Source organism: Myxocyprinus asiaticus, chromosome 36 (genome assembly GCF_019703515.2).
Source record: "Myxocyprinus asiaticus isolate MX2 ecotype Aquarium Trade chromosome 36, UBuf_Myxa_2, whole genome shotgun sequence".
Taxonomy (NCBI): Eukaryota; Metazoa; Chordata; class Actinopteri; order Cypriniformes; family Catostomidae; genus Myxocyprinus; species Myxocyprinus asiaticus.
This window is the reverse complement of record NC_059379.1, coordinates 37,209,636-37,353,814: the sequence shown is the minus strand read 5'-3', so window position 1 is coordinate 37,353,814 and position 144,179 is coordinate 37,209,636. Positions and strand designations below refer to the sequence as shown.

The following is a 144,179-nucleotide window of genomic DNA, read 5'->3' as shown; positions in this document are numbered from 1 at the left end:
GCCGGTACATCGGATGACATTGTCCCTTTGGTCCCCCTTGGGCGGAACTCGGGTGCATGGCTTGCGCTTTCCAGTCCGTCACGAGGGCTGGTCCGGACCGTCCGACTCGGCTGCACGATTCACTTCGCTGGGCATCCGCCCAGGTCCAGCAGTGTCCACTTCACCTTGGTGAAAGATGGAAACGCTGCTACCTTGCGCGGAGATCGCTACCCTCCTACGGAAGGACGCGATAGAACCTGTCCCTCCAGCCGAGATGAAGAAGGGGTTTTACAGCCCCTACTTCATTGTACCGAAAAAAGGCGGTGGGTTGCGGCCAATCTTGGACCTGCGAGTACTGAACCGGGCCTTACACAGACTCCCGTTCAAGATGCTGACGCAAAGACGCATTCTAGCGAGCGTCCGGCATCAAGATTGGTTCGCGGCGGTAGACCCGAAGGATACGTACTTTCACGTCTCGATCCTTCCTCGACACAGACCCTTCCTGCGGTTTGCGTTCGAGGGTCAGGCGTATCGGTACAAGTCCTCCCTTTCGGCCTGTCCCTGTCTCCTCGCATCTTTACGAAGATCGCAGAGGCTGCCCTTGCCCCGTTAAGGGAGGTGGGCATTCGCATTCTCAACTATCTCCACGACTGGCTAATCCTAGCTCACTCTCGAGACGGGTTATGCGCACACAGGGACCTGGTGCTCTCACACCTCAGCCGACTAGGGCTTCGGGTCAGCTGGGAAAAGAGCAAGCTCCTCCCGGTTCAGAGCATCTCTTTTCTCGGTTTGGAGTTGGACTCAGTCTCCTTGACGGCGCACCTTACAAACGAGCGCGCCCAGTCGGTGCTGTCCTGTTTGAAGGCGTTCAAACAGAAAACAGCGGTTCCACTGAAACATTTTCAGAGGCTCCTGGGGCATATGGCGTCCTCGGCGGTGGCCACCCCGCTCGGGTTGATGCATATGAGGCCGCTTCAGCACTGGCTGCAGACTCGAGTCCCGAGACGGGCATGGCGCCACGGGACACACCGCGTGGCCATTACGTCGGTCTGTCTCCGTCTTTTCAGCCCTTGGACCGACCTCTCGTTTCCACGAGCAGGTGTTCTGCTAGAACTGGTCTCCAGGCGCGTCGTGGTCACGACAGACGCCTCCAAAATGGGCTGGGGCGCTGTTGGCAACAGGCACGCAGCCGCCGGCCTCTAGACGGGTCTGCAGCTGCGTTGGCACATCAACTGCCTCGAGTTACTGGCAATTCTGCTCGCCCTGCGGAGGTTCCGGCCGTTGATCCAGGGCAAGCACGTGCTAGTTCGGACAGACAGCACGGCAGCGGTAGCATATGTCAACCACCAAGGCGGTCTGCGCTCCCGCTGTATGTCATAACTCGCCCGCCGTCTCCTCCAACGGAGTTAGCAGCACCAAGTCGCTGCAAGCCACTCACATCCCGGGCAACCTCAACACTTCGGCGGACGTGCCGTAACAACAGGTTACCCTCAAGGGAGAGTGGAGACTCCACCTTCAGGTGGTCCAGCTGATTTGGAGTCGATTCAGTCAGGCACAGGTGCACCTGTTCGCCTCCCAAGAATCCTCCCACTGCCCGCTCTGGTACGCCCTCACCGAGGCCTTCCTCGGCATAGACGCGCTGGCACACAGCTGGTCCCCTGGCATTCGCAAATATGCGTTTTCCCCAGTGAGCCTGCTTGCACAGACCCTGTGCAAGGTCAGGGAGGACGAGGAGAAGGTCGTCCTGGTAAGCACCCTACTGGCCCGCCCAGACGTGGTGCTCGGACCTCACGCTCCTCGTGACAGCTCCCCCCGGGCAAATTCCCCTGAGAAAGGCCCTTCTTTCTCAGGGAAGGGGCATCATCTGGCACCCGCGCCCAGACCTCTGGAATCTCCATGTCTGGCCCCTGGATGGGACGCGGAAGACCTAAGCTGTCTCCCACCTGCGGTGGTAGACACGTTCACTCAGGCTAGGGCTCCCTCTATGAGGCACCTGTATGCCTTTAAGTGGTGTCTGTTCGCTAAGTGGTGTTCTTCCCATCAGGAAGACCCCCAGAGGTGCGCAGTCAGATCAGTGCTTTCCTTCCTGCAAGAGAGGTTGGAAGGGAGGCTGTCCCCTTCCACCTTGAAGGTGTACGTTGCTGCCATAGCAGCACACCATGACGCAGTCGACGGTGAGTCCTTAGGGAAGCATGATCTGATCATCAGGTTCCTAAGAGGCGCCAGGAGGCTGAATCCCTCCAGGCCACGCCTTGTTCCCTCATCGGACCTCTGTAGTTTTTCAGGGTCTACAGAGAGCCCCCTTTGAGTTTTGCAGTCAGCCGGGCTTAAGGCACTCTCCTTGAAGACTGCCCTCCTGACTGCGCTCACTTCCATCAAGAGGGTAGGTGACCTGCAAGCGTTCTCTGTCAGCGAAACGTGCCTGGAGTTCGGTCCGGGCTATTCTCACGTGATCCTGAGACCCCCGACCGGGCTATGTGCCCAAGGTTCCCACCACTCCTTTTAGAGACCAGGTGGTGAACCTGCAAGCGCTGCCCCAGGAGGAGGCAGACCTAGCCCTGTCGTTGCTGTGTCCGGTGCGCGCTTTACGCATCTATTTGGATCGCACGCAGAGCTTTAGAATCTCTGAGCAGCTCTTTGTCTGCTTTGGTGCACAGCAGAAAGGAAGCGCTGTCTCCAAGCAGAGGATCGCCCACTGGCTCATTGACGCCATAACTATGGCATGTCTCGCCCAAAACATGCCGCCCCCAGTAGGGCTACGAGCCAATTCTACCCGTGGTGTAGCGGCTTCTTGGGCCCTGGCCAGAGGTGCCTCTCTAACAGACATTGCAGAGCAGCGGGCTGGGCAACACCCAACACCTTTGCAAGGTTCTACAACCTCCGGGTGGAACCGGTTTGGTCCCAGGTAGTGGCACGCAACACAAGCGGATAAGCCCGGGATAGCCGGCTGGGTGTATCGCTTGCACATAGCGCCTTCCACCTCCTTTTGAGCTGAAGACGTGCGCTGTTAATTCCCAGTAGTGTTCACAAAAGTTGTTCCCTGGTTGACTTCCTCCGAGCCCTGTGGCAGTCGAGTTTTCGGAGAGACTCGCTGCCGGCCCAGTACACGCGCTAACTAAGAGCCCGGTTCTGGGGTAGGTGCTCCGCATGTGGCGGTTCCCTGTAAGGCTAACCCCATGCGATCTATATCTTCCACTAGTTCGTTTCCCTACTGGCAAACTGCGTCTTCCTTGGGCAGAGCCCCTCAGTCTCCATGTTGTAGTAACTCCTCCCCCATTGGGTAGGATCTACCTTGAAGGCTCTCCACATGGTTGGAAAGACCATGTGATGTATTTTTCCACTTAAATATCCCCCCCTCTCTTGGGGCGAGGTGTGGTCTCCGCGGTGTCCTCCCCTTGGGAGGGACACCCCCCGACTAGACCTGGCGGCCCAGTCGGATAATCCCCCTTCTTTTTTAGGGAGTGGAAAAAGAGAAGGGGAAAGAGGCCATGACTGGGTTAAGCCTGTCTCTATCTCTGGGTAGTCAACTTGTCCCCAAAAAGGGACGTTCGACACTCATAACTGTGTTGGGGGAGGTTACGTGTCGACCTGGTGTGCTGGCTATGAGGCACACAGCAAGTCTGCCCACCACACACCGCCAGTTCACGTAACACAGTTCAGCCTTGTGGCGTTTTGTATAGGGACCCCTAGTGTCACTACATCGACACCAACGTCGAGTGAGTGACAGATAGGGAACGTCATGGTTACTGGTGTAACCTCCGTTCCCTGATGGAGGGAACGAGACGTTGGTCCCTCCTGCCACAACGCTGAACTACCCGCTGAAATGGCCGGACCTTATATCGGCTCCTCAGCGTAAAACCTGAATGAGTGGTTGCATACCAGCTCCTTTTATACCCGTATGTTCGGGGGAGTGGCATGCAAATACCACTCGCCAATTTTCATTGGCCTTTTATCAAAGACCAGAGGTGTCTCGGGCTCCCAAGAGTGACCCCTAGTGTCACTACATCGACACCAACGTCTCGTTCCCTCCATCAGGGAACGGAGGTTACACCAGTAACCATGACGTTTTTCTTTGTCATCTATATGAATCAATACAAAATTTTAATCTGAGAATATTCCTGGATTTATTGTTGGATCATTATTGGAACTGAGGATAGTTTTTTCTTCTTCTTTCAAAAGACTGTGCACTTTGTGGCTTAAGCTGTAGGCTAAGGTTGATTAGACTTGTGACAGAGACTTTAGGGCTTATTGGAAATTATGTTGTGAATATTTGTTGCCATAAGTACAATGCTTAATTTGCCTTAATTGTTTTGTTTGCTTGGATTGCTTGATATAAATCTATCATTTACAATACAGATGACTCATTGAAATTGGAAACATGGATGGTCTCTATCTTTATTCCTTATGTGCATCTCAAATTTAATTCTAGCAAATGAGTGTTACATAAAATGGTGCCCGAACAGGGACCTGAAACATCAAAAATTTATTTTAATGAGTCATCGTATTGAATGTACTTGAGTATCCTTACCTATGCTTATTTGAGAAACCAACAGCAGTGCAGGGTATATTGAAGCTAAGCTAATTCTCTCACTCCCCAAAACTAAAAGAAACTGGCTGTCCTATATGATGAAACAGAGCGTGAGCCTCCTTTAAACCTAGACTTCGCCTCTAAACCCTTTGTTACATGACATGCACCCATACCTGACCTCATTCAGTCCTCACTTATCCATTTATACCTGGAATCCAATCTGGAAGGAGAGGAACAAGAAGGTTTCTTACCTCCTCCTCCAGGGGAAGACAAACGTTTGATTACTCTGATCATGGCAACACGAGTGAACAAAATTTAAAATAAAATGGATGAATTAGAGAAAACCTGTGATGTCTGTATCAGCAATGCTGAAAGCCATGTGCAACGTGTGTTAGACAAACAAAACAGCAAGTTAACCTCTATGGAAGATCAGTTACAAATTATGTTAAACCAACAACAAAACCAACGGCGTTTACAACAACTGGAAGATTCTCTGCTACCCAAAATCAAAACCGAATATCAACAGGTAAAAGAAACTTTGGAGAATAGTTTACAGGATTTAGGTCAAACAATTATGGACTGCTTAAAATATAGGGATGACAAATTAAAGTCTTTGATTCAATCTTCCTATGGAGTCACCTCTACACTTACGTTTGGTCATGCCCTGACAACAGAGAGTTCTGCTTGCCCTGTACATTTCAAAGCCCCCATTAAACTGAGATTTCCATAGTTTGGGAGCCTGGACGGAGAAGACCCTATTGCTTATTTGGACAAATTTGACAAATATCTTGCGGTTCAGCCCTTGAATAATGCAGAAATTCTATCCATGTTGTCATCTGTTTTAACATATACCACTAAAGACTAGTGGGTCACAGAAAAGAAAAAAAGTGAAAACATGGTTACAATTTAAATCAGCCTTTCTACAATCCTTCTTGCCAGACGATCATGGGGTAGAGGCAAAAAGAGGATAAGAGAAAGTAAACAAGAAGTAGATGAGAACATTTGTACTTTTGCATACCAGTACAGAGCCCTGTGTCTCAGACTAAAACCTGCGATGTCAGAACGTGAGATTCTCCAAACCACACTCAGAAACATTAACCCACGTGTAGCGAGTATATTACGAGGTACTGTGTCTACTGTGGAGGAGTTGGTACGGGTGGGGACTCTTGTAGAGAGACACATCAGCAAAGAGAGAGCCTTTTGGCGACAGCGACAGGCAGAACAAGCCTCTAAATCTGGTGGAACGTATAAAGCTGGAAGAGGACGTCATTCAAATCATAATATTGCTGTCTTCTCCGAGAATGATGGGAAATGGTTGACACCCTTTACTTTGCCCCTACTCATCAAAGATTATCAATTTGAAGCCATTCTGGACACTGGCAGTACATATTCTCTAATCCAAGAATCATTTTTTTACAGATTGAAAACCTATACAGAAATCTTGCAGTCCAGTAAAGGGCAAACGTTTTCTCTTGCCAATGGGTACATACAGTCAGCATTAGGAAAGGTACCCTGGCAGTGTACGGTACATAGACACAACTATCCTTTAAGAGCCTTTGTTATGAGACTGTGACCTAAATTTTCCAATTATATTGGGCCTTGAGTTCCTTACAACTACGGGAATGAGGATCGACTTTAAAACCACAACATATACTCTACCTGAAGAAAATGAGATAACTCGAACTTTCACTTTTTCTTCTTCTTCTTCAGTAACTGTCAGTTTACATCTAGCTTTGCTTTTACCCTCTACCACTTTGGCAGCTATAAAAAATCTGGTGAGTCTAGCCAATGTATCACAAACTCAGAAACGGCAGCTGGAGAGTTTATTGCTCGATTAGCCCACAGTATGCACCAATACCTTGGGACAGAAGGTCCCATCATACAGCATCGGATTATCACCACTGATGAAATTCCCATATGCAAGAGAGCATACCCAGTCCCTGTAAGTAAGCAACGGTTCATTGATGAAGAAGTGACAAACATGCTAAACAAGGGCATTATACATCCATCTATTTCTCGTTGGGCTGCGCCTTTGGTCTTTGTTCCAAAGAAGGACAGGAGAGCACACTTTTGCATTGACTAGAGAGCATTGAATGCAAAAACCCCTCTTGATGGATTTACCATGCAACAGATCCAGGATATTCTTGAATCTTTGTATGGAGCTTCAATATTCAGCACCCTGGATCTCAAAAGTGGATATTGGCAAGCCTGTATGTATGAAGATAGTATCCAAAAGACGGCTTTTGTCACCAAGAATGCCCAATACGAATTTGTCCACCTACCCTTCAGCCTCAAAAACGCCACTGCAACATTTCAAAGATTAATGAACACAATATTGAAGGACTGCATCGGCAAATACTGCTTTGTTTACATAGATGACATCGTAATCTATTCCAAGAACATCCAGGAGCATTTCTGTCTTCTCAAACAACTCTTCGCCAAGTTAGAGGCTGCAGGTTTGACCTTAAACCTAAAAAATGCAATATGCTTCAAAGATCCTTTTCTTTCTTGGGTCATGTTATATCTGAGGAAGGAGTCCATACAAAAACTACTAAAGTCGAAGCAGTACAAAATTTTCCAGTACCAAATTCAGTCAAAGAGGTCCAATGCTTTTTAGGACTTGCTGGGTGGTATCATAAATTTATCCCACACTTCTCAGAGCGCACGGCCCCTTTACATGCTCTTAAGAACAAGGACGTGGCATGGGAATGGACTAAGGAATGTCAACAATCCTTTGAAGATCTGAAAAAGCACGCTTCAAAAAGCACATGTCCTGATGCCTCCAGATTTTAAAAGTAAAAGCTTCAAAGTTCAAACAGATGCCAACAATGTCAGATTAGGAGCTGTACTTACACAGGATTATGATGGAGGAGAGCACGTTATTGCTAATGCCTCCAGACTTCTCCATGGAGCTGAGAGATCTTACGCTACTGCGGAAAAGGTATGCCTAGCGGTGGTGTGGGCAGTGGAGAAATTGCATCATTACTTAGAGGGAAGGTGCTTTGAAGTGCTGACAGATCATGCTGCCCTAACATGGGTGTTCAATCATCCTCGGCCAACATCTCGCCTGACCAGGTGGGCTATACTCTTGCAGAGTTTCATCTTTATTGTGAATTACCATAACGGACAGTGTAATGTAGTGCTGGACACATTGTCACGTGGAATAGCGGTACAAGAAATTCAAGGCCACATTGCGATATGTCAATCCCAAGGATCTGACATGAACCTACCTGTCAGTTGGGACGAGATTGAGAAGCAAGATCAATCTTTCCAGTCATTATGCTTTTGCAAAGTTACCATCTACAGATTCTACCCATATACACTGTTATTCAGAATGACTACTTCAGATGTGTGCCTGACAGGCAAGGAGGTCAAACCACACAAGTGGTTATAATAGTCCAGTTAAGAGAGCAATTCCTACAGTTCGCTCATGCCAAACCGTTAAGTGGGCACATGGGACAGATGAAGACATTAAGGAGACTACTAATCGTAGTATATTGGCCAGAGATTCGGAAGGATGTATGGAACTTTTGTACACCAATGCCAAACCTGCCAAATATACAAACTTCGGATCTCAAAACTATCTGGATTACTACAATCGACACCTGTAGTATATGCTTGGTGTCGACCTGATGGGGCCATTTCCAAAGAGCTCCTGATCGAATGAATATCTGTTGGTCACTGTGGACTACTGCAGTAAGTGGGTGGAATTGTTTGCTATGCGAACTTCGAAAACGCACCTCATATTTAACATCTTGACCAGAGAAATTTTCACTCGACGGGGAATGCCGGCATATCTGGTCTCAGACTGTGGACCACAATTCACAGTCCAACTATTGAATGACACCTGTAAACAATGGGGAGTCATACAGAAACTCATGAATGCCTACCACCCTCAGACCAACTTGACTGAGAGAATAAATCAAACTCTAAAGACTACGGTGGCCTCCTATGTTCCTGAGAACTATCGGCATTGGGATAAATGGATCACAGAGTTTCATTACGCCATAAATTCAGCATGGCAAGAAAGCACTGACCTTTAACGCAAGTTAAAGGGACCACTTGAATGGCTGATATGTAGACCTCCAGATCCAGACCAAGCAGCCTACAACACCATAGAATGACAGAAATCCCTGATCGAACGGGTGAAGGAGAAAACCAGCCAAGCTCAAGAATGTCAAGGGAGATATTACAACAAACTGAGAAAATCCAAATCCTTTGAGGAAGGAGATCTTGTCTGGGTACTCACTCACATACTTGCATACATGGCCAAATTAGCTCCAAAATGGCAAGGTCCAGCAAAGATCCTTAAACGGTTAAATAGGGTTAATTACCGAGTGGTAATGTTAGAAAACACAGAACAAGTTGACGTATATCATGTCAAAAAGTTAAAAAGGTTTTTTGGTTTTGTTTAACCTTTTTTCTTTTTTCTTTCGAGGGGAGGGGTGTGTAACAGTTTCAATTCAGTATCATATGCATCAGTTACCTCTGTCTATAGTTATACCTGTCATAGTTATCCTAACCAAAAGGGGGCACTCCAGAGCCTCCAAACGATCTATTTAAAGTGGTAGAGAGGGAGTAGGAGGAGGAAGTTTAAGCCGAGCACAAGGAGAAGCTTTCCTCCTCACAACCTCTTTCATTGTACCCTATTTTGAGGAATGTTGAATAGGGTTATTATACGTCTGAGGAACTAAGTGGCCTAAATAAAATGCTCCTATTAATGTAAATATGCTCATCGCCTCCTCTTTTATGTTACAATTCTAGAATGGAATAATTTAAACTTAAACTATTGGTAATTAGCATTTTTTTTTATTGGTTTGTATATGACTCGCATACTCTTCACTGCCGTTTTTTGATGGGGGAGGAGTGTTGCAGGTGAGTAATTTTTGTTTCAGTAATTTGTTCGGAGTGATCAACGTTTACCTGGAGTGGCGCACCAGCGAATGTTGATTGCTGAATTTGATTATTTTGGTATTTGTTGAATTTGTGATATTTACCTGGAGTAGAACCCGGTCATGTGTTTTTGTTTTCTTTGTTTTGGAGATTTTTAAGCAAAATGCAAAAATTGGTCTTGGGAGAGACAAGAATAAATATGTTTAGGAGTTAATTAAGTTTGTGTTTCGGTCGATATTTTTTTTATGTCATGGTTTGTAGGTACCAGAGGATTGTTTTTTGGCCCTGTGAGCAACTTCTCCATTAGGAATAATCGATTTGTCCTTTATTGGGTGCGTAGAGTTTTTGTTTTTGTTTGTTGTTTTTGAGAAGAATCATTGGTTAGAGCATTGTGTCTCAGGAGCACGCCTGAAGTTTGAAGGAATCAGCAACTTGTTTGATTGTTCTTTCCTGCTTACGGGAGACAGTGCATAAATACCCACCGCTGTACAGTATGCTTGAAGACTAGGGTCTACTTAGAGTATTTTTATTTTTTTAATGAGGGTTGGGGAAGTTTAATCTATGGGGCAATTTTCCCCTCTGATCTGATACCAAGTGAAGATAGAGAATAGCTGATAAATTTCTATTAGAGGAACTTTACATTTATGTAATCATGGCTTCTGAGATGGAGTTTTTAAAAGCTCCTTCTGAAATGTGTTAAATGTATTGTCCAAAGAGCAATTATTGGAAGTTGCAATGCATCATGGTGTTGGGCTTACTACAAAAGATGAGCACCTGAAAGAAAATATTTGCATTATCATGAGATCAGCTCTTGTGGACAGAGGCATTTTACATGATTTAGATGATCCACCTGTTCCTCTGTCTTCAACGGTAAAGTTGACTTTTGAACAGCAAAAGGAGCTGGCCCTTCTCCAACTGGAACAATGTAAAATGAAGTTCCAGATGGAGATGGAAAAACAAAAACTCAATCAGGAGAGAGAGTTAACCCAACAAAATTTAGAGAAGAGAAAAATAGGTCTTCAATAACAGTAGCTTGATTTGATTAAGGAAGTTAAGATGAAAACATTTTCCGCTGATGGTGACCATGATGGTTTGGAGTGGTCCACCCACACCTAAATTTAACATGGCAGCAAATTTGCGTTTAATGCCACCGTTTAATGAGCAGGATGTGGACACCTTTTTTATTTTGTTTGAGCGTGTAGCAGATAGCCAATCCTGGCCAGATACCGAGCATGCGCTGATGTTGCAGTGCGTCTTTACGGGGAAGGCTTATTCTGCCCTCAGTGTAGCTGGAGGTAAGGTCTATGAGAAAGTTAAAACACTGGTCCTGAAAATGTACAAATTAGTTCCCGAAGTGTACCGCCAGAGGTTTCGCGCTTTGAAAAAATGCCCACTCAGACCCATGTAGAGGTAGCGCGTGAGTTAGAGCTGTATTGTGCTCGCTGGTGTGCTGCATTGAGCATTGAATCATATGAAGACCTCTTTAATTTAGTTGTCCTGGAACAGTTTAAAAATGTCCTGCCAAGCCAGATTGACACTTTCATTACCGAACGTGATATATACACTGCATCTGAAGCTGACGAGTATGAATTAATTCATAAAACTTGTTTTGTTGGTGGTTGTTCTAAATTTGATTGTGATCAACTGGGCAGTTCTTGTTTTGTCCCGTTTTCCTCTGTCTCTGGACATGCGTCTAGCACAGTTACACATCCCCTTGGCCAGATGGACCCTGGCCTTATTTTTAATTACTGCCTTGGTCATGGACATTGGAAAAAAATTGTCCTGTGCTTATAGCGAAAGGTCAGTCGTGAAATGCAGTAGTGAAACCTACAGCGTAGGCTGCTCCCTAGTCTATATCTGGGGGCTTTGTTTCCACTTGTTCTTTAACTGGCTTTGAGGTCGATGTTTCCAATAGGCCCTGCCCAAATTCTCCATTTGTCTCGAATAGATGCATGTCTCTGTTTGATGGTAAAAAAGTACTGGGGGAAATCTTAAGTGACACCAGTGCGCCACGTCCTTTAATTTGGAGTGTGTTTAACCTTTTTCTTTTGAATCATTAATGGGTGACACAGTCATAATTCATGGGATTGGATTGAAAACATTGTCTGTGCGGTTGCACAAAGTCGTTCTTTCCTCTGATTTGGTCCAAGTTGAATTAGGGATGATACCTGCACTTCCAGTTGAAGGAGTTTCTGTGATTTTGGGAAACAACTTGGCCAGTGGCCGAGTCTGGAGTGACATGTCGCCACCCCTGATTGTCTCGTCCTTGCCATCTTCCATTGGAGATATTGATGGAAATGTTTAAAAATTGCCTGAAGTTTTTACAGCTTCTCCACTCCGGCCAATTCCACTGTTAAGTGAACTGTTTGAACATTGAATTGTCAATTGCGTGGGTCCTTTCCTCAATCTATATTATGTAGCGAATACATGCTGACTGCTATATTTCAAGTCACCCGTTATCCTGCTGCTTCTGCTCATCGTTCAATTATGGTGAAATCCGTATTAAAATCGCTGTCCCAATTAATTTAGACTTTTGTAATACCTAAAATTATACAATATGATCGTGCCACTAATGTCACGTCATTGAGAGTGTTTGAGAAAGTGCTATGTCAGCTTAACATCCAACACAATAAGGCCATATCATCCTCGTTTTCATCAGATGCTCAAGTCGTTGCTGCGTGCCTATTGTACAGTGTTGGATTGGTATTGGGAAGAAGGGTTGCCTTGGCTTATGTTGGGAGCAAGAGAGGTCACACACAAAATTATTGGGTTTAGTCCCAATAAACTTGTCTTTGGACATGCTGTGGGTGGACCCTTGGCCATTTTGCCTGACGGTTGGGCACCAGCTGAGCCTCCAAAGCCATTATCTGAGTATGTTGACGGTTTTAAGAGGTGTCTTTATAAGGCTGGCAGGTTGGCTAACGAAATTTAAAAACTGTCTAAATTGGGGGGGTCACATGATGCGCTGTGAGGAGTAGCACTGATGGCCGTGCTCCCTGATGGTTTTTGGCGAAGTCTCATTAATAATGATCTAATGTCCTGAACAAAAGCGTGTATTGTGTGCTGAGAATGTCCTTATCTGATTTGTGGTCTTTATCTCTGGGCAACAAGAGATTCTCCACTCAAAACTGAAAAAGACGACACCGGTTAAGCAGCCTGTGTGAGCACAATTTAACATGGTGTCGGTTAATGATGTGAAAGACGAGAGTTCGGCAAGGTTAATAAGAGACTTCATGAGCTTGGCACTGCCTACGTGATGATGTACCATGAAACTCTGAGGATTTCTCACCAGGGACGCACAAAATTTTTAAGTCGCAGAATGATTTGTGGAGTTCAACTTCCTATCTTTCCTGCTATAGTCAACGTTAGTGAGCATTTATGCAAGAAGGTTATCAGTTATCTACCCCTTAATTTGGTTGGGTAGGGTTAATTGTTTTATTTTGTTCTTGAAGTTTTTTATGATGTTCACGTTCATGTTTATTTTTGGGGCAAAAAATATCTATATTTTTTTCCTTTCACGTTATGACAGCGGCGAATGAATACATAGCGCTGGATTTTGGGCTTGCTCTTTCATGCCAGTTATTTCTTAGGACTGAACTTAAATGACTTTCTCTTCTATTATACTCTGCTCTTGGAATGTAAAAGGAGTTAACCATGTAATCAAACAGAAAAAATTCTTAATTTACTTAAAGAAGGAAAATCTGCACATTGCGTTTTTACAGGAGATGCATCTGACTGATAAAGAACATGAAAAGCTATGGAGAGAATGGGTTGGGCAGGTGTATTACTCTTCATCTAACAGTAGAGGAGTTGCTATATTAGTACATTGTAGTGTGCCTTTAACATTAGTAAGGTGCAAAAAGAATAGAGAGGGAAGGTTTGCTTTGATTCAAGGTTCTCATTTTGGGGAAGAGGTAACTCTCATGAATGTTTATGCCTCAAATATTAAGTCTATTAAATTTTGGTCACAGTTAGCCACAGTGCTTGGGGAATATATGTGCCAGTTATCTTTTGTTGGGGGTGATTTCAATTGTATAATGGATAACATTTTGGATAGCAAGTAACCCAAATGCCAATTCTAATACTGAGCTATTAAAGAGTATGATAGGTTATCTGAATTTGGCTGATGCATGGCGCACATTTTACCCCTCAGACAAAGACTTTACTTTTTATGAATATCCTCATAATTCTTATTGATTATTTCTTTGTCACCCCTCAGATTATTGGTTTATTAAATAATTGTAAGATTGGTTCTTTTCATCTGTCAGACCATACACCTATCTTTTTAGATTGGGTATTATCTGATATTTGTATTAGCAGGAAATTCTGAAGATTTCAACCTTTACTTTTAATTGACCCAGAGTTTAAAAGAAAAAATGGAATCAGACATTTAGTTTTTCTTTGAAGTAAACGTTTAGTTTGTCTTAAAGAAGAAATGTATATTGTATTTGTTACAGCAGCAACAACTGGGGGATAATTTAAAAGATGCAGAAAATTTGAACAAATCTACGGAGCCTCAGAAGTGACCTGTGCAAAAAAAATAAATAAATAAATAAAAATATCACAGAGACTTTTGCGTACGCACCAGAAACTTTCTCGTGTGCACGCGTTACAGTTTCCGGTGTGTGTATAGCTCTTTTCCGATTGCGTCATTGCCATCATTCATTTACACATAAAGAAACTGAGAGCATAGATGCGCATGAATTTATAGAGATATATTTTAAACTTGGCCTTCAATACAAAGACATTTCTTCTGTTCTTGCTTCCCGACATAGGTATATAATCACAGAGCGACATTTAAAACGCATTTTGCAGTCGAGAGGTCTGTTTCGCCGAAAGGACTACTCAAGAATTGAAGAAGCCGTCGAATTTATTCAGCATCAACTCCAAACGTCAGGCCAGCTCCATGGACACAGTTGGATGTATACAAAATGTAAAGAAAACAACTTGCATGTTCGAAAAGAAGATATACGTTTAATTTTGAGTTTATTAGATCCTAGTGGTGTAGAACACAGAAAAGCTCGGTGCCACTATTTCTCAAAAGGACAAAATTACATCTGGCACTTTGATTCTTATGACAAACTGAAGCCATATGGTATTTGCATAAACGGCTGTATTGACGGCTTTTCAAGAAAGATAATTTGGCTGAATGCATACAAAACAAGCAGTGACCCGAAGGTCATCGGAGGATACTACATAGAAACAGTGGATGACTTAAGTGGCTATTCTAGAATTGTTAGAGGTGATTGTGGAACAGAGAATGTACACGTGAGGGACTTCCAGCGTTTCCTCCGACGCAACAACATTCAGCAGGATTTCAACACTGACAGCTACCTGGAAGTTGCAAGCACAGCTAATCAACGAATAGAAAGTTGGTGGGGATTCCTGAGAAAAGAGTGCATGGAATTTTTCATCTCTTTGTTTGTTGACGTTAAGGACAGAGGATTGTTTGACGGGGGATTTTTGGATAAAAATCTCATCCGTTTCTGTTTTATGGGAATCATTCAGGTAAGTGTTTTCTATTTAAAGTTAAATGTGAAGTGTGTAGCCTCGTTTTTGTCTTTGATAAAATATTTTTATAGCTTAATGTGCAAAGACAACTGTGCCCAATAGGTTGATGTCCCCCCTACCAACCCAAGAGAGAAACATTAGCTCAACCAATGGCTATGAGTTTGGGGCGGGACTGACCTATTAACTGTTTTGCAGATTATGAAATTTAATAGAACCAATTTATTTTCTAGTGAAAATTCTACATTTCAATTACAGACAATCTTGACACTCTCGGTTGCACAATGAAAGACAGTTTGTTTTTAGAGAGAACATTTTAACTAAACCAACCTATGTATTTTTCCTTACAGGATGAATTGGACAAGACTGCACATGTGTGGGATGCGCATGTAATTAGACCTTCCAAGATCGATCGAGTGCCAAGCGGTAGACCAAATATCATGTACTTGTTCCCAGAGCTGTACAGAGCAGAAAACTACCTGTTGCTGGTGGAGAGTGGTGACCTACAGCTGTGCAAGACAGAATGCACATTTCAATCATCAATACCATGTGACAGTGATGTCTATGACATTTGTAATACTGTCATGGCTGAGACACACTTTGATCTTCCAAATGACTCTTATCAAGCAATAGACTTGTACTTGCATTTAAGGAATGAGATATTAACCTCATTATAACCTGTGCTTAGCATGTTTCTTTTATCTGAGATCCAGATATAAAATGTATATATTCATAATTCTGTAATATTATTGTCAAAGTGTTCACATTTGTTACAATTATTTCAAAGTTTAAATGAATAGTTAACCCAAAAATCAAAATGCTGTCATTTACCACACGTTGTTCCTAAATCACATGAATTTCTTTGTGTAGGGCACAAAAGAATATGTAAGGCAGAATGTTAGGGACTGACAGCCTCATTCACCATTCACTTTCATTGAAGAAAATTGATGCAGTGAAAGTGAATGGTGAATGAGGCTGTCAGTCCCTAACATTCTGCCTTACATATTCTTTTGTGCCCTACACAACAAAGAAATTAATGTGATTTAGGAACAGCATGGAGGTGAGTAAATGGCAGAAATTTAATTTCTAGATACTGTGTTTTCCGTGGATGTAGGCTATTTAATAATATGTTTCAAATGCCATGTGAAAACAGTAAGGGATTTGTGGATTATGAACAAAATGGGGTCATTTTATTGACTAGTATACTGTTAACACAGACAATACACTGCTGGCATCAACTGACATCGTTTACAAACATGGCTATTCAGACCTGACCATGTGATTGCTGCATTACAGTGGATTGTAATAAAATAAAATAAATGACAAGTATATAGTATTAATTAAAATCAAAGTGCCTAAGAAACTTGTCTGAGTCTTAATTTGCATTATAATTGAACAGGCATAGCTTTTCACAGCTAAACTGTTTGGCTAAAACGTTCAGAACTTTTGATTTATAAAACACTTCTGCAAAACAGCAGACTTAAATACAACTTCATCTCATCAACTTCATACTGAGGTGAAACAAAATGATTGTTACAATACTCTCCATGTCTAAGTATAAAAACAAAACTGTCCAACAGATGTGAGTATTTGATATGATTCTGACTTGTAACCAAACATTGATTCACAAAACATATGTAATTGTACTCATTTCAAACACAGTAGTATTTTCTAGAAAAACATTCAGTTGAATTGAGTTTCAGGTTTTATATAAACAAGCCACATATTGATCCTGTATCCTTAGGATGGAAATGGAAACTTTTTTTAAATGAAAGCATTACTTTCCATAAAGATAATAAAAGAATATCAATTTACAGTACATCAATAAGCTTAACTAACAAAATGAGCTCCAGTCATTGATTTTCTTCAATTACAGTATGTCCATTGCAAAGCAATCTCCAGTTAGCACATGGTCAAACTCTGCACAATATTCTGGGTATGAGCTGTAGGTACACGGTAAGTCGAGAACTGCTCCACGTGTGTGCAACAGGCCTCCGTCCAAGACCACATAATCCATTAAACTTGACTTCAATTTTGTATTTACACATGACAGTAGATCCTGTACAGAACCATAAGAAGGTCTCAAGCTTTCTTTGGTCTAGGCTTCTCACATAGCATTGCATATGATTAAGGGTCAGTTGCTCCTGCTGGTTCAGAAAATCTTTTGATGGCTTAATCATTTGTGCCACTTTCTTTTTTGTAGCTTTCTTTGAATTATAAGCTTCCAGAATGCTTTTTGCGGTTAGATTCAGAATGCCATTTGGCATAATGGAGCGGAAGCAGTCAATTATAAATTTGGGCTCTTGAAGGAGGACTTTGTGAGCCATTGCCAAAATAGCAGAATGCATGTTCTGTTTTGGAGGCAAGCAGTATGAGCCCATCTGTGAGAAGAGGTCAAGTAAATCTTCTTCGGATTGCTCTGAGGAAGACAAATATTTTAAAAAGGAGGACATCAGAAGCTCTTCATCCACAGTGTCAACACCCTGATTACATGCCAATATAAATGCTGGAGACAACCTGACAGGACTCAAACCATGATCCACATATCCTTTCACCCACACTCTTCCAACAGCTTGCCACTCTCTCTCAGAGTAGTCTGGCCGCAGTCTTGGAACTCGTTCTTCCTCACCCTCACACTGAGCAAGGAAATCTTCCCAGAAGGCTGTGTACAGTTTCCGTGACACTCCATCGTCATCAAGAGCGTTTTCATTTGTGAATTCAGTTTGCAGGGCTATTTTCAGTATTTGAGGATCCATGAAGATCTCCAAAACATCTTTAACAACATTGACCCATCATATCTTCACATATCTAATCTGTTTCACTCCCTCGGATGCTTCTAATGCTGTCATAAGATGGTGTTCAGAGATTGCGCCATCTAATTGGGGGGTTGATCATTTAATGGTGGATCCTATAGGATTAAAATATTGTATTACGTGTGTAGATAACATTAAAGAACACAGTGCCAGTGTGACTGTGGGCTTTTATTTCAACCACCTAGAAACACATCCAATCCATCTCATGAGTCATGTTAATACTAAGACTATTATTATACATTTATTGTGTCAGTTGTTATAAAGCCTAAATACATAGTTGTAGTAAAGCATCAGGCCACATTGGCACTAAACAAAAAAATGTATTTGTCATTATACAGTAATGTTTTACAGGTAATATATTTCACCCAAAAAATGAAAATTCTGTCATCATTCTCAGGTTATTGCCTTCTTATGTTAAATTGCTTATTGTTCTCATATGTAAGTCACTTTGGATAAAAGTGTCTGCTAAATGAATAAATGTAAATGTAAAAAAATGTAAATCATTTACTCATTCTAATGTTGTTTTAAACCTGACTTCCTTATTTCCATGACCACAAAATGGTAATTCTTGAAGAAATCTTGATTGCTCTTTTCCATTTAATGAAAGCGAATGGGGACTCATGACAAAACAAAGTGAATGATAAAACAAAGCACCATAAATTGTGTTCTATTTTCCAAGTGTTCTGAAGTCGTACAATAGTTTTGTGAGGAACAGACTGGATCTTGACAGACCGAGTCTTCATTCACTTTCATTATACGACTAGGAGCAACCAAGATAGTGCTCTACAGAAAAAAAAAAATAATACAAGTTTGAAACAACCTGAGGGTGAGTAAATTATGACAGAATTTTCCTTTTGGTTAAACCATTCCTTTAAAAAAAATTCTTTATATTAATTATAAATATAACTACCTGTCTAGGAACCCACCATCTTCTGTAGTCCAGGGAAGAGTGGAATCCAGAATGTCATAATGATCATGAACAATTCCAAACTGTATCTCTGAGTCCTCCAGGGATAGATCAATGGAAACAGCAACAGATGGACGTGACTCTTTATTAAAATCATCCAAACTGTCAGTATCTTGGTGATACAGAGAGGCTCCACCATTTCCTCTTCAGAATTTTGATTGGCAGAATTGCTATCCTCCTTTTCAGAGGGTGTTGAATGACTGACAGGCAAAAAAGTTTCTCGTGCTCACGCGAACATTTTCTCGTGCGCACGCGAAAGTTTCTCGTGCACACACAAAAGTCTCTGTGATTTTTTTTTTTTGTTGCACAGGTCACTTCAGGGGCTCCGTACAAATCAAACCCAACTGAATTCAATATAAAGAAAATTAATAGTTTAAAAGCTGCACTTAATATTATGATGTCAGATAAAGCATCAACCAGCCTGTTTTATCAGAAACAGAAACTATACAAACATGAAAATAAACCAAGTAAATACCTAACCAGATTAATAAATCAAAGACAAACTTCAAATGCTATAGCATCTATGAAGGACAGTAAAGGTAAATGTCATTTTGATAATAAAGGGATTAATTCAGTTTTTGTTAAATTCTATAAATAATTATATTCTTCAAATTCTTCATGCACTCTTTATTAGATGCGTTCTTTGCCTACGCTGCCTAGAATGGAACATGGCTTTTTGGGGGGTGATATTACAGAAGAAGAACTAATTTCCTCAATGAAGGGAGGCAAAGCCCCGGGACCGGATGGTTTCCCGGTTGAATGGTATAAAGCTTTCAGGACCCATTTTATCCCTTATTTAGTAAAAATGTACAATTATTCGAACAGAGATCTGCACAGACTGGACAGCCTTTATAAAGAAAATATCTCATTATTTTTGAAAAAGAACAAAGACCCTGAGGACCCATCCTCATTTTGCCCAATTTCACTGATAAGTGTTGATGTCAAATTGTTGGCAAAGGTTTTGGCGCACAGATTAGAACTTACTCTATCTTCTCTGGTAAAACCAGATCAAACTGGGTTTATAAAGAACATAAATTCATATAACAACATAAGATGTCTTTTTAATGTGATACAGCATGCCAAGAGAAGGAATTTAAAGGGCATGATAGTAGCTCTGGATGCCAAAAAAATCATTCGACCGGGTCGAATGGGTTTACTTTTTTTTATTCATTACAACAGTTTAATTTGGGAGATACATTTGTAAATTGGGTGAAGTTGTTATATTGTTCCCCGAAAGCTTCAGTTCTTACTAATAGCTTTGCCTCCCCTTACTTTCAGTTGGAAAGGGGTACTCATCAAGGGTGCCCATTGTCGACACTGTTGTTCGCTTTAGCAGTTGAGCCCCTTGTAGAGTTTATTAGAGGCAACAACTTAATTTCAGAGTTTACTTTAAATGATCAGCAGCATAAGATTTCTTTATATGCTGACGATATCGTCTTGTATTTAACGGAACCAGAGATTTCTATTCCCATTAATACACAGATATTAAACTGCTTTGGTTGTATTTCTGAATATAATGTTAACTTGTCAACAAAGACAGAGGTTATGCTGGTTTGGTACGCTTATAGGCACCTCACCCCAAGTGATTTCCCTTTTAGATGGACACCAAAAGGATTTAACCTAACTGAACATGTCAATCTGAATTTAAGGTTATCAGAGATGATTTACAAAGGTGGGTCAGTTTACCATCATCTTGGTTGGGGCGTAATAGTATTCTATTCTTCCAAGGCTTCTTTATTCTCTTCAAATGCTACCAAACATAATTTCTAAAAAGACTTTGTCCATTCAGGACAAAGCTTTCAGATTATGGCACAACAGATGTATAACTCATCTACTTCAACTTTATGATGGAAAAAAAAACATATTATCTTCTAAGCTTATTAAGGAGAAATTCGATATCCCTAATTCCCATATGTTTAGATATCTGCAAATTAAGGACTTTCTTTCAAAACACTTGACCAAATTAACTCCTTGCTCTAATTTGTTTTAGAAGATCTTGTAACTAAAACCCGTCCACTAAATTAGTTTCATAAGTTTATTCTACTTTATATAAAAATATTAATAGATCTGCAGATGCAGTTTGAAAACAATGGCAACATGATTTGGCTGTGGAAATTGATGACTCTGTGGAGATCAATACTAGAGAATTCACAACATATCCTCACTAGTATCAAAGATAGAAGGATGCAGTTCAAAAGTACTGCATAGGATGTACTGGACACCTGTGATAATGAGCAAGTTAGGCAATGGACTCTACGCATGGAATGTAGCCTACATGTTTCCGGTCAAATCTCAGAGGACTAACAATCTTCTGGTTTCGTCTCCAGCTAATGCGAAAGTGTCAAGAGTTGTAGCAAACTTCTATCCTTTCAAAAATAAAGCAATTTAACACAACACATGTGATTTTATTTAGTAAATGAGCTCCAAAAGTGTAAATACATACGATCTGAAGCTTGCAGAACGGCCGAGCACTGCTATACCGTTGTGTAAGTCTTCCTCTGTGTGCAAAGTAACTACATCCAGCAATTGTACAATTACAATTTACACTTAAGTGAAAAATACAGCAACACATGCGATTTGAAAACACAAACTATCACCTGAATTCGACGATGTGGGACAGTTGCTCCGTTGCTCAGCTGAGGTTTTATCTTAATTTACAGTTTAGGATTAATTCGTTTTTATTCATAATCTGTAATATCCAGATTATTTATAAATAAAAGTAATGATACAATAACACAATTGGTAACACTTTAAAATGAGGTTATTTGTTAACATGAATTAACAGTAAACAATACTTTTACAGAATTTATTAATCTAAGTTAATGTTAATTTCAACATACTAATAGATTTAAAAAAAAAATGAACTAACAATGAACAATTCTATTTGTATTAACTAATATTGACAAAGATTAATAAATACTGTCAAATATATTGTTAATTGTTTGATCATGATATCCAATACATGAAAGCATGATAACGAATGGAACCTTATTGCACACACAATTTAATCTATATTTAGGCTATTGTGTCAAATTACTGCATCATTGTTAACTGTCCTTTTTTTTGCAAATAAAATTAAAAAGGAGAATAAAATTTTCACTTCTCATAAGCATTCGTCCATCATCAGGGCTGTCTTTAGTTCAGCAGACCTCTGCACACGCACATGACAAATCTCTCAGAAATGGAACATGATTTTTATTAACGTTAATTATACTGTAAGTGAAAAATATATTATACTGCATAAATAGAATACAATAAACTAATATCGACCACGATTAGACAAATTGTATGGTTAAAGTCACTATGTTAAGAAATATATGATCGTTCACTCCAGCATTTGCTGTGTAATGCACCCATATTTAAATAATAAATGCACACTGCAGTGTGTTTATTGTGTTTATTTAGATTCTCACAGACTTTCTACATTAACCTCTACCCCTAAACCTAACCTTACCTTCGGTCATGGTCCTGTCACCTTGTCAGGTTGGGTTTCTCCCTGATGGGACCATGGCAGTATCATCCATTATCGTGTTTTGTGTACCCTCTTTGTGTGAGCACACGGGTCTGGTTGTTTAGTGACTGAGTACGTGAGTTACCACCATGCGCTCTCCGGTGAATTCATGGTCCTGTCACCCTGTCATGACATCATTGTCTTCTGTCTGTCTTGTGTTTTGTGGACCTGCTTTGTGTGTTGTACGGTCCAGTAGTTGGTTACTGCCATTTGCAAGTTACCGCTGTGCACCCTCCGGTGATGTCACGGTCCTGTCACCTTGCCAGGTCTGATGAGGACCGTGGCATCATCGTCTGTTTGGTCAAAGCATGCTTACATTTTGCCCTTATGTGTTTCAGGTGCCGCTGGCATGTGGAATCAGCGTTTCCATGGGAACCCTGATTGTTTCCATGGGAACCCTGATTGTTTCCATGGGAACGCTGATCATGACAACCTTCAGCTGCGAGTGGCACCTGCCCCTTGTTTGTTTCCCTGCTTATTATATCCCCTTGTGTGACATGTCTGACGTTGGATCGGTCAATGTGATAGTCAGTGTTAATGTTTGTTTACCTTCCAGTTCGCCTTCACCTGTCTTCACTGCCCATTATTGCCGGAGGAAGATTCTTCGTCTTTGCCAGCGTGTCAGGAGACACCATTGCCAATTTTTTTTTTCAGTTTGAAAGACACTTTCTGCCATAAATAAATAAATGAACTGTTTTCCTCTGCTATTGGGTCCACTGTCTCACGTTTCTGACACCTTAAGCCCGCTATAAGCGAAACGGCGATATTTGTTGGTGGAGTTGTTGGTGAAATGTGAGTTGCGTGGCGCAGTGCAAAAGTTGTGAGGCAAGGGCGATAGTCTATGTTCTGCGACTGCTACCGGGTCCTTGAAAAATGTGTAACGTGCGAGTAAGGGCAGCCGGCGGAGTTTCTGGTGCCCCCTTAGGGAGTTGGTGCGCTACGCAGACTGCGTAATATGTGTATAGGGAGCGGCAGTATTTATAAGACAGCCTGATCACAAATACAAAAAATTACAGATGTTGAAAATGAACGCGACTGGGGGAGTTAGTCTACAGTAATAATTAGCTACAACAAGCAAAGATTCATTGTGGAAATAAAAAGACTTGTGGCCCGAAAAATTGCAAACTTCTTTATAGGCTGACAATATATTGCGCTTGCAAATTTCCTATGGATACTGCACAAACATGACATAGATTTATGTAATTGTATCCAATTGTACCTGCTGATTTGGATTAAAACATCCCATAAACAGGGGTTACATTGGGCCGGAACATTGTTCCGGCACATTCAATTCTAAAAAGAAAAATAAATGTTTGTTTGTCAATCCATTCAGTTTCTTGTATTCTCCCATGTGGTTTTTGTTTGATCCATTTGACACATTCCGTCATGGTGAACAGGTAGTAATCTGTCTGCCTTTACGTCGTTGATTCTTTAATGTATAAATTCAGTGTGCCGGTCTCACTCGTGATGGCAGAAATACACAGCAGTCCAACGTGGTAGGACGACAACACAGCAAATATCATTCGTGGTAATGGTAAGGTACAGTAATACCTTGAGTATTATTAGCAGCAATAAGCGGACTCGGTGGTCCGTAAACCGTACAAGCAATAGCCTTGATACACAAGAATAACACACTATAATAATCTATCTCTGCCCAGACGTAAACCTCTTATTTGAGTCGTGTGAGGACGTGGGTAGAATGTGTGTTCATCCGTCGTTTGACTCCGACTTGGTTCCTCGAAGCTCGGGTGATGACGGGAGGCCATTTTCTCGCTCTGTCGGCAGGTGGTACGGCAGCTGATTCTCGGCAGGTCAGCGGAGAAAACAGCGAAGTTGACTCGGTTGAAGAATGAAGAGAAATCTTCTTCAAAATGGTGAAGACACGGATTGCTCACCGGTCTCCTTCGGATCCGTTAACGTACTCAGTGGAACACGGAGAAATCTCAACTCGTCCAGCAAGTTGGAGATTGTATGGCCAAAGTTTCAGGTACATACGTTACTTCTTTGGGGAATGAGGCTACACCTGGGAGCAGCAGAGCTGCATCTAGGGCACATACAGTCGCTGGAAGCAACACCCTGAAAGATCTCAGAGGTTTTTATACTCCTGATGACGTCATGGTTGAGTCGTTCTGTCGTGCGCCTCTTCCAATAGGAGTTGAGAGTTCGATCCTTCAGAATTTCGCACATAGGTGTAAAGTGAGCAAGGTTTCATGGGATCTGTAGTCTGTTTTGGACTTTGTTTGATTTTGGCACAGTTGTTATCAGGCTGTATGTAGGCCTCAGTCAGGATTTATGACTGTATGTAGGCCTGCCTTTGTCTCATATCTGAGTACATGAGGCCCAACATTTCCCCCTTTGGTCTGAAGAGTTGGTTGTTGTCCAGCGTCTTTACAGCAACTGAAGGGCCGAACGGACAGTATCATCAATGTGCACAGTGGCTCCTTGGGGAACCGTTAAGAACACCATCTGGTTTGGTAGTGTTAGTTTAGTGGCTGTATCATGGCGGTCGTATGACATTAGAACTTCGGTGGCTGATGTGTTAACAAGCCAGCAATTGCCTGCTCGCTCTACCCTTGTCTCTGTTCCTTCATCTTTGACAGACATGCTACCTTGACAATTTTGTTCAGGGGATTCGGCTCTTAGGCCGCATGGTAGTTAGTCACCTCTCTAACAAACGGGTTGCTTGGACAAACCCAATGAATGTCCTTTGTCTTGGTACACATGCTTAGGTTAGGGATAAGGTAAAGTGAGGGCTCCTCATCGTGGTAGGCGAGTGTTGGTTGAGTTTTGAGGTGAATGTTACCTCTCTGAAAACCAACATTCTATACGGACTTTAGTCTGTATATATTCTGCCTTTCTATGATGGGTAGATTGAGGATAAATTCTATTTTGAGGTTCTGAAGATTTATGACATAGATTGGAATTGCACTGCCAAGACTATATGCCAGGTGTATCTTTGAAGGTTACACGACGGAGGTAGTAGCAGATCTAAGGATTTGTTCGACAAGGTCTAGGGAGACCAGGTAAACTTGAATCCTTCCACCACTCAGAGTGGTGCTAGGAGTTAGTGCATGCTGACGGGATAGGTTGAGGTATGCAGCTATCCTTATGGCGCTACTGTGATGCGTCTTCTCCCCTTTGGAGTGAAAACGGCTTGAAGAGTTTAATCTGATTCGAATGGACCCATTTGTATGCCGGTGTTTGGCTTGGTTTTGAGACCCTGATGCGGTGGGCTACTGGTGAAAGCTTTCCCATTATCTCGAAGGGGCCTGACCAACTTGGTAGGAACTTTTGAGAGATTCCTGCTGGTTTGGTGAACCCAAAATAGAATACCTTGTCGCCTACTTGGTACTCGCGGTGAGACACTTTCCTGTCATAGTAGGCTTTGGATCCCTTAACACTGGCTTCCAAGTTCTTCTGGGCCCACGCAAATGTGGCCCGAAGATGGTCACACAGGTCCTCACGTATTGGTGCGCCATATAGGCGGTTGCAACACTGATGTCTTCAGGGCTGTACAGAAGGTGTAGCGGAAGGGTCGCAGACACCTAGGAACCTTCTGAGTTCTGACAAACCTATCGGAGCTTTGATGTCGTGGATGGCTCGAACTCTCCCAGCTTGGGGGTTGATGCCATCTGCACTCACTGTTAGACCCACATACTCAAACTTGGTGCAGCACCACTAGGCTAGTGCAAGCTTGGCTCCAGCGGTGGAGAGTTGGTTAAGTACATGTTGGATCTCGGTCAAGTGTTCCTCAAAGGTCTGGTTCCTCATGAGGATGTCGTCCACATAGATGAGGTTAACACGGGTAGTGACATTACTCATGGCCTTATGGAGGAAGATATTGAACTCGGCTGGGGAGTTTGAATATCCAAATGGACAACAGTTCCATGTGTACTGGAGGTTACCAAAAGAGAAAGCCAGCTTGTACTGGTCAGCTGGGTCGACTCTCATTGTCCATTGGCCATGTCCACAGTTAAGAAGAAGTGGGGCCCTTTGACCTTGGCCAGTTCTTAATCCAAATGGATCATGGACCAGTGGGAAAGTGGTACCTGCCTTTTCAGAGGGCGACAGTCAATGGTGAGATGCCACTAGCCGGTCGGCTTTAACACTGGCCAGATAGGTGAGTTGAAGGTTGAATTGCACTCCCGAATTATTTGCTTTTGCAAAAGCTTGATGAGGATCCCTTGGATCAACTCATATGCAGCCAGGGGGATTTTGTGCTGGCACACAAATGTGGGTGGTGCATTGGGATCAGTGGGAATGCAAATGGTGTGGAGGTTGTGACCCCACAGTCATGGGAATCCCCACAGTCATGGGAAGATCGGCTGGAAATCATGAAAGAGTTTCTGAAGCACGTTTCTCTGATCCTCTGTCATTAAAGCATCTGCTTTGGCAAGCTGTTCATTGACATTGGCCTCAAAGCCAACGTAGGGTTCCTCTGGTTTGGAACAGGTTCTGTCATCACCAGGGGTTGTGTCTCTGGGTTGTCACAAGAGAGTATACGACCATGTCACCACTGGTGCCCAGGGTAGCGCTGCATATTGGTTTGCCTTGTAGCGCTTCGTGACAGGCCACCGTGATCATTTTGGTCAGGAAAGTGGACTGGACACCATCCAGGTTGTCATCCCTGGCTAGTGATGGAGGTAATTCATTTTGACTATCAACCTGCGGCAGCTGTGGGCTTGCAGGTGGTGTAGAAGGATCAGAGCCAGGGTCAGGCTCTGGAGGAGGCATGATCATAGGTAGGGGTCCTCTGGACTCCTGGATGATGGTGACTTGTCCATCTGAAGCTGGCGAACTGTTTTCTGGACCAAGTGGCCTTGGTGTGTCAACCTGAGCCCACATGTGTCCACGACGGCAGTCAATAAGCGGAGCCAGTCGGTCCAGTAGGTCCTGGCCAATTAACAGTGGTTCTGTATTAATGGGACATATGTAAATGGAGTGTACCAGTTTTATCCCTGGAAAGGTAATGTCGAACCATTCCTGCTTGTGATAGATGACCTATCTTGCGTGAAGTTTGTGATGTTTATGTTGCAGGTCTCAATCTGTAATGGTTTGCCGAGGGAGAGCGTTGATCTAGCCACCTCTACGAAGGTGTTGGAACCCATTAGACTTATTTCAGAACCAGTGTTGAGTAGTGCGTGGGAGCTGATGCACCCCCCATCACTACTGATGTGTACTGTATATGTGTCGGGCATTGCCCTTACTGCCCAGATCGCCCAAGAAGGTCAGAAAAGGAGGCTGTGGTGTGCTAGGAGTGACTGTTTTGGGGAGCAACTTGGCCTCCCCTGTTCCCCTTTCTCAACCTACAAAGTCAACTTTGGCATTAACGGGAGGGGGTACATAGTCTAGTCATGCTGACGGGGGCTCAGTGCTGTGTTCCTTTGAGGAGTTCGGTGGCCCTGGTGAACGACGGAGCACTTCAAGCTGCATTACTACCTCCGTCAAGCATCTCCAGATTATAGCGTCCATTTCCTGTCTCAAACCTTGTTCTCTGGGGGGGTTTGAAACCTTGTCTTCTTGTTTGGGTTTCTGTTCAAACCATACCTTTCCTTTCGGCCGGCGAGCATTTTGCCGTTTTGGCCCGGTGTGACCCTGGGTGTGTGTTCTGTTGACAACCCTGCTGGTGAGGTGGTCGGCGCCCCTGAGGTCCTGTTCTAATGTTCACCTTAATGCAAGGCCTTCAAGCGCTAGGTCTGCGTATTCTGAGGCTTGAATCCCCAGGACTCTGGCGTCGCCTTCGTGCCCACGAGCAGGGCGCATGCACATCTCCCATTCCAGTTGCACGTATCTTCTAATTTCCTGCATGGTGGGGTTGCCTGTTCTGCAGTGCATCGTGACATCATATCGCATGCTCTCATGGAGGTTGTGAAGGAAGAGAGACTTGAAAACCCATTTCTCCTCCAGACCTGATGCATTATGTCCTTGGAAGTATGTGGTTCTCAGGCGTCTGTAATACTAGGATACTAGTATGGAAAGCGCATAGGGTAGCGGAGGCTTCATCGGTATATGGCAAATACTCGTGTAGGGCTTTACACAGAGCTGAGTAGAGGTCTCAGGTACCAGCTGGTAATGTTTCCACGAACACATGGGCACTCCTCACTGTAGTCTTCTATATGAGCTTGAGTTTTTCACGTGATGAAGCATGAGGTATCGCTATAGTGATGAGGACGATTCTTCCCCTTCATGGTGGGGATGGAGTCCTGTCAACACGTGGGGGTGGGCCCCATTTTGCGTACAGCTCCCTGGCTAATGGGGACTCTGGGCTTTGAAGTAATTTTCCCCCCTTTGTGGTGTGGAATCTGTCTGGTTGAAATGCAAGGTGACGTGACTGAAAACGGACTGAGGGGGGCAACCATAAGGAGGGGCACCTGCATCCAACCAGTGGGCCGCTGGAGGAGTTTGAAAGGCATCTACGAGGACCAAGTCAAAGACTGTACCGCTAGGGGCAGTTTGGCTCCTAGCGTGTGTCCATGGGTTTCCTAGGGGCACATTTCTACGAGTTGTGCTAAAGAGGGGGCCCTCTCCAATGTCAGATGTTGTGCTGTGAATTTCCTGGGTGGCCAGGTCAGCAGCTGCACTTACCTGATATGACTCTGCTCTTAGCTGGGCAGCTTCGAGCTGCCTGCGCAGGGTTTCATTTACCTCCGGGCATTATCTTCCTGTGCCCAGACTCTCTCAGCTTGGGTGAAATTAACTTCTTGGCACAGGCTGAGATTTTCCCTCTGCACTGCTTGGTAGCTGTTCTGCAGCTGGGTGAGCTGGGCCTGGTGCTCTGCAGTTTGCAGTTGGGTTCTGCGGTGATGAAGAAGGAACATTTGTCCCACGAAGTCCGGGATTGTATGATTTGGCTTCCCGACCGTGTTGTTGACATAATCAACTAGTTCCTGCAATGCTTCATCACAATGACTAACATTGTAGCCATTAAGGTTATCTCTCTCCTCTATGGAGAGATGGAGGACAGCAGTGACCACATCTTGCAGTGCTGGGTCATCTGACCTCTGAGGAGCTTCAGCTCCGGCCACATGGGGCGACTGGTGACTCATTTTACTGGGGCAGTAAAAATGCTTGTGACACAGTGGCACTGATAGCTTGTTGTGTTACATTTGCTATAATGCTGACACGAAGGCACAGGTGAGATGCTTCGACCTGTGTTTTACGGGTTACTTTTATGCAATGTGTGAATTTCACTGCGACCTCTCCTTGGTGGACGTTAATTAGGTGACCTGACACCTCTCTATAACATCTAGGCGAAAGCGTTAGGAGTTAAATAACAACAATAGCAGGCTTTGAGCAGACTATCGTAAACTTACCAACCCCTAATCCACTCTAAGAGCACTTTCACATCACACTGGCTTATGACTGACAAATCATGAGAGAAGTCAATCGTCAAACAGAACCAAACTTTTAACTAATGATTAAATGTATTACTTTTGATTCTTATGCATACACACTGTGACAAAACTGGCATGCAGGATGTCTCACACAGGGCAACATTAATGTTGGGCGCTTTGTTCAGGAGCGGGTTTGGTTATTAGCAATAATGGATAATTATCAAAGATAATTATTAATTATTAAAATCAATAGAACATTGATTAGAATCAATGTTAGCTTTTTAATCCTTTAAATCAACAATCAAAAATAACCATCAATTATCAAATTCAACAGAATATTAATTATTATCAAAGATAACCATCAATTATCAACTTCAATAGAATATTAATTATTATTAAAGATAATCAATAGAACATTGATTAGAATTAACACTAGCTTATTGATCCTTCAAATCAACAATCATCAAAGATAATTATCAATTATCAAAATCAATAGAATATTAATAAGGATTAATATCGCTGGGGCACCACCCTGGAATCAGGGACTAATAACCAGACAGTGCAGCAGTCTCACTATAGGATTGTTCTCTTAGGAAAGTTGACGTCCGGAGAACATCGACATTCAAAAGGTAAACAATGAAGGCTTGAATCCGAGCACTGACATCCCCTGCCAGCCCTTGACACAGATGCATGCAGAACAATACCAAAACACTTCTCTTTAAAGTATAACAAAGTTTATTAATGCAGTAATATCAATTAATAATCAATACAATCTAGTCAATAAACTTCCAACTACAAACTAAACAGTAACATGATTAGATATGGTAACAAATAAGCCTATAATACATGAGAGGAAGGTATGTATATGTGTGTGTGTGTGTGTGTGTGTGTGTGTAAGGAGGGCACAAATTGGCGGACATGGCTCTCGTGGAGAGTACGTCACGCGAATGTGGGCGGAGAGACTGGTTAATGGCATCTACCCGTTTAACAGTCTCCACTGCTCATTAACTTAGGGACAAAGCTGAGCTTTATCAGCAAGTTATCTACTTTCCAAATGTGTGTGCAGGTATGTTTGTGAGGGGTCGTGTGTGGTTAGTATGAGAGAGAGAGAACAGGGTAATGGCACCAAAGCCGGTTTTAGCGATTGTGGTTGAGAAGGCAACTGTTAGTTTATCACTCAGAGATGCGGTGAACGGCTCGTAATCCATCCGCCATAGTCGTTGGTTCTTTAATGGATAAACTCAGTGTGCCGGTTTCACTCGCGATGGCGGAAATACACAACAGTCCAACGTGGAATGAGCAAATCACATTCGTGGTAACAGTAAGTTATGGTAATACCTTGAGTATTATTAGCAGCAATGAGCGGACTCGGCAATCCGTAAACTGTACAAGCAATAGCCTTGATACACAAGAATAACACACTATAATAATCTATCTCTGCCCAGATGTACACCTCTTACTTGAGTTGCATGAGGATGTGGGTAGAATGTGTGTTCGTCCGTCGTTTGACTCAGTTCCTCGAAGCTTGGGTGATGACGGGAGGCCGTGTCCTCACTCTGACAGCGGGCGGCACGGCAGCTGATTCTCGGCAGGTCGCCGGAGAAAACAGCAAAATTGACTCGGTTGAAGAAGGAGGAGAAATCTTTTTTCACTTCTGCAGGCAAAAGGGTGAAGATGCGGATTGCTCCGTGGTCTCCTTCGGATCCGTTAGCGTGCTTGGTGGAACACTGAGAAATCTCAACTCATCCAGCGAGATGGAGATTGTATGGCCAAAGTTTCAGGTATGTACGTTACTTCCTTGGGCAACAAGACTACACCTGGGAGCAGCAGAGCTGCATCTAGAGGCATATACTGTCGCTGGAAGCAACGCCCAGAAAGATCTCAGAGGTTTTTATACTCCCAATGACGTCATGGTTGAGGTTCACATAATAGGAGTTGAGAGTTCGATCCTTAAGAATTTCACACATAGGTGTAAAGTGAGCAAGGCTTCATGGGATCTGTAGTCTGTTTTGGACTCCCTTTGTTTGATTTTGGCTTGGTTGTTAACAGGCTGTATGTAGGCCTCAGTCAGGCTTTATGACTGTATGTAGGCCTGCCTTTGTCTCATATCTGAGTACATGAGGCCCAACACAGAAGTGTTACACTTTTCTCCAAGTGTTTTCAGTTTATTTATTTGTTAAATATTTTTATATAAAATGAAAAGAAGAAAAAACACTGAAAGAGCTTGAGTAGAGTGATAACTGGGCACAAATGTTGCTATGGTGCGGACGCGGAGCAGGTTTCTTTCCAAGTTAATTGGGGTGCGACAGAGAAGTGGACTATCTCATCTGGCCGTCATAATAGCAGTCACACTATACGGCTGCGATGCTAAATTTCAGACACTGCCAGAACTTCATCGGAGGCTAAAGATCATCGCAAAGGCTATTAATCGACCAGTGAACATGTCACACTTAACGTTGTAAGATTGCCGATTTTGCCCTACGATGACAGAAATACTTTAGTATTCCTGAAATTTGTCTCAGACGGCAGAATCGTGGCCAAAATCACACAGTTTGCACCGGGCTTTAGAAAAAATAACCTTGGTTTTACTACAGTAACCATGGTTTCACATGGGAATGAGTGCGATCGACAGACACTGCCTCCGGATCAAACCCTTCTCTGCACTCCCCGACATTCACCGTGACCAAAATCCTGCAATGAAATCAACATTTATATTCATTTTTATCTATTATTTTAAGTAGTATTAAAGGAAATGTTAAGAGTGGAAACAGGAAATTGAATGGGAAAAAGAGTGGGACAAAATGCACTCGAACCATGGTCGCTAGGAAAACAGTACACAATTACACACCGTCTTTACACCCCATGTCACTGCAGCGACTTCTATTGATTCATTTGTATATTTCTGTGGTTCCACCTGACTATTGGGGTGCAAATAGCGGTTCTGTGTGGCAGATGCTATTTACACCGGGGTGCAAATAGATACTCCATACTTCTCCCCTCTGTCCTAAATGTGGTAAAGGATTGGGCACATATGTTCATATTTTTTGGGAATGCCCAGTGGTCCAGAGGTTTTGGGAAGACATTATATTAGAGATAGGCAAAATTCTTGGACATTCTATAGAGCTTACAGCTCTACATTGTATATTGGCTCTTAAAGCCAGCAGCTCAGATGAAGCTGAACTTGTGAATGCATTGCTCTATGCAGCTAGACAGACTCTTTTATTACTTTGGATTTATGACAAAAAAACATCCATATCTCTCTGGGTAAAGGTAATTCTGGTAATTTCTCCCACTAGAAAGACTGACTGGGGTGGTTCAACAGAGAGTAGAGTGTGTCATTTCATTTCATTTTTGGGATTTGTGACCTTGTTATATACATATATATATATATATATATATATGTATGTATGTATATATATATACAGGTGCATCTCAATAAATTAGAATGTCGTGGAAAAGTTCATTTATTTCAGTAATTCAACTCAAATTGTGAAACTCGTGTATTAAATAAATTCAATGCACACAGACTGAAGTAGTTTAAGTCTTTGGTTCTTTTAATTGTGATGATTTTGCTCACATTTAACAAAAACCCACCAATTCACTATCTCAACAAATTAGAATACATCATAAGACCAATAAAAAAAACATTTTTAGTGAATTGTTGGCCTTCTGGAAAGTATGTTCATTTACTGTATATGTACTCAATACTTGGTAGGGGCTCCTTTTGCTTTAATTACTGCCTCAATTCGGCGTGGCATGGAGGTGATCAGTTTGTGGCACTGCTGAGGTGGTATGGAAGCCCAGGTTTCTTTGACAGTGGCCTTCAGCTCATCTGCATTTTTTGGTCTCTTGTTTCTCATTTTCCTCTTGACAATACCCCATAGATTCTCTATGGGGTTCAGGTCTGGTGAGTTTGCTGGCCAGTCAAGCACACCAACACCATGGTCATTTAACCAACTTTTGGTGCTTTTGCCAGTGTGGGCAGGTGACAAATCCTGCTGGAAAATGAAATCAGCATCTTTAAAAAGCTGGTCAGCAGAAGGAAGCATGAAGTGCTCCAAAATTTCTTGGTAAACGGGTGCAGTGACTTTGGTTTTCAAAAAACACAATGGACCAACACCAGCAGATGACATTGCACCCCAAATCATCATAGACTGTGGAAACTTAACACTGGACTTCAAGCAACTTGGGCTATGAGCTTCTCCACCCTTCCTCCAGACTCTAGGACCTTGGTTTCCAAATGAAATACAAAACTTGCTCTCATCTGAAAAGAGGACTTTGGACCACTGGGCAACAGTCCAGTTTTTCTTCTCCTTAGCCCAGGTAAGACACCTCTGATGTTGTCTGTGGTTCAGGAGTGGCTTAACAAGAGGAATACGACAACTGTAGCCAAATTCCTTGACATGTCTGTGTGTGGTTGATGCCTTGACCCCAGCCTCAGTCCATTCCTTGTGAAGTTCACCCAAATTCTTGAATCGATTTTGCTTGACAATCCTCATAAGGCTGCGGTTCTCTCGGTTGGTTGTGCATCTTTTTCTTCCACACTTTTTCCTTCCACTCAACTTTTTGTTTACATGCTTGGATACAGCACTCTGTGCACAGCCAGCTGCTTTGGCAATGAATGTTTGTGGCTTACCCTCCTTGTGAAGGGTGTCAATGATTGTCTTCTAGACAACTGTCAGATCAGCAGTCTTCCCCATGATTGTGTTGCCTAGTGAACCAAACTGAGAGACCATTTTGAAGGCTCAGGAAACCTTTGCAGGTGTTTTGAGTTGATTAGCTGATTGGCATGTCACCATATTCTAATTTTTTGAGATAGTGAATTGGTGGGTTTTTGTTAAATGTGAGCCAAAATCATCACAATTAAAAGAACCAAAGACTTAAACTACTTCAGTCTGTGTGCATTGAATTTATTTAATACACGAGTTTCACAATTTGAGTTGAATTACTGAAATAAATGAACTTTTCCACGACATTCTAATTTATTGAGATGCACCTGTATATGTATATATATACATACAGTATATATACACTACCAGTCAAAAGTTTATGGTCACTTACTCATTCTTTATTATTATTATTTTTCACATTTAAGGATAATAGTAAAGTCATCAAAACTATGGAAGAACAGAAATGGAACTATAGGAATTGTGTTGTGACTAAAAAATCCTAAATAAATCAAAACTATTTTATATTTTAGCATCTTCAAAGTAGCCACCCTTTGCATAGAATTTGCAGAAATGTACTCGACATTTTCTCAACCAGCTTCTTGAAGTATCACCATGGAATGCTTTTTAAACAGTATTGAAGGAGTTCCCATCAATACTGAGCACTTATTAGCTGCTTTTTTTATTATTCGGTCCAAGTCATCCATTTCAAAAACTTTTTTTTTATATACAAAATTTTAGTTTGTAATGAAATAAATTAATATGTTTTTGTCTACAAAACTAATTTCATACATTTAGGCATACGCATTCAAATCAAAAGGTTTTTAAGATCATGATAAATATTTCAGTCAAGTGACCCCAAACTTTTGAATGGCAGTGTATATATATAACTATATATATATACAGTTGAAGTCAGAAGTTTACATACACTTAGGTTGAAGTCATTGAAACACCATGGTTACTTGTGTAACCTCTGTTCACTGATGGAGGTAACGAGTTGTTGTGTCAATGTAGTGACACTAGGGGTCACTCTTGGGAGCCTGAGCACCTCTGGTCTTGATAAAAGGCCAATGAAAATTGGCGAGTGGTATTTGCAAGCCACTCCCCTGGACATACGGGTATAAAAGGAGCTGGTATGCAACCCACTCATTCAGGTTTTATTCTGAGGAGCCGATATAAGGTCCGGCCATTTCAGCGGTAGTTCAGTGTTGTGGCAGGAGGGACACAAAGTCTCATTCCCTCCATCAGGGAACGGAGGTTACACAAGTAATCATGACATTCCCTATCTGTCACTCACTCGACATTGTGTCGATGTGGTGACACTAGGGTTCCCTATACGAAACGCCACAATTGGCTGAACTGTGTTACGTGAACTGGCGGTGTGTGGTGGGCAGACTACTGTGTGCCTCATAGCCAGCACACCAGGTTGACACATAACCTCCCCCAACATAGTTATTAGTGTCGAACGGCCCTTTGGGGACAAGTCGACTACTCAAAAGATAGAGACAGGCTAACCCAGTCGTGGCCTCTTTTCCCCTTCTTTTTTTACACTCCCTAAAAAAGAAGGGGGATTATCCGACTGGGCCGCCAGGTCTAGTCGGGGGGGTGTCCCTCCCAAGGGGAAGACACCATGGAGACCACACCTCACCCAAAGAGAGGGGGGGATATTTAAGTGGAAAAATACGTCACATGGTCTTTCCAACCATGTGGAGAGTCTTCAAGGTAGATCCTACCCAACGGGGAAGGAGTTACTTCAAATATGGAGACTGGGGCAGAGGGGCCCTGCCCAAGGAAGATGCAGTTTGCCAACAGGGATATGAACTAGCAGAAGATATATATCGCATGGGGTTAGCCTTACAGGGAACCGCCACATGCAGAGCACCTACCCCAGAACAGGACTCTTAGTTAGCATGTGTACTGGGCCGGCAGCGAGTCTCTCCGAAAACTCGACTGCCACAGGGCTCAGAGGAAGTCAACCAAGGAACAAACTTGTGAACACTACTGGGAATTAATGGCGCACGTCTTCAGCTCAAAAGGAGGTGGAAGGCGCTATGTGCAAGCGATACACCCGGCCGGCTATCCCGGGCTTATCCACTTGTGTTGCGTGCCACTACCTGGGACGAAACCGGTTCCACCCAGAGGTTGCAGAACCTTGCAAAGGTGTTGGGTGTTGCCCAGCCCGCTGCTCTGCAAATGTCTGTTAGAGAGGCACCCCTGGCCAGGGCCCAGGAAGCCGCTACACCCCTGGTAGAATGGGCTCGTAGCCTTACTGGGGGCGGCATGTCCTGGGCGTGATATGCCATAGTTATGGCGTCAATGAGTCAGTGGGCGATCCTCTACTTGGAAACAGTGCTTCCTTTCTGCTGTGCACCAAAGCAGACAAAGAGCAGCTCAGAGACTCTAAAGCTCTGCGTGCAATCCAAATAGATGCGTAAAGCGCGCACCGGACACAGCAACGACAGGGCTGGGTCTGCCTCCTCCTGGGGCAGCACTTGCAGGTTCACCACCTGGTCCCTAAAAGGGGTGGTGGGAACCTTGGGCACATAGCCCAGTCGGGGTCTCAGGATCACGTGAGAGTAGCCTGGACCGAACTCCAGGCACATTTCGCTGACAGAGAACACTTGCAGTTCTCCTACCCTCTTGATGGAAGTGAGCGCAGTCAAGAGGGCAGTCTTCAAGGAGAGTGCCTTAAGCTTGGCTGACTGCAAAGGCTCAAAGGGGGCTCTCTGTAGACCCTGAAGAACTACAGAGAGGTCTGATGGGGGAACGAGGCGCAGTCTGGGGGGATTCAGCCTCCTGGCGCCTCTTAGGAACCTGATGATCAGGTCGTGCTTCCCTAAAGACTTACCGTCGATTGCGTCGTGGTGTGCTGCTATGGAGGCAACGTACACCTTCAAGGTGGAAGGGGACAGTCTCCCTTCCAACCTCTCCTGCAGGAAGGAAAGCACTGATCCGATTGCGCATCTCTGGGGGTCTTCCCGTTGGGAAGAACAGCACTTAGCAAACAGACCCCACTTAAAGGCATACAGGTGCCTTGTAGAGGGGGCCCTAGCCTGAGTGATCGTGTCTACCACCGCAGGTAGGGTACTACCAGGACGACCTGCTCCTCATCCTCCCTGACCTTGCACAGGGTCTGTGCAAGTAGGCTCACTGGGGGAAACGCATATTTGCACATGCCAGGGGGCCAGCTGTGTGCCAGCGTGTTTATGCCGAGGGGGGCCTCGGTCAGGGAATACCAGAGCGGGCAGTGGGGAGGATTCTTGGGAGGTGAACAGGTGCACCTGTGCCTGTCCGAATTGACTCCAAATCAGCTGGACCACCTGAGGGTGGAGTCTCCACTCTCCCCTGAGGGTAACCTGTCGTGACAGCACGTATGCTGTAGTGTTGAGTTTGCCCGGGATGTGAGTGGCTTGCAGCGACTTGAAGTGCTGCTGACTCCAGAGGAGGAGACAGCGGGCGAGTTGTGTCATACAACGAGAGCGCAGACCACTTTGGCGGTTGACATATGCTACCGTGCCGTGTTGTCTGTCTGCACTAACACGTGCTTGCCCTGGATCAACGGCCGAAACCTCCGCAGGGCAAGCAGAATTGCCAACAACTCAGTTGATGTGCCAATGCAGTCGCGGGCCCATCCACAAGCCGTGGACCCGTTGCAAACAGCACCCCAGCACATTTTGGAGACGTCCGTTGTGACCATAACGTGCCTGGAGACCAGTTCTAGGGGAACACCTGCCCGTAGAAACGAGAGGTCGGTCCAAGGGCTGAAAAGACGGTGACAGACCGGCTTGATGACCAAACGATGTGTCTCTAACTGCCCTGGCCTCTGTGACCTCTGTGTCTACAGCTGCCTTGACCTCTGCATCCACAGCTGCCTTGACCACTGAGCCCTCAGCATCCCCAGCTGCCTTGACCACTGCATCTCCAGCTGCCTTGACCACTGAGCCCTCTGTGTCCCCAGGTGCCTTGACCACTGCATCTCCAGCTGCCTTGACCACTGAAACTTCTGCATCCCCAGCTGCCTTGACCTCTGAGTCCCCAGTGGCTCTGCCCTCCGAGTCATCCGTGGCTCCACCCTCTGAGTCCCCAGTGGCTCCACCCTGGTCATCTGCCTGGTCCGCCCTGACCATCTGACTGGTCCGCTCTGGTCCCCTGATCGCACTTTGGCTCTGCCCTGGTCTCCTGGTCACCCACCTGATTCGCCCTGGTCTCCTGCTCACCCGCCTGATCTGGCCTGGCCTCCTGCTCACCTACTGGATTCTCTGTTGCCTCCAGCTGATCTAACGGCTCCACGCTGGTCTCCTGCCAGTTCCTCCCTGGTCTTCTTGTCGCCTGCTTGCTCTACCCTAGTTTGTTTATTTTTTTGTTATTGTTGTCCCCATTAAAGTGGGGAGCTCCTGTAACACTTATGGGGCTTTCCCCTAGTGGCCACCTGAGTTCACTAAGAGGTTTAGAACTCTTTAGTTTTGCATTTACTTTTATTTTGAAGTTTAGCTTTGTGGTCTGGTCTTGTCTTGTCTCTGTTCTCTGTGTTTCCTTTGTCTTTGTTGATTCTTGTCCTTTCCTGAACTCTCATATCATCACTCCACATTCAGTACAAAGCAAGGTTATTATAGTTTTTATTTTAAATAGTTTTCAGATTTGCTATAAATTTCAGTTTAGTTTTAGTTTCATTAATGATTTTGTTAGTTTTAGTTTAGTTTTTAATTTTTAAACACATTTCTATTTCATTTTTATATATTTTAGTTTCAGTTTTATTAATTATAGTTTTGAGAGTTAACAGAACACTTCCAGAGTGTAGACCAAAGCAAGACATTTGAATTTAAGTTTGGCAAACAATACACTTAAAGCAAAACAAAACAGCTGAATATTTGCACAGTTATTTAGACTCAGCATACTTGTGCATAATAACAATGACATAATGGTTTGAGATGCAACAAAGTCACAAAGAACCAAACATAAGCAAATCAAAGGTATAAAATGTAAACATATGAAAAGTTCAAATGAACTCAAATTCATGATAAACATGAAATCTTATTAAATTGTTGAGACTCACTGTACTGATGGGGGGGTGCTCCGTCACTTTGTTTATATATGTTTACATTTACTGCATACGATATGATGCATGTCTCATATAATCTTGAAATCTGTGGTCGTCTGTTAAATATACAGTCCCTCCAGAATATTCAACCAATCTCTGCATTATTTGCGGTAGCTTGCCATTTTTTTATAATTTCCACAAATTTTCTGCAAAAAAAAAAAAAAAAAAGGGATTCCATTGCTTTCCTTCATATTTGACAGCAGCAAAACAAATGCTTGAAAAGCCTGAAGCAGTTGCAACATATCCAAATGCACAGCTGCAGTTGTATCATCTCCAAAGTAACAGTGTAAGCGTCTCCCTTGTCTCCTTCACGTTTTGTTTTCACTATCAAAATCCTTGTCTAAACTTTGCACACAGCACACATCTAGTGTTTAATCTTCACCCTGTGTGCTGCGAATGAGACACAAAAAAACATTTATACAAAGAAACCCTAGCATTCACTTAAAATCCCCATTAGGTGTATAGAAAAATTTGATTAGAATTTGAATTGCTTAATACCAGTTGCGATTTCTCAGGGCCAGCAAAGCCTTCTCTGCTGGCGTAACATGCCATAATATAAATAAATATTTTTTCATCCTTTCATTCTCATTGACCTTTATGCCTACATATTTTCAATAGCTTTCCACTCCTAATTCATCTACAAACGAATAACAAAAAACAAAAAGTTTATCCAATCAGAATTTATTCCTCGATGCTTACAAGCAAAGTGTGACAACTGTTTCACAAATCGCATGCCCGAAGCCAAGCTCATTAGCCGAAGCAGTGCGTGAGTCTGAGCTCCACCCCATTAAGCCCTCAGAATTTCTGCAGAATCCCTCAACAGTGCAAGTGAATAAGTATCTAAAGTCAGACTGTCAGATTCATCAGCCAATCAGATTGATTTATTTGTTCATGGTGGGTGTGGTCTTTAGGATATGTCCCAGTCCAGGCCTTCTAGCTGGCCTTGAGTGATGCAATCACGTTTTAAGTGATGTGCGTAATTTGAAAGCGAAGAGCGCAAGATCTTGCTGATGAGTCGGCTGTCATCACTGCTGTTATTGCCGTTGAGAAAGAGATCCTGGAGAGGTCACGTGACATCATGCGAGGAGCAGACGTGTAAACGGCGAGCTCTGCGAACTTTGCTAGTTTTTTAATAATTTTCATGTAATAATCTGGTGATATTCGATACACCCAGTTACATATTTGCTCATTGAGGTAAACATGGCAAAGAAGTCAAAATCCTCGGGCTCTGGAGACATTAAAAGACTGGGGACTCGATTTGGATGGTGCGGCCGGGGAAATTCAGCGTCAACTGTCCAACATGTTTGTGATGCTGACAAAGGTTGTTGCTGACTTGGAGGATCTCACTGTAATACGTCGATCGATTATGGCAATGGTAACAAAATTCTCTGAGTTGGTTACAAGAGTGGCAGATGTTGAGAAACGGATCGATTATCTGGAGTCATCGGAAAGGGAATTATCCGCTAATCCGCCCGTGACCAAAACAGACCTGGAAAGCATTTTGGAAAAACCGGAAGATTTCGAAAATAGGAGCAAAAGGAATAATGTACGGATTGTTGGAATTCCAGAGCATGAAGAAGGCAGAGATATGGTGAAATTCCTAGACAAGCTCTTCCCGAGTCTGCTCGACATAACAGGCCATAAGCTGGAAATCGAGCGAGCTCACAGAGTCCTGGCTCGCAGATCTGCTGAGGGAGATAGGCCCCGATCAATTCTGGCCAAATTTCTGAGATCATCCAATAAAGATCTCGTGTTGTGCCAGGCGAGGAGCAAAGGAAAGATTTCTTGGACCAATCACAATATTTTCTTGTTCCCGGACTTTGCGAATTCTACAAGAGTGAAACGCGATCGGTTCAAGGAATGTAAGAAACTCTTAAATCAACGGAAGTTTGCTTTTGCACTGTTGTTTCCAGCCAAACTGAGAATAGACACCAAGGACAGCCGCAAAGTATTTTTTATGCTCCGAGCAAGCACTGTCCTTCATAGCAACAATGAGTGAGTAAACCACTGGGTGTTTCTCATGTGAGTGGATTGACTCACTGTACATTGTCTTGACTGTCTAAGGAAGCTGGGCGTCATTTTTGTTTCTTTTTGTGTTGGCTCCGCCTAGCGGCTTAAGTTTGTTTTGTGAAATGACATTCCAAGGGGCTTTTGCATTGACGGAAGATCGCTTTTACACTGAAGTTTCTGGTTAGATTGAGAATGGACACTATGGATGACCACAAAATATCTACATGCCCACACAAAGGATGTCTTTTATAAAGTAGATGGACTGAGTAAGTCATGGTGTATTTTTTTTTTACACGGCCTCCAAGTGAATTTGACTCTTGACCATCTGAGGAACCGGGACTCCTGTTTTGTTTCTTTTTGTGCTGGTTCCGCCTGGCAGCTGGAGCTTGTCTTGTGGGGTGACAATTCTTCAGGACAGTTGTGGATGAATCCGTTCGTTCTTTGTGCTTATGCCTCCTGTTGGCTGGAGTTTGTTTTGTGGAGTATTTTTGCAGGACATTGGAATGATTACTTAATTTGCTGCATTCATAAACAGCCAGCTCACTGAACACTTGTTTGTCTGTCCGAGGAAACTGAATGGCTTTATTTTAATGGCTGGAATTTGTTTTGTGGAGGAACACACCTTCGAGACAGTTCTGTGAATGAATCTACACATTCTATGTTTATTCTGCCTATTGGCTGGGGTCTGTTTTATAAAGTATTTTCTGTTATGTAATTTTGCCTTACAAATTTGTGAGACAAAATTGAGCAATCTGATGGCAAAGTTGTCGTGGAGGCTCTCATAGGTGTACATGGACCTTTTGAGTTGGCGCTGGTTGGCGCTGTCATGTGCGGGGTTAATGCGCATTTTTTTCTTTCTTTTTTTTCGGGTGGGGGGGATGTTGAAATGTGGTCTTTGTAATCTTGTCTTTGATGCACAATTTATTTTTTCTATTATATCAAAATGTCAAATGTTAATATGAGTGGGTTATCTTTCTCCACATGGAATGTGAATGGGTTGGGGCACCCCATAAAAAGAAGGAAGGTTATTTATTTTCTTAAGCATAAGAAATATGAAATTGTGTTTCTCCAAGAAACTCATATTTCCTCACAGGAAGCTGAAAAATTTGAGAAGATATGGGGTGGACATGTTTTCTTTAGTGCTGGCTCAAGTAAGAGCAGGGGAGTCATTATATTGATAAATAAACATCTACAATTCAAATGTTTCAAACAGATTAAAGATAAATTAGGAAGAGTCATTATTGTTTTAGCAGAAATTCAGAGGCAAATGTTGATTTTGGCTAATATTTACGCACCTAACGCTGATGATCAGGGCTTTTTCATAGATCTTGAAGGGATGTTGCAAACTGTCGGCACCCCTCGTGATATAATATTGGGAGGAGACTTTAATCTATTGATGGACTCAGTCCTTGATCATAGTGAAGCAAAAGTGTGTAAGCCCCCTAGAGCATCATTGATGCTTCACAGTATGTGTAAAAATCTTGGTCTTACAGATATTTGGAGACTTTTGAACCCATCTGGTAGGGACTATGAATTTTTTTTTATCAGTCCATAAGATCTATTCTAGAATAGATTTTTTTTTTATATGTAAGTCCCAGAATTGGCTCCACTTTTGCTAGAATTTTATATGGAATCATTAAAGAATGAATGCTGCCGCAACCATGACACAAGCCCGGATCAGTCTGATACTTAAAAAGAACATGTGGTCAGTGGCGAATGATCAGACTCTGGTCGCTGCCATCTCACTTGCCGCTGAAAATGATTATCTTTTTAAGATTTTGGAAATATACGGGTTCGGGAATACTTTTATTGGATGGATTAAGTTACTTTCAGGGCAAAACAGTCATACTTTGAGTCGGGGGACAAAGTAGGGAAGCTCTGGCCAGATATACAAAGCAGAGAGAGTTTTTTTCTACCATTTTCTACCATTCTACCATTACCATTTTCTGCCCTCCCTTCAAGAACTGTACACTTCCAGAGTGAGGAAAAAGGCTGGAAAAATCACTCTGGACCCCACTCACCCTGCCCACTACCTTTTTGAGCTGTTGCCTTCTGGCCGACACTTCAGAGCTCTGAGCACCAGAACCATCAGGTACAGGAACAGTTTTTTCCCCTCAGGCTATCCATCTCATGAACAGTTAAAACTGACCCATTGAGCAATAATTATGTGCAATTCACAGTTTAGTCTTTCTATATTTATCCAACACATCCTACCTCTTCTGCCATTACATTCCCTTGCACTGTATATTACAGATTTGTATTTAAATTTGCACTGTGTATGTGTGTATGTATGTATGTGTATGTGTGCATATGTATATATATATATATATATATATATATATATATATATATATATATATGTATGTATGTGTATATATGTATTGTGGCAGGGTGAGCAAGAGACAGACACAGTGGGTGTGGCATCAAGCCTCAGAGAGGCATTTATTGGAAATAATAATAAATGTAAAATGTCCATAAAAGGGGAAAATAAAGTGTCCAGGGGGAAATAGTGTTCATAACAAAGGGGGAATCTGGCATCCTCGCGGTGAAACGGGGCTCCGTGAAGGGCGGGGTAGTGTCTTTGGAATGGCCCAGGCATGAGTTGGGTCCATCAGCCACTCATGCTCCCCTCCAGGGTCCACGGCACGAGGGGCGGCGGCGTCCTTGGTGGCATGACTTACCCGACCCGCAGCAGATGAGAGGGTAAGGCGGCCTGGCCTCTAGTCTGTTGGCCGCGATGTGAGCTGTTCTCCCCCGGCGACTCATTTAATCCGTCCGGGGGTCCGAGGAGTGGGTCTGGCGGCGCATCCACTCATCCGAACCTTCCCAGCACACATGGAGATTTGAAGCTGGCTCCCCGAGAAGAGGTGCTCTCTGTGTTTTTAAGACAGCGGTGGATGAAGCAAACCTGATGTGAATAATGCTTCATCACCGCTGTCTTAAAAACACAGAGAGCACCTCTTCTCGGGGAGTCAGAACGAGGCTTATTAATTATGCACCTCTTCTCGCTCTACCGCCCAACTCCCGTCGTGAACTGGAAACAAAATTTATTGCAAGCAAAATTTAAATCGCAAATATTATTAGAGAGATTTTTCTTGGTATTAGACCTCCTTGGTTCTGGCTTTCATGCGTGGATGTTTATAAAATGTCAATTGGTATTATTAGTTGACTACCACGTAATGTATGATAGGCATATGGTGTCTTATTCATTGTGAAACTGTGTTTTCTTAATGGCATGAATCGCACTGAAGGCCTAGACTTAAAATGCACGGGCTGCGGCTACAGTAGGCTACGAATCTAAAAATGGCAATTTATGCTGAACACTTTGCTGAAAATAAATGTTCATAAATGTTTTTTACTGATCACAAACATACATGTATGCAACATATATTTAAAATATGACACAAATTTCATTTTTATATATGTAAAAATGTTTGAAACACTTGTGGAATTTACATTTGTACGTAAATTCTCAAATATATGAACTTTAATTGTATTTGTTTGTATGGCCATAAATCAGACAATGTAATAATTGCAACAGGCCTAATTATTGAATCTTCATTTGTGTTTTTAGTCAGCAGATATATTGCAGATCTATTTTAACAGTTTTCTTGCATTGTCTGAGGCAGAAAATTGTAATAAAAAATAATTAAGGGTCTTCCAATATCCACAGGATTCACCTAAATGTATGTTTTGTTTGTGCATGTGTGTGTGTGTGTGTGTGTGATTCTCTTTTTTTTTTTTTTTTGGCATGCTAACAGCATATTAAGTTATTGTGCACTAAAATGATGATGTTTTGTGAGTTTTCACTACAAAACAACCCCCAAAAATTTGAGAAAAGTCGCAGCAAATTCAGTCATTTTAGGCCACAAAACTAAGGAAAATGTGCTGCGAAATCCTGGTGGGACTGAATTAGGGATGGGCGGATTGATCCTAAAGTATCAGTACTTCCGATACTGATGTTGTGTAAAAATATCGATCCTCACATAAAAATATAGATTCTAAAATTATTATTTTTTTTTTTAAATAGGGATATTATTTGGTTACCATGAACAAGAATAATAATCTTCAAAGTACTTCAAAGTGAAATAAAAAGGATTAGGCTATATTTGTAATGACAGGTAGACGAAGGAGACTATGATGAAGTGAAGAACCCAAGTGCAATTTTATTAACAAAAGTGTAATCCAAAAACCCTAACTACAAACGTGAAGCATAAACATAAACATGAACTTGACTAGACTTGACTTAAACTTGACTTAACATAAACCTGACTTGACATAAACTTGACTTGACATAACAACGTTACCAAACACAATACCTGACAAAGGACAATGGAAAACATGAGGGCTTAAATACATGGATAAGGGGTAAAACAATGACGAGGGAACCAATGAACAGACAGAACTGATAACAAGATAACAAGACACATGAACAAGGAGGGAAACAGGAATCACATGACTAGGGAACACATGACATGAAACAGGAACTAGATTTTCAAAATAAAAGACATGAAAAACATGAACAAATACATCAAACATTACATATCCCCCCATTAGGGGCAGGTCCTGATGCCCCAAAACATGGACAAATACATTAAACATGACATAATTTACAAAGTTCTGTAGGGAGCTGGGGGGGATCTTGAGGCGTGGCTTGGAATGGCATGGCTTGGGGCGTGGCCTGGCGAGACAGGGCGTGGGGCATCGGACTAGGGCAGAGTCAATGGAAGGTGGGGCCCTGAGAGGCTCAAGGGGCAGAGCCTTGGAAGGTGGGGCTGTGAGAGACTTGAGGGGTGGAGCCATGGAAGGCGGAGCCGTGAGAGACTTGAAGGGCGACACCAGGGGACTTGGTACCCAATGAGTAGCCGAAGACTCGAAGGGCCAGGGTGGAGCCGGAGGCAGGGAAGACCAAGGCAGCACTGGAGGCTCGGAAGAGCAAGGCAGAGCTGGGGGATCGGAAGACTGAAGCGGAGCCAATGGGGCTGAGGACCAAGGCGGAGCCGTAGGGATGGAGGTCCCCGGTGGAGCTGACGGATCGGAGGGACGAGGTGCAGCCAGAGGATCGGAGAGCCAAGGCAGAGCCAGATGACCGACAGACCAAGGAGGAACTGGAGGGACGAGGGACCCCTGGAGCTGAGGGAATGCAGAGCCGAGGTGATGTCGAGGGATCAACAGGCCAAGGCAGAGTCCAGGGCTCGGAGGGTCAAGGCGGGGTCGGAGGGTCGAAAGTTCCCCTTGCCTGATCATGAGGAAGCATCCATAGGGTGGGTACAAGGGCAGGAACCATCTCCAACTGCTCAGATGTGGCTGTGACATGGCATGGAGCAGACTCAGGCGTGGCTGTGACGTGGCATGGAGCAGGTTCAGGCATGGCTGTGACATGGCATGGAGCAGGCTGAGGTGTTGCTGTGACATGGCATGGAGCAGGCTGAGGCGTTGCTGTGACATGGCATGAAGCAGGCTGAGGCGTTGCTGTGACGTGGCATGGAGCAGGCTGAGGTGTTGCTGTGGCAAAAGATGGTGCTAGCTCAGCGACCATGACCAGGAACTCTGGCTTGGTGGCCATGATGTGGAACTCTGGCTTGGCGGCAATGACGTGGAATTCTGGCTTGGCGGCCATGACGTGGAACTCTGGCTTGGTGGCCATGTCGTGGAACTCTGGCTTGGTGGCCATGACGTGGAACTCTGGCTCGGCGGCCATGACGTGGAACGCTGGCTCGAGGGACCCAGGAAGAGACAGACAATGAACAGACAGAACTGAAAACAAGATAACAAGACAATAACCCAATGAAAGCAAGACACATGAACATTATATGCCAAATATAAATGTAGACTGATAAATTCAATCATATAATTAAAAACATTATTAGGAGAGTTTAACCTACAATGTAAATACTTTTGCTCTTATGTTGAAATGTTCCCTTATTAATGAAAAACGCATTGGATAACTGAAGTACTAAGAGGATAAATTAAATATACATGAGAATGTATAGGAGTAAACCAACCTGTTATCCTTATAAGAGCATGTAAAAGAGCCATGTCCTGTAAGAGAAAGACTTTTAAGAGTTGATCTTTTCGAATGGATGAGCATTGATTGTGCAATATCTATGTGTAAGGGTAAACATTGCTAATGAGGAATATGAGGGAGGGGAAGCATCCTTTGTGCAATACCCTTGAAAAGGATAAACAATGCTAATGGGGAATATGGGGGGGGGGGGGCATTGTTTGTGCAATACCATTGAAAATGATAAAAGTGCTTGATGTATTTGAGCCCCGAATTGGGCTAGCATTTGGTTGTGCAATACCCTTGAAAGAGTAACCAAACTTTTTATAGAAATGAGCCCTGAATTGGGCGAGCCTTTGGTTGTGCAATACCCTTGAAAAGGATAACCAAAGCTTTTAACGGATATGAGGGATGGGAGCACTGATTGTGCAATACCCTTGAAAAGTATAACCAATGCTTAACAGGAGTATGAGGGAGGAGAAAGCATCATTTGTGCAATACCCTTGAAAAGGATAAACAAGGCTTGTGAGGAGGAGGGAGAGCGGACCATATTGTGCAACTGAATTAATGTACCTCAGTTGCAGCACCTAGACAACACATTTGTGCTGCCTAGTAGATATACTATGCAGATAGCACAAAACACCATGTTGTGGTGTTGTGAGATTCTTAGTCACACATAAGAAAGACAAGCCACAGTTGCAGCGCCTAGATAGCATATTTGCGCTGCATGGGAGATGGATTGAGCCACTAGCAGAGCAATGCGGTTGCAGTGCCGTGAATCTTAAACACACTGCCCGAAGAGGTTTTTTTCTCAGCACATTTGCACTACTTAGGAGACGTACTGAGCCGATAATAGAAAACACACCACAGCTGCAGTGTCATGGGACACTTAGCTAGTTGTACGGCAAGACAGACAAGCCGCAGTTGCAGCACCTGGACATCACATTTGCGCTGTCAGAACATTTTCTAGTTTTATCCCCATAGAGTCATACCAACACCTTACTTACCTGATACTAAATGTTATTGCCCTGACCACGAGCACATATAGTGAGCACATATGTTGATGAACTAACAAAGAGAGCATAAATGGGGCATAAGAGCTATGCTTTGAACAGCAGATGCAGAAAATGAAATGTTTGTGATAAGGCCCCATTGTGTAGAAAGGTCCCATAATTTAGAAAGCTTCATGGTCCTATCACTAATAAAATAATTTATAGTTTCATTGACCCATAGTAATGTGACTCTCTACACTGGATGCAGTACGACTAATGTATTGGGTGGTGAATAGTGAAACAATAATAACAGAAAAGCCTGAAACCCTAATTCCAACTAGGGATAAGACAATTATTCCCTTAAAAGAAAATAAATTAAACTTGCATATGTTGCAGATTGAGAACAGCTGCGTGAATATGGAGGTGAGTACCAAATGAGGGACAACAAAATGCTGTTAGCTTGAAAAGCAAAGGCATGGCATTAAAAATGATTTCATTATATGTTTTTGTATTGTAGGCTAACAAGAAAAAAATGAAATCTATGTGAAATTTTATATTTTAGCCAACTTCATCTTACATCAGTGGATCCATCCACTGGCTCAAAGAACTTGTAATAAGTACTCTATCCTGTAGTAGTGGGTATTTTGATTAATCTCAGTGACGAGTCTTTTTAATCTGTTCAACAAAGAGATTAGTTCAGATTATTTTATTGATTAGTTCATTAAACATTTCTGTATATTATGCTTTTGCGCAAGTAGATGGCGCCAAGTGACCGTCATTTAAGCTTTGAACTAGGAAAAAGCAGAGTTCTTTACGATAGGAACATGTCTAATTAGGCTATCATTTATTACAATTTGCTACTCAACAATTCTACTAAGATACTTCAGCACTGCAGAGTGTTTAACCATCATTTAAGCACCCCACAAATGACAACAAAGCATTTCTATCATATTGAGAACCACTGAGCATGACTTTTTATCAAGCTATACAACAAAAGACAACACTAGCCTGAAAAATAATTATTAGTCTTAATAAAGTCCGGATGTAATTGTAATAATTTGTTTATTACTCCATTGTAATCATAATTCATCCCGTCCATTTTCTTGTTGAACGAGATTGCCAAATTTATCAAACTACTTGCCTCCTCCTCCTGTTAGTTGTTTAGCAGATCCTCGTTAAAGATGATAAATGATTCATTAATTTCATTCGCAAATATGCATACCATTATGTTCTGTTCCTACATGAATGAGATGTCTCATCTCTTTCAGACTCAAATGACCAACTCATTTGGTGAAACCAATGATATGCTCTTTAACAGCCTGCACTCGAATGCTATTGGCTCATGCTATAGTCAGGCTTACAGGCATGTAAAGCCTCCAAAGCAGTCTCATCTTCCAGTGTGGGCCAGTCAAAACATTTCTGAGGGCCGTATTCAGCCCACGGGCTGTAGTTTGGGGACCCCTGCACTAGACCGTGGTCTGTTCGGATACATGCACACTTCAAGTCGGATACAAATCTGCTTTATAGCCCACACTGCAAAAAATTATTTTCAAGACAAGTATTTTTGTCTTGTTTTCCTGTACAATTATCTAAACATTCTTAAAACATGATTTATTTACTTGTCAAGCAAAATGGTATAAGATATTAAGTCTTGTTTTAAGATAAATCTGACAAAATTTGTGAACTTTAGACTTAAAATAAGAAAAAAAATCTGCCAATGGGGTAAGCAAATTAAACATGTTTTTCCTTTGAATTAAGTTTATTTTGCTTACCCCATTGGCAGATTTTTTTCTTGTTTTTTTTTTCCTTCACTTTAGACATAACTGAGTTTAACTGTGTTTACATTAATACTGTGCCAAGACGGGCTTTTTGGAGGAATTATAAAGTGTACTTGATCGGTTAGGCACGTACCACATTAGTGCTGTCGGAAAACACACACGCATGTAAAGTCAAACAGCATGCGGCAACAGAAGCAAGGAAGTAGATTTTATCAAGATCAACCAGTGGTTGTCTTGCTATCACGATCAATGTAATGAGCACCCCTGGTCTAGATGTAGAACATAGGCTAAATATAGAAAATTACTTAAAAGTTTATCATCGATATCAAGGATTTATCTAAAGATTTAAATATCGAGACTGTTTTATCCCCCGGCCCTATAACCTAGTTAACATTGTATAAATCTTTTACAGCTGCCCAATAATCTCAGTGATAGATAGCTAATTTACAAGCATTATAGATAGGACCTACAGGAAATCTAGTAAGCAGAAATATGAAATTTACCTCAATATGTTTTTTCCCCCTTCAAATTAGAAAGAATTAATGCTGATATATCGACTGGTTTGTGCAAGCTAAACTCACATGACACGGTCAAGCAATTGGCCTTCTTTGAAGCAAAAAAGCCCATTTAGGTTCAGCCATGGATGTCACAAGTGTGAGGGAAGGACTCAAACGCAAGAGGCAAGTAAAGAGGCTTTATTACAATAAACCAAACTTTATTACATAAGCTAAAATACAAACCAAAACACTCACAAAACACTCACAATGGAGAAAAACACGAAAAACAGAACTAAAAACTCTGCAAACCAAACAAACAAGAAAAACGACTGAAGAAACTGGAGCAGACTGGAACCAACAAACAGGGTATACACACAAAACAATCTGGCACAGGACCGGACACGAGAGGAGCTTAGGTTGGTAACGGGTTTTGAATTCAAGCAGGAATTATGCAATGTATTTCAGCCTACTTGGTAGTAAACACAATGTGAAGTCTCAAAGGTCAACAGAAGTAAAAAAATTGGAAATCATCCTTTACTGAACACTCAACTCACAATCTTTTGAGCGATTGATCACTGCTTTAACCACTACACCACACAATCAAATCGTTTAGATAGCACCAAAGAGACATTTCAAGTTGAGCGTATAAAACAATGGCTAAGAAAATGTTTTTGTACAGCTAAGAAGTTTTGAATTGAAGCAGGATTTATGCAGGAAAGTATGGCCTATGTTATAGTAAGAACAACATGAAGATTTAGAGGTCAACAGAAGTAAAACTTTTAAAACTATTCTTTCCAGGACTCAAGCTCACAACCTTTTGAGCTGTATTCCAATACTTTAATTAAAAGCTCAAATGAAGTACAATTTTTAAAACCCATCCTTTGCTGGAATCGAACGCACAAATTTTGGAACTGTTGTTCAGGGTTTTAACCACTGCACCACAGATTTGGCATGTCTACATGATGCAGAAGAGAGATTTCAAGCTTAGAATACAAAACAACTGCTGAGAAAATGTTGTAGATAATGCTAGGTAGTTTTGTATTCAGTCAGGAATCAGACAATGTAGTTCAGCCTATGTAGTAGTAAGCACAACATGAAGACTCAGAGGTCAACAGAAGAACAATTTTTAAAACCATTCTCTGCTGGACTCAAACTCACAACCATTTGAGCCATATTCTAATGCTTTAACTACTGGGCCACTCAGTTGACGCTTCTTAAGAATGTCAAATATATATCAAGTTTTGAGTGAACACACAAGTTCTGAATAGATTGATTACCGATTAGCATTTTAAGCAAATCTGGCCTTTGGATAGCATTGGGATCAAATAGCCTTTAAAGATAGAATACCTTATAGTTAGCATACTAACCAAAAAGCATGCTAAGCTATCATAGCATGTAGCGTGATAACCATGACCATTTCCTTCTGAACTACATGTAATACTGTCTCAAGACTGCTCAGGTACCTAGAGGTCCCAAATTGGCTATGGTGGCTATTCATGCCCACCCCTATCAATCTCCAAAATTTCAGCAGTCTCCTATGTATGGTTTATTGGGCTGCAATAGACTCACATGGTGGAATAATCATAATAAGAAAAGCAACAAAAGCAATAGGGGCCTATGCCCTTTGAGGACTGGCCCATAATGAACACTGGCTCAAGAATTACTTAAAACAGTCCTATACATTTGACCATGCCAAGGAATTCTGGTAGCTCTGTTAACAGCCAAAATGCAAGTTCTAAATCTTCTGATAACCTCTACTTTACCCTGTGGAAGCTTAATCTTTGGCCTAGTTGTTTATGACCTAAATTACTGAGATCTAAATTTGAGAGATTTGTATTTGGAGTTCTGAATTTCTTCTTGAACCTGTAATTTTATAATGTGAATATTAATAGATAATTCCACCTCAAAAAAAAAAAAGAAAAAAAAAGAAAAAGTCTTCTGTTGATAAATATTAATAAAATATGCCACAGAAATCTTCAGTTTTGTTAACTGACACATGTCTAAAATTCAAATAAACAAAATTCAGATTCAGATACTTTAGTCAATGTTCTAGCTTCAAAATAAATCTGCAGATATGCATCAAGTATGCTTATGTATGTGAATGAATTGGATTTGGGTGGGGGTTGAAGGACATAGACTGAGTAAAGGATTTCTCTTCTCGTGACAGTGAAGGGTTAACATCTTTAGACCTGAGGGTATGCCCATCCCACATGATAAACAGTAGAGGAGCCCCAGAGCCTAGAGCCAGTGATGACCATCACACCACTAACCATGCTGAACAGTCTAGCAGTACGCATATTTACACAGCTCTAATATGAGAAGACTCTGCTTTAGTCTTATCTTCAAAGAGGGCTGAGAGTTGAAAAAGAAGCGAGAATCAAGAATCAGAGGATTGGATGAATATTTTCTGTGATGGGTAAAGAACATCATGTGTTCATCTTCTACCTTTACACTTTGACCAGATTACAAGATAGATTCCAGCAGCTAAATCACTGGTGGACTGCTGCAGAACAACAGCTTCAAAACAGAATAACATTGATGGCTTCACATTTCCCTTCTCTGCTCCTCAATGAGACCAGGGTGTCCTGAAAAGAGGTTTGGAGAGAGACTTCTGGTGAGCTGAAGTTCTGGAAAAGGCCAAAGGTCTTTGGGTTAAGCATGGTGACAGTGGGGGTCTTCGTTGCTTTGGTGTTATGCAGTATGCTGATGAAAGCCAGAGCTCTGGTGAGTCCTTAACTACTGAGAAACAACTACAGAGTTCACTGCTTTACTCATATCAGAAATATGAATTAGTCTATTGTAATGGCACTTTACACACATTGTATAGATCATTCTGTTGTTATTAAATGATACTATACAACCATTATAGAGAGACAGCTAATTTTCTAAAGTGATTAGTAAAACACTAGAATCAGTTAATTGTTTACCCAGAATGAAAATTCTCTTAACATTTACTAAAAACTCCAAACCTGTTTGACTTTCTTTCAATATTCTGACCCTCTTTAATGAAAGTAAATGGGGACTGGTGCTGTCAAGTTTTATACAATCACATAACCACTTTTATTCAACCACTTATTTTAAATATGTTGTTCATTAATATAACTAATGACATACTTTGAACATACTTGTAATTACACTATAATGTAAAAATGTCTATTTAGTGTAATAAACTTTCAAATACTATTAGTATTATACCTGATAAACCAATTAGTTCAACAATTTACATGCAGAAAACACAGTAATGTTCTATATGTTCTAACACTTTTGAAAGTAAACATGCTCATATCAAAATTATATCAGATTCCATATGCTGAAGTAAACTGTATTATATAGTTCCCCACAATTTATATATATATATATATATATATATATATATATATATATATATATATATATATATATTATCAAATATATGTTTTCACACAAAAAAGTCATACACTTGTCCATGCATGCAACATATTTCAAAATACTAGGAAAATGTCAGTTTTTATATATGTATTATGTAATATATTTTCCCAAAATACTAGTGGAATTTGAATATGTACACACAGTCTATGCTCAAATATATGAACTTTAATTAAAACTTATAAAAACTATAAACTTTCACCAACACCAGCAGACAGAGGAAATGAAATAAAAATGACAATTCCAGCAAAGTTTTGAATTACCTATTACTTTTACTTTAAGCAAGATTTTTTGCTAAATTACATTTTCGGTCTACTTTGATGTCACTGTATGGATCATTAATGGATTTTTATCTACATATATTTTAGAATACATACATACATACTGCCAATGGATCATCATTACTGCAAAGTGCTTGTGCCATGGATGCAGTTAATACTCAAATCAAAATGACTTACTGTATCAATCAATCTACAGTAGCTCAAAACTAACAAATGGTTAGGTTAATGTAAGTTAATCATGTGACAGTAAATGATGGTTAAGAGTACTATACAGACTGATCTTACTGTGAATTCGGAAAGAGTAATTTGAAAGTTCTTCAGCAGAAATCAATCTATGCTTACCAAAATTTTAATCACTGCCCTCCAGTGGCTAAAGCTGTAAATGTTGTTGAACGCATTGGCACATGTGAGCTCCAGTTTCTGGATAAAATGTCCACAGAGTGGCGCTAAAAGCGAGTAGTATTTTTAGTTGTAAATCATGTAATACAGTCAACATGAATGCATATTTTATTTACCCTACCCCCTAATCCAATCCAATCCCCAGCCCTAAACCTGACCATTAGTGCCGTAAAATGTAATTTTAAAGAAAAATGAAACCTCTGAATAATACTCATTATTAATTATTTGAATGCAATTACTTAATAGTTTCCATAAGAACAGAAACCATGTCTCTAAGGCTGAGTGGCACCACAGAAAAAGGTAAACACATTTGAACTGATGCAAAAATGTCTGATGGGAGATAGTGTTTGTCAGTAATTTGACAGAATGGGGTCAATGTCAGAGTATCGGAACATTCTGAAAAATTTGTATTTCCTGTACGAGCATGTTGTACCATAGCCTCATAAGAGTCTATCAGGTTTGTGACAAACAACTTCAAAATCACTCAAGATTACTTTACTTACTTTCGAATATGAATAGTTAGCAAGCTTTAAAAAAAAATAAATAAATAAAAAAAAACATAATTCATGAGTTTAAGGTCATTGACTGGTTTGTAAAAAATAACAGATTATCATCTACTGCTGTAGAACCTGGTGATCAGCTGTCCCAATTATCTGGTTGGATAGATATCTACATAAATGTACTTTGTTTGGTTTGGGTGATCTCTTGAGATGACTGCTGACAGGGCAGAGTGTGTGAGATTCCTAAATTGGAGATCACTCAGGCATCACTGAAAGAAAATACCCTTTTCACCTTTGGCACTTACTTTTTCTTTTTTTTTGAGCTGCTGACATTGAGCATGTGTGTTATTAAGGGACAAAATGTATGTTTCAGGTGTATTTTGCTGAACAACAGAGAGTGTAACAAATAAAACATACTGGATTGTATTACCGTTTTATCAACCTATGAAGATGATCCAGTCTACAGCTCTCGAGGCAACAGTTCATTGAGTCGCTCACAACAGTTTGTGAGTCACCAGTACACTGAACTGAGAATCGCCTCTTTCGGACATCAGTGAGCAGCTGATGAGCATGTGTGAACCGAAGACTTGAATGAGGTGGCGAAACGTTTCAGTCGAGAGATGTAAACAAATTTTACTATTGAGTATTGTGCATGCAGATTATATCTGAAGTTGTGATGAGCTGGATCATGGTTTCTGTAAAAAAAAGGGTGAGTTGATTTAGACTATTTTAATCACTTTTTATGCTTTAAACGTGTAAAACATCCACGTTTGTATATCAGTGTCAGTATTGGGTGCTTTAGGTGCAAAACTTGAATGTAGCATGTATTGTAAGATCACTGAATGAAACACTGATGACAATAAACACCCTTATTATTATAACTTAATTAAATAAAATGTTATAATCAGTAATATGCCCTTACATATGGCTTTATTGAATGTGTTTGTGCATGTATTCTATGATGCCAGCATATTAGCATTATTTACAGTGACGTCATTACGTGATGACGTAACTGAACTGGTGAATCTTTTTTTTTTTTAACCAGTTCATTGAAACGAACCATCCGAAAGAACCGGTTCGCGGAAAAGAATCGGACTTCCCATCACTTTGTTGCATGCTAGCTCATGCTAATATGGAAAGGAAAGCAAGCCTTTGTGTTGTCAGCCTCAGAAAGATTTACTAGCCAATGCACACATGTTCAATGAAGCAGAAAATGAGCCTGTCTAAGAGAAATGAACATTTGATAAACAGGCAATTTAAAGACAGCATTATCACGACCCTGAGAAGCATGACTGATTTTAGAAAGCATGGTCATGCCACTGTAAAGTCAATTCAATTTTCTATTCACTGGAGCAGACAGTAGTTTGAATATACTGGTGAATGAATTTTAGAATGGGGTCATTTTTAGGGTCATACCATGCTTTTTTAAATTTTGTTATTTTCCTTGAAGTTCACATATAATGTTAGTAATACATAATGTTAGTATTACACAACCTTTTTTCACCCTGTCTCTGGCCTACTGTCTGAATACAGGGTTGCTGCAGTTTTTAAAATGAAATGTAAGACTTTTTAAGACCTTTTTAAAGACCTGAACAAATTAAATGAATACCATATCCCCATACAAATACAAACCCACACAATCTCAAAATAAATCATGTTTAACAGTCTCTTACTTAAACAGGCAGGGGCACACATTCAATATCAGTAAAACAGGGTAGGATATATGCAAGTTTAAAATACTCAAGACAGGTTTTTCACATATACATCACATTAAAATTAGTTTATGTACCATTATGTAAATAAATACAAATTAGAGGTCGACCAATATTGGATTTCACTGATATGATAATGTGTTGAAAGAAAGGCAATTAATCTGCCAATAGTTTTTAAAATTGGTAGCTTACATTAAATGTTCTTCAGACAGAGGCTACAAGAGTCCAAATTAAATTAAATTCTAGATGCAGTTTATGGTGCAACCAAAACACCAATAACCAATAAAAATAATAATAAAATAATAAATTAATAAATAAAAGATCTGATTCATAGCGAGGAACTTTTAACTTTAAAGGCTGAAATACACAGGAGACTCTTATTTTGAAATGTATGTGCTTCACTGTTCTAGCTGTTTATTCAAACAGATAAGGGAAATAAAATGTATACTACTATAATCTACAATGTATTACAATATAAACAATTAAAAGTAAACATTGTCATATTTCATCAACATCATAATCAACAGGTGATCATTTGTGATAGTTTGTCATAAATTCCGATATGTCCTAATGATTGTGAAATGCTCTGCAACAGCTGGAAACACTCACAAGCACCCGCGTGCTTGGAGAAAATACAACAATCACGTTTTTACTTTGAAGGATGCAGCGCATGCATTTATTTAATTAAATCGAATTCTTTTGAAGTTTGATAAACACATTAGGTCATATCAGGATTCCTGTCTTTCCGCCTCCAAATTTAAGACCTGTTTAAATGATAATGAAGACTTTTGTTGTATCATTTAAGATATTTAAACCTTTTTATGACCTTACATTTTGGAAAACTGAATTTAAGACATTTTAAGACTTTTTAAGGATCAGCGGGAATAGTGATGGCCAGTTTGTGAACAAATCATTCTTTTGAACCAGTTCTTTTTAGTGAACGAGTTGAACCAGTTCACCAAATCAGACTGAATCATTTGAAACAGTTTGCGTATTGAGTCAACACTGATCCACAAGTTAGTCTATCTTAACCTGTCTCTCAGACTTGCATGACACTCCGAATCAAAATGAGCCGATAACCGGGAGTAATATGATCCTAGAACTGGTGATATCTGCTTTTCCTAACTCTTCTTTGCAATGAACTGCTTCAACTTCACAAATCAGACTGAATGCTGCAGCTGCAACAGTTCTCAAGTCAACAGTACAATGAGTCACTCGTAACAGTTCTCGAGTCAACAGTACACGGAACTGAGAATCCCCTCTTTTGGAGGTGTCCGACATACTGAGAACTGATGAGCTGCAGAAGAGCATGCGTGTGATTAAGTGGCGAAATGTTTCTGGTGTATTTTGCTGAACAGAAGAAAGTATAACAAATAAAACATACTGGAAATATGTTTATGACTTGATTGTATTACCATTTTATCAACATATGATGATGACCGGTTGCAACAGTTCTCGAGTGAACAGTACAATCACTGATCTGGAAACAGCAGCTCTCAAGTCAACAGTACACTGATCCTGGGACAGCAGCTCTCGAGTCAAGTGTACATTGAGTTGCTCGCAGCAGTTCTCGAGTCAACAGTACACTGATCCTGGGACAGCAGCTCTCGAGTCAACAGTACATTGAGTCACTCGCAGCAGTTCTCGAGTCAACAGTACACTGATCCCAGGACAGCAGATCTTGAGTCAACAGTGCATTGAGTCACTCGCAGCAGTTCTCGAGTAAACAGTGCACTGATCCGGAGACAGGAGCTCTCACGTCAACAGTACGTTGAGTTGATCACAGCAGTTACTACTGATCAGTGAACCGAGGACTTGAATGAGGGGGCAAAACATTTCAGTTGAGAGATGTAAATTATTGAGTATTGTACATGCAGATTATATTTGAAGTTGTTATGAACTGGATTATGGTTTCTGTAAAAAAGGGTGAGTTGATTAAGACTAGTTCAATCACTTTACGTGCTTTAGACACGTAGAACATTCGTGTTTGTATAGTGTCAGTATTGGGTGCTTTAGGTACAAAACTTGAATGTAGGATGTATTGTAAGATCACCGAATGAACTGATGACAAAAAACACCCTTATTATTATAACTTAATTAAATAAAATTTAATAATCAGTATTATGTGCTTACATATGGCTTTATTGAATGTTTGAGCCTGTATTCTACGATGCCGGTGGTATTAGTATTAGCATTATGTACAGTGACATCATTATACGATGACATTAATGAACTGGTGAATAGTTTTTTATTAACCGGTTCATTGAAACGAACTGTCCGAAAGAACCGGTTGACGGAAAAGAATTGGACTTCCCATAACTATGAAAACATTCTGTTTCTGTGTAATTCCCCTTTAAGACATCAACATACATGTCCGCTGCATTATGATGGGCTAACATCTAGGGACCTTACTTAACATCTTAATATTTTTGTTGGTTAAATGCAAATTACAGTAACAATAGTACACTTTCAGTGTTAGAGTACCTCAGCCATCTTTTACCACAAAGATTACATATGCTGTGGAGGCAGAGCTATTCAAATTACACCACAGGCAGCTAATTTCGAAACAAGCCATTTTTGCAGACAGGAAAAAATAAAAGCTCTTTCTGGACTGGAGAGGAAGTTTTGGGATCTGAAACTTAAAGTATGTTTTATAGTACAATGACCAAATCTCTTGATGTGCTATTATTGTTCTAAGCAATAAGACTTATGATGTTTGCTCGGCAAATGATGAAACCATGAAACAAATCCCGTAGGCATATTGAAAGAGGGACCTGACCCATATCAAGAGACTGGAATATCAAAGAGACTTGTGGGTGGGCTCTTTTGACTTAGGCGAGTACACAACCACCTACTGTACAGTAGCAACCACCCAGTGTATTGTGGCATTGAGTTTTGTTCAAGTAAGCCCCAGTTTTCTTAAGACAATGTAAAAAACTAGTTATTAATAAGAATCAATGGCATTAGTATCTGAAAAATTGCAATTAAAATACATGGTTTAGTCAATGTAGATTTACAAAGGGAAAGACCACAGATGAAATGGATGTGAAAGGTTTTCCATTGTAATTGATACAGTTCCTATCAAGACTAATGCAAAACAGTGCCATGCTGTATCAACATTACATTTGATTATGTGTATATAATTTTTTAAGCACTTTAGACTTTAGTTCAAATATAAATTAATTAGAAAAGAGATGACACATCACATTTTGTACTCCTTTACATTGTTCCCTTTTTCAAAGGTTTATAAAGGGGTTCTGTAATGACTATTTAATAATTTACAAATGTATTACAAATAATTGATATGCAGTAATAACAATATGATTTTTCATGTTAGTACTAGTCAAATAGAGAGCATTTTAACTTATGTTATACATATTTAATAAATACACATACTTTAGGGTTGTATACCCTAAAAATGAAAACGGTACGATATCATCTTGTTGCTAATTTCGGAACCATTTTACAGTATGTTGCCATTAGTAAAATGTTATGAGATGTTAAAGTTTTGAGATGAAATCATTGACAATTTGAAAAAAAAAACAAATCTCGATATGGCCAATTGTGATCATTAAACAGCAGAAGGGTGTAACTTAAATAATATACAGTCCCATTCGCTGCGCTACAGAATGTACATATACTTCACACACACACACACACACACACACACACACACACAAAATGGTTGTATTATGATTATTATGATCTTTAAGCAATATCACAAAAGTATACTGAATATCAGTATGTTGTGATTCAGCTATAGCTGCCTTGTGTCTGAGAGGTAATCAGATTTTTTTCATTAAATGTTTTCATTAATACTGCAAAGCTCATTTGTGCAGCATTTTATTTTACCAAAAAAAAAAAAAAAAAAAAATGTGTTAATAATTCATTATTATATTTTTATTTGATTAAAGCTGCATGTATATATCATAACATTTAATTAAAACATTTAAAATGGAATTTAAATGGAAAACACAGAATTTGTATGTTAGACTTTATGCAGTTCTTTTAATCAAATTATTTTCTGTGAAATTTCATAAAAATCTGAGGTTTTTATTTGCTGCCTAAGTATCGATTTAGTATCGATACTGAGGTACCAGGGCTGGTATTGTACCGAAGCCAAAATTTTGGCATCAGAGCAACCCTAACTTATACTTAAATGAATCAAAACCATAAAAAGCGCTAATTCATGATTTATGTCATAATGAAGCAAAAAATAAAGTATTATAGTTAGATTAAAAGTAGTGATTATGTCATTTTCTATATTATTAATGTAATTTCTTGATACACTTGTGTTGTCACTTTCCTTGCCACGTTAATGTCATATCAAAGGTGCTACTCTGAGTGGTGTCCCAATTTAACTAGTACTAAAGTCCTCTGCAAAAAGGTCTTCATGCTCATTAACAGCCTATCGTATTATAAAGCCTGATGAACATTAAACCATACAAAACTTTATGCACACTGGTGTATAATTGTGGCGAATTGGGATTTGACCAAGAAGGAAAAACCATCAAACTTGCTTAAATATACTTCAAATTGTAGCATAAAACCAACTACGCCATCCTGGGACTTTATCCAGAGGAATGATAACCCAAAAAGGACACACAGGTTTGTTACCAAAAAAGAGGCAGAGAGACATGGGCACGATACAAAATTAGATTTATTGAAATGAACAAAAACATTAAAGGGGTAATGAAATGAGGAATCAAATTTTCCTTGATGTTTTGACATACTGTATAAGAGGTCATTGTACTATAAAAACATACTGTACATTTTAGAACTGAAAAATTCCTCCTTAATAGAAAAAGTGCATTTATTTAAAGGGGTCATGAATTGAGAAATACAATTTTCCTCGATCTTTTCACATATAAGAGGTCATAGTACTATAAAAACACACTGTAAGTTTCAGAACTCAAAACTTATTCATTAGTCCAAAAAAAGGCTTTATTGAAACCAATATTCCTGAACCGTTTTCTACTTCCTTGTCTGTATTACGTAATAGAGATGAATACATCAGCACAAGTCTGCCTCTGCATAAGCAGGTCAACACCTGCTTCTTCATCGCCTCTTCATCCTGCCCACAGGTTTGCAGTTAGAGCGGTGATGAGACGAGAGTTGGCACGGAAGGGATAAACAGGGATTATTCGAGCAACAAGAGGTTTGAGATACCTGCAAAGTTTTCAAAACGTTGTGCAGTGCCAGGTTGTGGAAAAATAGACTCTTTGCATTAAGATTCCTAATCATCCTAACATTTATTTTTAATGAAGTCCCGGATTGTGTCAGTAAGACCGTGTTTGTTTGTTCGCTTCATTTGACTGTGGATTCTTTTTCAAACAAGACACAGTTCGACAGAGGCTTTGCAGAGAGACTTAAATTAAAAGTTGATGCAGTGCCAACTATATTGGACCCGACAGTAATGTCGCAACAGACAAGTGTGAGTATCCATGTTAATTGTATTGCTTCATATGTAACACTGTTAGATTATTTGAATGTTTTCTCCAAAATTTCCAAGCTTAATATTAGAACTATTCATGAGAAACTATTCGCTGGATTTATGTTATTTAGTTTTCTTTTCAAATCAAAATCAAAATCGAATCACTTTATTGTCACACAGCCATATACACAAGTGCAATGGTGTGTGAAATTCTTGGGTGCAGTTCCGATCAACATAGCAGTCGTGACAGTGATGAGACATATACCAATTTACAATAACATCAAATTAACACAACACAATTTAAAATCTAATATACACATAATTACACTCAACAATATACAAATAATAACATACACTGTACAGTATACAATACGCTGTTTTTTTTTTGTTTTTTGTTTTTTACTATATAGATACACATTATTCAATAAAAATTAAAAATTAAAATATATATATAAAAAAAAGTATATATATATATATATATATATATATATATATATATATATATAGAATGTACAGTATTGTACTGTATTGACATTCAGGCTGTCGGTTGATAGTCAGTTGTTAAGAGAGAGCATAATATAATAATAATAATATAATTTATGACAGTCCGGTGTGAGATATAAGAGTAAGGGTAATAAAGTGCAGTGCTGATGTATTTTGATCGTGGGAGATCAAGAGTTCAGAAGTCTGATTGCTTGGGGGAAGAAGCTATCATGGAGTCGGCTGGTGTGGGTCCTGATGCTGTGATACCGCCTGCCTGATGGTAGCAGTGAGAACAGCCCATGGCTCGGGTGGCTGGAGTCTCTGATGATCCTCCGAGCTTTTTTCACACACCGCCTTGTATATATTTCCTGGAGGGAGGGAAGCTCACCTCCGATGATGTGTCTGGCAGTTCGCACCACACTTTGCAGTGCTTTGCGGTTGTGGGCGGTGCTATTGCCGTACCAGGCGGACATACAGCCAGTCAGGATGCTCTCCACAGTGCAGGTGTAGAACCGTGTGAGGATGTGGTGGTTCATTCCAAACTTCCTCAGCCGTCTCAGGAAGAAGAGGAGCTGATGAGCCTTCTTCACAACGACTTCAGTGTGGACGGACCATGTGAGTTCCTCAGTGATGTGGACACCCAGGAACTTGAAGCTGCTGACTCTCTCCACTGGTGCTCCATTGATGGTGATGGGACTGTGTTCTCCACCACAAGCTCCTTTGTCTTACTGACGTTGAAGGAGAGGTTGTGCTCCTGACACCAGTGTGTCAGAGTGTGCACCTCCTCTCTGTAGGCTGTTTCATCATTGTCAGTGATCAGACCTACCACCGTCGTGTCATCAGCAAACTTAATGATGGCATTGGAGCTATGTGTTGCCACACAGTCATGTGTGTACAGGGAAAACAGAAGTGGGCTGAAAACACAGCCCTGCGGGGCTCCAGTGTTGAGTGTCAGTGATGAGGGGATGTTCCTGCACATTCTAACCACCTGGCGTCTGCTTGACAGGAAGTCCAGGATCCAGCTGCACAGTGAGCTGTTTAAGCCCAGAGCCCGGAGTTTCTCATCTAGCTTGGAGGGCACTATGGTGTTGAATGCTGAGCTGTAGTCTACAAACAGCATTCTCACATAAGTGTTCCTTTTTTCCAGGTGGGAGAGAGCAGTGTGTATTGTAGATGCAATGGCATCATCAGTGGAGCGGTTGTTGCGGTAAGCAAACTGCAGCGGGTCAAGATTGAGTGGCAATACAGAGCAGATGTAATCTCTGATTAGTCTCTCAAAACATTTGCTGATGATGGGGGTCAGAGCAACAGGACGCCAGTCATTTAAACAAGTTATTTTTGATTGTTTTGGTACAGGCACAATGGTGGATGTTTTAAAGCATGTGGGGACTACAGACAAAGAGAGGGAAAGGTTGAAAATGTCCGTAAAAACACCAGCCAGCTGGTTCGCACACGCTCTGATGACGCAGCCCGGAATGCCGTCTGGGCCCGCGGCTTTGCGGATATTCACCCGTCGGAAGGATCGGGTTACATCCGCTACAGAGACGGAGAGTGAACTAACCTCTGTAGCTTCAGCCGTGAGAGCTCTCTCCGCGAGAGTGGTGTTATTTCCCTTGAAACGAGCATAAAAAGTATTTAGCCGGTAGAGAGGCAGCGGTGTTCATGGCGGAGTTTTTATTCCCTTTAAAGTCCGTGATGATGTTAATTCCCTGCCACATGCTTCTAGAGTTGGTGGTGTTAAACTGTCCTTCAATCTTGCTCCTGTACTGGCGTTTTGCGGTTCTGACTGGCTTGTTTATGCTCCTCCGTGTTCCTGGAATTAAAAGCGGAGGTCCGCACATTAAGTGCCGCGCGAACATCGCTATTGATCCATGGCTTCTGATTCTGATTTTTTATTTAATCCAAGTGATTTCAGTCGAACATGAGTATTCGTTTTAATGCGTACTTCGCGTATCTTGTCGCATACAGCTTTAAATAATAATTGCCTGTAGCATGTTGTCATTGTTTTACTTGAATATTGCTTTCAGAGTGCCACAGATGCACCTATAGAGTATTGATAGCAATGTATTTAGACAATCTCTTTCCTTTTTAATGAAAACATGACTCATTATAATGAACAACGTATGCGTTTGTCACTACACTGAACAGGATTGGGGAGTAATGGTGTAGGTTCTACTGGTTGTTTAGATCAGTGTTACTATCAGAAATAATTAATAATTATTTTTTAGTTATTAATTAATATTTAAATTAAATAATAGAATCTAACTCATTAAAGCCTCATACAGGCACCAGTAAATGTAGTGCGCTACGTTCAGGAGTGGGTTTGGTTATTAGCAATAATTAATAATTAAAGATAATTATCAATTATTAAAATCAATAGAACATTGATTTGAATCAATGTTAGCTCTTTTAATCCTTCACATCAACAATCAAAGATAACCATCAAATTCAATAGAATATTTATTATTATCAAAGATAATCATTAATTATTAAAATCAATGGAACATTGATTAGAATTAACACTAGCTTATTGATCCTTCAAATTCAACAATCATCAAAGATAATTATCAATTATCAAAAATCAATAGAATATTAATAAGGTTGAATATCGCCGGGGCACCACCCTGGAATCAGGGACTAATAACCAGATAGTATAACAGTCTCAATATTAGATTGTTCTCTTAGGAAAATCGACATCCGAAGAATATCGACCTTCGAAAAGAAACAATGAAGGCTTGAATCCGAGCACTGACATCCCCTATCAGCATTTGACACAGGTGTATGCAAAACAAACCAAAACACTTCTCTTTGAAATATAACAAAGTTTATTTATGCAGTAATATCAATTAATAATCAATAAGGCAGTCAGTAAATTTCCGACTTACAACTACAAACTAAACAGTGACATGATTAGATATGGTAACCAAAATAATCCTATAACACATGAGAGGAAGGTGTGTGTGTGTGTGTGAGAGAGAGAGAGAGAGAATGTGTGTGTGTGTGTGTGTGTGTGTGTGTGTGTGTGTAAGGAAGGACGCACACAAAATGGCGGATGTGACTCTTGTGGAGAGTGCGTCACGCGAGATTTCCAGCCAGAGAATATGGCCGCGAATGTGGGCGGAGAGAAGCCGTCAATGGCATCTGCCTGTTTACCGCATGTCTCCGCTTGTACGATAACTTAGGGACAAAGCTGAGCTTTATCACAAAGTTATACACTAGCCAAAAATGTGTGTGAGAATGTTTGTGAGGGGTCGTGTGTGTGTGTGTGTGTTTAGAGAGAGAGAGAGAATAAAGTGGCGGCACCAAAGCCGGTTTCGCGGTCGTGGGAGAGGAAGCAACTGTTAGTTTATCACTCAGAGATGCGGTGGAAGGCTCGTAAACCGTCCCGCGGTCTTTGGTTCTTTAATGGATAAACTCAGTGTGCCGGTCTCACCCGCTATGGTGGAAATACACAACAGTCCAATGTGGTTGGACTACAACACAGCAGATCTGCAATGAGCGGACTCGGCGGTCTGTAAACTGTACAAGCAATAACCTTGATACACAAGAATAACACACTATAATATTCTATCTCTGCCCAGACGTAAACCTATTACTTGAATCACATGAGGATGCAGGTAGAATGCGTGTTCATCCGTCGTTTGACTCCGACTCGTTTCCTTAAGGCTAGGGTGATGACGGGGGGCCGTTTCCTCACTCTGTCAGTGGGCGGTACGGCTGCTGATTCTCAGTGGGCTGGCAGAGAAATCAGCGATGTCGACTTGATTGAAGAATGAAGAGAAATTTTTTCTCTTCACTTCTGCAGGCAAACGTATGAAGATGTGGATTGCTCTGTGGTCTCCTTCAGATCCGTTAGAGTGTTCGGTGGAACACAGAGTAATCTCAACTCGTCTAGCGAGATGAAGATTGTATGGCCACAGTTTCAAGTCGGATGTTACTTCCTTGTGCCACAAGGCTACACCTGAGTGCAGCGATGAGCTGCGTTTACACACGGCGAGCAAAATTTCTGTAAGCAAATCCCGGAAGCATCTCAGAGGTATTTCTACTCCTGATGACGTCATGGTTTAGGGGCGTTCTGTCGTGTGCCTCATCCAATAGGAGTTGAGAATTCGATCCTTTAGTGAGCAAGGCTTCATGGGATTTGTAGTCTGTTTTGGACTCCCTTTGTTTAATTTTGGCGTGGTTTTTATCAGTAAGATTGTGTGTGGGCCTCAGTTAGGTTTTATGACTGTGTTAGGCCTGCCTTTGTCTTCTATCTGAATACATGAGGCCCAACAACGGAATACATGTAACGGGATTACGTATTTAAAATACAAAATATAAGTAACTGTATTCCACTACAGTTACAGTTTAAATCATTGGTAATTAGAATACAGTTACATTCAAAAAGTATTTTGATCACTGAAGAGATTATTTTGCATTTTATTGTCATTTGTTTCATTTAATATTTAGTCCTTTCAGATGGAAAACATTTATACATATAAATGATGCAATCCAATGTGCATTTGAACAGCGGTGAAACACTTTCTTATGATATGTTACATTCATACGAGCAGACAGATAAGTAAGTCTGAAGTAAGTTTGGAGCAGAAGAAATAGAAATAAACCTTGTGTAAATTGTCAGCTTTACGCTAAGCTAAAATGCTATTTCTAGCCATTTTACATGCACATGTTTCCAGGCATGATCATATTTTTTATCAAGAAAATTCACATTGGGTCATCATTTCTTTTTTCTGTAGTAAGACCTTTGATGTTAGGGCAAAAATCATATTCTTGATAATAATTTTTTTATTGTTTTCCTGTAAAAATATCTGAAAATCCTTAAAACAAGATCAATTTGATTCATCTTGTTTTAGAAACAACACTGCATAATATATTTAGGTTTTTCAGTGAATGTATTTTTAACATGTGTATTTTGTCTTATTGTACTGGCAAAGTTTTTATAGTCAAAACAAGTGAAAAAATCTACCAGTGCTGAAGAAGTAATCCAAAGTATTTAGAATACGTTTCTGACCTTGAGTAATCTAACTGAATATGTTACAAATTATATTTTACAGCATGTATTCTGTAATCTGTAGTGGAATACATTTCAAAAATAACCCTCCCAACCCTGACACTGAATATATGATGAACGATGACTAAATGAAGAACGACAGTGCGACAAACACCGTTAAGTTTTATCCTGTATACGTTTACATGTTGCTCCGTAAGTATATCCTTTGACAGTTATAAATGTGCTAGCACCACGTATTTAAACTTTAGTTGGCACTGTCATGTGTTACAAAGTATTTGTAAAACACGGAAATGTCTCACCATTGGAAAATGCCACACTATGTAACAAGATAATGTCCTGGTTACTTTCGTAATCTCCGTTCCCTGATGGAGGGAACGAGATATTGTGTCGATGTAGTGACACTAGTGGTCACTCTTGGGAGCCCCAAACACCTCTGCTTTTTTTAAAAAGTCCAATGGGAATTGGCGAGTGGAATTTGCATGCCACTCCCCTGGACATACATGTATATAAGGAGCTGGTATGCAACCACTCATTCAGGTTTTGTGCTGAGGAGCCGAGACAAGGTCCCGGCAATTTCAGCGGGTAGTTCAGTGTTGTGGCAAGAGGGACACAACATCTCGTTCCCTCCATCAGGGAACGGAGTTTAAGAAAGTAACCAGGACATTCCCTATCTGTCACTCACTCGAGGTTGTGTCAATGTAGTGACACTAGGGGTCCCTATACAAAACGCCACAACTAGCTGAACTGCGTTACGTGGACTGGCGGTGCGAGACGGGCCGACCACTGTGTGCCTCGTACCCAGCGCACCAGGCCATCACGTAACCTCCCCAAACACTCTTATGAGCGTCGAACGGTCCTTCGGGAACAAGTCGGCTGCCCAACAAGTAGGGACAGTCTAGCCCAGCCGTGGCCTCTTTTCCTCTTTTTTTCTCCCCAAAAAGAGTGGAATTTGTTAACTGACTGGGGGCCGTAAATGTCTATGTCGGGGGGGGGGGGTGTCACTCCCAAGGGGAAGACACTGCGGAGACCACACCCCACCCAGAGGAAAAAGGGGGGGGGGTATTTTGAGTGGAAATACGTCATATGGTCTTACCGAGTCTTGTCGGAAGTATGTCATGTGGAGAAGTCTCATGGTAGGTCCTACCCGAGGGGGGAGGAGTTTCTACAAACATGGTGACCGGGGGCAGAGGGGCCTCTGCCCAAGGAAGACGCAGTTTACTGACAGGGAAACTATTTAGCGGAAGATATCACATGGGGTCACCTACGAAAACCACCACATGTGGAGCACCTACCTCAGTACAGGGCCTAATTAGCACATGTACTGGCCCGGCAGCGAGTTTCTCCGCAAACTTGTCTGCCACAGGGCTAAGGAGGAAAGTCATCCAGGGATCACAACTTGTGAACACGACTGGGAGTCAAAAGCGCACGTCTTCACCTCACGGGAGGGTAAAGGCACTATGTGCAAGCGGTACACCTGGCCAGCTGTCCCAGAACTTACCTGTTCGGACCTGAAAACACACCGGACAAAACCGGCTCAACCCGGAGATTATAGAACCTCGCGAAGGTGTTGGGTGTTGCCCAGCCCGCTGCTCTGCAGATGTCTGCCAGAGAGGCACCACTGGTCAGGGCCCAGGAGGCTGCTACACTCCTGGTAGAGTGGGCTCATAGCCCCACGGGGGGCGGCACGTCCTGGGCATGATATGCCATCACAATAGCATCAACGACCCAGTGGGCGATCCTCTGTTTGGAGACAGCGCTTCCATTCCGCTGTCCACCAAAGCAGACAAGGAGCTGCTCGGAGCTTCTAAAGTTCTGCGTGTGATCCAAATAGATGCATAAAGCACGCACTGGACATAGCAATGCCAAGGCTGGGTCTGCCTCCTCCTGGGGCAGCGCTTGCAGGTTCACCACCCGATCCCTAAACGGGGTCATGGGAACCTTGGGCACATAGCCCGGTCGGGGTCTCAGGATCACGTGAGAGTAACCCGGACCAAACTCCAGGCATGATTCGCTGACAGAGAATGCCTGCAGGTCCCCTACCCTCTTGATGGAAGTGAGTGCAGTCAGGAGGGCAGTCTTCAAAGAGAGTGCCTTAAGCTCAACTGAATCCAGAGGCTCAAAGGGAGCACCCCGTGGACCCCGAAGGACTACAGAGAGGTCCCACGAGGGCATGAGGCGTGGTCTGGAGGGATTCGACCTCCTGGCGTCTCTCAGGAACCTGATGCTCAAGTCGTGCTTCCCCAAATACTTACCATCCACTGCCTCATGATGTGCCGAAATGGTGGCTACGTACACCTTAAAGGTGGAGAGGGACAGCCGCCCCTCCAGCCTCTCCTGCAGGAAGGAAAGCACCGATCCAACTCACCACTTAGCGAACAGATGCCACTTCAAGGCATACAGGTGCCTCGTAGAGGGAGCCCTAGCCTGAGTGATCATGTCTACCACCGCGTGTGGTAGGCCACTTAGGTCTTCTGAGTCCTGTCCAAGGGCCAGACATGGAGATCAGAGGTCTGGTCGCCCCATCCCTGAGAGAGAAGGTCCTTCCTCAGGGGAATTCGCCAGGGGGCTGTTGCGAGGAGCGTGAGGTCCGAGAACCACATCTGGGTGGGCCAGTAGGGTGCTACTAGGACGATCTGCTCCTCATCCTCCCTGACCTTGCACAGGGTCTGTGCAAGTAGGCTTACTGGGGGAAATGCGTATTTGCGTAGTGCAGGGGGCCAGCTGTGTGCCAGCGCATCTATACCGAGGGGTGCCTCGGTCAGGGCGTACCAAAGTGGGCAGTGGGAGGATTCCCGGGAAGCAAACAGGTCTGCCTGTGCTCCACCAAATCGACTCCAAATCAGCTGGACCACCTGGGGGTGGAGTCTCCACTCTCCTCTGAGTGTAACCTGTCGTGACAGCGCGTCCGCTGCGGTGTTGAGGTCGCCCGGGATGTTAGTGGCTCGTAGCGACTTGATGCACTGCTGACTCCAGTGGATGAGATGGCAGGCGAGTTGTGACATGCAACGGGAGCATAGACCGCCTTGATGGTTGATGTACGCTACTGTCGCCATGTTGTCTGTCCAGACCAACACGTGCTTGCCCTGGATCAATGGCAGGAACCTCTGCAGGGCGAGCAGTACTGCCAACAACTCGAGGCAGTTGATGTGCCAACGCAGCCACAGGCCAGTCCAGGAGATGGCGGCTGTGTGCCCGTTGCATATGGTGCCCCAGCCCATCTTGGAGGTGTCCGTCGTAACCACGACGTGCCTGTAGACCTGCTCTAGGGGAACCTCTGCCCATAGAAATGCAAGGTCAGTCCAAGGGCTGAAAAGGCAGTGACAGATCAGCCTGATGACCACGTGATGTGTCCCGCAGTGCCATGCCCATCTTGGGACTCGAGTCTGAAGCCAGTGCTGAAGTGGTCTCATATGCATCAACCCGAGCGGTGTGGCAAACACTGAGGATGCCATATGCCCCAGGAGCCTCTGAAAAAGTTTCAGTGGAACCACTATCTTCTGTCTGAACACCTTCAAACAGTTCAGCACCGACTGTGCATGCTCATTCATGAGGCGTGCCGTCATCGAGACTGAGTCCAACTCCAAGCCAAGAAAAGAGATGCTCTGAATTGGGGAGAGCTTTCTCTTTTCCCAGTTGACCCGAAGCCCCAGTCGGCTGAGGTGCATGAGCACCAGGTCCCTGTGCGCACACAACACATCCCGAGAGTGAGCTAGGATTAGCCAGTTGTCAAGATAATTGAGGATGCGGATGCCCACTTCCCTTAGCGGGGCAAGGGCTGCCTCTGCGACCTTCGTGAAGATGCGAGGGGACAAGGACAGGCCGAAGGGGAGGACCTTGTACTGGTACGCCCGGCCCTCGAAAGCAACCCGCGGGAAGGGTCTGTGTCGAGGTAAAACCGAGACGTTGAAGTACGCGTCCTTCAGGTCTACCGCCATGAACCAATCTTGATGCTGGATGCTCGCTAAAATGCATTTTTGTTTCTTGAACGGGAGTCTGTGCAAGGCCCGGTTCAGTACTCGAAGGTAAAAGATTGGCTGCAACCCACCACCTTTCTTCGGTACAGTGAAGTAGGGACTGTAAAACCCTTTCTTCATCTCGGCCGGAGGGACAGGCTCTATCGCACCCTTCCGTAGAAGGGTAGCGATCTCCACATGCAAGGTAGCGGTGTGAATTGAATTCATGAACTGAATTGCGTAGCCGAGTCGGACGGTCCGGGTCAGCCATCGCGACAGGTTGGAAAGCGCGAGCCATGCGTCCAAACTGTGGGCGAGGGGGACCAAGGGGATAATCGTGATGGATGTTCCGGCGGGTGGGGCCACGCGTTGGGGCGGAGCCTGAGGTGCCACGTTGAGGGGGCTCGAACCCCGTGGCCGTGCTGAGTCCAGAGACATTGAAGCACTTACCTGGCTTCTGATGCCCACCATAAGATTGGTCGAGGAGGGGGGAGGAGGAACATTGTCCCCGCAGTCTGTCGGAACCAACGTGGTGTGGGCATGTTTGTGCCACAGCTGGGCGCACAGGGGCGGGGGGTCCACAAAAGATTCTCCTCCCGGCCCTCCACCAGGGGATGGAGTGGTCTGTCTACCAGCTACGTAGAAGCGGGTCTCCTCATCCCTCTAAAGGGTGCTTCGAAGCTTTCCTAGGGTTCTTGGTGGCCGGCCGTGAGATGGGTGGCATCTGCTTTCTGCGGTGGGCTCCATGCCAGGGCCGGGCCATGGAGGCGGGCTGTGGCAGAGCCGGTACTGTTGCTGCAGTAGGACACCCTTGGCGATGAGCAGATGGGGTGCGGGGTCTTGAGCCGCACCGGGGCAGGATGTGTTGAATGGCCTCCGTCTGCTGCTTCACCTCTAAGAACTGCTGGGCAAAGTGGGGGTGTCAACGAACCATGCCTTGTCAGCCTCTCTCATGTCGACCAGGTTGAGCCAAAGGTGGTGTTCCTGGACCACCAAGGTGGACATCGCCTGCCCGAGAGACCGTGCCGTGACCTTTGTTGCCCGATGAGCGAGGTCAGTCACGAGCGCAGTTCCTGCATCAATCCCGGGTCAGAACTACCCTCGTGCAGCTCTTTTAGCGCCTTGGTTTGGTGTACCTGCAGGAGAGCCATGGCATGCAGGTTGGAGGCAGCTTGTCCAGTGGCACTGTAGGCCTTAGCCGTCAGAGACGACGTAAACCTACAGGCCCTGGATGGGAGCTTCGGGCGCCTTATCCACCTGGGGATCACCGAATACCACTTGGCCACCCCACCATCGAGGGTAGTGAGAGCAGGGGAGCTGAAGGATCGGGACCGGGTAGTAAAAGGTGCCCCCCATGATCTTGTCAGCTTCTCACACACTTCCAGGAAGAAAGGAACCGGGGCGGGGCGCTGCATGGCCGTGAGTGGTGCTTTGGGCCCAGGAACCAATCATCGAGCCACGTGGGTTCAGGGGAGAGCGGAGGGTTCCACTCTAGCCCGATGCTCGCGGCTGCCCAGGAAAGCATGTCCATCATCTCCGCATTGGCCTGAGACTGGGCGACCACACCCAGAGGGGGAAGCCCAGCCGAAGCCTCCGCATCAGAGTGGATGAGCCCGCTCTCCGATGCTGCGCTCGATAGCTCATCGTCTTCCCGGGCCCTGAATAAGAGGTCGAACTCACCCTTAGACGAGTCGGCAGTCTCATCCGAGAGCCTGACCAGGGCAAGCGAGTGTGCTGAGGAATGGGAGATCCGTGGGGGGATACCCAGCGGAGGAGGTCCCATTGGAGTCCCCAAATCTTACGAAGGCAAGCCGCGACCGCAACGTTGCCCTGGTCATGTTCTCGCAATGAGGATAAGACCCATCCACGAACAAAGCGTCCACGTGGGCAGCATCCAGACACGTAAGACAGTGATCGTGGCCATCAGACGCGGAGAGATAACGACCGCAACCAGGAATAACACACAAGCAGAAAGGCATCTTTAAAAAGACATTCCGTGTGTGCCGCTCTTCTAGAAGTGAAAATATACTCTTTTTTTTAGAATATACTCTTTTTTTTTTGGTTGTTCTGCCGAAGCGCCCAGGGGTGTTCTCTGCACTCCAAGGGTGCAGAGGGGGAGAAGCCACTGAAATGCACCGTAAATCCAGCAGATGATGTTAATGAACTCGGCGGATGAATTCAGCTCAATGAATGGAACCGATTGGCTGCAAAGAGAAACTCTGAATGAGTGGTTGCATACCAGCTCCTTTTATACCTGTATGTCCAGGGGAGTGGCATGCAAATTCCACATACGTAAAGGCGGGGGTGTTGACACTTATTTAATTTGCAAAGATGTTACCCAATCAGAGCAGTGGGCATTTACATTGAAGTCTGAAAGGAGACACGACCTGAAAATTTTGCTTTTAATCAGAGGGCCAAAAACAGGAAAGAAAGTGGACAAATATTTCTAAATTATGACTATTTTTGATGAAAACATCTTACTAACATTATAAGTGGACCTCAGTGAACATTTTAAAATGTAAAAAAAATTAAATGCATGACACCTTTAAGCCAGGCTCATTTGGAATTTGTGGAACTTGTGACGTCACAAGGACCAAATACATCTGCATAGGACTGCCTCTTCTGCATGACATCAATCCCATTTTTCGTCATTACACCCTTGGCCCCACCCACTGGTGCTCACAATCAGTCACAGGTGAAGAAAGAGGGCCTGTCATGGGAGATTCATCCAAAGCACACTTACACAGGACACCTTCATGTGCCAGATCTTCATGTGATCTGGATTTAAATGTTTTTCTACATAAACCTGCACTAGATGAATGGCTTTGACCATTATCATACATTTCGTGCCGCTTTTAAAGATGCCATGTCAAGTTAGAACTCTTAAAATATACATCATGATGGCGCCATGGATGGCTGCCTCAGTGTGGAGCGCTTCTATTGTTTTGTTATTTTTGTTTGTTTGTCCTGTGTTTAGTAATCTTTTTTCAGTCAGTTTTACCAGAGACGAACTGCTGAACATTCAACAGCATACACCAGTCAATCTTTTCATGGATTTTGAATATTCAGACGTTTTGTTTGACATTTTAGTCAGATGCGCGGCTGTGTTGTTTAAATGCGCTATGAGACGCAGGCGAGGGAGAAGAGCAGGTGCACTGGTCAAACTCCATCGGCGGGGCTTTCGAACAACGCTGCCGAGCATTCATCTAGCGAATCTCCACTCTCTCCCTAACAAAATGGACGAACTACATCTCCTCACCCGCACAAACAAGGACTTTTCAAACTCTGCTGCCTTGTGCTTCACAGAAACCTGGCTGAGTGAAGCCATTCTGGACAGTGCTTTACATCTGCAGGGGTCTCAGCTGTTCAGAGCGGATCACATCACGGAGTTATCGGGGGAAACGAGAGGCGGTGGAACATGCTTTTACATCAATGAAAGCTGGTGTACAGATGTAACAATGTTAAAGAAGATGTGCTGTCCTAATTTGGAAGCGCTCTTTATTAACTGTAAGCCTTTCTACTCACCGCGGGAGTTTTCCTAATTTATTCTGGTGAGTGTGTATATCGCACCAAACACGTGTTTGAATGCCGCGCTGCAACAGCTGGCTGATCAAATCACAGACACAGAACAACAATACGCGGACTCATTTATTATTATTCTTGGGGATTTTAACAAAGCAAACCTCACATGTGAACTGCCCAAATACAAACAGAAATTAAAATCTGCTAAGCCTGTATTAAGGACTGTAAAGAGATGGACCAACGACGCAGAGCTAGAACTACAAGCCTGCTTTGACTGCCCTGATTGGAGTGTTTTTGAGGCTGCAGACACCAATCTGGATGAGTTCACAGATACTGTTACATCATATATCAGTTTTTGTGAGGATATGTGCATTCCTACTAGGACTTATTTAACATTTAACAATGACAAACCATGGTTTACAGCGGAAATCAGGCAGCTTTGTCAGGCCAAAGAGGATGCTTACAGAGTTGGAGATAAAGTCTTGTACAATCAGGCCAGGAATACACTGAATAAGGGAATCAGAGTGGCTAAAAGAAGATACTCTGAGAAGCTGAAAAACAAGTTTTCAGCTAACGACCCTGCATCAGTGTGGAGTGGCATGAAACAACTTATGAATTACAGGACTCCTGCCCCCAACCCTGCGGTGGACCAACAACTGGCTGACGACCTGAATGTGTTCTACTGTAGATTTGAAAGGCCCGATCTCACACCCCACACCCACTCTGACCTTCACTTCACACAAACACCAACACCTCCTGCAACTCCCCTCCTCCCCCCTCCTGCTACTCAACCTACACCTAAGATCTGTGAAGATGATGTGAGCCGCGTCTTTCGACAACAAAGGATAAGGAAAGCACAGGGCCCAGATTGCGTTTCACCTGCATGTCTTAGATCCTGTGCTAACCAGCTGGCCCTCATCTTCACACAGATCTTCAATAGATCACTGGAGCGGTGTGAAGTCCCATGCTGCTTCAGTGTTCCACTATCATCCCCATCCCAAAGAAACCAAAAATCACAGGACTAAATGACTACAGACCTGTCGCCCTGACGTCTGTGGTTATGAAATCATTTGAGAGACTGGTGTTGGCCCACCTGAAGAACATCACTGGACCCTTTCTAGATCCCCTTCAATTTGCTTATCGAGCAAACAGGTCTGTGGATCTTGCAGTCAACATGGGATTGCATCATATCCTGCAACATCTGGACAGACCAGGGACATATGCAAGGATCCTTTTTGTGGACTTCAATTCAGCTTTCAACACCATCATCCCAGCTATACTCCAGAATAAATTACACCAACTCTCTGTTCCCATGTCTATCTGTCAGTGGATTACCAGCTTTCTGACGGACAGGCAGCAGCTTGTGAGACAGGGGAAACTCACTTCCAGCACCTCTACAATCAGCACTGGTGCCCCCAAAGGATGTGTGCTCTCCCCACTACTCTTCTCCCTCTACACCAATGACTGCATCGCCAAGGACCCCTCTGTCAAGCTCCTGAAGTTTGCAGATGACACCACTGTCATCGGCCTCATCCAAGATGATGATGAGTCTGCATACAGAAGGGAGGTTGAACAGCTGGCTGTCTGGTGCAGTCAAAACAACCTTGAGCTGAACACGTCAAAACGGTGGAGACGATTGTGGACTTTAGGAGGAACACCCCAACACTGACCCCCCTCACCATTCTAAACAGCACTGTGGCAGCAGTGGAGTCATTCAGGTTCCTGGGCACTACCATCTCACAGGACCTGAAGTGGGGGACACACATTGACTCCATTGTGAAAAAGGCCCAGCAGAGGTTGTACTTCCTTTGCCAGCTGAGGAAATTCAACTTCCCACAGGCCCTTCTGATACAGTTCTACTCAGCAGTCATTGAGTCTGTCCTCTGCACTTCAATAACTGTCTGGTTTGGTTCAGCTATGAAATCAGACATCAGAAGACTACAAAGGACAGTTTGGACTGCTGAGAGGATTATTGGTTGCCCCCTGCCCCCCCTTCAAGAACTATACACTTCCAGATTGAGGAAAAAGGCTGGAAAAATCACTCTGAACCCCACTCACCCTGCCCACTACCTTTTTGAACTGTTGCCTTCTGGCCGACGCTTCAGAGCTCTGAGCACCAGAACCGTCAGGCACATGAACAGTTTTTTCCTTCAGGCTATTCATCTCATGAACAGTTAAATTGCCCCATTGTGCAATAACTATGTGTAATACACAGTTTAGTCTTTCTTATATTTATCCAACACATCCAACCTCTTCTGCCATTTCATTCCTCTGAAAAAAACAAAAACATTTGCACTGTACATAACAGATTTGTATTTACACTGTACATAACAGATTGTATTAATTTGCATTACCCATGTGTGTGTATGTTTGTATGTGTGTGTCTGTACGTATGTGTATGATTCTTTTTTATTTTTTATTAAATCTGCTTTAATAATGAGTTTTAAGTCGACCTACACTACCAGTCAAAAGTTTTGAAACACTTGACTGAAATGTTTTTCATGATCTTAAAAATCTTTTGATCTGAAGGCGTATGCTTAAATGTTTGAAATTAGTTTTGTAGACAAAAATATAATTGTGCCAACATATTAATTTATTTCATTCTAAAACAAAATTTGTATAAAAAAAGAAAAGTTTTTGAAATTGATGACTTGGACCAAATAATAAAGAAAAGCAGCCAATAAGTGTCTAACATAGATGGGAACTCCTTCAATACTGTTTAAAAAGCATCCCAGGGTGATACCTCAATAAGTTGGTTGAGAAAATGTCACATGTCTGTAGTACATGTCTGCAAATTCTAGGCAAAGGGTGACTACTATGAAGATGCTAAAATATAACACAGTTTTGATTTATTTTGGATTTTGTTTAGTCACAACATAATTCCCATAGTTCCATTTATGTTATTCCATAGTTTTGATGACTTTACTATTATTCTAAAATGTGAAAAAAAATTACAATAAAGAATGAGTGTGTTTCAAAACTTTTGACTGGTAGTGTAGGTGTCCACTTAAAGGGTTGTCATGGGCGTATCTTAAGAACTCACCTCGCAGACGGGTAGGTATTACTAGTTGTACCTTCTATCCTTTTTGACAATCAGGTACACTGCGAAACAGAAAACCATTTTGAAGAACCTAATGAACTCTAGAAGGATCTGGATTTGTTTGAGAAGCAGCCTTACTGCATAACTCTTGTATTTCTGGATCATTTTGTTGTGCTGTGGCAATGTCTAAGTTGGTAAGTTGGATGATGCTACAGAAATACTGGTAGCTTTGACCATGGTAATCATGTGTGATGGTGTAGGGTCTAAGCTCCGTGATAAGGTGTCTGGCATGTACTTAACACTGAATTAGAATCCTTGAAGACGAGTAGTCCAGCGGGTCAGCCTTGATGAAGGTTTGGGATGTTGGAAAACCCAGGTCAGTGCAGCATGGTCAGTGATTACCTCAAAAGGTCTGCCTTCTAAATAAGGTCTCCATTTTTCAGTGGACCACACAACAGCGAGACATTTTTTTTCTGACATTGAATACGATTGCTCTGCTCCTCGAAGAAGTCTGGATGTGTAAGCAATCACGCATCCTTCTCCATCTGTCTCTTGCATTGAAACAGCCCCAAGGCCAATGTCACTTGCATCAGTTTGTACCTTGAAAGACTTGTTAAAATCAGGAAGAATTAAAACAGGAGTTTCGGTTAAATCTTGTTTGATCCTTTCAACTCTTGACATGCTTCAGTCCATGTCCAAGTGGCTTGTTTCTGTTTTAGAGCATGAAGAGGTGCAGATTTTTCTGAGAAATTAGATACGAATCTATGATACCAACCTGCTAATCCTAAGAATCGTTGTACATCCTTGAGTGTTTGAGGTACTGGAAAATCACAGATTGCTTCAACCTTGGAAGGATCTGTCTTGACTCCTTCACTGAATACAACATGTCCTAAGAAAGTGAGTGATCTTTGTACAAGGTTACACTTATTGCGATTCAAAGTAAGACCAGCTTGATGAAGACGCTGAAAACTTGATTCAGATGTTGCAAGTGTTCTTGTTCATTTCTTGAGTACACCACAATTTCGTCTATGTAAATGAAACATTTCCCTTTGATGTCTTTGAGCACATCCTCCATCAATCTTTGAAATGAAGCCGTAGCATTCTTGAGGCTGAAGGGAAGATGTAGAAAATGTTACAAAAGCAGTCTTTTGTATGCTATCAGGCTCCATTTCAACCTGCCAGTATCTGATTTTTCGGAACTAGAGTACTGAATATCGAAGCTCCATGCAAACACTCTAGTATATCTTGGATCTGGGGCATGGGATAGCCATCCAAGTGGGTTTTTGCATTTAACCATGATAGTCCACACACAGTCTTGAATCTCCGTCTTTTTTTAGGCACAACGACAACTGGTGAAACCCATGGGGAAACTAAAGGATGAATAAAGTTCTTGCTTAACGACTCTTGAATTTCACAGTCAATAAACTGTTGTTTGTGTACTGACACACTGTATGCTCTTTTTCTTACAGGTACTTCATCTGTTGTGATAATGTGGTGTCTTACTATTTTTTAATGACCAATCTCATGAGTGCAGACGGTCGGCCAAACTCTCATCAGATTTGTTAGTTGGATTTTCTACTGATCAGTGGTGTCTGTATTCAGGGTTAGTTGGCAGATAGATTGTAAGGTTTCAACTGGTATTTCTGGTGCAGGTAAGGCAAGGTAGAAGTGCAGTGAAAGTTTGAAAGAAGATTTGTGAGACAAGAATGGAATCATCTCTGAGTCTCTCATCACATACAATGTCAACTTGAGTCTCTGACCTTGAAGTTCACACTCCTAGTCAGAATTTCCTAAAGCAGCTCGCCTTTGTCAATTTGCTAACAGAAAAGTTTGTCCAATACTTGATTTCCATTGCTCATGATGTTTCAACTGCCTCCGACAGGACTCTTAGATCAAGGAAAGTGTACTTGTAAATACCTGCTGCAAAGTAGTAAGGGCAAGGTAATCATGTTCTGATCTTGCATTGGGGGCTTCTGGACTGACTGCATTACTCTTGTGTTAGCATGTGGTGGTTTAGGAAATGCTTCTCGGCTAGGTTGTGACTTCTATTGAGACTCGGAGTTAACATTGTTCCAGTACCTTTTTGCTTCATCCAAGTCTTTCTCAATTTGTGTGCTAATTCTTACCAACTCACCAACATCTCATACTGTTCCTTGAAGTAGGCTGGACAGATGAGGGTTACAATTTCTAGGAATAGATTGCAGGATTTCTTTTTCAGACATATCCTTTTTCCATCTTAAACAAAGGGCTCTGTAGTGGAACGCAAAATCTTTTAGGCTCTCTTGTGCACCTTGTTTTCTCTCTAGGAGCCTTCTTGCAGTTTCATCCTCAAAATCCTCATTCAAGAATGAACGCAGGAAGACTTCCTTAAACTGACTCCATGTCTGTACATATATATATATTGAATATCCAAATACGAATATTGTACATACAACTGTAATGAATGAAAAACACAGTGGTATAGCTTTTATTATCCCAGATAGCCCACGTACATGAGATGACTGTTTAGGAGTGTTTCATCTGGAAAGCTTTGCATTCTAATTAATATCTGATAAACATCTTAGAAGATCAGATTTACAAACATTCTAAGTCATAAAAGAATGCACAGTTTCGAATTCACAGTTTAAGCATGCAAGTGTGCATTTTTATCTTAAATTCAATTAAAATTCTAATTGAGCCATATTTAGAGACCAGAAAAGAAACTGTGAAATGGTGTCTTTTGACTTGGGCCTGTAATAAACCATCCAGAACACCTTTGCAACAACCCAGAACATTAATGCGCTATAAAATGTTCAGAACACCTTAGCATAGAGGCGATGAGTTTTGAATGGGCAAGCACCACTGTCTTCTGAATTTGATCAAAAAACTTACAGAATAATTTCTTCAGAAAATGTAAAAATATAGATCTATATAGACCTAGTATATATTTATTAAAGAAAAATCTAATTTCTAATAATACCACTAGATATAAATCCATAAACAAAAACAAATTAGGCCACTAACAAACGTTGGACATGCTTTTTTCTAGACGGACATTCTTTATCTCATAAGACGTTTACCTTCCTATTTGTTGGTGTGTTTCTTTCTTTCTTTGTGTCTTTCTTTCTTTCTTTCTTTCTTCCTCACTCTCACGCACACAGACAAATACACTGTCTTTCCAATGTCTTATGGTCAGTAAGTGTGTGAGTTTGTGCTGGTTTTGTTTGGTGGTTGTGAAATGTATTCAGGGCACAAACGCTCCAGTGTTTCTCCAGCTGTGTGTAACCCTGAGATCAGGGTGATAGTGAGGGATGCCGATGGGTGGGGGTGTCTCTCGCTCTGAAGGTTTAAGAGAGCTCGCCACATACCACAGGACAGTCAAATATTTCACAACACCGGAAGACAGCACATCAGACTATAAGAAGGTGTGCCACATTTGGTGATAGATGGACAATTTGTTGAAAATTTTAGCTGAGACAGTGGAAAATGGAAAACTAACATGTATACGGATAAAAATAAAGGGAGGATTTGTCTGTTATTTGTGATCTGGAATGTCACATACTGTACATCTCTGCAATGCAGATAAAACTGTACGAAAGTAGAAATACTAAAAGCATCAGAAACATTGATTCTACTGGATTTTTTCATTGCTTGCTATCACCTCACTAAACTGAGTTGATCTGGAATGAGTATTTACTGCTGTGTTTTGTAGTGAAGATAGAGTGGGGTAAGACCAAGGAGGTCTATAATATCTGAAAAGAGCTTATCAATAACATTCCCATCCATTTCAATGGCAGTTGCTTGGCTGGCACAGAACCCCCTGGAACTACATAATTTGAAATCTACCATTTTTCAACTTTTTTAACATATCACCTGAACCGTATATCAGGTCCAAGGCAAGCCTGTCCACTAGGCAGCCATCTTTGGAACGCTCCCGGCCCCGGGTAGGTTGGGCAGCTATTTTAAATGTAAAAAAGCGGCAAAAAAATTCATTCACCAATAAAAAAGAAAAAAAAAGAAAGAAAATTATCTCATAATTTATTCACCCTCATGCCATCCCAGATATGTATGATTTTTTTTCTTCTTCAGAACACAAATTAAGATTTTTATAAAAAATATCTCAGCTCTATAGGTCCATACAATGCAAGTGAATGGGTTCCAAAACCTGAAGCTCCATAAAGCACATATTGCCATCATAAACAAAATACTTCATAACTCCAGTGGATTAAATAAGGTCTTCTGAAGCAAAACGTTAGGTGTGTGTAAAAAAAAGATCAATATTTAAAACTTTTTTAACTATAAAATTTAGCTTCTGCCCAGCTTGGTCACGAGGGTCGAATACATGCTGCCTCTCACTTTGAAAAGCGCTTTGGAAATTTTACGTGAGAACTAACGTGTGAATTATGTAAAATTCAGAAGTGCTGTGTTGTTTACAACAGAGGAGGAATGTTATACAGAAGCTGAATTGGTTTTGCAATAGATTTGTATTTGTATCTGTTTCTTTTTCAAGATGGTGCTAGCATGTGCTTATCCTGGATTCCTCAGCCTACTGAAAAACTTTAGATTATATCCGTGGGCATCATTGCAAGAGGAAAGACTAACTTTTCACAGATTCCCTATCAATGATCCTGAGCGACTGAAGTTATGGCTGCTTGCTGTTCACTGAGATATCAAAACACCCATCGAGTCACTTAAAATATTGAGGGTGTGCAGTGCACATTTTTCCCCTGCCGATTTCAGACCATCCAAGGGATCCGATGATATGCCAACGTGCTTACGTCATGAGAGAGGCAGTTTGAACTCCACCCTCGTGAACGTTCATACCACAACTGGCCATAGAATAACATTTTTAGTAAAAAAAGATTTAAATATGGATTGACCTAAATAGCTGAGATATTCTTCTAAAAATCTTCATTTGTGTTCTGCAGAAGAAAGAAAGTCATACACATCTGGGATGGCATGAGGGTGAGTAAATGATGAGAGAATTTTCATTTTTGAGTGAACTATCCTTTGTCTGACAACAATGGTATCATAAATTGCACTTCTTTAGCTCAGATCATGCTAAAAAAATTCTATTTTTCAGGCTGGTTCAGCTAATGCGCATGCGCGTTCTTGAGTTGACTGACATACGATGTCTGTATCTAAAAATCCTATCACTAGCGACTACCTGTGACTTTAAAGGCAGCAGACGGGGAAAAAAAAAGACAGTTTTACACTTTTAAGACTGGACCATACTAACCTGCCAAATCTTGACCCTAAGGGAAAACTCACTCTTTTCTGTTGCTATTGTTACAGATTGATTCTGATGATGTCATAACCAGAGATGAGCAGATCTTTCTTCTAATTGGTGCACGGGCAAGATGTGAGAGAAGAATTCGTGCTCAGCTGGATGTGGTCAAAGGTACTGTAGTGCAAGCGCACCCTACATGATGTATGCATTATTGTTAGTTCTTTGGTGAGAAATTAGATTTGTATTTTAAACCTATACTTGAGAGCATGAGACATAAAGGACCGTGGTAACACTAATGTTCCCTTTGTTAAGGGTTAATAAATGCGATTATAACAGCATGCATAAAAATGGTGCCTTTAATGCAAAACTTGCCTGAATGAGTAATGTTTCCTTAAATGTTATAAATGCCTAACACTTATTCAACATTAGTAACCCATGTATATAGAGTTCAGTATGGTTTAATGGTCATCAGGGTTTATTATATGATATATACTGTGAATGAGTATGAAGACCTGAAAAGTGTTTTTGCAGAGAACTTTAGGTAACAAGGACTAGGAAAGTGGGGACACCCCTCTGAGTAGCACCATTCTTTTGACATCAACGTGACAAGGAAACTGATCACACAAGTGAGTCAAGACATTACAGTAATTAAACATAAAGTGGACTGTAGCAAACTGACAAATTCCCTCTTTTTATTCTCACTATAATAGATACTATTATGATGATGTCACAACAAGCACTGTCACCAGATTGCAGGGAGACACATGTCCAAACAGTTTGTCTTTTGATGCAGTGGGAGAAATAGAATTTCTAAATACTATAAAAAGAGCAGTATTTCAAGTTTGGTATGAACTATCATGTTTATATAGTATATAATCTGTTTATTTTTATTTTTAAATGGTATCCAGTTGTGTAGTATAGTTGCTATAATCTGACCGACTGGCAAAAAAAAAAAAAAAAAAAAAACACAAAGGAATGAAAATCTAAGTGTTTTTTTTTTTTTTAGTAAGAAAAGAAGGGCTATGTAGTTAGCCAGGATTAACAAAAACAACAACAAAACCCTTTCAGCTGTGTGTCTTCTGATCACATTTTTTTTTAAGGCAAATCTTGCAACACTATATCTTTCCCATTATTACATAAGTGGAATAATACAGACTGGCCAGCTGAAGGTTGAAGTACAGTCGAATGCTTTCTCCCTTTGGAAGTGTTCTTCTGTTGCTCTCTTGACCTTTTAGTAAAATATTTTAATCTCTTGAACACGTGTAAATGCTGAATGACAATTAATTGAATCTAGAACCTACAACACTAGCATTCTGTACCTTGTTTACATAAAGCAGCAAGGACTTGAACCGGGACAATTAGCATCAGCACACACAAGCTTGCTTTCATATCTAGTGTGTAGGCTCGTATTTATTTTATACTCAGATATTATTAAGTGTTTGTCTGTGTCTCATTTATTACACTTATTTTCAAGTAGAAAATGTTACAATAGACTAATACTAGCTTGGCTGGGTCTCGTCTCTAAAGTTAGGAGTAAACACTCAGTCATTGTAAATGTCGTTGTCTAAGACAGAGCTACAAGATTATGAATAAAGAGCAGAGACCCTTCTTGATATATGAATATACAATGAATGCATAAAATGATAATAAAAAGAAAAGAGTAAAAACTGAAAAAGCACACAAATCTGTTTAAAAAATTTTTTATTATTATTTCTCATATTATTTAAACACGGTTAATGAAGTGAGCTAAGAAAGTGTACGGCAGAACTAAATCTATAAATAAAACAGTTCACAGCACATTTACAATGGAGGAGAATCCCATGGCAGGTGTTGAAACTGAGAAACAGATAAAAGCAATATTTCACAGATATATTCAACCATTATTTTGATCTCAGTGCCTTCTGGTTTATAAATACATACTGTAGGCCAGACCCAGTAATGTCTTTTATGTCTTTATTTTTATAGAGTAGCATTAGTATACATAAAGCTTATGCACATCTTTAACAAGAAATATTTAGTTGTAGTATTTAACGTGTGCTACAATGTGTTGTGGTTGGCAACATAGCTAAAGCAGTCATCTTCTCAATTGATCTTTCCCAGTGTAAGCACTATATGCATGAACAATTGAGAAAATCACAGCATGTGGGTAATATCAGAAGCAGAAGCTTTTTTTCTTAGAAGTTGGAAGGATCCAATCCACCACTTAAGTTTTTTCTTTTATTTATCTTCTCATAACACCTTTGTAAAATACTATTCAATGTTCCTAAATAAACATAAATGTTTTTTGCGGTCACAGTGCTTTTATCTAAATGTATTTATCTCAAAGGTACTGGAGAAAGCGTCTTCCTATGTCATGGCTGCGAGGGCGTGTTTGATAATGTAATCGAATACTGTCTATTTTGCTGAATTGTGAATAATGGTATTTTATGTTTTTAATTTATATAGGTATGAATAAGTGTATTTATTTAGCATTTATAACAAGTTAAAATGTAAAGTATTGCATGAAAGTTGCCCTTTTTATGCATGTTGTTATAAATGCATATCAATAATTTATAATACATTTGTAAATGACCTATTAGCAGCCGTGGCCAATGTATTTTAAGTCTAGGCCTTCATTCATGCCATTAAAAAAACACAGTTTCACAATGAATAAGACACAGTATGCCTATCATTCAAAATATGTCCACGCACGAAAGCCAGAACAAAGGAGGTCTAATACCAAGAAAAAGCTCTCTAATAATATTTGCGATTTAAATTTTGCTTGCAATAAATTTTGTTTCGTCAGGGTACACGGTTACTTTTCAAAACTTGATCCAACACTGAATGCTCCAGCAGCCTAATTTACACTTAGAAAACTCCTGATGTTGTTATAACAATGCAAAAAGCAATATGCTTGAGGTGAAAATCAGTCCTCTTTTCCTGTTTATTTAATCAATTGCATGATCATGCAGAACATCTTGTGTTTTTAAATCCATAAGGATCTCTTTCACAATGGTGATGTGGCAGTTATAACAGCTGACTCGTCAGCAAGATCTCACGCTCTTCGCTTTCAAATTATGTACATCACTTAAAGCATGATTGCGTCACTCAAGGCCAGCTAGAAGGCCTGGACTGGGACATATCCTAAAGTCCACACCCACCAAGAACAAATAAATCAATCTGATTGGCTGATGATTCTGACAATCTGACTTTAGATGCCTATTCACTGCAGTGTTGAGGGATTCTGTGGAAATTCTGAAGGCCTGATGGGGTGAAGCTCAGACTCACGCGCTACTTCAGCTGAGGAGCATGCGATTTGCGAAACAGTTGTCACACTTTGCTTGTAAGCATCGAGGAATAAATTCTGATTGGATAAACTTTTTGTTTTTTGCTATTTGTTTGTAGATGAATTAGGAGTGGAAAGCGATTGAAAATACATAGGCAAAAAGGTCAATGAGAATGAAAGGATGAAAAATATGTATTTATTAGGCATGTTACGCTAGCAGAGAAGGCTTTGCTGGCCCTGAGAAATCGCCACTGCCTATTAGTCATTAATGAACCCCTTTATAAACCCTTAACAAAGTAAACATTAATATAAAGTTTTTCCCAGGACGATTTATAACATGGTGCTTCTCTAAAAACTCTGTGAAAATGAAATGTTGGTCTAGTTAGTGATGATTGCTAACCCTCAGTATTAGAGTTAGAAGGTGCTCTTTGGTTGGGTTTCAGTCATGCAGTTCAGTCACAACCCTAATGTTGTCATTACTGGAAATATCAAGTTGGCTTAATTAAACATTACTTCAAAAGTCAAGTTTTGAGCTCATAGCTCAAATATCTGTGTTCCTTGAACTTATTTATCTAACAAATTAGACTTTAGATTTTAAGTGTTAATAACTCAAACAACTGAGTACAAAACTGAAGCTATGGAAATACCCATAATCCCTTGCACTTTAATTATTTATGTTTCCTTGGTCAAAGTGAACATATGGAAGCACTTAAATAGTTGTTGTTAAGAATGGTAAGGGTTTTAGCTCTTTTGTAGTATAATTTATGTTGTTTGATGCAAATAGTTGTTTTGTGTGATGTCACCATTAGGGTGATCTAGGATTGAATTTGATCAGATTGAAAGATAGTTAACACTATCTCAGTTCTCCTTGTGCATTTGTAACTGAAGTACAGGCATATATGCATTTCAGGGGAGAATTAAGTTTAATAAATGACTGACCTAGAAGCGGTTATAATCTTTTTTATTTGATCTGTGTTATTGTATGATCTAAATTTAAGTCAATTCAACTGAAATTACTAAGTAGAAACAACAATATTTAAATAGCAAATCTGAATTAAGTGTACTTGCATCTAGTTACCGTAATTTAAATAGTTAAGTTCATTCTATATGAACACCAAGATAAGTGAACTTAATTACATTTTGTAGATGCTATTACTCAGTTCAATTGAGGGAACATGTTTACTCAATCAGTTGAGTAAATTCAACATATTAGTGTCATGGTCGGTTGAATGGAGGACTCAAACGCAGAGGAATAAATAAGAAACAGTCTTTATTGAAATAAAGTCAACAGGGTGGCAATGAGGTGAGTAAGGCAGATAGGAACAACCAGGCTCAGGCTGCAGCTGGGAACTGGCAACCTGACTGAGGAATGGCTAGGAGATGATGGCAGTGTGGGATACACCTGCTAGGAAAGGAAAGCAACAGCAGACAGGATGGATACCAGGTGAGTATAATCCACAGGGAATTCAGGAAACAGATAAAATGGGTGAGAAACAAAACAAACAGAACTGACAGGAAGGCAAGTCTGCATGGAGAAAACACACAAAACAATCTGGCGACAGACCACACACATGAGGGAGAAGATATAGTAAGAGGTAACGAGGAACAGGTGATGGCAATCAGCTCGTGAGCGGCGCGAACTGGAAACAAACACGCAGGAAAAACACAGGTAGACCCACCAGAAATGTGACAGTACTCAAGGATGCCCACCCAGGAGGTCCACCACGACGTTGATGAAACTCATCGATGACGGCATGATCCAGGATGTCCCGAGGTCCAGTAAATTTGGGTCCCAGCTTACGTGAGGGGAGTCGGAGCAGGATATCCTGGGCAGACAACCAGACTGATGCTTTGTTTCAATCACCAGTCCGATGAAGGGCTTCTCTGGCAGTACTCCAGGTGCACCGGCACCTTTGAATGAAGGCATGAGCAGAAGGAAAAACAGCGTTGAGTTCTTGGGAGGGGAATAATGGGGGCTGGTAGCCTAAACATCACTGGAAGGGTGACAGACCTGTAGACGAGATGGGAAGGTAATAATGCACATACTCATCCCAGGTCAATTTAGAACTCCAAGATGACGGTTCCCGGGAAGCCACGCAGCACAGGGTCCTCTTCAGATCCTGATTGGCCCGCTTTCTCTGCCCGTTTGTCTGGGGATGGAACCCAGATGACAAGCTTACCATTGCTCCCAGCTGTTGAAAGAATTCTGCCCAAAACCTTGACACAAATTTGGGCCCCCTACCAGAGACCACATCTGTTGGGAGGCCATGAATGCAGAAGACATGATCTACAGCAATAGCCGCTGTCTCCCTCGCTGCAGCAATTTGGGGAGAGGGAAGAAATGAGCTGCCTTCGAGAATTAGTCCACCACAGTCAAGAAGACTGTTTTGGATGGGGGTAACCCAGTAACAAAGTCCATGGCATTATGAAACCAGGGTCTCGAAGGGACTAACAGTGGCTGAAGAAGCCCCACTGGGGTACAACTGGAAGTCTTGTTGATAGCGCAAACTGGACAGGCAGAAACAAACTGTCGGACATCCCGCACCAACAATGGCTGCCAGAACCGATGCTTACTCAATGCTAGGGTACGAGTTGCTCCTGGGTGACAGGCCACATCGTAGGAATGGCCCCACTGGAGGACGTGAGTTCAGACAGACTTAGGAACGTATAACAGATTCTCTGGGCACTTTGCGGGAATGGAGATGTCACGCAAAGTCGAGCAGACTCTGGACTTGTTCTTCCAAGACATCACCGCTACCACTCTGTGGGGAGGAACAACAGAATCTGGAGAGTCCGAGGTGCTCTCGGTTTCAAAAGAGTGAGATAACGCATTGGGTTTGATGTTCTTAGACCAGGGACGATATGAGATGTAAAGTCAAATCTATAAAAAAAAAATAAAACAATGCCCAGCAAGCCTGTCTGGAATTTAGGCGTTTAGCGGCGTGCATGTATTCAAGGTTCATATGGTCAGTCCAAACCACAAAAGGTACCCCAGAGCCCTCCAAGCAATGACGCCACTCCCCCAATGCCAACCTGACATCCAGTAATTCCTTGTTCCCGATGTTGTAGTTCCGTTCTATCGGGGTCAAACGGTGGGAAAAGAACTTTCATCTGAAGGAGCCCTTTGGGACAAAACTTCCCCTACTCATACCTCTTACGCATCATCTTCCACCACAAACTGGCAAGACAGGTCAGGAGTAACAATAATCTGTTGAAACAAAGAAGCTCTTTATCTTTATGAATGCAGTTTGAGCCTGTAAAGACCAACAGAAATGAGTCTTAATGGTGGTTTGGCTCGTAATAGGAACAGCCATGGGGCTAAAGTTACAGATGAATCACTGGTAAAAATCGGCAAACCCGAGAAACTGCTGGACTGCTTTGCAAGAATCTGGGGTTGGCCAATCGGCAACCGTCTTTACCTTGGCAGGACCCATCCAGATACTGTCATGAAAGGATGAGGAACAGGAACAGAACCCCAGGAACAGAACCGACCATGCATGAAAAGCACACTTCTCTGCTTTGATGAACTGGCAATTCTCCAACAGCCGCTGAAGCACTCTCCTGACGTGCGAGAAGATCAGAATATCATCAAGATAAACAAATACAAACTGACTGACCATGTCTCTGAGAATGTCATTAACGAGTGCCTGGAAGATGGCCAGTGAGATGGAAAGGGCCAAAGGGCATGACCAAATATTCAAAAAACCCTGTCAGCATGTTAAAGGCTGTCTTTCCTTCATACCCCTCCCTGATCTGAACAAGGTGATAAGCATTGCGGAGATCCAACTTCGTAAAGATGTTCGACCCTGCAAGAGTTTGAAGGCCGAAGACATCAGTGGCAAATGATACTGGTTCTTTTAAAAAAAAAAAAAGTTTTATCCACTTTTCTCCCAATTTGGAATGCCCAATTCCCACTACTTAGTAGGTCCTCGTGGTGGCGCGGTTACTCACCTCAATCCGGTGCATGTGCATGACACCTCTGAGACTCCGCATATGGAGGCTAATGCTACTCTCCATGATCCACGCACAACTTACCACGTGCCCCATTGAGAGCGAGAACCACTAATTGCGACCATGAGGAGGTTACTCCATGTGACTCTACCCTCCCTAGCAACCGGGCCAATTTGGTTGCTTAGGAGACCTGGCTGGAGTCACTCAGCACACCCTGGATTTGAACTTGTGACTCCAGGGGTGGTAGTCAGACCCTGATAATCTATACAGGGGCGCATCAAACCATCTTTCTTCCCCACAAAGAAAAATCCCACTCCCACAGGAGAGGAAGAGGGATGAATAACAGCCACCAGAGAATCGTCAATGCATTTCTCCATGGCTTCCCTCTCGGGAGCCAAGAGCGAATAAAGATGAGGCGGAGAAGTGCCTGGCAGCAAATCAATGGCACAGTCATACGGGCAGTATGGAGGCAAAAAAGCAGCTCAGGACTTGCTGAACACCACCCTCAAATCGTGGTAGACCTCAGGCACTCCTGTAAGGTCCATTGGTTCCTTCTGCAACACAGAACCAGAAGAGACAGGGGTAGAGCAGAACCAAGACATTGTGACAGACAAAAAGGACTCTAAGCAAACACTGAAATCTCAACCAAGAATTTGTCAGCCAAGAGTGTCCCAATACTACAGGGGTGGATGAAGAATGGGTGACGAAGAACCTGATCTCCTCTGCATGGAAATGGTGAAAATCAGTGGTGCTATAATGTGAGTGACCTTAGTTAGAGGGTGCCACAGAGGGTGCTGGCCGAGATTGGCTTGTCCAACTGAATCATGGGAATGGACCACCAAGAGACTAGGCTGTTGTCCATGAAGTTACACTCTGCATCTGAGTCAATGTGAGATGAAATCTGACCCCCACACTGCAGCCTGGCTGGGAGAAGGATTCTATTTCCACGAGATTTGTCGAGTGGTGTGATGCTCACCAGTAACCCCTTTTCTATTGGTGAGCAGCCTCTTTTACCAGACATGAGGCAGTGGTCTGTCCTGGTCATCCGCAGAAGAGGCAGAGACCACAAATGAAGCGACGATGACATTCTTCTGGAGATAGCTGAGTTATCCCGATCCTGCATGGGCTCCTCCTCCAATGTGGGCTCAGAAGCATCGGATAGTGGGTTGGGAGATGCCGTGGGAGCCGGTGACTTGAAGGGTGAAGATATCTGGCGGTGACAGCGATGAACAGAGAGTCAATTATCCACGCTTATGGCTAAATCAATGAAGTCATCAAAGCAGCAGAAAGACTGAGTGCGTAAATGTCATCAGCATATTTGGAGAGCCCATGCAAAAACCAGTCCCACAGAACCTGCTCATTCCATCCCCACAAAGCAGCTTGATGGAATAGTCAGACAAAGATCTGTCACCCTGACGGCAGCTGCGCGATCGAACACCTTGCACATTTCGGTGGAGAAGCACCGGAAAGATGAGCAGCACTGGTGATTTTATCATTCACTTGTTCTTTCGGTGAGGAGAGTGAAGACACCTTTGCCTTCTCTGAGGGAAATGACGAAGGCTGGAGAGCAAATACAAGAAAACATTGTGACAAGAATGATCAACAAGACTTGGGCTCACCACAATATGCAGTAGTTGGATTCAACCGGGGCTGGGTAGCGTGCATTCTGCCGGTGGAGGAGCGGTGGCTTCACAATTGGTGGAACCGGTGTTGGGAGAGAGCTGAAGTTGTTGAACCATTGATGTGAGTATGGCTATCTGTCCAGCCATGGTCTTGATCTCTTGACTGGAAGCAGAGAGTTGTTCCTGCTGATGACCGAGGAGTGCACCCTGCTGAGTGACAGTGGTGCGAAGCGTGGGGTCCTCTGCTGAGTCCATTGTTGACCAGGTTGTTCTGTCACAGTTTGTTGAAGGGAGGAGTCAAAACGCAGAGGAATAAATCAGAAACAGTTTTTTATTGAATAAAGTCAACAGGGTGGCAATGAGGTGAGTAAGGGGCTCAGGCTGCATCGGGTAACTGACAACCTGGCTGAGAAATGGCGAGGAGATGATAGTAATGTGGAACACCCTGGCGAGATGAGGTAAGCTACAGCAGACATGATGGATGCCAGGTGAGTATAATCCACAGGGAATTCAGGAAACAGTCCAGCAAAGTGTATAATCCAAACAGGAGAGAATCCACAACAGATAAACTGGGTGAGAAACAAAACAAACAGAACCGACAAGAAGGCGAGACTGCATGGAGCAAAAACACAAAACAATCTGGTGATGGACAACACACACGAGGTAGAAAATATAGGGAGAGGTAACAAGGACAGCTGAGGGCAATCAGCTTGTTTGTGGCATGAATTAACGTTCCCATGTAAATGCCAGACACGCTGCTCACGTGGCCAGGGTAAACACAAGAGTGGAATCAAAAAACACTGACACACAGAAAACAGCAGGTAGACCCACCAGAACTGTGACATTTAGAGTTTTCAGTGTAAAAATTACAAGAAAAAAAAAAAGGCCAAGACACTTCTATTAAAAAAGTTAAAAAGCCTTTATTGTTGTCTTTTATTTTTTATTTTTTTATTTTTTTATTTTCATGAATTCAAGATCATCAACCATATCAAAACAGACCTTTTTGGGTCATGAGTCACAACCTATCAGTTGAGATCAACTGCTTTAGATATACACTGTGGTATTATTATTATGGTAAAACATATTAATATGATTCTTTGTGTATTGTTAGAGAATTACTGTGTTCCTGAGTGGGATGGGATCATCTGCTGGCCCACAGGAAAACCCAGTCAACTGGTTGCAGTTTTGTGTCCTGAATACATCTACGACTTCAACCACAGAGGTCTGTACAACCTCCCTGAACAAAACCAAATGAAACACCCCTCAAAATACAAAACAAAAAAAAAACAAAAAAAAAAGATTCAGTAAGAGGCTGATACCTTGTGGTCCAGCTCTCTATATATTACTTAATTTAATGTTTTTGTTTTACATATATTCTAGGACATGCGTATCGGCACTGTGATGCATCTGGTAACTGGGAGCGAGTGTCCACTATTAACCGGACATGGGCCAACTACACAGAATGCACCACTTATCTACATACTAACCATAGTGATCAGGAGGTGTGTGAATATTAAAGAATTCATAGAAACCTAAAATCTGATTTGTGGTGTTTACTAAGTCATTACTGTATGCATTTTTGGGAAAGTGATTTGAACAAACCCCTATCTTCCTTAGTTTTTTAGGAAATTCTTCACATTTTCTCAACATTTTTTAAACCCTCATGTTGTTTCAAACCCATATGACTTTCTTTTCCTTAACACATCTCCTTTTGTGTTTCATGGAAGAAAGTCATAGGGGGTTGGAACAACATAAGGGTGATTAAATTATGACAACATTGTTATTTTGGTGTGAACAGTTTCATGAAACTTCAGCACAAAACTTGCGTTGTCCCGCACCATTTTTGTACTTTTGTGGGCTCTTTTGACTTGGGCCAGAAATCAAACACCTAGCAAAGCCCTAGCAACCACACAAAACACCCTAGCAACCACATAATGATGTCCTGGGAACAACCCACAACACCCTAGCATTGTGGCAGAGAGTTTTGTATGTGCAAGCTACAAATCTAGTTCAAACAGAATAGAATATTATATTAATATTAAAGATATTCAGTAATTTCTTACCCACTATTCTGAATTTGTTTGAAGGAATAGTCCTTGTGTCATTAAGGTCCAAAACGTCTTGGTTACTGATGTAAACTCTGTTCCCTGATGGAGGGAACAAGACGTTGTGTTGATGTAGTGACACTAGGGGTTCGATCTTGAGAGCCCCAATCACCTTTGCTTAAAATAGAAAAGGCCAATGAGAATTGGCGAGTGGAATTTGCATGCCACTCTCCGCCCCGGACATACGTGTATAAAAGGAGATGGCGTGCACCACTCATTCAGATTTATGCTGAGTAGCCAATAGAGAGTCCCAGCCATGTCAGCAGCCAGTTCAGCGCCACGGCAGGAGGGACACAACGTCTCATTCCCTCCATCAGGGAACAGAGGTTACATCAGTAACCAAGATGTTCCCTATCTGTCAGTCATTCGACGTTGTGTCAATGTAGTGACACTAGGGGTTCCTATAGGAAATGCCACTGGTGCTGAACCGTGTCACGAGGTATGGAAGAGTTGACACGGGCAAGTTGCTGCATGCCTCGCAGCGAGCGCTCAACCACGTCATGACCTTCCAGCGAGTTAGGTAAGGCGTCTCCCTAGTCCCGTAAAGGGGGGAGGAGGCACTTACCCAATGAGGCTACCGGCGGAGCCTTTCCTGCTGTTAAGCGATTTCCTGCCAAGCACTTTCTAGAATAGCTCTGGGAAGTGCTCTTCCCTCTCCAGGAGGGAGGGCACTAGGGAGACCACATCCTACCGGAGGGAGGTTAACATGTGGAGAATACCTCACATGGACTTACCAACAGGGAAGTTCACATATGGAATGATACCACCGGAGGACCCTATCTACAGAGAGGGTATGCAGCAACAGTGGCTGAGGCAGAGAAAGCTTTGGTGAGAGGAAACACAGGGTTCACCTACGGGGAAACCGAACAGTGGACACTCATCATATGGGAATACCAAGGGGAATCACCACATATGGAGCACTGAGCCCGAGCACACGGGCTCACCTGAAAAGGGGCATACAACGAGTACTGGGCCTGGTGCCGTAACTCCTTCGCCGAGTTCGTCACCGAACAGTGCTTAAGAATTAAAGAGGCGTCCAGGGTTCACCGGATACAGGGAACTGTTGTGGACAAAAGGCACACATTATCACCTTTGAAAAATGGGAAAGGTGTAATGCAAGCGGTACACCCAACTGGCCGCCCGGCCTACCTGCTGTTACCGCGTAACACTCGGGTCGAAACTGGCTCTATGCGTAGATTGTAAAACTTCATGAAGGTATCGGGTGTAGCCCAACCCGCAGCTCTGCATATGTCTGCTAGAGAGGCCCCTCTTGCCAGTGCCCAGGAGGACACCACACCTCTAGTGGAGTGCACCCGGACTCCCAAGGGGCACAGCAAGTCCTGCGATTGGTATGCAAGGAAAATGGCATCCACAATCCAATAGGCCAGCCTCTGCTTGGAGACAGCTTTCCCCTTCTGCTGCCCTCCAAAATAGGCAAAGAGCTACTCCGAGTGAATAAAGCTCTGCGTGCGGTGGAGTTGGGTGCTGGCCTGGGTGATCATATTTACTACCGCTGGCAGAAGACCCGCTAGGCATGACCTGACCCCTCTCTTGGGCACGACAAAATAAGGGCTGTAAAAGCCCTTGCACAACTCGGCTACGGGTTGCTCCCTTCGCCTGAAGGATGGCAACCTCTGCCTGGAGGACAGAGGCACCATCGCCCCGCACCATAGTGGAGAGGATACCACTGAACCTGGGAGGGCATCTGGTGAACTAGATCGCGTAGACGAGACGAATCGTCCTGATAAGCCATCGTGAGGGGCTGGAGAGCGCTAACCAGGCCTCCAGCCTCCGTGACAGTGGCACTAAGGGGATGACTGGACTTACCGTGCCGGGGAAGGGTGGTTTGCGGCAAGGCAGAGCAGGCGCCCCACCTGGAAGACAGCCCAGGGGGGATGTGCTGCTGTGCAAGCCCGCAACGGTGGCCGGTGACTGGGGTGGGCGAGCAACCCCAGAGACTAGCACACTTACCTGTTCGCCAGCTGTCTCACGATGGAGAATGAGGGAACGGGAGGTACTCGTGTTAGCCTGATTCACTGGAAAGACATCCAGCGCCTGACCGTCACGAGTGCGCTGGCTCAGGGAATGAGGAAACTGCTCTTTGATTGACCATGTGGGTGCTGAGGCCCAGAGGGCACTCGGCGATGGAATACTCACCACACGTTGGCCCAAGGGCGATGGTGGGGCTGGAGAGATCACCCAGGCCAGACCAGTCAGAAGTAGTTGCCTCATCCCTGAGCTGCCCATATCAGGACCGCCTCGAAGCCCATCTGGAGTTCTTGGGGGCTGGCTGACGGGCAGGTGGAGCCGACTTCCCACGGGAGGATCTCCGATGGTACAGGAGCCGGGGCCGGCACCGCAGGGGAACGGCTCTGGCGAGAAGCAGACAGGGTGCGGGACTTTGGAGGCCTGAAGGCATCTGAATCGCACCGAGGCAGGATGTGCTTAATCGCCTTGGTCTGCTTCCTCACCGTCTAGAACTGATGAGCGAAATCCTCGACGGTGTCGCCATAAAGCCCCCCTTGGGAGACGGGCACATCGAGAAAGCGGACTTTCTCGGTGTCACGCATCTCCGCAAGGTTGAGCCACAGGTGCCGCTCTTGGGCCACAAGAGTAGACATTGTCCAGCCCAGGGCGTGCGCCATGACCTTCATCGCACGTAAGGCGAGGTCTGCATCAGCCCGAGTCGGTCCTACCCTCGTGCAGATCTTTCAGCACCTTGGCCTAGTGGACCTGCAGGATGGCCATGGTGTGCAGGGTGGAAGCGGCCTAACCCGCAGCCTTGTAAGCCTTTGTCATTAAAGAGGAACAGAACTTACAGGCCTTGGAAGGGAGCCTTGGTTGTTCACGCCAGGTGGCTGCACCCTGCGGGCATAAAGGCACGCTGTACCTGGGGAAGCTCGACATATCCCTTAGCCGCTCCGCCATTGAGGGTAGTCAGAGTGGACGAGCCACGAAGCGTGTACGGGCAGAAAAAGATGCCTTCCATGACTTCGTTAGCTCCTCGTGCACTTCCGGGAAGAAAGGCACCGGGGCGGACGTGGCCGTGAGTCGCGCTCCGAGCCCAGAAACCAATCATCCAGCCGCGAACGCTCAGGGAAGGGTGGAGGGTTCCACTTTAGCCCGATGTTCGCAGCCGCCCGGGTAGCATGGCTGCCATCTCAGAATCCACCTCATCCTGAGCTCTACCGCCCGTGGGCGGGAGCTCAGAAGATTCGTCCGCTTCCGATAGCAGAAGCCCACCCTCCGATGCTGCGACCAAAAGCTCATCCTCATCGTGAGCCATGAACGACACATTAAACCTGCCCTGATGCAGGCCGCCTGCATCGCTCGACAGCTCTTCCGGATAGAACGAGCATGCTGGGGGATGGGAGGTCTGTGGGGGCTGAGCCAGCGGAAATGCTCCCATGTCCACATCCAGATCGCCTGCTGTGCTTGCCGACCAGGCCGGCTGAGCATCAGCCCAGGACAGACCAGGTTGGGGAGCAGCCGCGGTGGCTCCTTCATGAAGAAGGAAGTGAGCCGTGACCACAACGTTCTCATGGGCATGTTCTCGCAATGAGAACATGACCCTTCTATGAAAGCTGCCTTGGCGTGCTGGTGCCCCAAGCACTCGAGACAGATTTCATGGATGTCCGGAGGGGAGAGATAACGGCCACATCCAGTAGTGCAAACACGGAAGGACATCTTTAAAAAGATGGCAAACGTTTGTGTGAGCACTTTTAGAAGGAAATATACACTTTTGAATATACTCTTTTACCACCCGTAGACCCAGGGGAAGCACAACACTCGACCGTGACCGCTGATATGCGCTGTAAAATCCAGCAGCGTAAGGTGAGAGGACAAACACAAGCATGCATTCAGCTCTGAAGAAAAAATCTGAATGAGTGGTGCACGCCATCTCCTTTTATACCCGTATGTCTGGACGGAGAGTGGCATGCAAATTCCACTTGCCAGTTCTCATTGGCCTTTTCTATTTTAAGCAAAGGTGATTGGGGCTGTCAAGATCGAACCCCTAGTGTCACTACATCGACACAACGTCGAGTGAGTGACAGACAGGGAACAAAAGCATGGATACAGTTTGAAATGTCGCTGACATGATACAACTGTGTTGCTTTTCTGTGTTTAACTAGGAGGTCTTTGAGCGTCTTTACCTGATGTACACTATTGGATACTCCATATCACTGGCAGCATTACTTGTGGCTGTCTTTATACTCTGCTATTTCAAGTGAGTGCAAAATTAAAGGGATAGTTCTGTGCCATAATTAAGCACTTTAAGGCGCCAATGTATTTTGATCAGATGCAATGTCATTTCAAACCAAATCTGGCCAAGAAGATGTTTTTTTAGTTTGTTGCAGTGGTCTGAAACAGCCTGTCAATGCAAACTTTCAGGAAAAGTTTAGGCTGTTAAACACCTTCTAACTGCCATTGGTCCACATCATTGGTGTGTGTGACCTGCCGCTCCACCTACATTGACGGCAACATCTTTTTCTGGTTGGTTTCTTCACTCAGTCAAGATCAGTAAACATGAACACACTGGAGAAGTCATGAGGAGGAGCTGTAGTTTGTGTTGTAAAGAAACAAGTAATGCTTTTGGTTTGACGAGAATGTGAGAAGTCGAGATGCTTGTTCTTTTTCTCTAGACGTCTTCATTGCACCCGTAACTACATCCACATCCACTTGTTCACCTCATTCATATGCCGAGCCATCAGCATATTTGTGAAAGACGCTGTACTGTACAATGTCACAGATGGTGGCAAACTAGAAGATGGAGCAGTTGAACACAGACCTTACATGGTACTCAAACACACACATATGTGAATAAATGCATATTGCATATATGTGAATAAATGCAAATGCAATAATTACTTAAGTGCTCAACATCTCATTACATTAGATTTGTATTGCTTTTATTGGTCAGGTGGGCTGCAAGGTCGCTGTGACTCTCTTCCTGTATCTCTTGGCAACCAATCATTATTGGATCCTGGTGGAGGGCCTGTACTTGCACAGTCTCATCTTCATGGCCTTTCTGTCTGATAAGAACTGTCTGTGGGCTTTAACAATCATTGGCTGGGGTGAGTTTCCACTTTTCTTTGACCCTCCCTTGCCTCCTGATAATGGTATGATAGTAATATTAGAGAGGTAGGATCATGAGAATTAAAATGTTCTTTTATATTTTAAAAAATACAGTGCAGTGAAAAAGTATTTCCTGATTTCTTCTATTTTTGTGTATTGTACATACTAAATTGTTTTAGATCTTCAAACGACATATAACATAAAACAAAGGCAACCTGAGTAAACACAAAATGCAGTTTTCAAATATATATATGTTTTTTAATTGAAGCAAAAAAGTTATCCAAACTAACTGCCCCCTTAAATTAATAGCTGGTTGTGCCACCTTTAGCAGCAACAACTGCAACCAAATGCTTCTGATAACTGGAGATCAGTCTTTCACAATGTTGTGGTGGAATTTTGGCTCACTCTTCTTTGCAGAACCGCTTTAGTTCAGCCACATTGGAGGGTTTTCGAGCATTAACTGCCCATTCAAGATCCTGCCACAGCATCTCAGTTGGGTTCAAGTCAGAACCTTGACTAGGCCACTCCAAAACTTTAATTCAGAGGTGGACTTACTCCCACTGTATGCTTTGAATCATTGTCTTGCTGCATAATCCAGTTGCGCTTGAGCTTCAACTGGACTGATGACCAGATGTTTTCCTTTTGGATTTTCTGGTAGAGAGCAGAATTCATGTTTCCCTCAATTATTGCAAGTCACACTGGCTCTGAAGCAACAAAGCATCCCCACACCATCACACTACCACCACCATGCTTGACCGTAGTTATGATGTTCTTTTAGTGGAATTCTGTGTTTGATTTACTCCAGATGTAAGGGGATCCCTGTCTTCCAAACAGTACAGTATATGCTCCCAAAAGGTTTGAGGATCATCAAGGTAAAATTCAGACGAGCCTTAATGTTCTTCTGGGTTAGCAGTGGTTTTCGCCTTGCCAATCTTCCATGGATGGCATTTTTGGACAGTGTCTTTCTGATAGTGGAGTCATGAACAGTGAACGTTATTGATGCGAAAGAGGCCTGCAGTTCCTTGGATATTGTCCTTGGCTTTTTTGTGACTTCCTGGATGGGTCGTCGCTGTGCTCTTGGAGGAATTTTGGAAGGTCAGCCACTTCTGGGAAGGTTCACTACTGTTGGGCCTCATGTATTCAGATAGAAGACAAAGGCAGGCCTAACACAGTCATAAAACCTAACTCAGGCCCCCACATAAAAGTAATAAATCTTACTGATAAAAACCGCACCAAAATCAAACAAAGGGAGTCCAAAACAGACTACAAATCCCATGAAGCCTTGCTCACTAAAGGATTGAACTCTCAGCTCCTATTGGATGAGGCACACGACAGAACGCACCTCAACCATGACATCATCAGGAGTAGAAATACCTCTGAAATGCTTCTGGGATTTGCTTCCAGCAACTTTGCTCGCCGTGTGTAGAAGCAGCACATCGCTGCTCTCAGGTGCAGCCTCGTGGCACAAGGAAGTAACGTCCGACTTGAAACTGTGGCCATACAATCTCCATCTCGTTGGATGAGTTGAGATTACTCTATGTTCCACTGAACACTCTAACGAATCCGAAGGAGACTGCCGAGCAATCCGCATCTTCATCGATTTGCCTGCAGAAGCGAAGAGAGAAAAGATTTCTCTTCCATCTTCAATCAAGTCGACATTGCTGATTTCTCCGCCAGCCCGCCGAGAATCAGCAGCCATACCGCCCGCCGACAGAGCGAGGAAACGGCCTCCCGTCATCACCCAAGCCTCGAGGAACCGAGTCGGAGTTAAAGGATGGATGAACACACATTCTGCGTCCTCATGTGATTCAAGTAAGAGGTTTACGTCTGGGCAGAGATAGAATATTAACGCGTGTTATTCTTGTGTATCAAGTTTATTGCTTGTACAGTTTACGGACCACCAAGTCCGCTCATTATTAATACTCAGGGTATTAATTATCACGAATGAGATTTGCTGTATTGCAGTCCAACCACATTGGACTGTTGTGCATTTCTGCCATCGCGGGTGAGACCGGCACACTGAGTTTATCCATTAAAGAATCAAAGACCGCGGGACGGTTTACGAGCCAACCACCGCGTCTCTGAGTGATAAACTAACAGCTGCTTTCTCTACCACGATCGCGAAATCGACTTTGGGGCCGTCACTTAATTCTCTCTCTCATACTAACCACACACACACACACACACACTCGCTCTCACACACACGCACCCTCATGTGTTATAGGATTATTTTGATTTCCATATCTAATCACTGTTTAGTTTGTAGTTGTAAGTCGGAAGTTTATTGACTGCATTGTATTAATTATTAATTGATATTACTGCATAAATAAACTTTGTTATATTACAAAGAGAAGTGTTTTGGTTTGTTTTGCATACACCTGTGTCATGCTGATGGATGTCAGTGCACGGACTCAAGCCTTCATTCATTGTTTTTTCCCGAAAATCAATATTCCTCGGATGTCGATTTTCCTAAGAAAACAATCTAATATTGAGACTGTTATACTATCTGGTTATTACGAGCGGGGCTCGTAAAAGTCCCTTGTTATTTGACTCTTTAATGGATGAACTCAGTTGCTGTCTCACCCGTGATGGCGAAAATGCACAACAATCCAATTTGGTTGGACCACAATACAGCAAAACAAATTCGTGATAATTAATACCCTGGGTATTAATAATTAGCGGACATGGCGGTCCGTAAACTGTACAAGCAAAAACCTTGAAACACAAGAATAACACGCTATAATATTCTATCTCTGCCCAGACGTAAACCTCTTACTTGAATCACATGAGGACACAGGTAGAATGTGTTTTCCTCCGTCCTTTAACTTTGACCCGGTTTCTTGAGGCTCGTGTGATGACGAGAGGCCATTTCCACGCGCTGTCGGCAGGCGGTACGGCTGTTGATTCTCAGAGGGCGGTACGGCTGTTGATTCTCGGCGGGCTGGCGGAGAACTCAGAAATGTCGACTTGATTGAAGATGGAAGAGAAATCTTTAATCTCTTCACTTCTGTAGGCAAACGGATGAAGATGCGAATTGCTCGGCGGTCTCCTTCGGATCCGTTAGAGTGTTCGGTTGAACACAGAGTAATCTCAACTCGTCCAGCGAGCTGGAGATTGTATGGCTACAGTTTCAAGTCGGACATTACTTCCTTATGCCACGAGGCTGCACCAGAGAGCAGCAAAAAGCTACGTCCGTATTCGGTGAACTAAGTCGCTGGAAGCACTTTGGAAGCATTTCAGAATTATTTGAAGACCTGATGATGTCATGTTTGAGGGACGTTCTGTTGTGTGCCTCATCCAATAGGAGTTGAGAGCTCGATCCTTTAGAGGGCAAGGCTTCATGGATCTGTAGTCTGTTTTGGACTCCCTTTGTTTGATTTTGGCGCGATTTTTATCAGTAAGATTTACGACTTAGAAGGTGGGGGCTTAAGTTATGTTTTTACGACTGTGTTAGGCCTGCCTTTGTCTTCTATCTGAATACATGAGGCCCAACATGCGTGAAGACATGGATCGGCTTCTTTCAGCTCGTTGAAAACGCATTTTTATTTGACCATTTCTAACTAGAATTAAGGTATGGTCAAATCAATGTGCGACACAGCGAAATTGCTTCTCCTCTCTGCCAACGATACCAGAGACAACAGCTAGAAGGACAATAAGGAGAAAAAAATCAGTGAGCCTACCAGCTGAAACTGACACATAATTGAAATTTTGGGAGAATTGTCGGGACACCGGAACACACCCCAGATAGCAAACTGACATAGAATCAAAGTAGAATCGATGCCTTTCGCGGCATCGAAACGACGTTGATTCCGCATCTTTTTCTCATCAAAGTCACGTTGAATCTACATTGTTCACGCCATTGAACACTAACATAAAATCGATCTAATTAGTTTGCTTACCTGCCATTGAAATGACGTTGATTTCAGTTGGGTGAAACAATGTTATACAATCAACATATTTTCTACTTTTGTTTTTAAAATCCCAAATACTTACAAATGAACAAATCAGCCCATATATGTACTCTTTATTAAACACAAAGCACATTCAGATACTCATTATTTTATTACAAAATATACATTTACAAATACATAATTCTTTGTAGTTAAGTTTTTCTACAGTATATAAATCTTAATACTTAACAGCCAATTATATATATTAGAAAAATGCCTTCACACTGTTGTATTCACAAATGGACGTATAATAACAAATGAAAGATTAATTTAAAGGTAGTGTCAATTTTACAGATTTTAAAAGTTAGTTCATCCATCAATTTAAAATCATATATTCATATCATTAACCTTAGACATTTTTATTCTGTGAAACACAAAAGGAGATAAGGCAGAACATTAGGGACTGACATTCTCAGTCACCATTTTTTTTTTCATTTAAGTGAGTGGTTGACTGAAATTCAATATTTCAACATCTTCTTTTGTGTTTCACAAAAGAATAGCATACAGGTTTGGAACATATGGAGCCCCTTAAGAGGACAGAGAGGGAGGACCCCCCCCCCCCGAAATATTTTGCATTCCCTTGCAATAGTTTTGCATTCCCTCGCAACAAACAAACAAAAAACAAAATAAAATGTGGTTTTAGTACAGTAACCATAGTTGAACAATGGTATTGTAGTAAAACCATAACCACAAAACTTACCATGGTTTTAGTAGTAACCATATTTTAACCATGATACTTGTAGTGAAACAATTGTAATAACACAGGACAATGAAAAGTATGATAAAATAAAAATGTTGTGGTTCCTCTGGTTTTACTACCATAATTTTACTATTGTTACTACTGAAAAAACAAAACAAAAAATGTAACCATTATGAAAATTAAACCTTGTTAATTTATTGCAAGGGAGCAATAATAAAGGGATATTTCACCCAAAAATGAAAATTCTCTCATCATTTACTCACCCTCATGCCATCCCGGATGTGTATGACTTTCGTTCTTCTGCTGAACACATTTGAAGAAAAATAGTAAAATATTTTAGCTCAGTAGGTCCTTATAATGCAAGTGGATGGTGATCAGACATTTGATGCTCCAAATATCACAGACAGTCAGCATAAACGTCATCCATACAACTCCAGCTGTTAAATTAATGTCTTCTTAAGCAACATGGTCACTTTTGGTGAGAAAAAGATCAATATTTATGTACTTTTTTTAACTATAAATCATTGATTCCAGTCAGCAGCAGTATGCGCATGTGATGTAATCGTGTTGGTATGTTCACGCAAGAACTGACGCTCACGCGACACATAGAAGGGCAGTGCTGTTTACAAGTGAGAAGGAGGAATGCTGTACTTCTGTGTTGATTTTGGTTTAGATCTGTATTTATCTGTTTGTTTACTCACAATGGTGTGTTTGTGTGCTTATCCTGGATGTCTCAACCGAGAGAAAAACGTGAGATTACGGCCGTAACACGCCAATGCAAATTCATCACACGAGAGATGTGTAAGCAGCACATGAAAAGCGATGGTTTAGAGTCAAAAAGTACTTAAATATTTATATTTTTCGCAACAAAAGATATTGTATCTCTTTAGAAGACATTCATTTAACCGCTGGTGTCGAATGGATGAAGTTTATGCTGACTGTTTTTGCATCATGAAGGATTTACATGTTTCCATTAATCATGGTATAAATAAGGGGGGGTTGGGGGGGGTTGTACTTGCTTGTTTTATTATGGGGGGGAGGGGGGGGTCTACTGGAGTCAATGCCCCTGGCGATACAGCATTTGAGAGTCTGAAGCGAGCAGCAGTGAGTAAGTTGGCTAAATTTCTGTGAAAATTATTGAAAATAGAGTTCCTACAAATACTGTGGTCACGTGACTTTGTATTAAAAATCTGGCATCAATTCACAATCTTAATTAAAATATCATGGCAATGTTCTAGCCCTTTTAAGGGTTAACGATCAGCAGAAAATATTTTATGAGTACTTTTTTTCTGGAGTAATTAATCAGCATGTGTACAGGCAACATTTATTTCCATTGACATCTGTTTTTTGGCCTGCATCATGTATGCTTCATCCATGCATTAGCAAACCCTCTCTGGGAAGATTCAAAAACTTTCAAATGTGGAAAATTGTAATCAATGATGAGAAAGTGTTTACCATTCAGTCATGTGCTGTGATGTGGCTCTGTTCCTCCCTAAAGGTCAAATAAAAGGGATCAATCGCAGTGAAACTGTATTTCGACAGTGGGTCATTCCATAATAAAATCAAGTTTTATCAATGTAAATTCTAGAATTATAAAGCAATAACAGGTTATACTATTTTAAATCCACCCTACAGTATATCAAACATTATCTTGAGATATTGTCATCTGTTCTAAACGGGGACGTCTGGTCACCCTACTTTAACTTCTTGCTTTAATGTCTCTTGTTTCCCATTTGACAGGGATACCTGCAGTGTTTGTATCCATATGGGTCAGTGCTCGAGTGTCGCTTGCAGATACACAGTAGGTTTACACACACAAACAGAAAGCACAGATGCGTACTTGGAAAACACATGCATGTGCAACCTTGCATTTCTTTTCATATAAGGTTTCCATTAAACCTCCAAATGTTTGCACATATGAAAAACTTACACATAAAACAAGTGTCATTTGGATTTTGAGTTTGGATAGCAGCTTTAAGCAAAGAGTTAATTTTAGTCCCATCATTTCACAAAATTATCTTCCAAAAGGTTTCAGGTTTACACAAATACACAAATCTATTTTGAACTACAAATCTAGTTCAAACAGAATACTTTTGAAAGTGATTCAACAATTTCTTACCCACTTTTCTAAATTTGTTTGGAGGAATAGTTTCAGGTTTTGTCACATGGCTTCTAGGAAATTCCAAAGATGACCTAATGTCAGCCTTTCTCAAAATAGTCTTTAGTCAAAATAGGCTAAGCATGTAAAGTACAAGCTTGATAATGTGAAGGACTTGATGATGTTTGGACAGTTTCTTCCATTTCAGGCACCCAGAATTTTGTTTTGGCAGTGAAGTAAATTAAATATCCACAAGCATAACTGTATATTCCACTTTGATTTGTGTTTTTTCAACTTCAGGCACTTTTGTTACTGTGGATTTTTAAAAGAGTAAAGTCATGTTAAATTGTATTTATTCGTCTACTAACAATGTCCAACAGTGTATGTACATACATCGTAAAAGATTTCTGTCATCTCTGTCTGTCTGTCTGTTTTAAAAAATATATATATATTTGTATTTTTTTTATGAAAGTCATGAAAATTCCCACCACAGTGTCCTTTGCAGCACATCTCAAATTCGATATTGTGTTTAACAGAATTTTTTACATTTCTGAAATAAAATGGAGGACCTCTGGGACAGTCAATCAATAAAAAAATAAAATAAAATAAAAGATAAAAGACACGGTAAATATTGAAATGGTTTATGCTTATTTTACTCTTTGTTTAGATTATCATAGTTTTAAGTAAGGAATAATTGACGACGGACCATTGAATTATTGAAAAAAATAATGCACATCCGAGGTGGGCTGTGCGACGTTACCGTTACACCTCGGGTGTGCATCATTTTTCAATAATTCAATGGGCCGGATTCAATTATTCCGCTTATACCATGGTTACCATACCTAAAGACATCGTTCAGGGTTTTATCTCAAGAAATTTTCTGTTTTTCATCCCTATAACACTCTTGTGAGTGGAACTATTTCTTCCGCCACGGATATAGCATCTTGTTTTTGATACAGTCCGAGCCTTCATTGCTAGTTCGAAAACGTAACTTTAGAACTAGCAACGGAGGATAGCGAGGCTTGTGCTGCTTTACTGGAACACTTACTGGAGTAATAAGGTAGTGCATTTGTGCATGTGTGTGTGAGTTTGTTTTTGAGGGATCAAAAGAGACTGAGATCATAAACTGAGAGAGATTGCTTTTGGGATTACCTTTTTTGTTGCAGCCCTCGTCAGAAGTAGCATCGCTTAAAAATTGCCAAGACGTAAGTTTAAGCACTTCTCAGCAGTAGCGAGTTTCGCCATTTTTGGATATAGCTTCTCCGATGTAAACCGTCACAACTGTTTTCAACCCTACTGAGATGCAGGTGTGTGCTAACATGACGGCTCTGTTTTTCGCTCGCGAGTAAGTGTGTGCGTAATGCATATATATATGTGTATCCACGTGTGTGTGAGAGAGCTTAAGAGAGTGGGAGGGGGAGTGCGAGGGTGTTTCCCACAGATATTTCAGATAATATAGAAACTGTTGAATTGATCAAGTGTATCTAGCTTTGATACAGCTCAAGCCTTCGTTGCCAGTTCGAAAATGTCACTTTAGAACTAGCAATGGAGGATGCGCTGCTTTTCAGCTTTGGAATAACAATGGTGTGTGTGCGCGCAGTATGCATGTGTGTGAGCGTGTGTAAGTACGGGTGTGAGGAGGAGCGCAAGTGCACTTTTCAACTTAAATTGAAAAAAATGTAGGATATTATAGACATTGTTTGACATTCTTAACCGATTTACTTTAACCAATGTCTTGGTTTATATGGTTATTTTGCTGTGGTAGTATGTACAGTGTGTGTGTGTGTGTGTGTGTGTGTGTGTGAGAGAGAGAGAGAGAGAGAGAGACAAGAGCAAAAGAGAGAGAGAGAGGGAGCCCAAGGACACTTTTCAGATGAAATTGAAATAAATTTAGGATATTATAGACATTGTTTGTCATTCTTATCCGATGCACTTAACCAATGTATTTGTTTTAATTGGTTATTTTGTTGTGGTAGCCTGTAGGGCTCTTTGAAATAACTGAAATAATTTGGCGAAGTGATATGGAACCGTTATGAGGTGAAGACCTGGAACTAGATCATAGTCATGCATTTACTTGAAAAATAATTGCACACCTTAGAACGTCTGTCAACCAATCAGAATCAAGCATTCAACAGACCCATGGTATAAACAAGTAATAATCTGTGTGTGTATATTAAAAGTCTGGGTCTGGGACAACTAAAGTTTAAATCAGTAAACTCTGTACTTAAATGGCATTTGAAAAGTAGCAAAAATAAATGATGAAGGCATGGATAAAAGTTTCCAGGTCAGTTTTATTGTGACCTCCTACAACAAAAGGAAAATAGTTGAAATCTGTTAGTTTTAATAAAAATCAAACCTATTTTTTCAGTGTTTTATGTACAACTGTTGTCGGAGACTGCCATGGCATGAATGAGTCTGAAAGAGTTTTTTTCCACACTGGTCTATAATGGCATAATCCATTTCACATAAACCCACAAAATATACAATGTCTGATTGCTTTACATCTCCATCAGACAGTCTCTTCATGTCTTAGTGTCGTTGGCCAGAATAGGCTTGTGGACCAGACTTCTGGGATTCGGTAATATTTCAAATTGGAATTTTTTTTCCGACTACATTTGGTTAATTGTCTGAAAATTAGGCACATATTAAACCTCCAACAAATCATATTTTCCCACATCAGACATCAAATCCCTTTGATTATTTCCTGTTTTTTTTCTGATTTGGACACCTTTTTCCTCAACTCCGTCACGGACATAATGGAAGTGGTTTGAAAATTACTCTACACAATACTAGTTAATAAAAAAAGCATCTACCTGCTGCTTATGTGTCCCTCATACAAATTTAATACAATTTTCTTATTTTTATGTGATAAAGATACAAAAAGTCAAATTGCGCATCTCATGAAATTATTAAATTCAGATATTTAACTAAAACCCCAACATTTTTGAGCTTGCCATTAACATGTCAGGCTGTGTTTAGCTAACAATATATTGATTTTTAATTGTGTTCCCATTTTAAGTATCAAATATTATCAGTCTTGTCTCAACCCCGTCACAGCTCTCCAACCACTAGGCGACTTACACCGACATACTGTATTTTTAACACTGTTTCATTCAAGTAAATATATAGAATTTTTAATATATAATACATTTACTATTCCATATTTTTCTTACAATATTCATAAATGTACTGAATAACTCAACCCCGTAACAGGTTTACAGTGAAGAGATCTGACAGGGTTGAGTGTGACGAAGTTGTGGATTTTTGCTCAAAATGGCCACTGTTCCTCATGTGGTGTAGGACAGAAGACCACATAACATGTATGATATTAATACATTTTATATATATTTATGGATTAAAAATATCATATTGAAAAGTACTGATTTAATATCTATTTTCATGTGACGGGGTTGAGTTGTTGAGCTTGACCATACCCACCTTACTATAATACACTTCAAAATATGAATAAAGATTATGATATTTCTTACCTGTTTCTGTACCACGCTGTTGAAGACAGCTGAATGATGTCACTTTTGATCAATAATGTCACATATGGGCGGAACTAAAATTTTTATGGGCTGAAAATGTTTGGTGTGACGGGGTTGAGTTCAGATTGAGGGACAAACCTTTATAGCCTTTATAGCCTTTTCTCCCCTATCTGGAATGCCCAATTCCCAATGCGCTCTAGGTCCTCGTGGTGGCGTAGTGACTTGCCTCAATCCGGGTGGTGGAGGACGAATCTCAGTTGCCTCCACATCTGAGACCGTCAATCCGCGCATCTTATCACATGGCTTGTTGAGCGCGTTACCACGGAGATGTAGCGCGTGTGGAGGCCCACACTATTCTCCGCGGCATCCAAAAACACACTGACTAAGCAAATTAAAGTGGCTAAAAGAAGCTACTCTGAGAAGCTGAAAAACAAGTTTTCAGCTAACGATCCTGCATCAGTGTGGAGAGGCCTGAAAGACATTCAAGACACCATCCCCCAACACTGTAGAGAATCAACAGCTTGCTGACGACCTGAATGTGTTTTACTGTAGATTTGAAAAGCCCAGTCTAACACCCGCTCTAATCTTCACTTCACATAAACACTAACACCTCCTGCAAACAACCCCCCCCCCCACCCCCTGCCCCCACTACTCAGCCTGCACTAAACATCTTTGAAGAGGATGAGTGCCGGTCTTCTGGAAACAAAAGAAAAGGAAAGCACAGGGCCCAGTTGGTGTTTCACCCACTTGTCTAAAATCCTGTGCTGACCAGCTTGCCCCCATCTTTACACAGATCTTCAACAGATCACTGGAGCATGGTGAAGTTCCCTGCTGCTTCAAATGCTCCACTATCATCCCTGTCCCAAAGATCCCCAAGATCAAAAGACTTAATGACTACAGACCCATCGCTGTGACGTCTGTGATCATGAAGTCTTTTGAGAAACTAGTGTTGGCCCATCTGAAGGACATCACTGGACCCTTTCTGGATCCCCTTCAATTTGCTTATACAGCAAACAGATTTGTGGATGATGTAGTCAACATGGGATTGCAACATATCCTACAACATCTGGACAGACCAGGGATATATGCAAGGATCCTTTTTGTGGACTTCAGTTCGGCTTTCAACACCACCATCCCAGCTCTCCTATGGAATAAATTAACCCAGCTCTCTGCTCCCACATCTATCTGTCAGTGGACTTTCAGCTTTCTGACAGACAGGCAGCAGCTAGTGAGACTGGGGAAATTCACTTCGAGCACATGTACGATCACCACTGGTGCCCCCCAGGGATGTGTGTTCTCCCCACTACTCTTCTCCCTGTATACCAATGACAGTACTGCCAAGGACCCTCTGTCAAGCTCCTGAAGTTTGCAGTTGACACTACTGTCATCGGCCTCATCCAAGATTATGATGTGTCTGCATACAGAAGGGGGGTTGAACGGCTGGTTCCCTGGCGCAGTCATAATAACCTGGAGCTCAACACGCTCAAAACAGTGGAGATGATTGTAGACTTTAGGAGGAACACCCCAACATTGACCCCGCTCACCATTCTAAACAGCACTGTGGCAGCAGTGGAGTCATTCAGGTTCCTGGGCACTACCATCTCACAGGACCTGAAGTGGGAGACCCACATAGACTAAATTTTGAAAAAGGCCCAGCAGAGGTTGTACTTCCTTTGCCAGTTGAGGAGGTTCAACCTCCCACAGGTGCTGCTAATCCAGTTCTACTTAGCAGTCATTGAGTCTGTTCTCTGCACTTTAATATCTGTCTGGTTTGGTTCAGCTACAAAATCAGACATCAGAAGACTAGAAAGGACAGTTCGGACTGCTGAACGGATTATTGGTTGCCCCCTGCCCTCCCTTTAAGAACTGTACACTTCCAGAGTGAGGAAAAGGGCTGGAAAACTCACTCTGGACCCCACTCACCCTACTCACTACCTTTTTGAACTGTTGCCTTCTGACCAACGCTTCAGAGCTCTGAGCACCAGAATTGTCAGGCACAAGAAAACTTTTTTCCCTCAGGCTATCCATCTCATGAACAGTTCAAACTGCCCCATTGTGCAATAATTTCGTGCAATACACAGCGTTAGTCAATTATATTTATTGAACATATCCTACCATATCATTACATTCCCTTACACTTTATATAACAGATTTGTGTTTGTACATATATATATATATATATATATATATATATATATATAGTCTTATTATGTATTTCTATAGTCTTATATTCTCTGCCTCTTTGGTTCACTGCACTCGTTCTGACTCTCTTGGTCAGGTCAGTGAGGGGAGACGCTAAAGAGAAGAAGTGAGGGATGAAGCACCTATACAGTGCATCCGGAAAGTATTCACAGCGCTTCACTTTTTCCACATTTTGTTATGTTACAGCCTTATTCCAAAATGGATTAAATTCATTATTTTCCTCAAAACTCTACAAACAATACCCCATAATGACAACGTGAAAGAAGTTTGTTTGAAATCTTTGCAAATTTATTAAAAATAAAAAACGGAAAAAAATAAAAATCACATGTACATAAGTATTCACAGCCTTTGCTCAATATTTTGTTGAAGCACCTTTGGCACCAATTACAGCCTCAAGTCTTTTTGAGTATGATGCTACAGGCTTGGCACACCTATTTTTGGGCAGTTTCTCCCATTCTTCATTGCAGGACCTCTCAAGCTCCATCAGGTTGGATGGGGAGCGTCGGTGCACAGCCATTTTCAGATCTCTCCAGAGATGTTCAATCGGGTTCAAGTCTGGGCTCTGGCTGGACCACTCAAGGACATTCACAGAGTTGTCCTGTAGCCACTCCTTTGTTATCTTGGCTGTGTGCTTAGGGTCATTGTCCTATTGGAAGATGAACCTTCGCCCCAGTCTGAGGTCCAGAGTGCTCTGGAGCAGGTTTTCATCAAGGATGTCTCTGTACATTGCTGCATTCACTTTCCCTCGATCCTGACTAGTCTCCCAGTTCCTGCCGCTGAAAAACATCCCCAAAGCATGATGCTACCACCACCATGCTTTACTGTAGGGATGGTATTGGCCAGGTGATGAGCGGTGCCTGGTTTCCTCCAGGCATGACACTTGCCATTCAGGCCAAAGAGTTCAATCTTTGTTTCTCATGGTCTGAGAGTCCTTCAGGTGCCTTTTGGCAAACTCCAGGCGGGCTGTCACGTGCCTTTTACTGAGGAGTGGCTTCCGTCTGGCCACTCTACCATACAGGCCTGATTGGTGGAGTGCTGCAGAGATGGTTGTTTTTCTGGAAGGTTCTCCTCTCTCCACAGAGAAATGCTGGAGCTCTGTCAGAGTGACCATCGGGTTCTTGGTCACCTCCCTGACTAAGGCCCTTCTCCCCCGATCACACAGTTTGGCCGGGCGGCCAGCTCTAGGAAGAGTCCTGGTGGTTCCAAACTTCTTCCATTTACGGATGATGGAGGCCACTGTGCTCATTGGGACCTTCAATGCTGCAGAAATTTTTCTGTACCCTTCCCCAGATCTGTGCCTCGATACAATCCTGTCTCGGAGGTCTACAGACAATTCCTTGGACTTCATGGCTTGGTTTGTGCTCTGACATGCACTGTTAACTGTGGGACCTTATATAGACAGATGTATGCCTTTCCAAATCATGTACAATCAACTGAATTTACCACAGGTGGACTCAAATCAAGTTATAGAAACATCTCAAGGATGATCAGTGGAAACAGGATGCACCTGAGCTCAATATTGAGTGTCATGGCAAAGGCTGTGAATACTTATGTACATGTGATTTTTTTTCGTTTTTTTATTTTTAATAAATTTGCAAAGATTTCAACTTCTTTCACATTGTCATTATGGGGTATTATTTGTAGAATTTTGAGGAAAATAATGAATTTAATCCATTTTGGAATAAGGCTGTAACATAACAAAATGTGGAAAAAGTGAAGTGCTGTGAATACTTTCCAGATGCACTGTAGTACCCAGCCAACTCCAGAAAAGAACGTACCTGGAATTTTGATGTTGGCTGGGGAAACTCCTTGACCGCTCGGACTTTGGCTTCTTGTGGCATTATGAGTCCTCTCCCAATCTGGAATCCCATTTATTGTGATTCAGAGAGACCCAGGTGCTATTTACAGGGGTTTGCTGTCAGTCTAGTCTGATGAAAATCTTCTAGCACCCTCCGGAGATGGGTAAGATGTTCCTCCCAGCTCTCTGAGTGATGGATTACGTCATTAATGTAGGTGGCTGCAAAGAGCCTGTGGAGCTTGAGTATGGCATTTATTATTCTTTGGAAGGTTGCGGGGGCTCTTTGCAAAATGAAGAGAAGGACCCGGTATTGTCAGTGACCACTTGGGGTGCTAAAGGCCATCTTTTCTTTGGTGGATGGTGTTAAGGGTACCTGCCAGTAGCCTTTGGTTAAGTCCAACATTGATATAAACCAGGCCCACCCGAGACGTTCGATCAGCTCATCCACTAGTCCAGTTGAAGGTGGACACATTTTTAAGCTTCTGAAAGTCAATACAGAACTGCAAGATGCATTAAAATTGGACTAGAAAATGGGGTGCTGGATTCCTCAATGACCAAAGCTGTTACATTTGCTGTACCTCCTCCTCAATAGCCTGTTGGCAAGCCTCTGGAACTCGATAAAGCCATTGCCGGATGAATATTCTTGGTGGGGTTCAAATGTCATGGGTGGTGTCTTACCAGGGGTCTCTGAAACCTCTTACCACGGCCATGAGATCTGTTTTCTGGGAAGGAGTAAGGTGCTCTCTGATGTTCACTACTGGAAGCTCTCCTTGGACCAGGGATACCAACTGGAGATTCGGCTCCACCCACCACTTGGAGGTTCAGGAGGTTTATATGATATATTTGTTCTGTCCTGTGTCTGCCAGGTTGGTGTACCCTGTATATCACAGATCCCACCATCACAGACGGTGCTTTTTGTCTCTGTGGAACCTGATGTGCATGCCTTCTAGACGCAGATGGTGCTGTGGAGGCTAACAGACTGTCGAACCCCGGCCAGTCTCGGCCCAGCAGTAGAGAGACTGGGAGATCTTTGAGTATCCCCACTTGCAGCATCCAGAACCCCAGCTCTGCAGGAATAGTTTTCACAGCAAATGGAACATAACTTGTGTCACCATGAATATATGTCACTGGAATAAATGACTTACCATGATTTTCCGTTCCTGTAGACTGTGCTGGGTGAGACTAATGGCACTACCAGAGTCCAACATCGCTTGTGTGCACCTTCCATCAACACAAACCTTCCTTAATGGAGCGTTGGTCAGTTTTATTTGATGTACAACACATCCCGCGAACCAGTCCTGAGCATTAAGGAGACTTGGATCGCTGGGCATTATTTCATTAATGGGAGCTGTAAGCGCAACATAGTGTTCTGCCCCATGGGTGCCCTCCAGCAGTCAGCGCTCCATTGGGCCCCTTCAAGGGAACATCAGGACCCTCTCCCCAATGTGCATAGTCTCTGCAGCTCAGCTGCTTCCACCATATCGGAGTGTGGATTGGTCATTCCTACCATTTTACTTTGGGGCTGGAGTAGAGCATGGAGCAATTTATCCAACTCTTTCGGCCACTTGAAGCAATGTAAGGTTTCCATGCAGCAGCCACAGTTGTGCCAAATTCTATAGGTGGTAGGGGTGGGAGAAAAAATCAATTCACCGATGCATTGTGATTCTTTCTTTAAGGATTCTGAATCAATTCTTAAAAATTCAGACTCGATTCTGAGTTTAATTCAAACCGCGGCTATGCAGTAGTGCACGGCTGTTTGTGCACCAGAAAGGCTGAGAAGTGTGAGGGTGAAATGTACTGTCACTTTTTTCCACCGCAGCAATATTGGAAAGCATCAATTTAAGGAGAAGCAAAAACTCCTTAATCTGCCTTGTCACAAATTGAAAACAGATGTCATCACCAGATGGAACAGCATATATGAGATGCTGAAAAATTTCTTGAGCAACAACCCACTATCTGTGCTGCATTACTATCACCTGTGGTGAGGAAAGGAGTGACTGACATCTGCACCCTCACAGAAGCAGATATTTAATGTGCTGTGGATGTTATAATGGCCTTAAAACCAATGAAAGATGCCACTTTGCTAATGTCAGAGGAGGGCACCCCCACAATGTCTTTGATTGCTCCATTGCATGCTCAGTTGATCCAGGACATGAAAGATAACATTGAATAGACATCAGTGATCAGGAAGGTAAAGAGGGTCATCAGTGAGCATGAGACCAGTCTTCTTCATAGTGGTGCTGCATTTGACCCGTGTTTTAAGGGACTGCCTTTTCTTTCCAAAGAGGAGAGAGAGGAGACATACAGAAGAGTGATAACTGAGGCTTCGTCATCACAAGAGGTCATTCTTACACTGTATTAGTGGTAATAAAGTGCATAATTAATACAGGGTTTGAATTTTACATTTATTAACAGTGCAATATTACAAGGCTTTTGTATAACTATTATGTTAATGTCTTAATAGATGTCTTAATTATTAATCAATGTGTTTTTAGTTTATAATGTTTCAATGTAGATTGCATGGACTTCTGATATATCTGAATAGTTTTTAAATTTGTATCTGAATGGTGTTGTTTACTTGCTTCTGTTATGCTTGCATAAAACAAGAAGATGGGGCAAAAGAGTATGAAAATGCAGAAGACATCACAGTGAAAGAAGCCAACAGCCCACAGCCTGTAATCACAGAGAAGCAAGATCAATGTCTTTCTGCTTCCAAAAGGAGGGCTTCATCTTTGCCACATAGTCTGCTGGGGCAGACCTTCTCTGATGCATCAATTCCACCGCATCATCAGTCAGTCTATGCCAGAGCTCAAGAGAAGATGGCCAGATATCGGAGTCCCCCACCACTCTTTCTATCTGAGGACCCCCTGAACTGGTGGCATGTCAATAAGGTGACATTTCCTTTGCTCTCAATGTTGGCAAGGAGGTATTTATGCCTTCCTGGAACTTGCAGAGAGAGTCTTTTTCACTGCAGGAAATATTGTTACAGCACAGCGAAGCACACTTACACAAGAACACAAGAACTCCTGTTCCTATACAAAACTTACACATGACAGTATCCAATTGATAAACTATGTTAAATGTTGTATTTTTATCAATGTTCTTATTTAATCGGTGGCCTGTTATTTGTTTTTTATTTTCTGCATTCATAAGATATTTCTTTGTTAAAAGGTTCTAATCAAAAGAAATTGAAAATTTTTGAAACTCTACTAAACTGAATGTTTTGACAAGAGAACCATTAACTATTATTTCTCTATTGCTTTAGAGATTTCTTTGTTAATAGGTTCTAAACAAAAGAAACTGAAACATTTTGAAACTCTACTAAACTGAGTGTTTTGATAGAGAACCATTATTTTATTTTTTCTGCTTTAAAGAGATTTCTTTGTTAAAAGGTTCTAAACAAAAGAAACTGAAAAATTGTTAAGTCAAGTCTTTTTTTAATTTGTATAGCGCTTTTCACAACACACATTATTTCAAAACAGCTTAAGAGAAAATTATGCTGAAACAGAAAATGAAGCTGTAATGTCTTTGTCATCATTGTGCAGTTTGATGAAAAATGTGATTATAAAGGATGCCTAATATATATATATATATATATATATATATATATATATATATATATATATTTTATGTAATATTATTTGTCTTTGACCCCCAGGCAAAAGACAAAGAACACAAAACAACCCCAATTCCAAAAAAGTTGGTAGTGATTTGTAAATTATATTCACCCTTTGCTAAATTGAAAACTCTACAACTACACATTATATGATGTTTTTTTATTTCTATTTACAGTAATTTCAAATCAGATGATTGCAACACGCTCCAAAAAAGTTGAGACAGGTGCAATTTTGACGAGTTAAAATAACAAGGCAATGTGAAACAGGAGATGTTAAACAGGTGAGGCAATCGTGTCATAGTATATAAGGAGCCTCCAAAAAGAGCATAGTCCTTCAAGAGCAAGAATCATTCGAGACTTGTCAATTTGCCAACAAATGCTTCAGCAAATAAACCAGTACTTTGAGAACAATGTTCCCCCAAAGACAAATTGGAAGGATTTTGGGCATTTCACCCTCTACAGTGCACAATATATTTAAAAGTTTCAAGGATATATGGTCAAATCTCAGTGCGTAAAGGGCAAGATGAAAACCACTCCTGAATGTGTGTGTTCTCTAATCCCTCAGACATCACTTTCTTAAAAAACATAATTCATCTGTAATGGATATCATGAACATGGGCTTGGGATTACTTAAGTAAACCTTTGTTAGTCAACACCATTTGCCGCTGCATCCACAGATGCATGTTAAGACTTCACTATGCAAAGCAGAGGCCCTACATCAACACTGTCCAGAAGCGCTGCTGACTTCTCTGGGCTTTGTCTCATCTTAGATGGAAAGTAGAGCAGTGAAACCGTGTTTTTTGATCTGAAGAGTCCACATTTTAAATAGTTTTTGAAAAACACAGCCGTCGTGTTCTCCAGGCCAAAGAGGAAAAGGACCATCCAAGCTGTTGTCTGTATGAACCAGGGGTGTGTCAGTGCCCATGGCATGGGTAACTCACACAACTGTGAGGGCACCATTAATGCAGACAGATATGTAAAAATTTTGGAGCAGCATACACTGCCATCTAGCACTGTCTTTTCCAGGGATGTCCCAGAATTTTCAGCAGCACAACTTCATGCCACATACTGGCCGAATAAGCAGAGAGTGTGGGTGCTAGATTGGCCTGACTGCAGTCCTGACCATCTACAACTGAGAATGTGTGGCGCATTATGAAGCGCAAAATACGGCAACTAAGACCTCGCACAATTGTGCAGTTGAAGACCTGCATAATGGATGAATGGGGGAAAATTCCACTTTTTAAACGTAACAAACTTGTGTCTTCAGTGCCTAAATTCGTAATAAGTGTTATTAGAAGAAATGGTTGTTTCACAGTGGTAAACATTCAACTGTCCCAACTTTTTTGGAGTGTGTTGCAACCATCTGATTTGAAATTATTGTACATTTTCAAAAAACAAACAAACAATGAAATTCACAAGGTAAAACATTACATAATGTTTAGTTGTAATGCTTTCAATATAGCAAAGGCTGAATATAATTTACAAATCACTCCTTTTTGTTTTTATTAGAATTTTTCATACTGTCCCAACCTTTTCGGAATTGGGGTTGAAGTAAATGGAGAAAATTAACCTTTGGAGAAACAAGGCTCACTGGTGGGCCAGTTCCCCTGTGGCTTAACAGCATGAAAATAATGCTAGTAATAGTTATCTATGTGTAGTACAAGTCTTGTTTTATGTAAGAGTAGATGTGATTGGCCATTGTTTAAAAAAAGGGTTCTTGTATGAACTGTAAGATTAATGACTAAATGTCTTTGAAGTCCATCCAGAATTAACTGTGGAAGTGCTCATACAGTAGATGTAGTGTGCTTTGTTATTAAGATGATAAAGTCTTTAGTTGGCATTCCTTTATTGTCTATTTATTCCATTTTAAGTGAGTGTCGTCCATCCTATGACCAAGACGATGCAGGCAGAGGTCAGTGAGGTGCATCACAGTCCGACTGGAAGTTTGTGACAGTTCATTTCGGTGAAGTCCATCCTAGGTCAGAGGTTCAGGCAGTGGCCAATGGAGTATCCCATGTCTTACGGTTAGAGTTGGCAGTAGTTCTTCCTCTGTGAAGTCCATCGTAGTAGATGGAGGTGATTCAGACAACATTGATTATTTGAAGCAGTCCTCGCTGTCTGGTTGGCACAGGCTGCAGTTAGTGGTCATCACTCAGCGACCAATTATTGGAGTGGGAGTGGACATCGGGCTGGACCAGAGCTGGATCTGGCAGGCTCTGGTAACCTTGGGATATGTATCCTAAGGATGAGACAGGAAAACAAATAGAATAATATTAGCATAGATGCCATTCAATTTAAAGCAGAGTTATAGAATATGAGAAGTGTTTCCGGTTCCAGCAGACCTAATTAATGCAGCATAACTTTGAGTTGAGAATTAAATTGTATGTATTTAAAGTGGTGTATGCCTGGCTGAAGAGATGAGTCTTTAGTCTAGACATAAACAGAGTGTGTCTGAGTCCCGAACAAGGCCAGGAAGACTATAACATAGTTTAGGAGCCATATAGGAAAAGGACCTACCTCTTTTGTGGATTTTGATATTGTAAGTATTATTAACAGGCCGGAATTTTTCTATTGTTCTGAACATGATGGATTATAGCATGATAGAAGGCCACTTAAGTACTGAGGAGCTAAACCATTCAAAGCTCTGTGAGTAATTAACATAATTTTTAAGTTAATACGAAACTTAACAGGTAGCCAATGTAGTGACAATGCAGTTGGGCTGATATGATCATATTTCTTGGTTCTAGGAAGCACTTTATTTGCTGCATTTTGAACTAATTGAAGCTAATTCTATTGAATCTGCAGGACATGCACCCAATAATTTAGACTTGAGATCATGAGTGCATGAATAAGCTTTTCGGCATCAGAAACAGAGAGCATATGTCATAACTTAGCAATATTTCTGAGGAGGAAGTTGGAATTTGGAGGTTGAAAATGTGTTTTTCCAATGGACAGATTGCTATCAAATATAATACCCAAGTTTTTTACTATAGAATACGACATAACAGTACAACCAGAGAGTCAAATTACATTCTGGTATCTCATTTTTAGAAGTTTTTGTTCTTGGTTACTGATGTAACCTCTGTTCCCTGAAGGAGGGAACGAGATGTTGTGTTGATGTAGTGACACTAGGGGTTCGCTCTTGAGAGCCCCAATCACCTTTGCTTTATTCAGAAAAGGCCAATGAAAACTGCCAAGTGGAATTTGCGTGCCACTCTCTGCCCCGGACATACAGGTATAAAAGGAGATGGCATGCACCACTCATTCAGAGTTGTGCTGAGGAGCCGAGAGAGAGTCCCAGTCATGTCAGCGGTCAGTTCAGTGCTGTGGCAGGAGGGACTCAATGTCTCGCTCCCTCCATCAGGGAACAGAGGTTACATCAGTAACCAAGATGTTCCCTGTCTGTCACTCACTCAATGTTGTGTTGATGTAGTGACACTAGGGGTTCCTATACGAAATGCCGCAGGCGCTGAAACGTGTCACGAGGTACGGAGGAGTGGACATGAGCAGGCTGCTGCGTGCCTCGCAGTGAGTGCTCGACCATGTCGTGACCTTCCAGCGAGTTAGGTAAGGCATCTCCCTGGTCCCAATAATGGTGGGAGGAGGCACTTAACCGAGGAGGCTACAGGCGGTGGCCTTTCCTGATTTTTGTATTAAGCAATTTCCCACCGAGCACCTGCTATAATAGCGCTGGGGAAGTGCTCTTCCCTCTCCAGGAGGGAGAGCATTACGGAGACCACATCCTACTGGAGGGAGGTTAACATGTGGAGAATACCTCACATGGACTTACCAATGGGGAAGTTCACATATGGAATGATGCCACTGGGGAGGACCCTATCTACAGAGAGGGAACACAGCAACAGTGGCTGAGGCAGAGCAGAGCTCTGATGAGGGGAAACACAGGGTTCACCTGAGGGGAAACCGAACAGTGGAAACGCATCATACGGGATTACCGAGGGGGAATCACCACGTATGGGGCACTGAGCCCAAGTGCATGGGCTCACCTGAAAAGGGGCATACCAAGACTACTGGGCCTGGTGGCTTTACTCCTCTTCTGAGTTCACTACCGTATAGTGCTTAAAGAATTAAAGAGGTGTCCATTGTTCACCAGTTACGGGGAAGTGTTGTGGAAAAGATAGCGCACATTATCACCTTAAAAAAGGGGAAAGGCGGGCCTGGGTAGCTCAGTGGTCAAATACGCTGGCTACCACCCCTGGAGTTTGCTAGTTCGCTAGTTCGAATCCCAGGGCGTGCTGAGTGACTACAGCCAGGTCTCCTAAGCAACCAAATTGGCCCGGTTGCTAGGGAGGGTAGAGTCACATGGGGTAACCTCCTTGTGGTCGCTATAATGTGGTTTGTTCTCGGTGGGGCTCATGGTGAATTGAGCGTGGTTGCCGCGGTGGATGGCGTGAAGCCTCCACACGCGCTATGTCTCTGTGGCAACGCGCTCAACAAGCCATGTGATAAGATGCGCCGGTTGACTGTCTCAGACATGGAGGCAACTGGGATTCATCCTCCACCACCCGGACTGAGGCGAATCACTATGCGACCATGAGGACTTAGAGCGCATTGGGAATTGGGCATTCCAAATTGGAAGAAAAAGGGGAAAATCCCCCCCCCCCCAAAAAAAAGGGGAAAGGCGCAATGCAAGCGATACACCCGACTGGCTGCCCCGTAAGACTCGGGTCAAAACCGGTTCTATGCGCAGGTTGTAGAACCTCGCAAAGGTATTGGGTGTAGACCAACCCGCTACTCTGCATATGCCTGCTAGAGAGGCGCCCCTCGCCAGTGCCCAGGAGGACTCAACACATCGGTGGAGTGTGCCCAGACTCCCAAAGGGCATGGCAGGCCTTGTGATTGGTAAGCCATAGAAATGGCATCCACAATCCAATGGGGCAACCTTGTTTGGAGACAATTTTCCCTTCTGCTGCCCTCCAAAGCAGACAAAGAGCTGCTCCGAGCATCTAAAGCTCTGCATGCGGTCCAGATAGATGTGCAGGGCATGAACTGGACACAGCAATGACAAGGCCGGGTCTTCCTCCTCTGAAGGGAGCGCTTGCAGGTTCACCACCTGATCCCGGAAGGGATTGGTAAGAACTTTGGACACGTAACCAGGCCGGGGTCTCAGGATCATGTGAGAGTGTGCTGGCCCGGACTCCAGGCATTCGCTAGTGACAGAGAGCGCCTGCAGGTCCCCAACACTCTTTATAGAAGTGAGTGCCGCCAGGAGGGCCGTCTTCAGCAACAAAGTGCTGAGCCCGACCTGCTCCAGGGGCTCAAAGGGGTCTCTCTGTAAGGCAGGTAGGACCACAGAGAGATCCCAAGAGGGAACCAAACACGGTCTAGTGGGATTCAATCTCCTCACACCTTTGAGGAACCTGGTGATCAGGTCGTGCTGCCGTGAAGGTCTCCCATCCAGTGTATCGTGATATGCTGCTATAGCAGCCACGTACATATCCAGGGTAGAGGGAGACAGCTGTCTCTCAAGCCCCTCCTGAAGGACAACACAGGTCCGACTGCACATCTCTGTGGATCTTCCCCATGGGAAGAACACCAATTTGTGAAGAGATGCCACTTCAGAGCATACAGCTGCCTCATGGAGGGGGCTCTGGCCTGAGTGATCGTGTGTACCACCAATGGTGGAAGGCCTGCTAGGTCCTCCACATCCCGTCCAGGAGCCAGACCTGGAGATTCCAGAGGTCTGGCCGTGGGTGCCGGAGCATGCCCTGCCCCTGAGTGAGAAGGTCCTGCCTCAGGGAAATGTGCCAGGGAGGGGCTACTGCCAGAAGCATCAGGTCTGAGAACCAAGTCTGGTTGGGCCAGTACGGTGCAACCATCAGGACTTGTTGCCCATCCTCCCTGACTTTGCACAACGTCTGTGTATGAGGCTCACTGGGGGAAACGTGTACTTCTGACTTTGAAAATCTACTGAATGTTTGTTGAAACACTGTTTACTAGCTATAGCAAGCCAGTTGATAAGTCACTTATAGTCAGTTAAATATCTATTTGGGACCATCAAAATAAAGTGTTACCAGCACAGCTGCCAACTCAGTGTCCACTTCGTCCTGAGCTCTATCGCGCGAGAGTGGGAGCTCAGTAGACTCATCTGCTTCTGAAAGCAGGAGCCCACCCTCTGATGCTGCGACCAATAACTCATTCTCGTCACGAGCTGCAAACGAGACATTAAATCCGCCCTGAAGCGGACCGCCTGCCTCGCTCGTGAACTCTACCAGGCAGAACGAGCATGCTGGGGGATGGGAGGTCCACGGGAACTGAGCCGGCGGAGAAGCTCCCATATCCGCATCCAAGTCGCCCACGGCGCTCGCCGACCCAGCCGCCTGAGTTTCAACTCAGGATGGACCGGGTCGGGAAGCAGCCGTGGTGGCTCTCTGCTTCACGGAGAAGAAAGAGAGCCGTGACCGCAATGTTCTCATGGGCAAGTTCTCACAGTGAAAACATGATCCATCCACAAAAGGTGCTGGCGACCCAAGCACTCGAGACAGATTCTGTGACCATCCGGTGGGGAGAGATAACAGCCACACCCAGTAGCACAAAGGCAAAAGGACATCTTTAAAATGACGGCAATCGTTTGTGCAAGCTCTTTTAGAGAAAATATACTCTTTTAAATATACTCTTTTTACACCTGTGGACTCAGCTGCCGAAGCGCCTAGGGGAAGCACAACACTCGATCGTGCGAGGATGACCGCTGATGTGCACCGTAAAATCCAGCAGCAATAGCAAGGTGATAGGACGAACACACACATGCGCTCGGCTCCAGAGAACAAGTCTGAATGATTGGTGCATGCCATCTCCTTTTATACCCGTATGCCTGGTGCGGAGAGTGGCATGCAAATTCCACTCGCCAATTTTCATTGGCCTTTTCTGAATAAAGCAAAGGTGATTGGGGCTCTTAAGAGCGAACCCCTAGTGTCACTACATCAACACAACGTCGATTGAGTGACAGACAGGGAACCTCTGTTTTGTCAGAATTAAGTATAAGGAAATTTCTAGCCATCCAGTCCCTGATATCATTGATACATTTTACAAACTTGGAGAATTGGGAAATTTCGTCAGGTTTTGAGGTAATATAAAGTTGGGTATTGTCGGCTGTTGGGCCTCATGTAATCAGATAAAAAGGCAGGCCTACCCACAGTCATAAAGCCTGACTGCGGCCTGTAGGAACACTAGAAGCCTCACAGCCACAACAACGGCGCCAAAATCAAACAAACGGTGTCCAAAATAGACTACAGATCCCATGAAGCCTTGCTCATTTTACACCTATGTGTGAATTCTGAAGGATCGAACTCTCTGCTCCTATTGGATGAAACGACAGAACGCGTCCCTCAACCATGACGTAATCGGGAGTATAAAAACCTCTGAGATCTTTCTAAGCTTTGCTTCCAGGGACAGTATTCGCTGCGTCTAGTTGCAGCCTTGCTGCTCCCAGGTGTAGCCTCGCTGCCCAAGGAATTAACGTACGTACCTGGACTTTGGCCATATAATCTCTCAGTCTCGCTGGACGAGCTGAAATTTCTCAGTGTTCCACCAAGCATGCTAACGGATCCGAAGGAGATCGCCGAGCAATCCGCGTCTCACCCATTTTCCGGCAGAAGTGAAGAAAGAAATTTCTCTCCCCTCTTCAACCGAGTCAAATTCGCTGATATCTCCGCCAATCCGCCGAGAATCAGCCACCGTACCGCCCGCCGACAGAGTGAGGAAACGGCCTCCCATCATCACCCGAGCTTCGAGGAACCGAGTCAGAGACAAACGATGGATGAACACACATTCTACCCGTGTCCTCAATCGACTCAAGTAAGAGGTTTACGTCTGGGCAGAGGTAGATTATTATAGTTTGTTATTCTTGTGAATCAAGGTTATTGCTTGTACAGTTTAAGGACCTCCGAGTCCGCTCATTGCTGCTAATAATACTCAATGTATTATTGTAACTCACTGTTTCCATGAATGAGATTTGCTCTGTTGTCATCCAACCACGTTGGACTGTTTGTACATTTTCGCCATCATGGTTGAGACTGGCACACTGAGTTTATCCATTAAAGAACCAACGACTGCGGCGGACGGATTACGAGCCATTCACCGTGTCTCTGAGTGATAAAACTAACAGTTGCCTTCTCTCCCACAATCGCTAAAACTGGCTTTGGTGCCGTCACTCTGTTCTCTCTTTCTCATACTAACTGCACACACACACACACAACCCTTCACAAACATACACGCACACACATTTGGCGAGCAGATAACTTGGCGATAGAGCCCAGCTTTGTCCCTAAGTTATTATACCAGCGGAGACGCGTTAATCGGGCAGACACCATTAACCAGTCTCTCCGTCCACATTCACGGCCACATTATCTGGCTGGAAACCTCGCGTGATGCACTCTCCATAAGAGCCACGAGAGCCATTTTGTGCACTCCTCCCCTTACACACATACACACAGACACACACATACACCCATTCACACACACACACCCATTCACACACACACACACACACACACACACACACATACCCTCCTCTCATGTATTATAGGCTTATTTGTTACCATATCTAATCATGTTACTGTTTAGTTTGTAGTTGGAAGTCGGAAGTTTATTGACTGCATTGTATTGATTATTAATTGATATTACTGCATCAATAAACTTTGTTATACTTTAAAGAGAAGTGTTTTGGTATTGTTCTGCATGCACCTGTGTCTTAGGGCTGGCAGAGGATGTCAGTGCTCGGATTCAAGCCTTCATTGTTTTCCTTTTGAATGTGGATGTTCTCCGAACGTTGACTTTCCTAAGAGAACAATCCTATAGTGAGACTGCTATACTGTCTGGTTATTAGTCCCTGATTCCAGGGTGGTGCCCCAGAGATATTAATCCTTATTAATATTCTATTGATTTTGATAATTGATAATTATCTTGATGATTGTTGATTTGAAGGATCAGTAAGCTAATGTTAATTCTAATCAATGTTCTATTGATTTTAATAATTAATAATTATCTTTGACAAACCCGCTCCTGAACGAAGCGCCCAACATCGGCATAACCGTGAAAACTAATTCCATCGTTTCTGAAAAAATTGGGATTCTCTTGAGTATTTGTTTTTTTTTAAAATTTTTTTTTTGTTGATTTTTCCCCTTTTTCACCCAATTTGGAATGCCCAGTTCCTAGTGCGCTTTTAAGTCCTCGTGGTGGCGTAGTGACTTGCCTCAATCTGGGTGGCGGAGGATGAATCACCATCAACCCGCGCATCTTATCACATGGCTTGTTGAGTGCACCGCCATGGAGACATAGCACGTGTGGAGGCTTCATGCCATCCACAGCGGCATCCACGTTCAACTCGCCATGCACCCCACCGAGAATGAACCACATTATAGCGACCTCGAGGAGGTTATCCCATGTGACTCTACCCACCCAAGCAACTGGGCCAATTTGGTTGCTTAGGAGACCTGGCTGGAGTCACTCAGCACACCCTGGGATTCGAACTAGCGAACTCCAGGGGTGGTAGCCAGCGTCTTTTACCACTGAGCTACCCAGGCCCCTTCTCGTGAGTATTTTAATTGAGAACAGTTATGGATAGTCCATGTTTTGTTCAGAGCTTGTTCATACTGAAAGTAAAGGGCCAATTTGTTAATAAAATGAAAGAAATATTGTCAGTGTTTATCATTTTTAAGATGACAATACTGCTGTACAAAGGCTGTAACACACAGTACACCAACAAAAAGTATAAGAAACCCAAATTTGGTTAAAATTTGAAGTTACTGTGTTTGTATAGCAGAATAATCAATAAGAAAAAAATGTAGATCAGGAATCATTTTGGAATCCGATCGTGACTCCCACAATCGGAATCAGATCGAATCATGAGGTGCCTAAAGACTCTCACTGAAAGATTCCCATCAGACCGTGGCAAGAGGATCATACCCCCACTCATAGAGCCATTTGGCAGCTCACATCGGCAACAAACCCACCCGGTTTCCTGATTTAATGCCTCATAATCGTTCATTGAAGTTGCAGGGAGAGAGGCTTGTTGCGCTTCACCTGTGAGAAAGGGAGCAACTGTGCGTGCCCACTCTTCCCTGTCCCACCCCTAACCAGTAGCAATCACCACAAAATTGTGCAGGAAAGCCTCCACATAATCCTGCTCAGTAAACTCCATCAGTAGCTGATGGGCGGGTTGCAGAGGTTTCGGAGCTGACTCCACTCATAGTTGCACAAGCAGGTGGTGGAGGTGACGATTATTGTGAGAGTGCTTCTGAGTGGAGTGGTGGTTGGCTTTTCCGTGCTTTATTCTCTCTATGTAGGAGAAGAGGCCAGAACAGGTTAATGGGTTTGTGGAGTCGCAGCTCGTCTGTCTCTTGGTGAAACACTGTTTAAATGCATGTTTGCTGATGAGCTTGAGTCACTGCAGGTGTGCCTGGTTAAGCTGGTGCCACTCTTTCCGATTTTTCCAGTGGTTTTGGGTGTGAGCTTCATTAACATAACCGCCAGCCAGGGGGAGGGAGACGAAGCGCACATTAGCGTCTGCCAGCAGGAGGTGTTAATCAACTGAACGTCGGGACTCCCTTCTGAGTTATGCCAAGTGTACACTACAGGACTTAAGCTCATCTTCTTTGATGTTATGATTCAGCGACCAGTCGGGACTGGTCTACGATGAAGTCTCAGATCTCACGACGAATTATCTTGTTGTGTACGCACTCCTGTTACACGCCCTGACTTGTCCCAGACACCAAGACGATAGAGTGATTTAGGGCTTTTTCCTACCTGTAGTTTCCTTGATTTATTTCGAAACAGGGGCTAAAATAGTTACAATGATGCATTTTCTTCATGGTTCGGTTCGCTTTCACAAGGTCATATTTTAAAACGGACCAAAACTGGAAAATTTCCATTGTGGTTATTTTTATTCATCATTAGTTGCTTTTTCATTATTTCTGCATTAAAAATAACCTTCTCTTACGGCCCGAGAGCTCTTTCTCTCTTACGCCTGCACACAAACACACAGAAAGTGTGAAGCCATTTTTACCTGCGTCAGTTCTTCTGCTATCCAAACGAGCGATAATATAGCCGCCAAAAGGCAATTTCTGCGTTTTGAGGATTACAGTGTCTAGTGCGAATTACAGTGATGAGCTGACCTACAGATTTCTTCTCCGTCCAGTTAGTCTCAGAACAACTGTTTTGTTGCGGATCCGAGTGCGATTGCTGTGTACATACATACCTATACGAACCGAACCATGGGAGAAAATGCACCAGGTTCTGAAACAAATGCACCAAACGAGCCAGGTGTGCGATTCATGGAGTAACATACCTTTGTGAAAGTGCATGATTGTGTATTTGTGCCTTTGAGGCTTGCCGTAAAACACGTACAGTATTTCCATATACAGCTTTCAGTGAGTAGGCATTGTTCAATAAAAACAGGGTGTTGTGGCTCCGCTTTCTGATGTTATTATAGTGGAGGGAAAAAAAGGCAGGAAAAACACTAGTGACAGAATCTCTATGGATTACAATCAGCGTTTGTGATAATATGCTGCTGAGAGGAGTGAAAACATTCAGATCAGCTTGACGTCTTGTCAATTCTTTAGTAAAAAGAAAGAAGCTCATTGTTCACTTAACGAGAATACAAGACACAGCCTAAGTGACAGAAAGATTTTTTTCTAACCATTTTGAAGTGTTTTCTTTTTTTTAAAGCCATTAATGCCTAGTGTACACTACAGGACTCACAGTCGGCACCCTGCAAACACTTCACGACTCACAATCTTTTGTTTTTGGTCGTGTTGGTGCACGCTCCACACGACTTGGTGTGTCAGCTACACGACCATTCGTTGCCAACTATAGCTTCAAGATCTGGAAGCTGTCACGCAAACTCGCATAGCAACGCAAACGTGTCTATAAACAGCATAGAGCAGAAACTGAAAACTACAGGTAGGAAAATGCCCTAAATCACTCTATTGCAATTGTTTACGCTGACGTGTTACTCCTGCTGTTATTTCGGCAAGCTCCACATGGGAATCAGAGAGAGAGAGAGAGAGAGAGAGAGTTGCGGTGAGTTGGAATGTTTGTCATCACTCCACCATTTTGTATTGGCAAGTGTGACACCCTCGGCCAAAACAGAGTTGTTTGTTGTCTGCTAGTGTGGTGCTGACATAAGCGATCTGCTCGCTCCACTTCCTCATTTGTTCTTGTTGCTATGGGAGACACTGACAGAAGCAGGGCTGGCTCACCACAACAGATATTTTAGAGATAGGTTTCAGATATATGTTCTTGATTTAATTTTCTTTACACCACCACAATTTAATTTTTTTCTTAAACATTATTGAGTATTTATTTTGCTGTCATGAAAAAAAAAATGTGTTTATTATAAATTTTACAGCAAAGTAAAAACAGAAATAATTTTCTGGGTGAATATTTTGTCAAGACACTTAAGTCTGGATTTCCTCATCTCTAGGTGCTGGGATATAAGCGCAGGCAATCTCAAATGGATCTATCAAGTACCAATCCTGGCAGCCATAGTTGTAAGAGAACAGTTCTTTTTCAAATAAACCATTATTATAAGTCAAATCTTTAGATGTAATAAGGCAAATCTGCATTGTATAAATTGCTAAATATGTCATCCATATGTTAGAAACACTAAATATTTTCTATTAAAAACCCTACAAAATGACTTTTCTAGGAATTTCATTGCTGGTCCGGGCTACTTTATGCTGGTGTTGTACTGGTCTAGCTGGTGGACCAGCTTGACTTTTCTAGTGAAGTTGACTGACCAAATAATTCTTGCTGTTTATGTTAATTACAGGAATACTTTAACCAAAAATAAATTCTGTGATCATTTACCCCATCACCATCATGTCATTCCAAATCCTCTTTCTTTCCATGGAACACAAAAAGTGAAATTTGTAAATAATTTTTTCACAGCTCTTGCCAAGCTCTTGCAAAGATCAGTGCTGTTTTGGTGTCAGTGACATCACTGTGAGGTCTGATACTCAGACAAAGTCTGTAAAAAGTAGTAACATGCAATTGGTATCTCACGGATCAATATATACATAATCCAAACCATAAAAAACTACTTTCGTTGGTGGCTAGTTTAGATGTTACCAAATGAAGACCATTTTTTGTGTGAAATCACAAAACAGTTTGTACAGTGTATTGCCTCAGAAGACAGAGGTATTGGCAGGAAAGAATAAGTCGTATTGACTATTTTTATGATATTATTTTGAAGTTTGACAGTCTTGGTCACTGAAATGTCAATCATTAAATAGGATGAGCTGCATGAAGATACTTCAAACATTTTTACTTTGGAGTTCCAGAGACAAGATTACAGTTTTCATTTTTTTGGGTGAACTATTCCTTTAAGAAGACAGCACACCAGTATCTCACACTTGGTCAGCTATGGTAGTCTTTTCAGTGGGGAGTTACTGGTACTGAGCATTAAAAAGCGTGTCGTGCCACCAATGAGTCATTGATATTCCTCAAAACTCCTCATCTAGGTAAACTTCTTCCTCTTCCTCAATATCATCAGAGTTTTGGCCTCTAAGTTGTGGGAAACAAACACCGGAAAACTGGACCCTAGACAGCAATACAGGTTATAATTCACCATGCTCTCTCTCTCTCTCTCTCTCTCTCTCTCTCACACACACACACACACACACACACGGCACAGCATTTGTAGTGATTTGTGTGTTGTGGTCTGTAGGAAGCTGCTGAAGTCAACGCTGGTGCTGATGCCACTGTTTGGAGTTCATTATATGCTGTTTATGGCTCTGCCATATACTGACGTCACTGGTGTGCTGTGGCAGATTCAGATGCATTATGAGATGCTGTTCAACTCTTCACAGGTAAAGCAAGTTCAGTTAGTACACACAGTGGGGTCCAAAAGTCTGAGAACACTAGTGAAAATTTAATATGACAATTTTCATTACACCACATGATGTTATCAGCATAACAATTATAATAAAAAAATGTAATGGGAAAATTAACATGAATTAAAAAAAATCTTAGTAATTGGTACCCCTTTTGCTTTAATGACAACATACACTTGAGCTGGCAGGGACTTCACAATTTGTGCAAAACCTGATGATCATGTTTTCCCAGCATGTTCCAAAGAGTATCTTGTGTGCTTCAGTTGAAATAAATAAATCAGGCCGTACGTACAAAGGAGTTAACAAGGTCAATGTCACAAACCTGCTTACATTTGTTTAGTGACCAATAACTAGAGCAGAATCATATGAACATATTGTTATTCATATGACCTATTTCTTTGTTTTAAATTCTTCAAAATCTTTAAACTTTCTTTTTATTTCCAGGTTTAATTTAACTTAATTTTTATTTTTACATTTTAAATCCCAGATTTTGAATGCAGTCTCAAACTCAAACCTGCACCAAGATAAAGAAAGCTAAGACACTAGAGATACTAGAGTAATGCGAAGAAACTGACAAAAAAAAAAAAAAATGTCATATAAAATGATCCACATTTTGCAACAAACACAATAATTAATCCAACATAAGCACCACTGGACTCAATAGTCTTATGACAAAATATTCCAAGTTTTCAAAAAAATCAGATCCAGTCAAATGAGCCCAGTCTCCTCTGAACTTATACGTTTTCCCCAAGGTCAATATAAATCAAGAATTACACAAGAATTCAATTGTTAAAAATGTAATAGTCTTTGGGGTCCTGTCACATAGCTTGATTTTCTTTTCTATCATGTGTCCTATGGTACAACAAAGCAACAAGAAATAGATCCTATTTCTTCCATGTAAAGGGGCATTCACACTTACAGCAATTTGCAGCAACAAAGCAATCACAATTTACTAATTTTCAGTAAGAGACATGAGTGACAGAAACCTTTTATGATGCAACAAAGCTGAGCAGAGTTTAACTTCATGAAAATGTGCAGTGATGCAATGAAATAACCATCAATGGGATTGAAGATTGTGATCCACATTGAAATCTAATTAGTCCAAAATAGCTGTATATTAGCTGTATATTAAACAACAAATATGCTCTGATTGTGTTCTTTCTATGTGGACAGATAAATGCCACTAAAAACTTGCTGTGTCTCACCTGGTTAAGGCATGGTGTCAGAAAAATGGTTACAGAACTGGTAATGTTGTTGCCCTAAAAATTGTGTGTGAATAAGATTTTTATTTCCACAGGGTTTCTTTGTTGCCTTTATTTACTGCTTCTGCAATGGGGAGGTAAGTTTTGTTTTTTTTTTTGTTTTTTACTTAAATGTTTATTTGAGTTTGTACTTATTTACCTAAAATGTGGCACTGGTTGGTATGAACTTGAAAAATTCTATGCAGAATAAGCTCTAATGTATAGTCCATGGAAAGTGTCTTTAAAGGAATAGTTTAAAATAGTTTAATTATTTACCCTCATGTCATTCAAAACTTTTATGCTACTATTTTGTTCTGTGGAACATATAAGGATACATTTTGAAGAGCACAGCTCTTGCCACACAATGACAGTTCAAAGTGACCAGGGGCTGTCAAGCTCAAAAAAAGACAGAAAAGCACCATAATAATATCAACATATGTTCAGTAAGGGAAAGATTATCAGTAAAAAATTACAAACCTATCGTATACCTTCAGAATTGGGGATGTGCACAGATAGTCATGTTTCAGTTAACCCTTCAACAAGCCTGTATTCAAATACCAAAAATAAAATTCAGTTATTCTACTGGTGCAATAAAGGTCTTCAACCTGACCAAGGCCCGATGGGACTTGACAAACCGTCAGGATTTGGGCTGTGTTCGTAAACACATTACTTTAATATGAGTGATTTTATAATTTAAAGATCTATGTATTGTGCTATTTAGGCTCATAGCTTACTGTGGGCTTTATTTTCTGCTAATTTGAGTAGTGTTTGATGCATATCTTTTGCAATAAAATTTTTTTAATCATGCGTCCTGACAAATAACCGAATTTGTGAACCCTCACGGTTATCCGAATAACCGTTACCGTCCCTACTCAGAATACTTGGCACATTACTATTTTATTTTATGATGTTTTGATGTCCTTTTTAGAACCCGACAGCCCGTGGTCACTATAAACTGTCATTGTATTGCAAGATTTTCTTCTGTGTTAAAAAACCCCCAAAAACAAACAAACAAAAAAAAAAAACAAATACAAGCATGCAGGTTTAGAAAATAATGACAAAATGTACATTTTTGTGTGAACTAATTTGTCTATGCATCACTTTTTCTCTCATACACAGGTGCAGGCAGAGGTCAAGAAGGCGTGGCTAAGACGCAGTCTCACACTAGACCTGAAGCAGAAGCCGCGTGTAAGCAGCAGTGCAGGTGGTGCAAGTGGCTACTATGGAGGCATGATGTCTCACACCACCACACATAGCATTTGCCACAGTGTTAGTGGTACTAAAGGACTGCCTCTGGGGACTGTGGGCCTGGGGGGCAAAAGTAAGTCCCGTCTGCATCCCTCAGGAAACTTTGCTGGCTACACACACAATGACACTGAGGCTGTGTTTTTTACAGTGCATCATGAGCTTTTGAGGCGGGCTGATGGGAAAGTGTCTCCGTGTGATCACACCAACAGGAATGTGGAAGAAAGTGAACATGATGTTGAGCCTTATTTTGTAGCAGATGAGGAAAATTCTGGTTCACTGTCTTGGAAAGAATTGGAGACTATGCTTTAATGGACTCCTCCTGTGTAAATAACATTAAGAAAACATTTGATGGATATTAAAGGAATAGTTCACCCAAAGGTGAGAATTCTGTCACTATTTACTCACCCTTATCTCACTCCAAACCAGCATGACTTACTTTCTTCCTTGGAATACAAAATATTTTTTTTTTTTAAAAATCATCACACAGCTTTTGCTGAACCTGTATGTGCCTACACATCATCACATTGTTATCACCTATTCCATGTCTGATAAACTCCATATCTGATAAATGTTGATTGGTTTTATCTTTGCATGTTTTTGAAATGTATTGTACAAATAAATACTTTAGAAATAGTTGTCTCCCTTTGGTTTCTGCCATATCTCTACTGTAAGCATGTATTACACATCAAATCTTTCTAAATTCATTCTTCACTTCACTCAGAGTCTGGTCAATGGTCAGTTTGATTTCTAATAAACAAATATATGTAAGCCTGTCCGTTATGTGCTGGCCAGAAATAACAGGATCAGCAAAACAAACTAAATGATAAAGACAGCAGGCCTAGTCTCCATTATAGTATTTAATTTCTCCAGACCTTTTATTAACTCCTGTAGTGTTGTTGTATTCTTCATCAGAACCAAATTTCTCATTTGGCCCTCAGCTCAAAGAATCAATCATGTTGATCATATGATGCTTAACTTATTGTTCATTTGGAACATATACTCCATATGCAGATTAGTGAGTGGCCAAGACTAATAATCATACTTCTTCCTCTCTATTTCCCTGCAATGATGAACACTGGTAAACCCCATTTTTGCATCTCCCAGAAAATTGGATTATTTTAATAGATGTTCAACTGCTGATCACATAAGTGATGAACATTTTGTGGTATCATATTAGGTTTTGATGTAAAACCATGATTTTTCATGTGTTTTTAGTAAAATGTGGCATACCTGTAACAGGTTTTAGTTATTGTTTTTACTTTGTAGATATTATTTTTTGTTTTTGTCTGTAATTTGCTAATCACTAATATCAGTTTAAAAGAACTAATAAACACAAAGAACATTTTCACCAGGACACCAGGATACAGTGGAAAGGCAATGCCAGGGCAAGTGAGTCCAGCAGCTAGTAGACTACTGTTGGGCATTGTTTTAGGGAACCACTTTACTGAACACAACTTGACCTTTTGTGACAACATGCCCTTATAGCGGGACAGGTGGGGTACTCTAAGTTGTCATAATGGTACCTGCCATTGAACAGCCTATTATAGGCTTTTCAGCAAAAATTAAACAGTAGAAATTAAGAGAAACACAAAATAATGCAAACAACAAAAAAATTTAGAAGGTGTGGGTAGACACCCATGCTGGAACCAGAGTCACCCTTGGACACAATAATCACATAGGGTTGTGGTGGCGGGGGCGTGGTCGAGCATTCGTCCGGAGAGAAAGCGGTAAGGGTACACACCAGTGTAAACATTCAATGAAGGGAGGGAAAGGAGGACACAGGAAACTTGGGCTTCAACTCAAAAGGTATAACTTTAATAAACAAACGCAAAGGGGCTTTTCAGCATAACACTCTTTAGATTATTCAGCACAGTCTCTTCCAGACGGGTAGCTCTCTCCCTCGTCTCTGGCGTGGTCCCTTTTTTAAATCGCTCTCCCCAGTGCTTACTGCAATCAGAAACAGGTGTTAGACATTATAGTGCTCAGGTGTGTGCACCCTTACCGCTTTCTCTCTCTCCGGACCAACGCTCGACCATGGCCCCACCGCCACAAGGGCTTTTCCACAGAAATAGTGATGGTTCTCATGATGGGCCGACTCGTTCTCATTCAACTGACTTGAGAACCGAACTGTGATGTAATGGGTTACATGGCTACCTGGTAGTTTTATGTGACTACCTCACCTGCCCACAAATAAACACGGCACGTCACAGTGTTTGTGCACAGCTTTTACTTCGGTTTTAAGGACATATTGAAACATATAGAGAAATGCAATCCAACGTTATTACATTGTTCAACGAGACATGTCAGAGACGACATCTATGCTCAAGACGATAGGTAATGTCGACAGGTAGTGTGCGCTTGGCTTAACGTATTTACATTATTTACTATGAAATTTTTTAAAATTGTGGCTTAACTTGCCAAGTGCAATGAACTGTAACAGTGGAATTGTTATTATTAGCATTGGTGTAGCAGAAGGTTATATTTTGATTTGTCATAACACACTGTATGTTTACATTATGTTTACATTTTGATTGAGAATCCCACCAGTGTTTCAGTGTACTCTGTTAAATTTGTTATTTTATTATTATTTGTGTATGATTCGGTCAATCGTCCGATTTAAGCTGGTGTGCTTCTTGCGGTATCTCTTCGTAGACCCGAAAGACTATTTTCCTTTGCAATCTCTCTAGGTTATCTCTGATTGCTTTAAAAGACCATATCGCAAGTAGAACACTCGTTTCCTACGTGTTTACTGAACGCTTTTGATGTTAGATATTATTGTGGATTTTTTTATTATTGTTATAGAGTACTCCTTGCTGCAGATGGTAGATACTGTTGTTGTTTGGAAAGCTTTACCTGGTGATGAAACATTATCCCTCCATCTGCCACCTGACCTAATTGGTTCCTGTGTAGAGATCAGCAAGTTTTTGGAGCCAGTGCAGAACCATTTTTTTCTGCCCCGGAATGGCCTTTTCTGCAGTGGAAATGCACGTTAACAGTTCCAAGTTGCTATAGCTGCAGGCCAGAGACCTCCAAATGGGGGCGAAATCTCCAAAAAAGGGTGGGGTTACTCCAAAAGGGGGTTGCGGCAACTCCAAAAGGGGGCGTCACTTCCACTCACGGGAAAGGGTTAGGTAAGGTACTCCCTATATCTTTAATGGTGGTTTGGTGGCTCTGTCTACAGCTATACCCTTCTCAACAGTTTGAGAATTCAGCCTAGGTACCCACCCTAAAACCATGCCAGTGGAAAAGGGCTAACAGACAACTGGAAATGGGCTAATTAAACTCACCTGTGTCTAATCTCCCTGTGGAGATACAAATGCTACTGAAGAGACAAAGGAATGAGCATTCCAGAGCTTGTCATGGCACAGAGAACAACACCTCACCCATCCCCTCACTTTTTTCCAAAACCTTCACCTCCGGCTTGTTACAATCATTCGGGGTAATTTTCACCTGAATCCTTTGTCAGTGCCTTTTTTGCCCCGCTACAAAGGTGACATGCAGAAATATCAAACCAACAAATTTGGCCAACAAGGGAAAGATAGCAGTGACATTAATAATAACATAAGTAAATATTAATTTTTGACTGATTCGGAGATGGAGTGTGCCACCAAGAATTAAGAGAGATAACTAGTAGTCCCCCCCCCCCTTACTTCCCTACTCACAAGCAGCATGTTTCTCTTTGTGTATGCTGGTGCCTGTGTGTCTGTGAGTGTGCATGGGTGTGTGCAGGTAGATATGTGTTTCCCTCCTAAATTTGAACAAAGCAATGCATGGTATGTGTATGTCATATATAAGTGAGTGTTTATGTGTATGTATATGAGTATGTATATATACATACAGTTTATACAGTCCATAGATGGCACTAAATCTCATCTCAACACCTTTATTGAATGGTTGTGATCATCTTAATCTTGATATTTCATCTGAATATCAACATTTGTGAGATTTATTTAATCTGAATTGTTTTGAAATTAGTTGATCTAATTTTGTGTCATTGGAAATAGTGATATTCTATTATGTTGTAAATTAAACGATTTTATGTCTTTTGGTTAATGTGGGATTTGTGGATATAGTAATGTATTTAGATTTTGGAGTAAAAACTATTGTTTTTGTTTTGAACTGACAAGGTAAAAGTTAGACCCTTTGGTGTATATGTATGAACTGTATATATTCATAGGCCTGCATAGTATATAATTCATAGAATACGTTTACCTTTCAGGTTAATCTCTTTGACTGGGATTCTGTTATTTGATTTGCCTGTCATTATTCAGTTATTTGATTAAACCTAAATTGTGAAAATAAACAATTACATAAAATATTTGATTTCATATTTTATTTTAAACATCAAAATCTTTGTGTGTGTGTGTATATATATATATATATATATATACACACACACACACACACACACACACACACACACACACACACTCTACAAGCTACAAATTCTCTATGCTCAGCATTGACTTCTTGCCTGGATAGTGTCTGTCCTCTTACCTCCAGGCCAGCATGTGCCACACCCTCTAGCCCCTGGCTGTCAGAGACACTTTGTGACCACCACACTGATCTCAGGGCTGTGGAGAGAAAGTGGCGCAGGTCAAAAGACCCTGCTGACCTGTGCAAGTATCAATCTCTTCTCTCCTCTTTTTCCTCTAGTGTTTCTGCTGCTAATTTTGATCATTACCAGAATAAGATCAGTAACACTTTAGATCCCCATAAACTGTTCTAGACTTTCTCTTCTCTATCCTCCCCCACCTCCTCCCACTCCTTCTCTGACTGCTGATGACTTTTTTTACTGGCAAAGTAGTGAGCATCAGCAGCCAGTTCTCTACACCACATACCCACAACCACTCTCTTCCCACATCCCATCCTCTGTTCTCCTCTTTCTCTCCTCTCACTGAGACTGAGATCTCCAAAGTTCTTCTTTCTAACCCTATCCCCTCCCATCTTCTGTAAGCTGCCTCTTTATCAATATTACCCACACTCACACGCATCATCAACATGTCCCTTGCAACTGGTAATTTTCCCAACACATTCAAGCAGGCTCGAGTAATCCCACTGCACAAAACACACATAACCCCACAGTACTTGATAACTACAGATCGTTCTCTCTCCTACCTTTCCAAGTTTTTTTTTTTCAAACAGTAGGCTGCTTTTCTTTCACAGAACATCCTACTCAACAGACATAAGTCTGGTTTTAAAAAGCACACTCAACAGAGACTGCCCTCTTATCAGTAGCTGAAATCCCATCTGTCCTCATCTTCCGTGACTTGTCTTCTGCTTTAACACAGTGAACCACCAGATTCTCTTGTCCACTCTCTCTGACCTGGGCATCACAGGAACTGCGCTTAGATGGTTTGAGTCATACCACACAGGCAGATCCTTCAAAGTCACCTGGAGAGGAGAGGTACCCAAGTCACACCAGCTGACCACTGGTGTTCCTCAGGGATCAGTGCTTGGACCCATCCTCTTCTCAATCTACACTACATCACTCAGACCTATCATTAAGGCACATGGCTTCTCCTGTCACTGCTACACAGATGATACGCAGCTCTACCTGTCATTCCAGCCTGACTTGTATCTCTGCCTGCCTCTCAAAGATCTCTGCCTCGATGAAGGAACATCACCTAAAAAAGCTCAACCTTGCCAAGACAGTACTTCTCATTTATCCCAGCCAACCCATCCGTTCACAACGACCTCTCTATTCATCTTGGTTCAACTATGTTAACGCCAACCAAGATAGCCTGGAACTTGGTGGACGACCAGCTTAACTTCACTGCCAATGTCTCAACAACCACCCGGTCTTGCAGGTAAATACTTTACAATATCAGTAAAACCAGAACTTTTCTGCCTGAATATGCTACACAGCTCCTGATCCAAGCTCTGGTCATTTTAAGACTGGACTACTGTAATGCCCTGTTGGCCGGTCTGCCAGCTAGCACGATTAAGCCACTGCAGATGGTCCAGAATGCTGCAGCCTGTCTGGTCTTCAATCAACCAAAGAGGGCTCACGTAACCCTACTCTTGATTTCACTCCACTGGCTGCCAGTAGCTGCCTACATCAAATTCAAGGCTTTGACACTGACCTACAGAACAGCCAATGGAATCGCACCCTCTTACTTCAATTCACTTCTCCAAGTCTATGTCCCAACTTGCTTTCCATGGTCAATAAACGAGTGCCGCCTGGTGGTCCCATCACAAAGAGACACAAAGTTAATTTCAAGATCATTCACTCTCTCTGTTCCTCTGACAATCTGCTGATATGATCTCCACATTCAAGAAACAGATGAAAACACATCTGTTCCAAAAGCACTTAATCAATCCACACTAAATGCACTTACTATTTAACAATAACAAAAAATCCTTGTCTGTCTCTTTCTTCTGCACTAACATTTTTACAACTGTAATCCAGCCACTATGAGAACTTGGCAGTGCGATACTGCAGATATTGTTGACTTTTGTTTGACCAATTGCTTATGTTCCTCGTTTGTAAGTCTCCTTGGATAAAAGCATCTGCTAAATGACTAAATGTAAATATATATATATATATATATATATATATATATATATATATATATATATATATATATATATATATATATAGATAGATAGATAGATAGATAGATAGATGTAACTTTAAAAAATGGCAAAAATGATGGAACTGGTTTAAAATCTCCATTTCCACCACTCAAATATTCTGACCACTATTTTACTACTTTAGCCTATTTTTCTTCTTAATATTTCCCTTTGTGTTTCGTGGTTTTGCGTTTGTGCTTTTAATTAATGTTTTGATAATGGTTACTCATTCATATATCTCCTTATTACAAACTGTATACATCAACATCTATATTGTAAATAATATTAATATGGTTCTACCTGTCAAAATTACATCTTGGAATGTGAGGGGAATAATTTCTCCAACAAAATATTAAATCACTTGTTAAAATTACAATCAGATATTTGCATTCTACAAGAAACCCATTTAATAGAAGCAGAGTCTCTGAAATTTACAGTCAGATGGATTGGCCAGACCTTTCACTCTACCTACTACTCAAAACGAGGTGTATTCATTCTTGTCAGACAAAACATTCCATTCTCCCACACCTCAACATTGACAGACTCGGAAGGTCATTATATCATCAATGGAACCATAGGAAAAGACAATAAAACACTAGCAAACATTTATGACCCTAACACAGATACTCCATCAATCCATCTATTATTCTCTGAGCTGCTTAAATTTCCCAACTCATATATCATCTTAGGGGGAGATTTTAAGATATATATATAAACGGAACAAATGCTTCTTAAACTCAGACAGCAGTAATTTGAATTTGGAGACAAAACTGGGAAAAACCTGGCAAATCAACTAAAAAAGTAAACAGAAAAATCTATTGTTGCATCAATTATCGATTCAGCAGGTAACATTACACTACATCCATCCATAATAATTTAAATACTTCTATTCACATCTCTACACTACTGACCAGTATACATAATTAGAAGTTTCTGATAAATGTCTCTGTACCCAAAAATATCTAACACACAATCAGAACTGTGTCCATACAGGAAATCCCTAAAACTCATCAAATTATTTAATTCATCAAAATATAACAGATTACCTGGTCCAGACTGTTATCCAGCAGAATTCTACAGACAATTTTGGCCTCTGTTTTCTCCCATATTTGCCAAAGTCATCTGTGAAATTTGTGAAACAAGAAATATACCCCAATATAAGAACAGGTTTTACATTACTCTTATCCCAAAAACAAACAAAGATATTACTCAGTGTTCCGATATCACTAATGAATACAGACATAAAATCATAAGCAAAGCATTGTCAGTTAGGCTAGAATCTGCAATCAACTCTTATACACAGAGATAAAAAAGGATTTATTAATGGGAGACATTCCTCAGAAATCACTAGGAGGCTAATTATCATTAATGATCACAATAACCACAGCAATACAAACCACCATGTATAATTGTATCTCTTGATGCAGAAAAAGCTTTTGATAGTGTGTAATGGTCCTTTTTCTTCACCTCACTCCAGTTTTAAATCATATTTTATCAGCTAGGTTAAAACACTTTACAACTCACCTACAGCGTTTGTCATAACTACTGGAATCATATCAAAGCCATTTCATTCAAAAAGAGGTAATCGACTAGGATGCCCATTATCTCATTTACTATTTGCACTTTTCACAAGATCAGTTTATACGCTGGCTGATGATACCTTATTATATACATCACAAACCAATAATCATCATTTTTATATAACCATAACCTGATTAAAGACTTTATCAGAGTATACGGCTACTCGGTCAACTGCGCAAAATCCGAGATTCTGCCTCTTACAAAACTGAATTGGGATGCTGATGTTAAGTCTTGCCCTTTTGAATGCATAACTAATACAATAAAATACCTTGCAATCCATCTCTCAACTAACCTAAATGATCTGTTTAATCTTAACCATGCAATTATTGCAAGAAATACAAAACAATAGAAAGATGGACCAAAATACCCCTATCCTTCATTGGCTGTAAATAATCTGTATATATCATTTATATACTCCAAAATTAAACTACCTTTTTGCTATGCTCCCCGTCACCCCACCTCTAAGCTGATTCTCCTCTCTTAACAATGCAAAATCTAGATTTTTCTGGAAAAACAAAAACCCCAGAACAAAACTATATACCCTACAAAAGCCTTAACAATTTAGAGGACTTGGAGCCCCAAATGTCTATTTTCACTTTCTCTCTCAGTTAATCTATATCTATCCCTGGATCCATAAATCAGACCTTCCTTGGCTAGACATTTAAAATGACCTGGTTCAACATCTAAATATTAAATAACTTCCCTTTTTAGACAAAACTATTAAAAAAAAAAACAGTGTTGGGGAGTAGCTAACTACAAGTAGTGACGCTAATGTAACTACATTTTTCAGTAGCTTGACAGTAGCTCAGCTGCTTTTAAAACAGTGTAGCTTTTCTAGTAGCGAACTAATTTTTCCAGCAAGCTGCGGTGTAGCGTGACCAAACACCACATCATGTTTTGGTCAGATTATAACTAATAGCCTTCTGTGTGGAAGCCAAACTTTAACCAGCAAAACGTCTGATGAACTTTAAGGGTATTTCTGACTGCTGCTCAGAATCAGGCAGCGTTGTTTTCTTTTGTAACGGCAGATTACAAACTAAAATATTCCACTACAGCCATCTATTGGCAGCTTATTACGGCTCATGATAAGAGATTGTCTGATGGTGATGTAAAGTGACCATCCACAGTGTGTGTACTTTTACAAGACGTACATATTGATAAAAGAACACCATTCTGTTATATGAAACAAACCATGCTTTTGACACTTAGTTGTTAATAGACAACAGCATATTTTGCTATACTTTTTTTTTTTAATAAAATAATTCAAAAAGTTATTGTTGCCTTTTGAGTTTTCTTTTTTTTTTTTTTTCTGTTCTAATATGTTTATTTTGCTTCTTATTTTCTGTGCAATATTGGGAGCAGCAAGATCAGTAATTCCTATCATGCATAACTATTTTATTTATCAATTTCTTAACATTTAATTAACTATTATTTTCATGTAAAATAAATATTATTGATAAAATAAATTATTTATTATGGCATGTGTTATTATGCAACATTATTATAGGGTGACCAAAAAATTTTTTCTGGACATGTCCTCTTTTTTGGACATGAACAGAGTGTCTGGCCGGAATAGAGGGGGAGTAAGAGTGTAACGTTTTCACTCGATGATCATGCACGACATGGACGGGTTTAGCCGTTGCACACCCTCTCTGTGTTTACATCAGCGTCTCCTGCAGAATGCATTTACATACGCCCTCCCGAGAACATCAACGGGAAAATACCGCAACTGGGCCTCCCCGGTAAGCTCAGGTAAGCCCATGCATTCATTTGGCCCAGGTGAGGGGAGAAGCCCTGAGCAAGGTTATTGGTGTAAATTAAAACAAAAACGAAAACTAAAATGTAAAAAAACATTTTTGTAAACTGAAAAATAAAAAACATAATTGGAAAAACTGAAATTAAACTAAAATACATTTATGGCTCTGAAAAAAATAAACTAAACAAAAAATAATGGTAAAAAATATTTTGTGTTTTTGTTGCGACAGGTTTTTAAACCTTTAAACCCGCTATCACCTTAACATGTAGATGCCACTAGACGGCAATAACACGAGCAGTTGGCTTACTGCCCTCATTACATTAGCAAAGACAGAGTGGGAGGGAATCATTACAGTACATCATGGAGAGAAGCAAAGCAGGTAGAAAACTAGGGTGACCAGAAGTCGGTCCCGGTTTTATGAGGTGTGTCCCAGTGTCCCGTCATTTCTCTAAAAAATGTAATAATTTCAGTTTCAGTTGTTAGGCTCACTGATTTTTTTTCTTTTAAATTTATTATCCTCAATGT

The 144,179-nt window shown here is 42.0% G+C and overlaps 2 protein-coding genes across 2 annotated transcripts in view; both read left to right on the top strand.

Moving 5' to 3' along the window:
- The window catches only part of LOC127427138 (uncharacterized), a 43,810-nt gene extending 28,016 nt beyond the window's left edge, over positions 1-15,794 (top strand). Inside the window, exons 2-3 of the mRNA XM_051674554.1 lie at positions 14,176-14,908; positions 15,259-15,794. Of these exons, the coding sequence (XP_051530514.1) occupies positions 14,321-14,908; positions 15,259-15,585 (915 nt within the window). The 5' untranslated portion in view covers positions 14,176-14,320 and the 3' untranslated portion in view covers positions 15,586-15,794. The remainder of the gene's footprint in view (positions 1-14,175; positions 14,909-15,258) is intronic.
- Positions 15,795-52,902: 37,108 nt separating this feature from the next.
- pth3r (parathyroid hormone 3 receptor) lies at positions 52,903-134,265 on the top strand. The gene is made up of 14 exons (XM_051674497.1): positions 52,903-52,995; positions 53,159-53,303; positions 83,597-83,702; positions 93,481-93,591; positions 93,750-93,871; positions 98,608-98,702; positions 99,118-99,271; positions 99,396-99,549; positions 105,941-106,001; positions 129,842-129,908; positions 130,881-130,975; positions 131,087-131,228; positions 132,550-132,591; positions 133,613-134,265. Exons 2-14 carry the CDS (start codon positions 53,238-53,240, stop codon positions 134,048-134,050), a joined length of 1,653 nt encoding a protein of 550 aa, XP_051530457.1. The 5' UTR covers positions 52,903-52,995; positions 53,159-53,237; the 3' UTR covers positions 134,051-134,265.
- The last annotated feature ends 9,914 nt before the right edge of the window (positions 134,266-144,179 follow it).

What these genes read in the sequence shown, in the direction of transcription:
- pth3r (XM_051674497.1), top strand. Translation starts at nt 53,238, where the DNA reads ATGGTGACAGTGGGGGTCTTCGTTGCTTTGGTGTTATGCAGTATGCTG. An exon ending in TCAGCTGGATGTGGTCAAAG is followed by an intron (nt 83,703 to 93,480) that starts GTACTGTAGTGC and finishes GTGTATTGTTAG; the next exon opens with AGAATTACTGTGTTCCTGAG. An exon ending in TTGAACACAGACCTTACATG is followed by an intron (nt 99,272 to 99,395) that starts GTACTCAAACAC and finishes TTTATTGGTCAG; the next exon opens with GTGGGCTGCAAGGTCGCTGT.